This window comes from Meriones unguiculatus, chromosome 20 (assembly GCF_030254825.1).
Source record: "Meriones unguiculatus strain TT.TT164.6M chromosome 20, Bangor_MerUng_6.1, whole genome shotgun sequence".
Lineage (NCBI taxonomy): Eukaryota > Metazoa > Chordata > Mammalia > Rodentia > Muridae > Meriones > Meriones unguiculatus.
In genome coordinates this window covers 55,896,670-56,031,301 of record NC_083367.1, presented here as the reverse complement: position 1 = coordinate 56,031,301, position 134,632 = coordinate 55,896,670, and the positions used below count along the sequence as shown (strand labels likewise).

At 39.4% G+C, this 134,632-nt stretch overlaps 1 protein-coding gene across 3 annotated transcripts; it reads left to right on the top strand.

Moving 5' to 3' along the window:
• Nucleotides 1–49,900: 49,900 nt before the first annotated feature.
• Chd1 (chromodomain helicase DNA binding protein 1) lies at nucleotides 49,901–121,516 on the top strand. Of its 3 annotated transcripts, none has more exons than XM_060373433.1 (36): nucleotides 49,901–50,013; nucleotides 52,244–52,440; nucleotides 68,548–68,749; nucleotides 69,722–69,835; nucleotides 72,627–72,691; nucleotides 75,286–75,435; nucleotides 75,565–75,833; nucleotides 76,694–76,919; nucleotides 77,362–77,462; nucleotides 77,815–77,993; nucleotides 79,036–79,163; nucleotides 80,647–80,863; nucleotides 81,800–81,889; nucleotides 83,254–83,444; nucleotides 84,474–84,662; nucleotides 86,882–87,044; nucleotides 87,807–87,959; nucleotides 91,316–91,387; nucleotides 91,947–92,096; nucleotides 93,641–93,789; nucleotides 94,111–94,207; nucleotides 94,290–94,385; nucleotides 96,585–96,761; nucleotides 100,038–100,198; nucleotides 101,880–101,921; nucleotides 102,757–102,887; nucleotides 103,426–103,564; nucleotides 103,738–103,888; nucleotides 105,398–105,520; nucleotides 106,291–106,419; nucleotides 106,929–107,069; nucleotides 110,415–110,593; nucleotides 116,770–116,866; nucleotides 117,589–117,643; nucleotides 118,576–118,786; nucleotides 119,998–121,516. In XM_060373433.1, exons 2-36 carry the CDS (start codon nucleotides 52,388–52,390, stop codon nucleotides 120,341–120,343), a joined length of 5,136 nt encoding a protein of 1,711 aa, XP_060229416.1. In that variant the 5' UTR covers nucleotides 49,901–50,013; nucleotides 52,244–52,387; the 3' UTR covers nucleotides 120,344–121,516. The 3 variants fall into 3 exon arrangements, with proteins under 3 accessions (XP_060229416.1, XP_060229413.1, XP_060229414.1); XM_060373430.1 differs by having other exon boundaries at nucleotides 49,902–50,013; nucleotides 117,586–117,643; XM_060373431.1 differs by lacking the exon at nucleotides 49,901–50,013 and adding an exon at nucleotides 51,024–51,038 and having other exon boundaries at nucleotides 117,586–117,643.
• Nucleotides 121,517–134,632: the final 13,116 nt, after the last annotated feature.

Here is a 134,632-nt window from a genome sequence, read left to right as displayed (position 1 = left end):
TTGCCAAAATGCCATTCTTGTGTCCCGATTCCCAAATATATTCCAGCAAGATTCTAACTACTGTGCTTAGCTTGACTTTTTCATTTACAGCTACCCTCCAAGGAGACTGTGACACAGCTGCTCCTCTGAACACTGAAAAAAAATAAAATAAAATGTTTAGGGTGGAGGTTTAGCTCTGTGGTACAGTGTTTATTTTCCCAACATGTGCATGGCCCTAGGTGCAGTGCCTAGTGGCAAATAAGTTTATCTTTATAGCTTATAAATAAAATCAATATTTAAAAAAAAGCAGTCTGGAATTTAATTTAAAATTTTCCACTTTGTTTCCCAGTAAGGGGAACAGGGGCTCTCTCTGACATGAACTCAGTGGTTGGCTCTTTGATCACCTCCCCCTGAGAGGGAAGCAGCCTTACCAGGCTACAGAGGGAAACAATGAAACCAGCCCTGATGAGACCTGATAGGCTAGGGTCAGATGGAACGGGAGGAGGACCTCCCCTATCAGTGGACTTGGAGAGGGGAATGAGAGGAGATGAGGAAGGGAGAGTGGGAGTGGGAGAGGATGAGGGAGGGGGCTACAGCTGGGATATAAAGTGAATAAATTGTAATTAATAAAAAATTTCCACTTCGTTGTAAGCAAATTCTTAGATAAAATTTAGTAAAATGAAAACCAAATAACTGTGAATGTAAAAAATAATTATCTAAAAAAATGTAATGTAAAATATAATGAATCAATGAAATTAGTCTCTTAATATTGCTGTCAGGTTAGGGTCAACTGTAAAAGACTACAGGGAAAAACTTTTATATTTAATTTGTTTGTTTGTTTGTTTGAGACAAGGCTTCTCTGTGCAGCCTTGGCTGACCCAGAACTCACTCTGTAGACCAGGCTGGCCTTGAACTCAGAAATCTACTCGCCACTGCCTCCCAGTGCCGGGCTAGAAGATGTGCACCGCTAGCACTATCACTCAGCCGTGGCAAAAACTCTTAACATCTAAGGATGTTACATTGTTTTATAAATGTCGTTAAGTCTGCCCCGTTGTGTGTGGAAGGAGGCATATATCTGTGTCACATATGTGAGGCCAGGAAAGGGGCTTGAAGCTGGCTGTGAGCTGCCTAATGTGGGGGTTGAGAATGGAACTCATGTCCTCAGGAGGAGCACCAAATGCTCTTAAACACTGAGCCACCTCCCCACTCCCTGTCCTCCCTACTCCCTGCCCTCCCCACTCCCTGTCCTCTCCACTCCCTGTCCTCCCCACTCACTACCCTCTCCATTCCCTGTCCTCCCCACTCCCAGCCCTCCCCACTCCCTGTCCCCAACCCCACCCAGGCCCCGCCAATCTTTAATCAACAGAAGCTAGAAGTCACAAATGGTGCACTTTGTAAGTTCCCCAAAGTTATTTTGAGTGTTTTCACACCTGACATTTGCAGCCTTATCCCTAGAAAAAGTTGTGAGTGACAATGTATATGGGTAAATGAAAACAAAATGTTTTAAGATATGTATGCACTATTTTTGATGTTTTTTATTTATTACTCGTGTGTGTGGGTGGTGTATGTGTGTGGTGTGTGATGTGTGTGTGTGTATGTGGTGTGTGTGTGTGTCTGTGTTTGTGTGTGTGTATGTGGGAATGTGCCAAAGTTCAAGTGTGGAGGTCAGAGGGAAGCTTTCAGAAGTCAATTCTCTCCTCCAACGATAGGTTCTTGTGGTCAAACTCAGGTCATTTGGTTTTTATGGCAAATACTTTTACCCCTGAGGCATGTTGCTAGCCCGTGAGTACATTCTCTGAAAATAACTCCCCTGAAAGTGACATGTGTTACTCTGTTCATGCTTCATCATTCTAGTCCAGTTCTAAACCACAGAAGTGAAAATGGGTAAGCAGCACATTCAGAAACACTGAGGTGCTGTGCGGTGGGAAAGAAAACCAGGAACCAGGCAAGCCCTCAGACATTTAGACAGTTGGGAGTGAGTGGAAACCCCACACATTTTTCAGGATTGGGAAGCACCTGACTGTGAGGCATGCCTCCAAGAGAATCACACAGGGAGTGGGGCAATAGTCTAATGTCTATCAGAGGGGAAAACGTGAGTTTCCAGGATTTGCTCTGGTCTATCTATAGGTCCAACTAAGTATTGTCCTGTGGAGAAACAGTGCACAGGATCCCAGAGTTCAGACAAGAGGACAATGACCTGCAGGTCATCTCTGATATGGCATGTCTCACATTTCCTGTACAGGTGCCTCCCCCGTATTAGCCATAAGACTATAATCTTCCCATTCACTTTGAGAAGATGGAGGGGACCCCGTAACTGGTGATCATTGTACCTAGTAGGAACCTTGTTACATGAGCCCTCATGGCCAGTTTCACACCTGCTTCCTGCCACTGTCTCAGGACAGTGCTCTGAGAGGAGTCAGTGTGCTAGAGATGTCTCATCTGGGGCTGAGAAACTCACGATCTATAGTGAGAAGAAGTTTCTCTGACGAGGACTAAGAGATGCACTTATCTATGAGTATAAAGATAAATCTTTAGGAGTTTGTGCTTCTTCCAGCACTAAGAAAGCTAGACAGTACCAGATAGATACCAACACGATTTCTCCATGTCCTGTCTTCAAAAAAGAGATCTTACTATTGTAGTAAATTTAAAAAAAATGAGTGTTGGGCTATATAATGTTTAATATTATTTGCCCTATGATTATCATGGAGGTATTATCTAACCGGCTATCACAAATGATAAGACACAGACACCTGTTAGAGTCTATAATTGCCTTATTTACCTTGAGTTAGGAAGATACTCCTACTTACGCTGTCTGAATCGCCTCACCATCCATCTCCCAGCCCCCATCCAATGCCACCCTCCTTAACCATCCTATCTTCTATCCTTAATCTTATAAATACTTGCTTTTATCTTTCATCTGGGCCTTTTCGTGCCATTAGTGGAGTCCTTCCTCCCAGCCCCACGTGTTTTCTTCTCCAGGCTAACACATCTGGCATCCTCTTTCTTCTCTCCATCTACTCCCATGATTCTCTATGTCCTCCAAAGTCTGGGACCCTACCGCATTCTGCCCTCCCAGGTAAAGGCTCTTTAATCAACCAATCAGATATGTCTTAGGCAGGTTTGCAAAACAAGGATAGGTGTAACCAGATCTTAAGGGCCAGTAACAGGCATCAGACTAACCTCCAACACCTTACTATCACCTTCTGGAGGATAAACAAGAACAGTGGCCATACCCTGTAATTTAGGGGTATTTATTGGACTCCCACTGACCAACATCTACAAAAGAGGTAGCTCATTCCTGGCACTGGGCTTTTTAGTCCCCACCATTTTTTACGGCAATTCCATTTAAACTCTTTACATATGAATATATATATATATTATATATTAGGAAATTTCTACAGTAGTGTGCTTTCATTTGGCATTTTAAAAAGTCTTCAGTGTTAGTTAACCCTTCCCATACTCAGTCCTTTATCATACCCTTCATCCTGCCCAGTTTAACCCTTCTTGCTCCATTATTCTTCATTCCCCCCTTCATACCACCCATATTCTATCTCACCTCTTTTAAGAGTCCTCTCTCATGACCTCTTACTGGTTTCCTGACTTTTATGGGAACTCCAATTTAAATATGCAAAGATTTAAATCTAGAGTCCACATATGAGAGGAAACATGCCATGTTTGTCTTTCTAGGTCCGGGTTACCTCAGTCAGAATGATTATTCCCAACGCCACCCATTTACCTGAGAATTTTATAACTTAATTTTTCTTATCACCCGAACAGTATCCTATTGTGTAAATATGTCACATTTTCATTACATCTAGGTAAGCAACATCTAGCTAAGCAAGTATTCCTGCAGTGAATATTTGCAGTGAATAGACATAGAGTCCATTGTATATGCTGGAGTGACATGGCTGGGTCATATTATAGGTGATTTTCTAGATTTTTCAGGAAACTCACATTGACTTCCATCATGGCTGCACCAATTTTCACTCCCACCAACAATAGATGCACATTCCTCTTTCATCAAATGCTCACCAGCATTGTCCTTTTTTTTAATATTCTGACTGGGATATGAGGAAATCTCAAAGTAGTTTTAATCTGCATTTCTCAGATGGTGAAGGGTCTTGAATGTTTTAAATGCGTATTTCTCAGCCATTGTATTTTTTGTTTGTTTGTTTGCTTGCTTTGAGGGAGTTTGTTTTCCAGGGTTGTCCTGGAACTTGCTCTGTAGACCAGGCTGGCCTCAAACTCACAGCGATTCACCTGCCTCTGCCTCCCTGGTGCTGGGATTAAAGGTGTGCATGACCACAGCCAGGCTCTCTGTTCAGATTTATGCTCTAGTTAATTTTTTAAATTATTTTTTCCTTTCTTGGTGTTTCTTTTATTTCTTTTCTCCTATTTTTTGTATGTTCCAGACCCTTTTTGTTAGATGTACAGTTGCTAAAGATTTTTTTTTATTCTTAAAGCGTTCATTGTACAAACCTTTTACTTCCTTGACTAGACTTACTGTACAATATGTTTGAGGATATTATGAAGATTGTTTCCCTGGCTTCTTTCTCAGTGTGTTTATTGTTGGTATACAGTAAACCAACAATTTTTGTGTTTTGATTTTGTATCCTCCTGTTTTGCTGAATGTGTTTGTGGGTAACAGTTTTCTGGTGGAGCCCTTAGGTCTTTTAAGTACAGCCTCAAGTCTTCTGCAAATAAGGGTACTTGAACTTAATTCTTTTTAGTTTGTACCTTGTTATCTCTCTCACTTGTCTTATTGCCCTAGCTAAGACTGTAAGAGTGGAGAAAGTAGACATCTTTGCCTTGTTCCTGATTTTCGTAGAAATGCTATGAGATTTTCTTTGTCTAGCATGGTTAGCTGGGAGCATGTTTCATGTTATCCCTATTGTGTTAAGGTATGTGGCCCACATGCTCAGATTCTTTAAGACTTTTATCATGAAGAGATATTGGATTTTGTGAAAACCTTTCTCTGAATCTAATGACACGATCATATCATTCCTCATTCATTTGAGTCTATTTATTTGATTTACAAAACTTGAACAATTCCTGCATCTCTGGGCTGAAGCTAACTGGAACCCGACCAATGATCTTTTGCTTCACTCTTGAATTCAGTTGTAACAATTTGTTTTACTTTATTTTAAATTGTGTGTGTGTGTGCATAAATGAAAGTGCCCATGGAAGCCAGAAGCTTTCAATTCCTCTGGAGCAAGAGTTACAGGTAGTTGTGAGCTGCCTGATGTGAGTGCTGGGAACCAAACTTGGGTCCTCTTGCAAGAGCAGTTCATGCTCTTAACCACTGAGCCATCTTTCCAGCTCCCTGGTCTGAAAGTATTTTATTGAGAATTTTTGTTTTTCTGCTTATGAGAGAGATTGGTCTATACTTTTCTTGTTAGAACTTTGTCTGGTTTTAGAATTTTGGTAACACAGGCATTATAAAAGGAAGTTTTAACTGTTCCTTTCTTTGAAGAGAATTGATGTTAGTACTTTGAAGGTCTTGTAGAATCCAGCTGGCCTTAGCCTTTTTTTTTTTTTTTTTTAGTTGAGGGTTTTTAAAATTACTGTTGGTCATCAAATCTTGTTGGTTATTATAGGCCTTTTTAGATTATTTACTTCATTTGATTTATATTTGGTAGGTCATATGTATCTAGGAATTCATCCATTTCTTTTACATTCTCTAGCTTAGTGAAATATGGATTTTAAAAGTATATATTCTGATGATTCTCCGAATTTCTGTGTCTGTAGTAATGCCTCACTTTTCATCTCTCAATTTATTAATTTGAGTTTTTTCTCTTTCTTTTGAATATTTTGGCTCAACATTTGCCAATTTTGTTAATCTTTTCAAAGAATTAAGTCTGTTTCATTGATTCCTTATGTTGCATTTTTTTTGTATATTTCATTACTTTCAGTTCTTGTTTGATTATATTTTCCTGTGTACTATTTTGGTTATTGCTTTTTTTGAGACTCTTGGAAAGTGTCTGTTAAGACAGGCAGACAGTCACAGAGTCTAAAAGCAGTAGAGCTAGAACCTGTTAGCCTCAACATAAATTCTAGCTGCACTATATTGAGTGAGCTCTGGTCAGCCCAAGGTTGGAGATAGCAGATCTTGAGAAGCTGACTGTGCTATCAAGAAGCTGGTGAGAAGTACGTGGCTGTGATGGTCTTCAGGTGTTCAGACTGCAATAATCGTGGGAGATTCAAAAGCTCTGCAGTAGTCCTCAGGTGGCAGGTGGATGGGCTACCTATGAAGTCCATGGTGTCATTTGATCTTCTGGTGTTGGGAGTTGGGGTTGGAAGGTTGGCAGTTCTACCTGAACGAGGTAGATAGGTATACATATATGTATATATACATAGAGAGATCATGAATTTGAGAGGGAGTTGAGTTGCATGGGAGGAAGTGGAGGAGGAGAAGTAGAAATGATGTAGCCACAGTACTCATGTATGAGACTATCAAAAAATATGAAAACCTAATTTTAAAAAAAGAACTGCAAATTGAAATATTAAAAAAAGGGTTTAAAAAAGAAAGAAATCTCTTGATAGTTTAAGGATGTTCCCCTTGTTTTTAGCATTTCCTATGCTAACTAGGTATACACGTTAAACGTATAGACTTGCGTTCCTTCATTCTTGGAAACAGTCTCTAAACTACGCCTATTGCAACTTCCTCCTTTTCAGGTGAGTAGGTTTTTAAAAACCTTATTAGTGAAGATCAAACTACATTTGTTTTGTTGTTTAGTTCCTTGTAATTTTTATTTGTCATTACTTTACATGGGGTCAGCTTTTGGGTAGAAGGGTTCTGAAATTATTATTTTAGAAAATAACTTTATTGTTCCCACAAGGTAGCACTGTTTTGTTTCAATAATGAAGTAACTTCTGTGGTGTCCTAAGGATATTAATTATTGACTTTTAAGGGTTATTTATTTATTTTGTGTGTTCTCTCCATAGTCCTTTTTTCTGTCTTAAGTTGAGTAAACCTGTGTCAGTCATGTCAAAGGGTCATTTTCAAGTGCCTGGGAAGGCATAGCTAATCATTTACTTTTCAGCTTAACGCAGTATAAAGTTTACTGGCTGATTTCATTCTCCATTGTCCAAGTGTCCAAGTAAGAAGCTGACTTTTTGGCTGGAAGATCCAAAAACCACTTATTTTTCTACGGGAAAAATAACTTGTTCTTCTGTTTAACAGGGCGCATGCCTGACCACTGGCATTTTGGAAAACAACAACAACAACAAATCTGCTGAGGGGCACCATTTGATGTTTGAACTTAATCTCTCTTAACCGGTTCCTGGCCCGGTGTCACCAGTTCCAGAGCCTTCTAATTAATCTGTAGAGTCAGCCTCCAGTCCTGGCTGGGGAGAAAGAGAGGCGGGAGGGAGGTTGAACTGCTTCCTGTACAGTTTTCGGTCCCTTGGTTCAGCACCCTCCTTACCTCACTGCCATCTTCCCTGGAGTGAGAATTTTGCTGTCTTTGAGAAGTTCTGTTATGTAAATATCTTCTTGTTTTAACCCCAGGTGTGAATTACGGTGCTGCTTTAGATTGTCTACAACAGCAGACTATTTGTCGTGTGTGTGTGTGTGTGTGTGTGTGTGTGTGTGTGTGTGTGTGTGTGCGAGCTCTGGCAAGGTAGTAATTCTGCCAACTGAAGATAGTTAATTTGGGGGATTCTAGAGAGGGTATGAAAAAGTCCGAGCCCCAAGAGAAGAGGCACAGCTGTTCCTGCTGCTGCCCCCTAATGTTGGGGGATTCGAAGGGATTAAGGTGAAATACGGGTTGGAAGGGGGGTAGAGTCATAAGAACCCCAATAAAATAGATTTAAAAATAAGCCTACACTTCGTGTTTTGTTTACTCACATCCTGAAAAACTTCATTTACTTCTCTGTAGTATTATTCCCTCTGCAGACAGCTTGGTTGCTATGTACCTAGTCTGGCTGAGTTAATTACTGTGTTTCCTTAATCTTCTAAGAATTTGTTTAAATTTCTCGAATGTTACTGCTATGCTTTCCATTCGTTCTTCAGGTCTGTCACTTTTTTTCCACAGTTTTTTTCTGGAGATAATTTACTGTAATCCTTAGTCTCAGACTCAGTTATAACTTCCAACAGCAATATGATTATTGCATATTTTACACAAAATTTCCCATCATGTGACATCACTTACAAGGAAAGCAAATCAGGGACTAATTCTAAGATGGGTTTTTAAAATAAATAATTGGTCGTGTGGGGATATAAATCAGATACTTGAGAACTCTTTTTTCTCTTCTTTTTTTTTTTTTATGGTGAGAGGTTGAAAGCAAGTCAGGTGCTCTACTATTAAACTACATTCCCATACCTATTCTTCTAATGATTCTAAACAATGATTGCTGTTTATTAATCCATGCATCCTTCCAGCCATCCGTTCATCCACCCATTCATTTATAAACAAATATTTACTCTTGCCCTGTCATTGGGCATGTGAGACCATCTGTCCTGTAACCTAGTGACTTTAAGGAAAGGCATATTTAGAAATAATCTGTATATAAAGTGTGATCACTTTTACAATGGTTTTGACACGTACTTAAAGAGAAAAGGAGGAAGGAATATATGTCTTGTGTGAGGTATGTAAAGATTTCCTGAGGCCATTTTTATGACATTTCACATAATGGATAGAACACCTTCAAACAAAGAGTATTGATGAACAAAAAAAAAAAAAAACAATAAACATCAGAAATCATCAGAGGAATGCTCACCATCAATTTTGCTATTTTTTTAAGCTTTCTAAAAAACTTATCATTTTTTCTTCACAATTTATCCATTATATATCCTGATTGAAGGCCTCTTCCCTGACTCCTTGCAGTCCTGCCCTCCCTCCCTTTTTCTCCCTATCCCCTTTCCCTAGTTCACTGAAAGGGGGAGTTCTCCATCATTGCCATCTGCCCATAGCTTGTTAGGTCTCATCAGGACTGCCTGGATCCTCTTCCTCCGTGACCTGGCAAGGCTGCATCATCAGGGGTGAGTGATCAGAGAGCTGTCAACAGAGTTCATGATAGAGGCAGCCCCTGATCCCCTCAGAAATCCATGTGGAGACTGAGCTGCCCATTGGCCACATCTGAGCAGGGGGTCTAGGTGCTCTCCATGCACAGTCCTCCGTTGGTGCATCAGTCTCTGCAGGACCCCCAGGCTCAGATCCTTTAGCTTACTACAGAAGGTCCTCTGAAAGGATCCACCCAACAGGGGATTGAAGCAGATGCTGAGACTTAACAGCCAAACTTTGGGCAGAGCACAGGGAGTTTTATGGTAGAAGAGATGGGTGGGAATAGAGGGACATGGAGGGGACAGGAGCCCCACTAGGAGACCATTTTTGCTATTTTTTTAAACAATTATATGTATGTGTAGGTAAGTATATGCATATATATATGTGGATGCCCACAGGGACCAGGGTAAGGTGTATTGCTTGAAGCTGGGGCTACTGAAAGATGGGAGCCACCCAAAGGGAGTGCTAGAAACTGAGCTTGGGCGCTCTAGCAGAGCGGTGCATGCTGTGTTGGCTGAGCAATCATTTAAGTCCCTCATATTCAGGTGCTTTTATTTAAAACACTCTACATATCAAGATGACTATAAATAGCTTTTTAAAGTTAAATTGGGAGCGGATGTGTGAATTCTTTTAAACGAGAAAACGTGTTATTGTTGGGAAAATACTTTCATTAAAGCTGAGAAGCAAGCATGATGAAGGATGAGAGAGAGCCCTATTTACTGTTGGTGGGAGTGGAAACTGATGCACCCACTATGCAAATCAGTCTGGAGATGTCTCAAAAAGCCAAAGATAGAACTATCATATCACCCAGATATCCTTCTGCTGGGAATATACCCAAAGGGTTCCATACCCCACTACAGAGAAACTTGCATGTCCATGTTTATTGCTACTTTAGACATAATAGCTAGGGACTCAAACCAGCCTTGATGTCCATCAGCTGATGACTGGACAATGAAAAATCTTTTGTTTATTTATGCAATAGGATTCTATTTGTCACTAAATAAAAACAAAAGTTTCAGGGGGCTGGGAAATCATGATACTGTGGAGGTAACCCAGGCACACAGGGGGCTGGGAAATCATGATACTGTGGAGGTAACCCAGGCACACACACACATTAGCATGTTCTTCGCTCATATGTGGATGGTAGCATCGACTTTTTAAGTTTCTGTGTTTAAGTAGGAGGGGGTATATGTAGAGGCAAAGAGCAAGAAAGGGGCCATGAGAGCTATTTGGGGGGTGGAGGGGTGTCTTAGGAGGGAGGGATAGAAAATATATGTGGTACAGTGGGCAAAACACTAGGGCAGCTGTCTCAGTTAATTTAAGTTGCTATAACAAAATACCATGACCAAGGCAACTTATAAGAGAAAGCATTTAATTAGGCTTATGGTTTTAGAAGATTAGAGTCCAGGATGATAAAGCAAAGGCCTGGCAGTTAGGAACAGGTGAGAGCGCACATCCTACTAAGGAAGCAGGAGCCAGAGAAAGGCACAACTGAAATGATTCGAGCCTTTGAAACCTCAAAACCTGCCCTCAGTGAGTGGCCACCTCCTCCAACAAGGCCACACATCCTAATCCACCAGCCAGGGAAAAAGTATTCAAACTGATGAGCCGAAGGGGGACCATTCTCACTCAAACCACCACAACCAGAAAGGTTTAAGTAATGGTGGAGGTGGAGAGGAAAGGTGGAAAATAGGGAGAAAAGTAAAGACTATTTTGTTGTTTTGTTTTGTGGTGGGATATGGTTAATACAGAGAATTGTAACTGATTAAAATGCCCAGAATGAATGGCTGCTGAGTGCTCAGTCCTAAAAAGGACATCTGTACCATGCCAAGGCTCAAGGAGCATCATGAAGATTATTTAAGAGCTGGAGGTGTAGAGTCCTACAGAGCATTGTTGTCTGATGAGATCATGATCACACAGAAACTATGCTACCCTCCCCCCCCCAGACACAAAAAGAAAGACACAAAAGCAGGAGGGAGAATAGTTGAGATAATAAGGAGGGACCTTCAAGACTGTAAGAAGAAAGGGCAACAGGGGTGAATATTTTCACAATATATTGAATGAATGCATGGAACTGTCAAAAATACATTTACAGGATAGCTTTTTTTTTTTTTAAAGAAACCCTATGAAGAGAGAAAATGTAACTCTCCATAACAGAAGCAGAAGAACTTGATCTTTTGGAGAATATCTGAGAGAGGAAAAGCAGACTGGGAAATATGAGAAAAGAGCCAGAGAGACACACCCACTGGGTGGTGTCTGAAAAGTATCCTGGGAAATCTATCTGCTGAGCACGGTCCAGGCTCTGAAGACTGGTCCTCACCTCCACTGACATCACAAAAGGGAGCGTGCTTTTCTAAAAAAGATCTTAATTCAGCATCATAGATGAGACAAGGCTTGTCTCAAAATATAAAACTTTTAAATAACCTAATCTGACCTATGTTTTATTATCAAAGACCAACCTTATTATGAATTCTCATGACAACCCGTATGGCATGGTCACTAGCTTCCTGATTATACCCCGCCCACAAACACAACCTCTTTTTTTTTTTTTTCAGCTCCCAGGTATGTCATACGTGGACATCCTCCACACGTGTCATATTTCATAGGCTTTCCAAGATGGCAGTAGAAATTCCCAAGATAAATTACATCAGACTATAAATGACAAATGTTCTAGGAGTTAATCTTCTTCCAAATGAAGTTACATTCTAAACATTTTTGTAAACATAAAAGTAAATTCCAATAGTCTTCTTCCCAGTGAACCAGAGCCAGGATTTTAATACTTAAAACATCTGTTCCTGCTAAATAATTATTGTAGTGTTCCATGATTTTATCTCAAGTTGTTTCCTTTTCCCTGATGGCATCTTTCCCACTGTAAGTACACTGTTCTTGTTTTGTTTTTAAAATTTATTTTAATTTTATCTGCATTGGTGTTTTGCCTGCATGTGTGTCTGTGTGAGCGTGTCAGATCCCCTGGAACTGTTACAGACAGTTGTGAGCTGCCATGTGGGTGCCAGGGATTGAATATAGGTACCTCTGGAAGAGCAGAAGATGCTTTGAACCACTGAGCCATCCCTCCAGCCCCTGTAAGAACACTGTTACTCACAAACTAACTCTTACATCTGCCATTGATGAAACGCTGGAGACTCAGTTCTGGTTCCTGTGAAGCCCTGACTCTTGCAGAAGCATTTTGCCGAGCCCCTGGCTTTCTGTGTGCTTACATTTTAAACACCTGAGTTGTAACTAGATGATTTATCTTATATACTTACTTTGGGGAAGAAAAGGTGTTTATCTGTTCATCATTTTCTAAGTTTGGAGCTGGCATAGCACCTAACTTAAACTTTACAGGACTGCTGGGAAGAATGTCCACCCAGGTGCCCAGTGTATGTTCTAATACGTTTCTCTATTATTTGCTTTTTCTACAAATTTAGTGTCATACTTTTTCTGCAAACTGGAAAGCAGTTGCAATCAAGATGCCTCTTTGCCCTCCAAACACATCAATGCAGCCCTTCTTCTAACAAAACCGTCTGCTTCCCTCCAGCCAGACAACAAGCTCAGGACAACAGCCAGAAGGCAGAGAAGTTTTCCTGAGGCCATGCAGCAAAGCTCAGAGGACACCTGCCAAGCTTTAGAAATGCTCTCCAAATTAAATTATAGACACAATGTTTCCTGGTAACATTTCCAAAGGGATTTTTTTAAAATAAACCTTCCAAGATGTTCACATAGTTCTGATCCATGCTCCAACAATGACATTTCACTGCATGAGGTAAGTCTGTCGTGAAAGGACAAACACAGCACTGATCCCAGCCATTAGAGGTCCCCATGAGAGTAGTGAGACAAAAATAGAATCTCTAAAATTGTCCCGAGGGGAGAGAAGCGTGTGTTAGTATTCATTAAAGGTTCATTTTAAAGATGGTGAAAATTTACAGAAGGTGGTAACGGATGTATACCATTGTGGGTGGTTTTTAATGCTACTGAACTATTTTTTAACGATTTAAGACAGGTGGGGTTGTGTATCTTATAATCCCAGAACCTTGGAGGATCAGTTCAAGGTCGTTTTTAGGTACGTAGTGAGTTTGAGTCTAGCCTGGCCTATATGAGACCCTGTATCAAAAGACAAAACAGTGGTCTCATTTTCCTTTCGTGTTTTCTGTAGTTACTATTGGCCATCTACTCACATGTGAAGATCAGGAGCCGTGAGCCTCCAGTAAGAGAGAACAAGGGACATTTGTCTACCTGTGTCTAGATCACCTCACTCAATATGATTTTTGCTAGTTCCATACATTTATGTGCAAATGTCATGATCTTATTTTTCTTTGCAACTGAATAGTATTCTATGATGTATTTATACCCAATGTTCATTATCCATTAATCAGCTGAAGAACATATATGTATGGCATTGTGGTTTTCACTTCCTAACTCCTGTGACTAGAATGACATATTTTCCTCTTTTTTTTGAAACTCCGATTCTCCTAACACACCAATGCGAAATTAAAAAAATTAAATTAATGATTTAAAATTATTCTTAATGAGTGACACTCTATGGCAGGAAACACGTAACCCTGAAAGGTTAAAAGGAAAGCAGGTAAGTGTAATGAGCTCTTGCCACATCATCTCATGTCTATCCTCAAACAGCCAGAAGGAGTAATTACCCACGAGCCTCAGGTGGACTGAGAAGCTCTGGGCAGAAATATGACTGACAACACCTGTGGAAGCTTCTGATCAGCCACCTGCATACCAAACCCACTCAGGTCAGCAAGGGACCTGACCTGCAGATGGAATCTCCCATCCCCAAAGTTTCTCTTTCATAAGCCCCACACTACACACGCACAAACTCTACTCCTAGGAAATACTACAGCCCTTAAGTTGTTCCACTTAAAAGAACAATTGTGCTTCTAAGTCGCCTGTCTTCTCCCATTGATGTCCACATCACCTCCATTACTCTCCATCTAACACAGCCCATGAGCTAAATACCATTATTGTTAGTTTGTAGACGAGAAGTTGGGGCTAAAAACTTAAATATGACCAAGCACAGGAAGTTTGAGAGTGGCAAGCTAAGAGTCCAGACACATCTGATATAAAAACCTTACACCTCTTTCTCTTTCATTAAAAGGTACCTGTTCTGTTTTGAATGAGGAACATGGGCTTTCTCTACAGAGAATGGAAAATTCCACACTGAGCAGAGGCAAGAGCAATACATATAGACTTGCGTCTGTATGAAGCAGTCAAGAAAATATGAGTGGTCTAGATTAGTCGTCATCTTGTTTTGTGGATTTTGTAGACAGAGGAGCAACGTGCAAGTGTCTGAAACAGAGAATTACCCACTGACACTTAGCCATGTCCATGTGTTTCCAGAAGCATTCTGAAAAAGAAGTTGAATTATCTTTCTTATTACTCAAACATGACCATTATCCTAGCTGTTAAAATGTTTCACTCTGAATTCCACATTAATGGAGCCCAGAGAAGTGGTGCATGCCTTTGTTAGACTGGTGGAGCTCTGTGAGTTTGACTCCAGCCTGGTTAACATAGTGAGTTCCAGGCTATCTGGCCCTACATAGATAGATAGATAGATAGATAGATAGATAGATAGATAGATAGATAGATAGATAGATAAACAGACAAATAAATAAATAGAACTCTACATTAATGAGACCAAGCAGCTATATTGTAGTGGAAAAGTTATTAATATCTACTATTAAGATATAATTATTATGGCTGTTATTATTTAACCCACTATCATATCAATAAAGACACAGACATTTTTTTCCATTTTTAATATACCTATACGTTGGAACTGGGAAGATTCTAACGCCCTAAGCTATCTTTTATCTCCCAGCTTGCTTTCCTTATTCCTATCTGGGCTACTTCCCATCCATAATTCCCATAAACCTTTGCACATGCATTTTTGTCCGGGGCTACTTCTATCTAATCACCATCCTCAGAGCAAGCTCCTCCCAGCCATGTGCTTCATGTTCAGGCTAACCCATGGCCATTCAGCTTTTCTCCTTCTCCTCTCTGTCCCCGCCCCTCCCTGCCCTTCTCCTGTAATCCTTCTGTCCTCCAAGCCCTCGAACTCTAGCTCCGCCTACCTCACTTTTGCCCTGTATAGGCATTTTTTATTGACTAATCAGGGATAATTTGGAGGCAAGGTTACAAATGTCATTTTGGTTATGTGAGGGTTTGCTCTAAGAATAGTAAGAATCTTGTGGGGAAGCGCTTAACATCTGAATACATGGTGGCTCCAGATCATTGCTGGTGTCTTAAATGTTTTAGTAAACAGGAAGTTTGTTAAAATAATACACATTGTGTATGCAGCTAAAATGTTAACTTTTGTTACTTTTTAATTTATTTATTTACTCGCTTTACATCTTGATTGAAGACCTTTCTCTCCCCTCCCCCAGTCCCTCCTTCACACATCCCTTCCCTCCATGTCCCTCTCTCTTTCTCCTAAGAGAAGGGGAGGTTACCTATGGGTACTAGCCCTGGGATATCAAGTCACATCAGAACTAGGCACATCCTTTCCCCCTGAGGACAGACAAGGCAGCCCAGCTAGGAGAAGGAGATCTAGTGGCAGGCAACAGAGTCAAAGACACCTTCAATTAATTGTTAGGGTATCAACATGAAGACCAAGCTGCACCTCAGCTACATATGTGTAGGGGGCTAGGTACACAGCCCATGTATGCTCTTTGGTTGCTGATTCAGTCTCTGTGAGCCACCACCCAGGTAAGTCCACTCTGTGGTCTTCCTGTGCTGTCCTTCACCCCTCTGTCTCCCTCAATCCTTCTTCCCATTCTTCCACAAGACTCCCTCCGCTCCTGCCTAATGTTTGGCTGTGGGTCTCTGCATCTGTTTTCATTAGCTGCTGAAGAGAGTTAATGTAGGATCCTGTCTGCAAGCATGGCAGAGTATCATTAATAGTGTCAGGGGTTGGCTTTCTCCCATGGAATGGGTCTCAAGTTGGAACAGTCACTGGTTGGCCATTCCCTCAATTTCTGTTCCATCTTTATCCCTGCACATCTTGTAGGCAGGACAGATATTGGCAGGACAGAAGGTTTTATGGGTGGGTTGGTATCCCCCTCCCTCCACTGGAAGTCCCACCTGGCTACAGGAAGTGGCCTCTTCAGAGTCCATATTCCCTGCTGCTAGGAGTCTCAGCTAGGGTCACCTCCATAGAGTCCAGGGAGCCTCCCCCTTACCAGGCCTCTGGCTTATCCTAGAGATGCTCCCCACAAATTTCAGTTTTGTCTCCTAGCCCCACTCCTTTCCTAATTCCCATCCTCGTTCTCCTTCCCACTCCCCCTCCCATCCAGTTCCTCCCCCCCCAACCTCTACCTCCCTTGGGCCCTCCTTATTACTTAGCTTCTTTGGGTCCATAGATTGTAGCATGGTTATCCTGTACTGTATGGCTAATATCCACTTACAAGTGAGTATATACCATGTGTGGCTTTTGGTGTCTGGGTTACCTCATTCGGGATGATCTTTTCTAGTTCGATCTATTTCCCTGCAAATTTCATGATTTCCTTGTTTTTAAAAGCTGAGTAGTATCCTATTTGTGTAAATGTACCACAATTTTTAAATCCATTCTTCGGTTGAGGGACCTCTGGGTTGTTTCCAGTTTCTGGGTATTGTAAATAAAGCTGCTATGAACATAGTTGAGCAAGTGTCCTTGTTGTATGGTAGAGCATCTTTTGAGTATATGCCCAGGAGTGGTATAGCTGGGTCTTGAGGTAGGTCTATTCCTACTTTTCTGAGAAACTGCCAGATTGATTTCCGAAATGGTTGCACAAGTTTGCACTCCTATCAGCAATGCAGGAGTGTTCTCCTTGCTCCACATTCTAGCCAGCATGAGCTGTCACTTGAGTTTTTAATCTTAGCCATTCTGACAGGTGTAAGATGGACTCTCAGAGTTGTTTCGATTTGCATTTCCCTGATGACTAAGGATGTTTGTAGCAGAAAGCCACCTGTAGTGCTCTTTTTAAAAATTCTCCTTTAAAAAGAGGTGTTTGGGCCTCTACCTCCCTTTCACCACCCCTCCCCCAACCTTAAATAGGAGAGAGAAAGGTTAGTGGGGTAGTGGGGAGAGGGGACCCAGATCCCTTTACTTCTCCTGGATATTTAGGGTCAAGAGGTTCTTTTAGGGCTCTATACCAGTTCCTGTCAACTACAGATGCAGCTAGCAGTCTCCTCCACACCACTGAGACCCAAGCGTTTTTTTCTCTGTCTGCTTCAAACCACCACACCATCCATCTCTTGGGTCTCTCCAAACTGCTACATGCCATATGCCAATACCAAATCTCTCTCTCTCTCTCTCTCTCTCTCTCTCTCTCTCTCATATGCCAACTCCTCACACACACATGCCAACCACATACACACATACACACACACACACACACACACACACAAACTCACACACACATATGCCAACCCTTCCTCTGCTCTTAGCTCTCATATTTATACTCTCAGATTCCTAGACCACACCCCTCTCTGTGTTGCACATGGAAGGCTGTTACCAGATGGCAAAAATCTTGCCCCTCACGTGACAATTAACAGGAGTGGACAAATTATAGCCCAACTAAAATCCCACACTTGAGATTAAAACAAAAGCATACTTACATACCATACAAAGAAACCAAAACTTCCATTACAGATGTTAAACATTTCTCTAAGTACTTCTCAGCCATTTAGAGATTCTTCTCTTGAGAATTCTGTTCAGCTCTGTACCCCATTTTTAAATTGGGTCATTTGGTTTGTTGGTGTCTATACTGAGTTCTTTATATATTTTGAATATTAACCCTCTGTTTGATGTAGGGTTGATGAAGATTTTTTTCTAATTTTGTTGGCTGCTGTTTTGTGCTATTGACAGTGTCCTTTGCCTTACAGAAGCTTTTCAGTTTCATGAGGTCCCATTTATTATTTATTTTATTTATTGTTGATCTTAGAGCCTAGGCTGTTGGTGTTCTGTTCATGAAGTTGTCTCCTGTACCAACGTTATTCTCACTTTGACTTCTATTAGATTTAGTGTATTCTGTTTTATGCCAATGTCTTTGATTCATGTGGATTTGAGTTTTGTGCAAATATGGATTTGACAAATATGGATCTATTTGCATTTTTCTACATGTAGACATCCAGTTAGACCACCACCATTTGTTGGAGATGCTTTCTTTTTTTCCATTGTATGGTTTTGCCTTCTTTGTCAAGAATCAAGTATCTGTAGGCATATGGGTTTGTTTCTGGGTTTTCAGTTCAATTCCATTGATCAACTTGTCTGTTTTTATGCCAAAACTATGCATTTTTTATTATGATTGCTCTGTAGTACAACCTGAGATCAGGGATGGTGATACCTCTAGAATTTCTTTTATTGTACAAAATTGCTTTAGCTGTCCTGAGTTTTTTTTGCTTTCCCACATGAAGCTGAGAATTGCTCTTTCAAGGTTTATAAAGAATTGTGTTGAAATTTTGATGGAAATTGCATAGAATCTGTAGATTGCTTTCAATAGTAAGATGGCTATTTTTACTACGTTAACCTGCTGATGCATGAGCATTGAAGATCTTTTCATCTTATGATATCTTCTCCAATTTCTTTCTTCAGAAACTTGAAGTTTGGGTGCTGGAGAGATGGCTCAGTGGTTAAGAGCACTTTCTGCTCTTCCAAAGGACCCTGGTTCAATTCTTAACACCCACACGGCAGCACACAACTTTCTGTACCTCCAGTTCCATGAGATCTGACACCTTCACACTAATGCACATAAAATAAAGTTAAATAAATTACTTTTTTTAAAAAAAAGAAACTTGAAGTTCTTATCATATCCATCTTTCACTTGCTTTGCTAGGGTTACACCAAGATATTTTATATTATTTGTGGCTATTGTGAAGGATAATTTCTTCTCAGCCTGTTTATTGTTTATATAAAGGAACAGTACTGATTTTTTTGAGTTAAATTTATAGCCAGCCACTTTGCTAAAGGGGTTTATTAGCTGTAGGAGTTTTTTTGGTAGAGTTTTTGCTGTATAGTACCATACTATCTGCAATACTTTGATATCTTCCATTTCAGTTTGTATCCCCTTGATATCTTTTAGTTGTCTTATTGCTCTGATAGAATTTCGAGTACTATACTAAAGAGATATGGAGAGACTAGGCAGCCTTATCTTGTCTTCAGTGGAATTGCTTTGAATTTATAAGGATTTAATTTGATGTTGGCTATTGGCTTGGTGTATATTGCCTTTATTGTGTTTAGGTATGTGCTTTATATCCCTGATCTTTCCTCAACTTTTATCATGAAGGGGTGTTGGATTTTGTTGAATGCTTTCTCAGCATCTACTGAGATGATGATTTTTTTTTCTTTCAGTTTGTTTATATGGTGGATTAAATTGATGGATTTTTGCATATTGAACCTTGCATATTGCATATTGGAATGAAGCTTACTTGATCATGGTGGATGATGTTTCTGATGTGTTCTTAGATTTGGTTTGCAAGCACTGAGTAGTTTTGCATCAATGTTAATAATAGAAATTGGTCTGGAATTCTCTTTCTTTGTTGGGTCTTGGTGTGGTTTATGTATCAGGGTCACAATGGCCTCATACAATGAGTTTGGCAGTGTTCCTTCTGTTTCTATTTTGTGGACCAGTTTGAGGAGTATTGGTATTAGGTCTTCCTTGAAGGTTGGTAGAATTCTGCACTGAAACCGGCTGGCCCTGGGCTTTTTTTGGTTGAGAGACTTTTAATGAACAAAGAATTGCCCTACATATTGCTGCCGCCAAGACTTTGCTCAAACTGTGGTCACTGGAAGATTGACTACCCACTCTACCTTGTGAAAGCAGGCCAGTCCCCCAGGTTCCTCCACCACAGGAAAATCTCTCAGATTTCTGGCAGCCAGAGACCAATGCTTGGTGTATATAGAGTCCTATGTGGTGTCGAAAGACTAACGCTGTCCTGGGACCTTACCCCCACCCCCTATGATCACCATGAGGAGCATAAGGTGACTGCAGGTAGCCGCTGAGTCTCTGACATCTTACATCCGGTCTCAGAGCAACTTCATCTATACTTCCTGCTTACTGCAGTAAAGCTTATCTTCAGAACTCTGTAATGGGTATTGATGGCTGTGCCCACAAGCCTAGGCCTACAGGCTCTTCTCTGTTCCTTCTGGAAACACCCGATTGCTCACTCCTTTGTTTGCCAAGTTGCCCAGAGATATCAGCATGGCAATACGAAACTTTGTTCTTCTCTCTGCTACCTCAACTCTGTCCTGAGACATATTTTGGCAGTTTTGATCCCCAATAAACCTTTATTTCTACCCATAAAGCAGTCTAGTTTGATGGTTTTACTAAGCCCTCATTTACACTAGGCAGTGTGGGGAAATTTATTAATATTGTTGTTGTTGTTTTTAAACAGTGTCACTGGATAGCCCAGACTGGCCTTTAACTCATGCCAATCTCCCTGTCTCGGCTTCTCAAGTGTTGGAATCACAATTGTGAGACACCTGGCTAGGTGTGGGTTTGTTTTGGTTTTGTTGCTCTTTTTATTTCACGTGATAATAAGACTAAGCAATGGTTAGTCTTTGACTGTGCATTTCACAGTTTAAGTGAGTCATAAGTTGAATCATAAAGTACTTGGCATTGTATTATTTGCCTCTCTTGGCATAATGTCTTCATAACTCATCCCTATTGTAGTTCTGCAGAATTTCCTGATTTTTTTCACTGTATGTATATAGCACATCTGCTCTATATATCCATTCACCAATAGACATTTAGACTTTTTCCATGTCTTGGCTATTTCAAGTACTACTGAAGTGGACAGAGGAGTACTAATTTATTTCAACTCTTCTGGATAAATATCCAGAAATTCTATTGCAGGGTCATAGAGTAGCTCTGATCTTTCGATTTTTCCTGAGGTACCCCCACATGACTGAATCTCAGCAGTCATCAGTACCAACAGCAGCAGCTTTGGGTGCATAGGAGCGAGAGATGCCAGTCTCTCTGAAGTAGGGATGAAACCTGTCACAGCCTGTCACCTCGCGTGGACTGGTATTGGGCTTCAGTCCTCTTGTTTCCCCAGGGCTTCTCTGCTCAGGCAATGTGCAGAGCTTGGCCAAGATGGTGGCTGCTCTGATGGCTGTAGCCACCTCCTCAGAGTGCTCAACACTCAGACTAGCATGACCACGCAATCCAATGACGCTAGACGCCTTGGCCAGGTCCACTGGCTGATGTGTCTGTGTCTGCACCAGCATCTTTAAAACCTCATTCTGAGGTATGCTTCCAGGAAGAAGCCTGTCACCTCAGACTCCTAAATGGGCAAGGAGGACAGACAAATCTCCACCAAGGACAAGAATCCACTTTCTGTCTTTGGACTTGTCTTCAGGAGCCCCCATAGCCAACCCTCATCCCTAAATTGCACCAAGCCATTCCCTGTAGGCCATTGCCTAAACCAGGGCTGTGAAGTCACATCAATGCCATTGATTCTAGGCATTTTCCAGAGGAAGAAGAGTTGGATATTCTTTTGCCACTGATTGCAGGAATTCTTTGTGGATTTCAGAGCTAACTCCACCAAATACATGGGTTCTGTAATTCTCTAAGTAGCTTTTTTTTTGTGATATTGGTTGTTTCCCTGGATGTGCAAATGACTGACTAGTAAGCAACTAAAACTGTCACCATTTTGACTCTGCATTTATGTGCTCAGTATATTTATCAAGCATATAGAATATGCTAGGACCTTTTAAGAGACCTGTTTATTTTTATTTTATGTGTTTGAGTGTTTGCCTACATATACGTATATAAGTCATCTGAGTTACATATTGGAGGCCAGAACAGGATGTTGGATTCCCTGGAACAGGAGTTACGGATGCTTGTGAACTAGATGTTATATGGGGGAGAGAATGGAACCCAGGTCCTCCGAAAGATCAGCAAGTGTTCTTACCTGCTAAGCCGTCTCTCCAGCTAGGTCCATGCCAGGACCTTTTAAAGATGCTACTGCTATGAGTAGACGTAAAAAAAAAAAAAAAAAAAAAAAAAAATCCCTGCTCTGGTTGAAATCCCTGCAAAGGAAAGGGAGACATTAACTAAAAAATGAACAGCTCAGACCCCCCAGCATGAAAGGCAGTGCCCTAATACCTGGGATTTACTTTAAAATTACTCTAAAGCAAAACAGAAATGCTTTAGTAGGGTGGGTTCAACGAGAGTGGAAAATCTTACTAGCGATGAACACGTGAGCTTCATCGTACCACTTTCTCACACTGGTTTGTGACACGCTAAAGCGGAAGTGAGTGAGGACATGTGTAATGTGGTTAGGGAAGGCCTGCTAAGAGCTCTGGAGAAACAGACAGACCACAGGATTACTCACTGTACTCAAGGTACAGCGACAGTGAGGGGTTTCTGTTTGCTATCTCGTTTGCCTTGTGAGTATCTCCCATTTGGAGAGGCAAAGAGGGAAATATCTAAATTCAGTCCAGCTCAAAAAGGTCTCAGCCTGATCTGCGTGCTGCCTTCGAGGTGCCACATGAGAAAACCTCATCTGCAAACACCACCTTGGGAGTTAGTTTGGGTGTAACTAGGGTTTTTGGAGTGTTTTCTGGGAGTGCAGCACATTTTTATACCAATTCTACATTTACTATTTTTTTTTTTAATGTATTCATCTTCCTTGAACAACTTTCCTCCTGCCATCACTTCCATTGCTCTAGTCTTTTTCTCTGGGTGAGATTCTGTGTAGTCTCCCAGTTGCTCCAGCCCTGGTTACCAGCGGCTTCATTTGCATTTTCTTTTCTCCTTATAGCATTGTCGGGAGGAAAGATTTCATTGCCCAGGCTGTCAGCTTGCTGTCAGTTATAGCCTCTTTGGTCCCACAGCTTTTGCTGTAGCTCATTTTGTGCTTATGATTCATCACAATATAAACGTTTTATGGACACCCCATTCCTATCTGTTTCTTGTTGTCTTGGTGACTTTACAGTTTCCTAATTCTGTCACTTCAGTTTTCAGCTTTTCACAATGTTAATATACAGCTCTATTCTTCAACACAAGATATTTCTCCCTCTGATCAGTTCTACCCCATGCTAAGATTTTGAGCACTGCCGTTCCTGGAGATTCTCTCTAAGCCCCACCCCCACCCATCCCATTCTCAAGCAGCACAATTAACTTCATTTATTTATTTAGCCTCATTGAATTCTCTCCTTTGAGAAACTCAAGGTTTGTTTTTTTTTCCTTTTCTCACAGCTCAATATACCATGAATAGCATATTTAAAACAAATGATAAAAAAATGTCAAAATACCTTTCAAATAATGAAAGTATTCCCATGTGTGAAACTTCAGTTTCAGTTATAACTTTACATATAGTGACTATTATGAATTTGTGTGAGCTGAGTGTTGGTTTGAAAGCTCAGTGGCTAGCAGGCCTAGCTTTTGATATGTTAAATGCAAGCAAAAAAAAAAAAAGAGTTTGGTGAAACCTTTTCAACTCTCCAGGTTTGCAAGACAATTCTCTCCCTCCAGAGGTCAAGAAAGTCAGCCTCGGGTCTCAGAGCTAATCAGTGTCCTTTTTGGTGTAGCTTCTTTTGTGCAATGTTGCTCCCCTCCGACGGCTTTTGTGCAATAAACCTCAAAGGGGTGGTAGTGGTATTTGAAGGCTGCAAAGAGGAATTAAAGCTGTCAGTATAAATTGTGAAATATCCTACTCGCCATAACAATTTCGAGTCTCAGCATCCACACAGATTTTCAGTTGTTTAAGCGAAGATGGCAGCTTTTCTTGCAGGCCCCAGCCGCCGGTGAAGAGGGTGAAGCAAGCAGATAGACAACCATGGAAGGAACGCGGGCATACACAGGAAGGCAGTTTCTCTGTTAAAGTTTTTCTTTAGCAAACTAGGTCAGCCAGGTGGGTATGGGTAACCATTGTGGTTAGCACCCCCTCTTCACAGTCTAGAGATAAACAGATGTGCCTCCACCAGCAGGACAGAGGTTTCCACCCACTCTTGTGCCCTTACTGTCCAGAATATCTTTAAAAACAGCCAACCAACCAACCAGACAAACAAACAAACAAAAACTGTTGTGTTTTTAAACAGCAATTTTTTTTTAAGAGTGTCTAGTTCTAGAATAGACAGCAACAAGCTGTATCTAAAAGCTGCCACCCTCCATTTTTATTCAGGTTTCCTACATTATTTTCTTTCTTTCTCTTCTTTTTCTAGTACTTAAACCCTATGAGGAGGCAAAGGATATTTTGTTGCTGTCAGCTAGGGTCACCCCCATAGACTCCTAAGGGCCTCCCCTGTCCCAGAGATGCTTCCCCCCTGATTTCCATTCTCTCTCCAAGCCCTCCCCCTTCCAGCCCCGCACTGCCTACGCCAACTCTCCCCATACATGATCCCCACCTTCATTGCCCTCCCCACCACTCTCCCACACAGCTTCCTCCTTCCATCTACTTCAGATAGCCCAACTTGAGATCCACCCCATGGGAGAGAGCCCACCCTTGACACTATTAATGCTACTCTGTTATGCTTGAAGACAGGAGCCTAGCATAACTGTTTATTGAGAGCTTCATCCAGTAGTTGGAACAGATGCAGAGACGCACAGCCAAACATTAGGCAGACGCTCAGGGAATCTTGTGGACGAGTGGGAAGAAGGATTGAGGAAGCTAGAGGGGTCAAGGACACAAGAAAATCTACAGAGTAAACTTGAACTAACTTGGGCCCATGGAGGCTTATAGAGACTGAACCACCTACCAAAGAGCTTGCGTGGACTGGACCTAGGCCGCCTACACATATGTAGCAGATGTGCAGCACTGTCCTCATGTGGGTCCCCTAACAATAGAGTAGGGGCTGCCTCTGACTCTGTGGCCTGCCTCTGGATCCCTTTCCTGTAGCTGGGCTACCTTGTCTGGCCTCAGCGGGATGGGATGTGTTTAGTCCTACTGTGATTTGAGTTGCCAGGGTGGGTTGGTACCCCTTAAGGTCCTCCCTTTCTCTGAGAAGAAGAGGGGATATGGAAGGAGGGGGCATGCGGGAGGGTCTAGGAGGAGAGGTGGGAGGGGGCTGGGTTCAGGCTGTAAAGTGATTAAATAAATAAAATTAAAAAAAAATAGCAATTCACCTATAATAAGTTTAATGTTTTACAAGCTGGTTTTAGCACATCCAGAAGGGGCAACTACCAGGGCGTACTATGTGCCAGATTCCTGCTTGATTCCTAAACTATAATTCAGAGTTCTAAAATCAGACTGTCAATGTTAGAGTTTTCAAACGAAACCATAGATGTTCTTTATTTACTCCAGATAGACAGGACAAGGTTGAGGTCATCTGTGTTCCCGGCCAGAGATAAATGTAGCAATGGGAACAAATGCAGTGTGTTTCCCAAGCTTGAGAGGATGAGAAACACTGGTTTCTTCCTCCTTGGTGCGGCCTTCCCTACTTGTGAACTCAGATGTCTGTCTCTGGCATGGTTGGGCAGGTAAGAGAAAGCCTTGTCACCAGGCAGAACCTGAGATCATCGTATTTTAGACTTTTGAGGGACTCAGTCACCTGTATCTTCCACCTCTACTTTGCAGACCAGGGGACCAAAGGCCAGAGAGACTCACTCGTCAGTTCAAAGTCGCATTCAGAGTAATGTTTTCACATTCTTTTTTTTTTTTTTTCCACATTCTTACTCAATGCTTGTTCTTCACTCCAGTGATCAACTTATCCTCCTTAGGACTCAGGATTATTATTATTGTTTTTAACTTTGTTTTGTTTTTGTTTTTCAAGACTGGGTTTCTCTGTGTAGCACTGACTGTCCTGGAACTCACTCTGTAGACTAGGCTGTCCTCAAACTCAGAGATCCACCTACCTGCCTCTGCCTCCTAAATGCTGGAATTAAAGGTGTGGGCCACCACTTCCCACCAGGCCTCAGGATTCTTGAAGGAACTTGCAAGACTTCTATGATAGTGGCTGAGTGGCTGATGGAAAAAGCTCTGTATTCCAGACTTCTTGCTATGTTCCCTGATGGCAGATGGCACACTGGGAAATGCAGGGAAGACTGTAAGATTGTAGAAAGTAAGCCCAGACCCTGGTGTGTCTTTGAATAACCTTAATCCCTTCTTTGCTTATGACTCAATCACCTTTGTATATGATCTGAATTTGGGGTATATTCATACCACAGCAACATGGAAGGTCACAGGTTACATTCTCTGAGATTATTCCCTTCTTATAAGGTATAAATCAGTTTCTTACCAGTTCTGTCTTTTCCTTGTTAAAAAAAAAATCCCCATATCAAACCACAGGAAACTTTAAAAACCAAAGATCACATTAGTCAAGGGGTGGCAGATTCACAGTACTTGCTTCTTTTTCTCAAGGACAATGTAAATAAATATGTTTAAAAGTAGTAAACAAAAGGGCACTTGGAGTGTCCCCCCCACTGACTTACTAAGAAATTCTTAGAAAGCTCTCATCAATCTAACGTCAACTTGTCAACTTGCTCTCTCATTGTAGCAATGAGGCCAAGTCAGGTGCCGAAAAGGAGAAGGTAAAAAAAAAAAAATTGTGCTGCCTGATATATACCTCTGTCCTACAACTTTGCTTATTTTCCAGGGAAACTGGTCTTTAAGAAATTCCCAAGTCTTGCTTGGCACTCAGAGTACCCGATAGTAGGTGTTAACAATATGCAACAAGGTTAGTGGGTGTAGACACTCAGTAGATCAAATAAATGCATTTGATAACTTCTGGAGCAATTTTGACCTTTTGGGGTCACTAACAGTAATCATTCATTAGGGATACTCTAACAAAGTATCACAGACTGGCTGGCCTAGAAAACCGAAATCTATTCCTCACACTTCAAGTGACCAGAAGTCCAAGATCAAGGTGTTAGGGTGGGGCTCACGTTAGGGTTTGTCCTTGGCACTAGATAGCTGCTGCCTTGAGTCATCCTGGGGCCTTTCCTCTGCATCCGTGTCCAGGATTCAATTCTCAAAAGGACAACAGCTCATACTATAGTAGGATCTACCCTAATGACCTCATTTAAACTTAATTACCTTTTCAAAGGCTCGTATTCCACAGACAGTCACATTCTGAGGGATTGGGGATTAGGACTTCAATACATACATTTGTGTAAAGGTCCTAATCCATATGCACTTGGCAGTGAAGCGTCCTGGTGTGTCAACATTTAACAACCAGCTCGCCAAAATGAAGTAGGCCCCAGGGGTAGCATTCACTAACCTCTGGAGTAAATTTGTAGGAGACACAGCCAGTTTCCAACTACAAACATGGTCTGCTGAACCCAGAGCAGGGGAGGGACAAGGGGCCCAAGCCTACACATGGTGATCTTATCCTAGAGCTGCAGTGGAGAGAGACACCGTGAACCCGTAGATGAAATACTTAAAAGAAATGTCAGTTGTGGGTAGACTTTTCTGCAAAGGACCAGGTAGTTTACAGAGCTTCTGGATTCTGTGCCGTAGTTGAAGAAGCTTCCTTTGGCAGTTCAGACTCCCTTTCTCTGTGGTTCCTGGCGTGTCAACACCTCTGTGCTAACCATTGTTAGACTGCTTCTCTGGTGAGGGTAAAAGAGATGTGACTGTTCTTGGATTTACAAAGACGGCATCGGGTATGTGAGGAGGGGGCTCACACTCTGATTTTTTTTCCTTTTTTTTTTGTTCATTTCTCCTTTCCCTCCCTTTTCTTTTTTCTTCATTTTTATAATTTTATTTTAAAGATTTTATTTAATTTTATTTTACGTGTATGATTGTTTTGTCTGAATGTATGTATATGCATATAGTGCCTACAGAGACCAAAAGAAGGTGTTGGGTCCCCTGGAACTGCAGCTCTAGGATAAGATCTATGTGGGTGCTGAAAACTGAACCTGAGTCCTCTGTAAGAGAAGCAAGTGTTCTTAACTGAAATTTCCAGCCTCTTGTTGTTGTTCTTACTGTTATTATTATTAATTTTTGATGTTTCAGACAGGGTTTTTCTGTGTAACAGAGCCCCGGCTGGCCTGGACTCCCTTTATAGTGCAGGCTGGCCTTGAACTCACAGAACTCTGCCTGCCTCTGCCTCCCAAACCCTGGGATTAAAGGCGTGCACCACCACGTCTGGCTTATTTTATTATTTATTAATTAACTTTCTTAGAAATAGGGTCTCCAAACAAGCAAAATTGACTTTGAGGATTACCTTGACTTTTCTAAATGTTTCACTGTACCAGTTTCTCATAAAGCTTACTTATGCATAAGTCAATAGACAACAATAAAGACAAATTAAAACGTGGTAACTGTAAATTATCATCATTATTATAAAGAAAATAAATAGGATAACTAGGAAAAGTGATGGAGGAAGGCAACACTGAGACCTGAAGTGACATCAGCCTGAGTCTGAAGAAACACCAAAAGCCCCACATGCAAAGATCTGAGAAAACCATTCCAAGCCCAGACAGAACCATGGCCAAAGCCAGCAGAAGAAAACAGGAGTGTGGGCAGAGAGGGAGCCTGTGAGACCCAATTCAGAGGAGGCGAAGCCATCCGGAGGGTGCTAAGCTAATGTGGGTTGCTTGGAGTCTTTAAACACCCCTGGCCTATAGGTTGACAGTGGGTTAGAAAAAAAGCAGGAAAGAAGTGGAAATATAAAAAGTAGGCACCATACCACCTTTCACACTCTTCTATATGCTATTTTTGCTACTGGACTATTTTTTAATACTTTTTATTTTATCTTCCTCCTTTCCTTTCTAGTTTTCTTTTCTTTTCCTTTCTTTCTTTCATTTTTGAGACAGGGTTTCTCTGTGTAGCCCTGGCTGTCCTGGAACTCACTCTGTAGACCAGACTGGCCTCAAACTCAGAGATTTGCCTGCCTCTGTCTCCCAAGTGCTGAGATTAAAGGCGTGTGCCAGCACTGCCCAGCTTAGAATTTTATTTTATTTAAAAAATTATGTATATATGTACATCAATTTCCCCCTCTCCTCCTTCCAATTCCCCGTATCTTCCCTACTCTCCCTCAAAGTTATGACCTTCTTTTCTTTAATTATTATTGCTATACACAAACACACAATGAACAAATTTTTAAATTAGGTGTTGATTTGCCTATGAAGTTCATACATTATCAAACTTGAACAAAGTAATTGCACTTTCCTTCACTTCCTTCAAATATCTCTCATATATATAATATATGTATTATGTGTATGTATGTATATTTGGTTTTTCAAGATGGGGTTTCTTTGTCCTGGAACTCACTCTATAGACCAGGCTGGCTTCAAACTCAGAGATCTGCCTACCTCTCCCTCCCAACTGCTGGGATTAAAGGCATGTGCCACACAATATATATATCAATAACTTTTTGAAGATCATGTAAACTCAGATCTCAGTTTCTTTGAAAATTTTATTACTACCATATATAAAATAATAATTTCATACAATTTTTAATTATGTTGCTCCAATTAAGTGATATTAACTAGTTAGACAAAAAAGTGACCTACAATAACAAATTTAAGAAAAACATAAAATCAAATTGATTTAAAACTTTGAAATCATTTTTGCTTTTTAACTATTATATAAAATCTCTGAAAACATTTCAGGTGTTCAAAGAGCTATAGAATACTAATAACACAAAAAGAAAAGAGCCTCTACCAAGTCAGGACCCTGTTTGGGAAAGATTGGAGGTGTGGCCTCATAGGAAGAAATGTGTCATTGCAGGTGGACTCCGAGGTTTCAAACGCCCACACCATTCCCTGTCAGTTCTCTTTCTGCCTTGTTCTTCTGGATAAGAATGTCATCTCTCAGCTACTGTTCTAGCACCACGCCTGTCTGCCTGCTCCGAAGCTCCCTGCCTTGATGGCCATTCTAATCCTTTGGAACTCTGAGTCCCAATAAACTTTTTCTTCTGCAAGATGCCTTGGTCATGGTGTTTTACTACAGCCGGAAGTAACTAAGACGGCTTGATTTGGATTCCCCTTTCTTATGTCTTTCATGGTAACTCCCAAGAACAGGCACTGCAGATCCTCAGCTTGGGAAAGGTACTCGCTTCCATCTGGTGAAGAATTTTCCATATTGGAGGATGGATGGGCTATGCCTGAGAAGTCGAGATAGATTGTGGTCTGCAGACTTCGGGCTTTTGCCTCACACAAGCATTCTACTGTGGGGATTGCCTGCCAGTATTCTCTTAGAAAGATTCCTTTTGTGTTCAGCTAATGCTTAAGACCATAGTAGATCAGGTTTCATTGTGAGTTGTCAGTTCATCTGGACTTTTGTTCCTTAGCAACAGCTGGGCTCCTATCCTTCCACATTGTTCTCTGTTTTAGCCTCAAGTCAAATAAGAGGATAAGTAGGCATGGCAGCTTGACCTTTAGTGATATCTTTATACACAATGGGCTATTCCGGGGTTGGTGGTTACTGGTGGGCGGTGAAGGATATACTGTATGTAGAAGAATTTTATAAATTAATATTCATCCATGTGTTTGTGAGGCCGACTCAGGATTGGGCAGTGGAAGATGCTTTGGAGGGGCCTAAGGATATCTGCTGTATCTTGGGACTCTTTCTACCTCTTATCTGTAAATGGTAACATCAGAAAAAGTGTACCAAAAACTTGTTACAATTTAGCATGCTCATTCTTTTTCTGTTTGTTTGTTTTGGGGAGGGATCTGTTCTTACTTTCTCAGACCACAGGTGATGGGTACAAAAGAAAGCTGGTAACTGTCAAACTGGTCAAATGTGAAGCAGATCTGGCAACTAGCTCTTTTGATGGCTATTTTGGGTTGTTAACTTAATGACATGTAAAATCAACTAAAGCCCAAGCATCTGGACACACCTATGAGAGATTTAAAAAATAATAATAATTTGAGGTGGAAAGACCCACCCTAAATCTGGGCCAGACCTTTGCGTGGCAGCCTGTATAAAGGACAGGGAAAAAGGAAGCTTTTGCTTTCTGTCTGCTTGCCCTCACTGTTCCTGGCAAGTTCATTCCTTTACTGGCATTAGAACCTACTTCAAGATTCTGACATATACTGAAGAACAGCTGAGACCTCCAGCCTCACAGACCGAGCAACTACTGGATCCTTGGACTTTTTCATCAGGAGACAGATACTTTGGACTAGCCAGAGCACAGCTTGTAAGCTACTCTAATTACATATTACTCTGTAGTGCAGCTTGAAATCAGGGATGGAGATACTTCTAGAAAATCTTTTATTGTATAGGATTGTTTTAGCTATTCTGGATTTTTGTTTTTCCATATGAAGCTGAGAATGTTTTTTTTAAGGTCTATAAAGAATTGAATTGGTATTTCGATGGGAATTGCACTGAATCTGTAAATCGCTTTTGTAGACAAAAAATTGCCATTTTTCTGTGTTAATCCTACTGATCCGTGAGCATGGGAGATATTTCCATGTTCTGATATCTTCTTCAATTTCTTTGTTCAGAGATTTAAAGTTCTTGTCATATAGGTCTTTGACTTGCTTGGTTAGAGTTACACCAAGATACTTTATATTACTTTATATTACTTTTGTGGCTATTTGTGAAGGGTGTCGTTTCCTTAATTTCTTTCTCAGCCCATTTGTCATTTGTATACAAGTGAGATACTGATTTTTTTTTTTTTTTTAGTTAATTTTGTGTCCATCCACTTTGCTTAAGGTGTTTATCAGCTGTAAGACTTCTCTGGTAGAGTTTTTGGGGTCATGTAGGTATGCTATCATATTATCTGCAAAGAGTGATACTTTGACTTCTTCCTTTCCAATTCGTATCCTTTGGTCGCCTTTAGTTGTCTTATTGCTCTAGCTAGAACTTCAAATGCTATATTGAAGAGATACGGAGAGAGTGGCAGCCTTGTTGTGTCCCTGATTTCAGTGGAATTACTTTAAGTTTCTTTCCATTCAATTTGATATTGGCAATAGGCTTGCTGTATTTTGCCTTTTATGTTTAGGTATGTGCCTTGTACCCCTGATCTTTTCAAGACTTTTATCATGAAGGGGTGTTGGATTTTGTCAAATGCTTTTTAGGTCTCTAATGAGATGATCATATTTCTTTTCTTTCAATTTGTGTGTATAGTGGATTACATTGATGGTTTTTTTGTATATTGAACCATCCCTGAATGCCTGGGATGAAGCCTTCTTGATTATGGTAGATATTATTTTTGATGTGTTCTTGGATTCAGTTTGCAAGTATTTTTCATCAATGTTCATAAGGGAAATTGTTCTGAAATTCTCTTTCTTTGTGGGTCTTTGTGTGGTTTAGGTATTAGGGTAACTATGGCCTCATAGAATGAATTTGGCAATGTTTCTTGTTTCCATTTTGTGGACTGGTTTGAGGAGAATTGCTATTAGCTCTTCTTTGAAAGTCTGGTAGAATTCCGGGATGAAACCACCTACCCCTGAGCTTTTTTGCTGTTGTTGTTTTTTTGTTATATTTTTTGTTTTTGAATAGGAGATTTTTATGACGGCTTCTACTTCTGTAGCGCCTGTAGGACTATTTAAGTTGTTTACCTGATTTTAACTTTGGCAAGTGAAATTTATCAGGAAAGTTGTTCCCTTCAGAGACCTAATGTTTCTTTGGATTTAATCAGTATCTGTTGTTATGTCCCCCTTTTTATTTCTGATTCTGTTGCTTTGGATACTGTCTCTCTTCCTTTTAGTTAGTTTGGCTAAGGGTTTGTCTATCTGTTGATTTTCTCAAAGAACCAGTACTTGGTTTTGTTGTTGTTGTGTTTGAGACAGGGTTTCTCTGTGTAGCCTTAGCTGTCCTGGTCTTGCTTTGTAGACCAGGCCAGCCTTGAACCCACAGAAATCTGCCTGTCTCTGCCTCCCTGAGTGCCCCTGGGATTTCAGGGATGTGCTACCGAGCCTGGATTTGTTGATTTTTTTGTATTGTTCTCTTTGTTTCTAAAGTATTGATTTCTAATATAATGTATTGAGTTTGATTATTTCCTGTCGTCTACTCCTCTTGGGGGTGTGTTGTTGTTGTTGTTGTTCTTCTTCTTCTTCTTTTTCTTCTAGAGCTTTCAGGTGAGGTGTTAAGTTGCAAGTATGAACTCTCTATAATTTCTTTATAAAGGCACTTAGTGCTATGAATTTTCCTCTTAGCACTGCTCTCATTGTGTCCAATAAGTTTGGGTATGCTGTGTCCTCCTTTCCATTGAATTTTAGGAAGTCTGTACTTTATTTCCTCCTTGACCCAGTGGTCACTGAGTGGGGAGTTGTTCAGATTCTATGAGTGTGTATTTTTTTTTAAATTTCTATTGTTGTTTAAGTCCAGCTTCAATCCATGGTGATATGATCAGACACAATGAGTTAATTCAATTTCTTGATATGGTTGATTTTGGAGGTTAATTGAGGTGCTGAGAAAGTGTATTCTTTTTGTTTAATTGAAAATTTCTGTAGATATCTGCTTGGTCCATTTGGTTGATGACCTCTGCTAGTTTTATTATTTCTCTAGTTTCTGTCTCGATGATCTGTCCATTGGTGAGAGTGAGGTGTTGAAGTCTCCAACTACTAATGTGTGTGAATCATTGAGTTTTAAGCTTAAATAATGTTTCTTTTGCAAATGTGGATGGCTTTGTATTTGAGACATAGATATTCAGAACTGAGATGTCCTCTTGGTGGATTTTTCCTTTGATGAGAATGAAGTGACCTTCCCTATCTCTTTTGATTAATTTTGGTTGAAAGTCTATTTTATTAGATACTAGGATGATTACTCTGGCTTGTTTCTTGGGACCATTTGTTTGGAAAACATTTTTCCAACCCTTTATGCTGAGGTAAATTCTGTCTTTGTTGCTGAGGTATGTTTCTTGCATGTAGCAGACTATTAGATCCTGTTTACATCTCCAGTCTGTTAGTCTGTGTCTTTTTATTGGAGAGCTGAGTCCATTGATGTTGAGAGCTATTAATGACCAATGATTTTTAGTTCTTTTATTTTAATGTTGGTGGTGGTAGTGTTTGTCCATTGATGTTGAGAGATATTAATGACCAATGATTGCTAGTTCCTTTTATTTTAATGTTGGTGGTAGGAGTGTTTGTATGCTTGTTTTCTTTTGGTTTTGTTGCAGTGAAGTTACTTATAGGCTGTGTTTTCTTGGTGTTGTTAACCTCCTTGGGTTGGAGTTTTCCTTCTAGTGTCTTCTGAAAGGGTGGATTTGTGCATAGATATTGTTAAAATTTTGCTTACTCATGGAATATCTTGTTTTCTCCATCTATGGTGTTTGAAAGTTTTGTTGGGTATAATAGTCTAGGCTGATGTCTGTGTTTTCTTAGGGTCTACATGACATCTATTGAGGTTCTTCTGGCTTTTATAGTTTCTTTTTTAGTAGTCAGGTGTGATTTTGGTTGGTCTGCCTTTGTTATTTGACCTTTTTCCTTTGCTGCTTTTTACAATTTTTTCTTTGCTCTGTACATTTAGTGTTTTAATTATTATGCGGTGGGAGGAATTTCCTTTTTGGTCTAATCTATTTGGTGTTCTGTATGTTTAAAGGCATTTCTTTCTTTAGGTGAGGTAAATTTTCTTCTATGATTTTGTTGAAAATACTTTCTGGTCCTTAAAGCCAGAAGTCTTCTTTTTCCTTCCTCTTCTTCTTCTTCTTCTTCTTCTTCTTCTTCTTCTTCTTCTTCTTCTTCTTCTGTTTCATCTTTTTGTCTTGTCCTTGATTTCTTGGATGTTTTATATCAGGATTTTTTTCAATTTAATTTTTTTTTGCCAGATGTATTGATTTCTTCAATTGTATCTTTTCCCCCTGAGATTCTCTCCTCCATCTTTTGTATTCTGTTGGTGATACTTATCTCTGTAGCTCTTCTCTTTCCTAAGTTTTCCATCTCTGGGATTTTCTCAGTTTGTGTGTGTGTGTGTGTGTGTGTGTGTTTTATTGAATCTATTTCCATTTTCATGTCTTGAACTATTTTATTCATTTCCTTCACCTGTTTGATTGTATTTTCCTGTATGTCTTTAAAGACCTCTATTTGTTTGATTGTATTTTCCTCCATTTCTTTTAGGAATTTATTTATTTCCCTTTTAAGGTCCTCTAACATCTTTATAAGTATATATTTAAGGTCATTTTTTCCCTGTGTTTCAGTTGCATTAGGATATCCAGTGTTTGTTGCAGGTTCTGAGCCATATTGCCCTGGTTTTTGTTGATTGTGTTCTTAAACTGTCTATTAGGCATTTGTTTGTATCTGTTGTCTCTGGTTATTCCTGGAGCCGTCTAGGATTTTCAGGCATGGAGAAGTACTGCCTAGGTTGTGTGTTGGGGGCTACATCTCTCAGATATGCCTTGCAGCTTTTCTTTTCTGGTTGTGTCCCGTTTTGGCCTATAAGCAAGGGGATTAGTGTGTGGGTGTTTACCTTGTGTGAACCTGAGGTACCTCAAGTCTGTTCAGCGCAGCTGGATCAGCACATCTCTGGAATCTGGAGTCATCCTTGGGTGGTGGGGTTAGCTGGGAAGTCTGAGGCTGGATCCGTGGGTGTTTGGGTGCCATGCTGTCTTCCTCTTTTCAGGGAAACATAAACGGACACTGGCGTTTTGGAGTCCGAAGCACAGGCAGTCCCTTGCTCGAAATTCCTGTTCTCTAGGTGGATACTCAGATTCCACGGGCGATGAGCTCTGCCAGCTAGGATTTAGATTTTGTATACTCCTATTATCTGGCTTCTCCCTGCAGGGAGATGGATAAAACTCTGGGCTAGAGGTGGAGGCTCATGTCCCTGGTATGAGGCTGCTCTGACCTCTGGGAAGTGGGAGGAGCCTGTTATCCAGAGACTAAGCTACCTATTCCTGGTAATCGTAATTGGGAGTTGTGTTTGAGTAGCTGAAAGGTGGTGGGTGACCGCTGTGTGTCCCTTGGGTCTGGGAGTCATCCACAGGGGTCTGGGGCTGTGTGTCCTTAGCTCTCAGGAAGCTTCTTTTCATCCAGGAAACACAGACGATGGTGTTTTGGAGTTTGCTGCAGGGCTACACCCTTGGTCCTAAGTCTCTGCTTATCTGCCTGGCAGATGATACCTGATACCTCTTTTTATAATCACAAGTAATTGACTTGTTGAACGCCGTTTAACTAATGACAGACGAAGGTGCAGTGCAAAGCTCGGCTCTAAATCCAGTATTTCTTTTCTCCAAGCAATTGCTTTACACACACACACACACACACACACACACACACGAACACATGGACACACATACGTATCCAACCATGTGAAGCATAAGACTTGGAGTTGGCTTTTAATTTTTAAAATAAAGGGGTTCACCAGCTATACTTCAGAGAAGGCTTTTGACTGAGGCAACTTCTAGAAGAAAATCAGTTAATGGGGGGGGGTTGCTTACCCTCTCAGAGGGTTAGGCCGTTATCATGGTGGGAAGCATTGTGACAGGCAGGCATGAGGCTGGAGCACTAACTGAGAGATTGCATCTTGTTGGAAAGTAGAGGCAGGGAGAAAGAGAGTGCAGCTGGGTCTGGTGTGGACTTTTGAAACCTTACAGCCCACCCTCCAGTGAAACACCTCATCCAACAAAGCCATCTTTTCTCATCAATTGGAAACCAGCCATTCAAATATATGTGCCTATGGGGGCATTCTTTCTCACACTGCCACATCTGGAATACGTGAGGAACCCAAACATCTAACATCAAGAAAACCCAAACTACCAATCAATATATTGGTTAATTAATTTTAAACAGGCATTTCTCACAAGAAAAATACAAATGGTCAGTTAGTATTTATTTTTTTTCAAGTGAGAAGTATTCTTAGCCACTAGGAAAAGCAAATTAAAACTACTTGTGATTCCTCTCCCACCAATCGTAATCGTAATAGTGCCCATCAAGAAAAGAAAGATAGGAAATTTTGGTGAGGATGTGGAGGCAAGGGGACATTTCTTCACTGTTGGTAGGAGTCCACACTGGTACAGCCACTGTGGAAATCACGGTGGAGTTTTCTTAACAAACAAACAAACAAGCTGAAAGAAGGCTAGCGTATGATCCAGCTTTCCCACTGTTGGGATGTACTCAGAGTGTTCTATAGCCCGACATAAACGTGTTTTACATCTATGTTTGTTGATGTTCTTTTTTTATAACAGCAAGGAAACGGAATCAGCCTAGATGCTTATCAATGAGGAAATGGGCAATAGAAATATGGTACATTTATACCACGGTGGTATTTCACAGCTAAGAATAATTTAGTTTTCGGGGAAATGGATGGAAGTGAGCAATGTACTAAAGAGGTGACTCAGTTTCAGAAAGAGAGTTAATGTATATTCTCTCTCGTGTGCAGGTCCCAGCCTTTTATATGTGAGCATTTATGTGTGAGGGAGTATGTGTGGTAGAGGAAACTAGAAGCAGCTCCTAAGTGTGGAAACAGGAGTGTTTGAAGAAACGAGGAGGGTAGTACTCATGTAATATGGAGGTGGAAAGGAGAATACTGATGGCAGAGGGTGGGAGAGGAAGCAGGGAGTTGGGGGTAGTAGTGGTGGGGAGCAGGAGCAACCAGAAGTGCGTGAAAATTCCATTAGGAAACCTGTTCTTTGGACATCATTTAAAAATATCTGTTTCGTGATGATGATGATGACGATGCTTTGTATGTGTAAGAGCCATGGTGTGTGTATTGGTTAGAAGGTAACTTTGGAAAGTCCATTTTCTTCCTCCATCTTCACAAAGGTTCCAGTGGTGGAACACTGGTTGTTAGGCTTGCTTGGCAAGTGCCTTTACCATCTACCTGAGGAACTGTCTCACTAGCCCAATAAAATATATATTTTTAGAAATAAATAAGAGGTAGAGCATAACATGCATAGTAAAACGTACAGATGTATCACTGAAGTGTGCAGAACGGCTTGCGAGCATATACTTAGGAATGAAAATGTTGGATTAAAAGCTAGGCTTAAATTCCAGTATAAAAGATTTTGCCTACAGATATTCTAAAGTATTTGTAACCAACCGCCAACTGATGTACCCTGTCAGCAACAATATTTTCAGTTATACTATTAATTTTTAACAGGAAGAATAGCACTCCCTGTACTCACTCTATTATGGTCTTCAAAGTTTTTCAAAATGTGCTTCATTTGTGATTTTTGTGGTTCCTAGTTGTGATAAAATTTGGCAAGTTGTGAGTCAGAGTTAGGTCATTATTTATTGCCTTCCTTGTTAAGCAGCAATCCTCTTGTTAAACTTTCATAAAAACAAAAGCAAAACAAAAAAAAAAAAAGTAGGCTATCTCAACAGTGCGCCACTGTCGTTTTGTATCAAATATTTTTGTTGAGGCGAGAAAGCAGCTGACTGATGTACTGTGGGATTTCCAGAAGTGTCCCTGTCTTCAAACTACTGTATTAACTCTATGAGGGTCATCCATGGTGACAATCATGGATGTTTCCAGATTTTGCCTCATACCCCATGTGGGGACAAAAACTCCCCTTCTAGCTGCTGTTAAGGACCACTGCTTGTAAGTAGTGTCCTGGCCTCTCCACACTGCATCTAAACACAAAGTTACTTGAGTCAGTGCAGTTATTATGAAGATGACATCAGTGTTTCTCAAGGCTAAAGGCACCTTATAGTCCTCTGGGGACCTTTGAGAGAACGCCCTTTCAGAGCTCTACCTCGGAGCAGTGGAACAGGTAGCACTTGAGCAGTTCATTGCAAAGCCTTTCAGGTAGGTCTAAATTTTGGCACAATTAACAGATATCTTCTAGACATTAACCTTTCTGGAAGAATGTGCATTAGTAGGGGATGAGAGCGCTCACAGAAACTCTTAGCAGTGAAGAGGTCACCTGTATTGGTTACTTTTTTCATTACTGTAATAAAACATCATGACCAAGACAACTTATGGAAGCAAGTATTTAGCTCAGAGGGCTAGAGTCTATGATGGCAAAGCAGAAGGCATGGCAGCAGTTGGCTGGAGCTGCCACTGGGAGCCGGGAGGCAGAGGGAGCTGACCGGGAATGGCATGGGCTTTGAAACTTGAAGTCCAACCCCAGGGCCACACCTCCTAGAATGCTACACCCCCTCATCCTTCCCCGACAGCCACCTGCTGGTGCCAACTATTCATATACCTGACACTTTTTCAGGTGACCATGCCACACATATCATACATGTAAATGTTGTTTTTATTTCTTCAGGTGAGGGGGATGAGAGAAGAGCCGTTCCCAAGCCTTTCTAGCTCTTTCTGATCTCTCACTGGCTGGTTCAACTCAGATGCTCTGGCCAAAATTTCTCTCCAATGTGACTGATTCAAAGTGGCTTCTCTTGGCTTTTGACTGAGTTGCCCTGCCTGGCCTCAAACTAATTCTGGTCATATGTTTTAATCTTCTGGCTCCTCCTTATTCTCTGGCTTGTTCTGTCTTCGCCTGTTTCTAGCTTGCTCTCTCTGCAACTTGTCTCTGTAAAACTGTCATGGTTAATAAAAACAAAAACAAACAAACAAAAGAACAAACAACAAAACCTTCCTTTTCTCTCTATGAGCTGCTCTTAAGGACTCTCTCTTTCCTGTCCTGTTTTCATGTGAGTTTGGCAAATCCTAGCTCTGATTCATTTCTGTCAGATCTTTCTCTGATTCGTTACTTTGTCTGCCCCTCAAAGAGACATCCCTTTCAAACACGATTGCTTCCTTCTACAAACTAAGGTTACTTTCATTGTTTGGTGTTTAAGGTGTGTACTAAGGGTGTGTTTATATTCTAGCCAGAGGTATTATAGGTGTGTCATTTCAGCCCAGTCACACAGACCTAGAAGGTCTTTGGATGTAATCTCTTGCCAGAACAGCCGTGTTGCTATATTAACATGTTACTTTTTGTTAAGTTCCTTATTCTAAAAATACAGGAGACATATTTGCCTCAATCAGACTTAAAATTCCTATATTTACTTTCTCTGCTGATGAATATGCTTTAGTCTTTGCAGCTAATTCTTGTATCCAACTCTTCTGTCCTATAGTCAACCTTATCTCAACAGATTATTACTTGCCAGAAGGTATGAATAGTTGTACACATTGGGAATCCCAGTACTCAGTAGGGCAAGGCACAAGATCATGAGTTTGAGGACAGCCTGGACTATAGGGTAAAAAACAAAATTATTAAAAGGAAGGAAAGAGGACTGGAACGGGAACTCAGTGGCTAAAGGTACTTGCCGCTCTTCAGAAGGACCTGGGTTTGCCTCTCAGCACCTACGTCTGGTTGCTCACAACTGCCTGTAACTCAAGCTCCGGGTCTGATGCCTTGTGCCTGCAGGTCTCCAGGAGCACTTTTGCTCATATATTCCCACACAAAAACAGACACATACATACACAATAGACATAATAAAAAAGAAAATTAAAATTTCTAAGGTGAAGGAAGGGAGAGAGTGTCCTACTTTCGTTTCTGTTGCTGTGGTAACATCTGGACAATTCAGCAATTTAGAGGAGAAAGCACTTATTTTACCGAACAATCCCAAATTACTGCTGGAAAGTTGCAGTGGCAGGAATTTGAGGGACTGGTTACTGTCACACAAATAGTCAGGCGGGGAGAGGGAATGAATGGATGCACGCTCACTTGCTTTCATGCTTGTGCTCAGCTGAATTTCTCCACTTTTACATGGTTCAAGACCTCCTGTGGGAAAGTCCCACCCACAGAGGGATGAGTCATCCCACATCCATTAACTTACGACAGCCCTGTCTCCTAACCCGTGACCATAGGCCAACCCAATGTAGACGAGCCCTCAGTGAGGCCCTTTTCTAGGTTGTTCAAGCTGACAGTTGAAACTCTCCATCACGGGGAGGGAGGGAGTGGAGAGAGTTGTGTGCCAGGTAGAGCACTTATCTCCTCACTCAGGATGTAGTAGCAGAAGGACTTCCTGTTTGATGCTACTAAGCTCAGGCTACACTGTAAGACCATGTCTTACCCCCACCCACATGTGTGCCTGTCTTTCTATGTGTGTTTCTGTTTTTGGAACACCTTTTAAGTCTTTTATCAAAGCAAATAAAACAAAATCCTCAAAGAAAAAAAAAATACATTCCAGGCTGAAGGGATGGCTCAGTGGCTAAGTGACCTCACTGTTTTCACAGACACAAGTTCAGTGCCCAGCACCCATGTCAAATGGCTTGCAACTGCCTATACCTGCAGCTCCTAAGTACCTGTCGTCACGTGCATATGTCCACAGGCAGACACATACACATATTTAAAATAACAGAAAAAGTCATTTTTCTTTCCAATTAAAAGTCAAGTCCTGTGAGAAGTTTAGATTCATTCCATTTATTTATCATCTACCACACTCCATTTCAACCTAGCTTTTGGCCACATTGCTCAACAAAACAGTTCTTGTTATGGTAACTGATGACCAGCACGTCACTAAATCCAAAGGACATTTTCCAGGCCTTGTTTCACATGACTTCACAATGGCATTTGACATTATTTATTTACTACTCCTTCCTTGAAGCACTTAGTCATTTGTCTTCAAGAGCATAACACCCTCTTCCCAGCTCTTCTAGCTCCTCTTCCTTTACTTAGTACCTAAGCTATTCCAAAGTCAGTCTCATTTATACCCAAGAGTTTAATCTTTCCCTATATACTTTCTGGTTTTCAGTTTTAGAAGTGATATAACCAGCTATAATAGTTCCTGTCGCTGTGACTTCCAGGCAGTAATAGACTGTAGCCTGGAATGTTGAGCCAATATAAAGGCATCCTCTCCTCAGGAGCTGGTTCTCAGGTCCCTGCTTTATTTAGAAGCTGCTTAGGTGATTCAAAGGCACCAGAACATCAGTAATAAAACGATCTCACAACCTCCCTATCTACATCCAAATACATTAACCCTCAAGTGAATGCCACTACCATTCATCTGTAAACACACATGTAACCTCTTCCTCCTGTCACTCAGTCCAACCCCAGGAAGTATATTCTACTGTTCCTCCAACTCACTCTTTCTGCCTGTATTTATACTATCCTGGTCCAATATGCCCTCTCTAGTTTCTTTTATCTGCAAATCTCTAATTAATTTCAGAGTACTTTATTTTTGATACATCCTAATCTTTGTTCGGTATTTATATCTAGAGTAGAGTACAATTTTCAACTTACCGGTCCTGATGAGTCACCATCAAGCTAAAATTCCTTTAATGGTTTCCTATTTTCCTATACAATCTACTTGGTCCCTGAAAAGCCTTGCCTGTGTAGACTCTCGCTCAGTTGCTGTTTGCTCTTCAGTACTATTATTCTATAATCCCTTGTTGTGATGGCTAATCTTCACTGTCAGATTGGCTAAATTTAGAGTCACCAGCTGTGGTGGTTTGAATAGACATGGTCCCTCATAAACTCATGTGTTTGAATGCTTGGCCCATGGCGTGTGACACTGTGAGGAGGTGTGGCCTTGATGGAGGAAGTGTGTTGTTGTGGGTGTGGGTTTTGAGATCTCACGCTCTCAAGCTTTGCCCAGTGAGAATCCAGGTTTCTCCTGCTGCCTTTGGATCAAGATGTAGAACTCTAAGCTCCTTCATCACAATGTCTGCCTAGACCCTGCCATTCTTCCTGTCATGATGACAACGGGCTAAACCTCTGAAGCTGTAAGCCAGCCCAAATTAAATGTTTTCCTTTCTAAGAGTTGCCTTGGTCACGGTGTCTCCTCACAGCAATGAAAAACCCTGGGACACCAGGGAAACACACTTTGGCTTGTGTCTGTAATACATTTAGAAAAGTTTGACTAAGGAAGGAATCGTCAGCTGTGAATGTAAGCAGCACTATTCCAGGACTAAATAAAAACAAGAAACCAAGCTAAGCACCAGTATTCATCTCTGACTGCAGAAACAACGTGACCAGCTGCCTCAAATTTCTGCCACTATGTCCTCCCCACCACGATGGACAATACATGCAAGCTGTAAGCCAGAAGAATAACTTTTCTTCTTGAAACTGTATTTGTTAGGTGTTTTGTCATGGCAGCTGTCCTCGTCGTCGTTCTATCGCTGTGAAGAGACACTATGACCAAGGTGCCTCTTACGAAAGAAGGCATCTAATTGGAGGTTTCCTTACAGTGTCAGGGGGTTAGTCCATTATTATCATGGCAGGAATATGGCCAGAATGTGGTGGCGCTCATGGTGCTGGAACAGTAGCTGAGAGTGAGCTGCAGGTTGGGGCGGGGGAGAGGGAGGGACCCAGACTGACTGGGCCTGGCATGGCCTTTTTGAAACCTGTTTCACCCCACTGACAAACCTTCTCCAACAAAGCAACACCTCCTAATTCTTCGAAATAGATTACTTTTTGGCAACCAGGCATTCAAACATAGGAGCCTATAGAGGCCATTCTCACTTAAGCCACCCCAGCAACAGAAAGGTACTGAATGCATATACAGATGTGGTCCTCATCTATTCATCACTGAAACACTCCTCAAACATCCTTGAAGGACACTCTTTAAGTAAATGAGGCCTGTCTCTTGACAAATGAGTAAGTGTGATAATGTCCCTGGCCCAAGAATGTTTTCTCATTTTTCTTTTTAATTTACAAAGAATGTCTCCAGTGGCCTCTTTTGTCTAATTCGTACTAATTCCTCAGATCTCAGGTCACCACATTTTCTTCAGAGAGATTTTTTTTTAAATTAGCATTTATTACCCTCATAGGAGTATGTGTCTCTCTATATTTATTTTTCTCAGTTTTGAATTCAGTGTGGTTATTTCCCGTACTAAACTCTAAAAGTATCTAGTTTTGCTCTATGACAATTCCCTGTCCCTTAGCAGAATGTGTGAGCTGAAATAATTTTACAGAATGACTGTTAATATAATGCAGTGTGGACAGCCTCCATATTCAAGGGTTCCATAATGAAGCACAAAAGCAGAGCGTGGTGGTTTGAATGAAAATGGCCCCCATGGGCTCAGAGAAGGGCAGTGGGAAGAGTGGCCTTGTTGAAGTGTCTCACTAGTGTGTGTGTGTGTGTGTGTGTGTGTGTGTGTGTGTGTGTGTGCGTGTGGGCTTTCTGGTTTCAGAAGACTAAGCCAGGCCCAATGTCTCTCTCTCTTTGTGCTGTCTGCCAATCCAGATGTAGAACTCTGTTACCTCTCCAGTACGTGTCTGCCTGCATGCTGCCATGCTTCCCACAGTGATGGTAATAGACTAAATCTCTGAACAGAAAGCCAGCCCCAATTAAATGTAAATTCCTTTATAAGAGTTATAAATTCATTTACATGAGTTGCCATGGTCATGGTGTCTTTTCACAGCAATCAAATCCCAGCTAAGACACAGAGCAAATATCATGTGACAATACAGTGATCTACTGACTGAAAGAACACCCATTCTATGTCATAAAAGGAAGACAAGAAAGTACACAGGTCTCTGGGCTGTCTGTACAATTTCAATAGTCCTTGGCCACTTACTTAGAGATTGATCTATAAGACAGGGGTACTGTTCCCATTTACAGTAAAAACACAACTCCACTGACCTGAAGAAATGTGTGTATAGTATAAAATGCCTACAAGGAATGGTAGGAGGCAATGATAAGGTAAGTAGGTGGAAAATAGACATAGTTTTGCATACATAACTACAGAAGTGCATTCACATAATGCACTTATATAGTCATATATGCAAATATATGTATATATAATGAAAATGGAACCTAAAAGGCATGCTGACGTTTGGAAAGATACATGGAGGAAACTGGCTCCTAAACTATTAGTAGACCATTAGTAGAGATTAGGAAGGATAATTATAAAATATCTGAAAGGAAATGGTTGGTACTTGAAGAACAGTTTAAAAAATGCTGAAAGGAAGGCGTGGCAATACTGGAGAACTAATCTAAGAGAGGTTAGCTATTGAAGTATCTCTTTTCTTTTACTGCATATACATATATACATTTAAATTTGAAAGCATAAGTTATACTTTTATATTTTCCCAATGCCTATGAGATTTTATACCTCATAGAATCATCTTTCCATTTGAAGTTTTATTGGCATTAAGGGATTTATCATTTAAATTCGTAGAATCATGCACACTCTTAGGGATGAGGCAAGCCAGGGTCACTTTTGCTCAGGAACCCAAGCCATGCTAGTTACCATAGGGAGACACTGTCTCATACAGACACCAGTGTCTTAAAAGAATTTATTAGCCAACAAGATGGCTCAGCTGGCAAGGGCAGTTGTTGCCAAGTCTGATAACATGAATTTTATCTCCAGGATCCAACTGTGGAAAAAAAAGGAGCTGACTTCAGGTTGTTCTCTGACCTCCACATACATGTATATTGTAGCATGTGCAAAATAAATAAATGTAAAAAAAAAAAACCACTTATAAGAAAACAATTTATCAGTCAAATCTCCAAATGTAATAATCAAGAAGTTTGAACTGAGATGGATATCAGAGTGAACTAGGAAATTCTTCTAAATATTACACAGGTTGGAAATCATGAACAGCGGGAGAGGTGGAAAGGGCCAGGCATCTGTTCTGAAAAATCCATTCTGCCTAACAGTGGAAACGGTAACACTTATAAAATTATGATTAGAAAAGTGGGAAATGGGGCACATTTACTATGACTTAAAATTTCACAAGCCCTACCAAAGAACTTTGTAAATTGACACAGTTTTTAGAAAATCCTTATTTGGCATGGTACTCGGGCTGATGTTACAGGTTAAAACTGAAAATACCCTAAGTCAATGTGCCTATAGCACATGTGACCTACACAAGTCAGTAAGTCAGTAACACTGGCTGCTTGAGTGTGTGTTGTCTCTCTGGATCCTAAGTCTGATGAGGGCCTATGGGTAAGCAGTGTGTCTTAAAAAAAATATATATATATATATATATATATATTCATCTACTTTACATACTGATCACAGCCTCCTCTCCTCCTGGCCCCACCCTCCCACTCTCTTCCCACTTTCCCCCCTCCCCTTTCCCCTCAGAAAAGGGGATTCCCCCCCCCTTACAAACCCACACCGGCCCATCAAGTCAAATCAGGACTTAGTACATCCTCTTCCATTGAGGCCGGTCAAGGCAGCCCAGCTAGGGGATAGATGTCCAAAAGCATGCAGCTGAGTCCATGTCAGATATGACCCATGTTCTCCTGGTTGCTAGGGGACCCACATGAAGACCAAGCTTCCCATCAGTTACATATGTGTCATGGGCCTAGGTCCAGTCCATGCATGCTCTTTAGTTGGTGCTTTAGTCTCTGTAAGACCATGTGGGCCTAGCTTAATTGACACTTTTGGTTGTCTTGAGGGTTTCTTATCCCTTCTGGGACCTTCTTTCCTTTCCTACACTCCTCCACAAGACTCTCCTAGGTCTGCCTAATGTTTGGCTCTGGGGCTCAGCACCTCTTTCATTGTGCTGCTGGGTGGAGCCTCTCAGAGGACAGTCATGGTAGGCTCCAGTGTGCAAGCATAGGAGAGCATCATTAATAGTGTCAGGGCGGGCTTTCTCCTATGGAGTGGGTCTCAGGTTGGCCCAGCCAATGGTTGGCCATTCTCACATTTTCTGCTCCATCTTTATCCCTGCTCATCCTCTAGGCAAGGTAGATTTTGGGCCAAAGGTTTTTGTGGATGGGCTGTGTCCCCCTCCCTCCACTGGAAGTACTGCCTGGCTTGGAGGTGGCTCCCTCAGTCTCTATGTCCTCGCAGCCAGAAGTCTCCGAGTCACCCCATATCCTCCCAGGAGCCTACTCTGTTGCAGTTCTCCAGCTCCAGCAGGTCTCAGAGATGTCCTCCCCTCTCCATGCTCTTTAGCCTCCCATCTCCATTCTCCCCAAATCTGATCGCCACCCTCTTTCCCCTCTCCACATCCTGTCCCACCCAGTTCCCCCTCTTCATCCCTTTCCAGATCTATTTCCCCTTCTGAGTGGGATACAAGTATCCCCCCTTGAGCCCTCTTTGTTACTTGGCTGCTTTGAGTCTGTGGATTGTAGTATGCTTATCTTGTACTATAAGGCTAATATCTACTTATAAGTGAATACATACCATGTGTGTCTTTTTGGTCTGGGTTACCTCACGATTTCCTTGTTTCTAATAGCTGAGTAGTATCCCATTGTGTAAATGTACTACAATTTCTCTATCCATTCTTCAGTTGAGGGACATCTGGGTTGTTTCCAGTTTCTAGCTATTATGAATAAAGCTGCTATGAACATAGTTGAGCAAATGTCCTTGTATAATGGAGCATCTTTTGGGTATATGTCCAGGAGTGGTATAGCTGGGTCTTGAGGTAGATCTATTCCCAATTTCCTGAGAAAGTAACAAATTGATTTCCAGAGTGGTTGTGCAAGTTTGCACTCCCACCAGCAATGGAGGAGTGTTCTCCTTACTCCACATTCTAGCCAGCATGTGCTGTTACTTGAGCTTTTAATCTTAGCCATTCTGACAAGTGTAAGATGGACTCTGAGTCCTTTTGATTTGCATTTCCCTGATAACTAAGGACGCTGAGCATTTCTTTAAGTGCTTCTTGGCCATCGGAGTTTCCTCTGTTGAGAATTCTGTTTAGCTCTGTAGCCCATTTTTTAATTGGGTTATTTGTTTTGTTGGTGTTTAATTTCTTGAGTTCTTTGTATATTTTGGATATTAGTCCTCTGTTAAATGTAGGGTTGGTGAAGATCTTTTTCCAATCTGTAGCTCTGCCGTTTTGTTCTATTGACAGTGTCTTTTGCCTTATAGAAGCTTTTCAGTTTCATGAGGCTCCACTTATTGTTGAGCTTAGAGTCTGAGCTGCTGGTGTTCTGTTCTGGAAGTTCTCTCCTATGCCAATTAGCTCCAGGCTTTCCCCCACTTTCTCTTCTAATAGATTTAGTGTATCCATTTTTATGTTGAGTTCTTTGATCCATTTGGACTTGAGTTTTGAAGCATTGTTGTCTTATAGGACATTACTTCCTTTTTTCTTTTGTTTTTTGGAGACAGGGTTTCTCTGTGTAGCCTTGGCTGTCCTGGACTCACTTTGTAGACCAGGTGGGCCTTGAATTCACAAAGATCCACTCCCGTTTGCCTCCCCTAGTTCTGGGATTAAAGGTGTGAGCCACCGCGCCCAGTTATAGGACATTTCCATAGCCCAGAAAAAGATCAAAATTCAAAAGTTGCTCCTACAGAATGTGTGTCAATTCCACATGTCCATAAAAAAAAAAAAAAAAAGCTGGAACGATCTCATGCCAGATTGTCTCTATTTTAATATTAAGTAGGGAAAAGAATATATTTATTCCTATATTGGCACTCACAAAGTTAGAAGAGAAAGAGCTACCATTTTCTATCTGGGACATATTTTACCATTCTAGAAGTGTTTCTTAGTATATCTATTTAAGAATACTGATACTGTGTGTGTGGGGGGGTAATTTTTGTGACACTACGATCAGATCGCCGAGAAAACCAACTTATAGGAAGATTTATTTTGGCTAATCGTTTCTCAGCCAGAGCCAAGGCATACTATTCCCTTGAAGCACAATCCCCTTCTTCCACTGAGGCCCTACCCACCACACTCCCACAGCATCGCAGTAGTCATTCAAGGAGGAGACAGGCACTCTAATCCTTTAATTTCCTCTGGAAATGACTTCACAGACACATTTAGTTGTTTACGTCACACGTCTCCTAGATATTTTTCAATCCAATCAAGTCGGCAATTAAGATTAATCCTCACAAACAGCCACTGGCAATCACCATTAGTAGAATGTATCAGAACTAAGGATTCACAAAATAATGTATTAGATTGTGGAAATATCATGCTTCCCCAAAGGACTATGAAGTATTCCAATGGAAACTGAACAGTAGCAAAACAAACCAAATATCCTTATGGTTGATGCCAATTTTCTGAATTTTCTGCTATTTACATGTTTATAAGTGTTTTTAGGCTGTTGTTTGATATACTAAGAAGAGACGGAACTGGGCCAGAGAGATGGTTTGGAGTATAAAGACACCTGCCACCAAGCCTTAAGATCTGAGTCCCATCCCTTAGAATCACATGGTGGAAGGCGAGAACCGGCTCCTGCAAGTTTTTTTTCTAACTTCCACATTTGTGCTGTGGTACACAGGCAAACACTAACAAGAAATAAAAAGTAACGCGATTGTTTATTTTAAAAAATGTGAAACTGGGAATTTAATCACGCAGCTAACAAGTATTCAGAACATATTTTTCCATTACACAATGACCTTTAAACAGGCAAAATTGTTGCAATTTTTATATATGGTATTTCTCTATATTCTTAAGTCATTCTAAGATGTTGCGGAGCACTGAAGTATATTATGATTTTATTCAAAACATAAAGCTTCACAGTTAAATTTTTTATTAGAAATTACCAAATAACTTAAGAATCATCTGGAGAATATTTTGGCAGTCAAACCCATTTGACTTCGAAGGAGAATTTCTTCAGCAAATGTAACTTCAAATACTAATTTAGAACGTTTTAAAAAATCAGTCCCACATGGTGGGCACAGGGTTAATTCCGCAAATACCACTCTGGAGGCTGAGGCAGGTATATGGAGAAGCAGAATGCCAGCCTGGGTTTAAGAAAATCTTTTTGAAGTATGCAGACCGGAAAAATGAGATCAGAAGGATTTTTGATTAAAAAACGAGTAAGCAAACAAAGTTCCAAACCCTTGCAAAAAACAGTCAGCTTTGGTGTGGTGGCGCATGCACGCCTGTGATCCCAACCCCTCCTAGGATCACTCTGAGGCCACCCTGGGCTACACAATAAAACGCCCTTTCAAAAACAAAAGGCATAATAAAAACAAAATTAAGAACCGTACACAGGGATTGCTACATCACCGTCCTTGAAGAGATCCCGTTTCCGACAGAGCGAGGCCCGCGGACACAGTAATGACAGAAACTGTCAACTAGGTTGCGGCACCCTGGATCCAGACAGTTAGCAACGCCAGTTCGGCGCGGCACCACCCTCCCACCCGCCCTCCAGGGAGGGACCTAGCCAGGCGCTGCTGTAAAAGTTCTTTTACGAACCAGGCCCGGGCCACCCACACAGGAATCCAGTAGAGTCACGGGATGTCAACAGCCAGAACTCTTATTTTCTCTCCTTCGCCGGGGCCCCGCCCGGGAGCAGACTTAGCCGCAGGTCGCCCGGGCGAGGAACGCAGCAGGCGGCGGCCAGGTTGCCCAATAGCTGGGTTTCCCAGGCTGCCCCGGTGACGCGGCGGCTCCGGCCGGACTGGGACACACGGTGTGCGCACGGCCGACACCCCCCGCCTGCGGTCTCTCCGGTCTCCCCGGGGTCCCTGCGCCCCGGTGCAGTGGCCGGAGCGTCCATCTGCAAGAGCCCACCAGGTAGCCAACGGCAGCGCGGGGCGGGAGTCCGCAGGCCGAGCCTCGGCAGGCTGCAGCGGCTTCCCCGGCCGCAGGGCTCGCCCCGCCCCTCCCGCGGGCCCCGCCCCGCCCGCCCCGCCCCGCGCTCGCGCGTCAGCGGAAAGGCCGGGCGTGCGCGCCGCCGCCGCCGCCGCCGCCGCGCGCCGGGAAGGGGAGTGAGCCGAGGCGGTGACGTCGCTCGGGAGGCGGAGGCGACGGCGACCTCGGCGACGCCGCGCGGCGGAGACGGTTGCGCTCGCTCGCGGTCTCGGCGTCATGGCGGCTGCCGGCGGCCGATAAGCGGCGGGGCGGGAGCGCGGACGGAGGAGGCGCCCTCGGTACTTCCCGCTCGGCCTCGGCGCCCCGGAGATGAACTGATCGCCGGAACCGGCTCGCAGACCCGCGCGTCTCCGCCCGCGGCCTCCCCCTCCCCCTCCGCCGTCCGCGGCGCGGGTCCCGCGGCCTGGGCGTCCGGGATCGCGGGCCCCGCGCGGGGCATCCTCCACCCGAGGCGCCGGCCTCCCCCCCCCGCGCCCCGCTCACGCCCCGCTCGCGCCCGCCGGTAAGGACGGGTCGGGGAGGCCGCGGGGGGCCGGGAGCCGCCGAGGCCCGCGAGGCCCGGCCCGGAGCGGCGCCGGGGGCGTGGGAGAGCGGCCCGGCGCATCCTCGGGGCCTGGCGGCGCTGGCCGGCGCGCGGCGGGGACCAGCACGTGGGAGCGCGGGGGGGAGGGGGCGGCGGCCCGGCGAGCCCGGGAGGGCGCGCGGGGCGGGAGGCGGGAAGGAGGCCGCGGCGCCCGGCTGTGGGGACGAGGTGCGGCGGCCCCGCGCGGCGCCGCCCGCCCGCCCGCCCGCCCGGCCAACTTCGCCGGAGCCCGGCAACTGCCAGGCCGGGACGGAGGCTGCAGAGCCCGGCGCCTCCGGGGGGGGCTCTCATTGTTGAGGCGCGTCCGGGGGTCCCGGCGCTCGGGGCGCCGCTGCGGGCCCGGCGCCGAGGCGGAGGGACGGAGGTGAGGCTGGGAAGGAAGTCCAGCGGACGGGGAAGGCCATCTTGAGGGGCGAGGGGAAGGTGAAAGGGAAAGAGCGCCCGGGCGAGTGAACTTTCTCCGCGCAGACTTTTCTTTCCGGAGAGGAGGGAGGCGGAGGACTCCGGCACGGTCTCCCCCGGGGGCCGGAATTAATAGTTAACGTTAGGAGGCTACGGTTGAGGGCTGCGGGTCGGAGATAAACCTGTCCTCGCAGGGCCGCGGAGACTGGGCTCCGCGGGTTCGAGACCCCGATCCGGGTGCAGAGCGGGCCCCGTCTCCCCCGTCCCCCCTCCCCGCCGCCCAGGTGGCAGCAGCCGGTGTGACCCCTCCGCACCGCGCGGCGGGAGTTATCGGAGTTGAGTAGGCTCCGCTGGAATCGGAAGGCAACTCTTGCGCTGCGTTCCGTGCGAGTCTTGGTACTTTCTGGCTGGGGAAGGATCTGACGTCTCCTTCCCCCGCTTCTTCCTCTCCCTCCCCTGCCAGAGATCTCCTTTGTTTATTCGTGCTTGGCTTGTAGGTGACTCCAGTAGTGCTCTGGTGAAATCCTGAGAGGTGGAAATACAGTGTCCGTGGCACCCCCGCCCCCACCGCCTGCCTTGAAAATAAGATAGCGTATAGTCCTTAAGTATCACACTGGATACATGATTTTTTTATTTCACTTTCATCGGTTTACCTGAAAACCCATGTGTCCATTTTGACATTTGCAGTTTTGCTAACTTCATGATACCTTTTACTACACTCTCAAGCATGAGCATTTTAAAACTTTCCTGACTAGAATATGAACTTTTTGGTAATAGGAATTAGAGCTTCATTAAACGTAACCTTTATCCTTATTTTGTTTTTTTGGTCAAAGTTAACAAGTAGCATTTTCCACTCTTTGCGCGCATGTATTTGTTACATGGTACCACTTTGTTTTAATAATCTGTATGAATAGTGAGTGCTACACAGTAGCACTTAGTCTGGAGAAGTTTTGCCCAACGAATCTTCAAATTCTTTCTGTCAGAGTAGTACTAGCAGAGGCAGGCTACATTTCACTAAGTAATTAAGAATGGAAGTTCTTGTGAGTGAAAGGCTTCCGCGTTTTGCCACTGCTAGTCTGATGGCCTAGGTACATTTCTGGAGTTCTAAATTGGGCTTACATCTTTTCCTACAGTAAATATTTTTAACTGCTAATGTATTTTCCCCAGGTGACTCAGAGAAGGCTCCAGGAAACCCGTGAAATTGAAGAAAATTCATCTTTGAAATTTTGACATTTGAGGATATTGGCATTCATACCATCTTGTATTAATCTGAGAAGATTTGTGTTTATTTAAAACTCACTGATATTTACAATGAATGGACACAGTGATGAAGAAAGCGTTAGAAATGGCAGTGGAGAATCAAGGTAAGCGAGCACTTTAAATCGGCTGTTACCTGAGAATTGAAAATGTGTTTGAGTGTTTTTATAGAATTGTCTGATCTAGGGATAAGTTAAAAAGGTCCTAATTGCAGTTTTGCTGACATTGGAGGGTGTGTTTGTGTAAAGCTAGGGAACAACGATAGAAGACTTAGACTTCAGTTATCCGTTGCAGGTTCATATTGTTTTGAGCTAATTGAAACTGGAACAGTGAAGAGACATTGAAATTGGCTTGACCATTATTGAACTGTCTAAGTAAATGCAGTAAGAATTTCTACACTGCTACTTTTCTGGCATTTTTATGTTCTACGCCTGTGTTATCCAGTGTGGTAATTGTAGCTACCAGCCACATGGAGCAGTTTAGGTTATAAAGTATTCAAAACACTGTTAGGCTCACCAGTATTTCAAATGGTAAGTAAGTGACGTGTGTCCAGTATATTGGACAGCACTGATGGGAAATTGTTCTAGCACAATAGAAAACTTTGGACAACATTGATGTGAATTCAGTCTGTTTTATTTTATTTTTTATATTGGAGTTTTTACTTGGGCCATATTTCTTTTCTTTTTTAAGTTTTATTAATTACAGTTTATTCACTTTGTATCCCAGCTTGTAGGCCACTCCCCATCCCCTCACCCTCTTCCCTCCCTCTTCTTCTCCTATGCTCCCTCCCCCCCCCAGTCCAATGATGGGGAGGTCCTCCTCCCCTTCCATCTGACCCTAGTCTATCAGGTCTCATCAGGACTGGCTTCATTGTCTTCCTCTGTGGACTGGTAAGGCTGCTCCCCCCTCAGGTGGAGGTGATCAAAGAGCCAGCCCTTGAGTAATGTTGAGCCATTTTTCATGTGTAAGACAATCTCTTTGTCCTCTTTCCCACCTTTCTAAGGCAGGGTCTGTGGTATAGCTTAGGCTGGCCTCAACAAGAATTCCTACCCTTCACCAAATGGAGCGCTGAGATTACAGGCTTATACCACTGCCTGGTCTAGAAGTTAAAGGCTGGGGGTGGTGGTACACGCCTTTCATCCCAGCTTTTGAGAGGCAGAGGTAGGCAGAGCTCTCTGAGTTGGAGGCCGGCCTGGGGGGACCCATGTACCGGGAAGAGAACATTGGTTCTCTGAGGTTGTGCTGGTAGTCTCCTGTGCAGCTTCCTCTTGTTTTGAGGTCTTTTATTTTCTCTTCAGCCGTGTCATCGATACTTCCTACCCTCCCCCATGCTTCCATTGTAAGGCTGCACAGATAAAAGTGATTGTGCCTAGTTAACTGAGAAGATAGACTTTACAGACAGGATTTCCTTATTTTGTGGAAGCTTCTGAAATGAGGTTGCCATTTGGTATTTTGGGTTGGATTTAGCTTTTTTACCGAAAAAGAAATGTGGAGGCGAAGGGGTTGATTCCTTCTTTATCAAGCAGGCCTCTAACTATTGATGAAGAAAGAATTCTTGAGAAGTGATTCTTTGTCAATGCTCTAACTGGTAGTTTTGAAACTTTTGCTTAGAAATGTGGGTTAGGGCTGAGAGGGGAAGCAGGTGCAGGTTCCTTCTCCTAACCAAGAAGCTATCAGCAATTGAGACATGATGGCAGAGGAAAAATTAGTTTTTTTCAAAAAATGGCACTTGGTATATTAGCTGTATTTCTGGGCAGGCCTCATGGGCAGGAGTAGTTGGCCAACACAAAGCTAACTCAGTGGTAGTTTGTAGATTTTTTTTCTTCATTTTGTTTGTTTGAGCTTTTTTTTTTTTCTCCTTATTGGTCTTTGGCTTGTATATAATGTTTTTTGATTTTTGTTTTAGTGGACCGACCTTCCTTCCTTCCTTCCTTCCTTCCTTCCTTCCTTCCTTCTTTCCTTCCTTCCTTCTTTCCTTCCTTCCTTCCTTCCTAGAGAGGGCATGGAGTTGGGTAGGTGGGGAGGATCTGGGAGGAGTTAGTAGAAGGGAAAAGCTATGTCAGAATAGATTGTATGAAGACAATATTTTTCGTGACACATGTCTTATGATCCTAGCACCCAGGAGGTAGAGTCAGATTTCTGCATTCAAGGCCAGCCTGGTCTAGTTAGTGATTTCCAGGCCAGCCAAGTTTGGGGGGAAAAAAAAAGTAAGTTAAAAAAAAAATTAAAAGCAAAATCATGTGTTTGTATTTCTAGAGTAAGTATTTTTTAAATGCCAGGCCAGGATGTACCTCTAAGTTTCGGTAGAACACAAAGGTTTCTGTAGCTGAAGCCATGCTGGTCTGGTAGGTTTCAAGCATTGGTCCCACCTGTATGCAGTTGGGTTGTGGTCAGGTTCTTCAAACCCTACTTAGCATTTTAAAGATTACATTCACTTCTTAACTTTGTACTCCTGGACATCATGCCGAAGGCCTCACAGGTAGGCAAAGTGTTCTGCGACCTCTGCGCCCACAGATCTTCCTCCTAAGGGTAGTTTGAAGAATTACTTAGCTCTGTAACGGATTTAAGGGCAAGTATTGAACCGATTTTGCCTGTTTTTTGGACTACTAGCAGATGCTTGTTAGGTTCAACTTAAATTTATTAAGTTTATCATGTGGATTACTAATTCGATACTTCAGTCTTTAAATCAGTGATTCTCAACCTTTCTAACCTTTAGTCTTTAAATCAGTGATCAACCATTTAATGTAGCTCCTCATGACATGCTGATCCCCAACCATGAAATTACTGTTTCTGCTTCATTACTGTAGTTTTGCTACTGTAATGAATCACAATGTAAATATCTGATATGCAGGATAACTGACAGGTGACACCTGTAAAGGGTCACTAGCCTCAAGGGGGTCCAGGTTGAGAGCTACTGCTCTGAACATGTATTGTGCCCTGGAGTAATTTTTGTAGAGTGGGAGACACTGGCAATTTGCTTTAATAGTCTTACTTAGTCTGTAGTAGTTAATGGAATCCATTGACCTGATTCTTAGAATAAAATCTTTTGTGCACACAGTGTGAGGTGCACAGGCATAGAACCTAGAACCTCGTGTATACTAGGCAAGTTTTCTACACCGACTTAAATCCCCGACCTAAAATCTTTACACAGTGTTAATAATGCTTAATTTAGTATATTAGTAGATACTTTAAAAGATTTTACACTTCCTGTGTACGAGCGTTTTGTGTGCATGTATGTACGTGGACATGTGCATGCAGTGTCTGTGGAGGCCAGCAGAGGGCATCAGATCCTGAAACGATTTACAGATGGTTGTTAGTTGCAATATGGATGCTGGGGATTGAAGCCAGGACTTCTCTTAGGGACTGAGCCATCTCTCCACGCCAATGTGCATATTTCAGATATGTGTGTAAGCTTTATATTTATATGGAGGAGGCTTTTGTACTGTACTAAACTTCCGTGTTTCATAGAAAATGCTTTACCTTGTTTGTGCTTGAAGAACCTTTTAGGATCTTAGTATTGACTAGTGGTGAGTAGAGAAATAGGAAATAGGATTAGTGGAAGTGTGCTGAATGAAAACCAATTTTCATGGTAATTGCTCTGAGCTCTGAACACTATAATATATATTTTCTATTTAATTGTTATATATGATGTATCTAGGTGGTATATATTTATATAAATTATAATTAAAATAAAAATCTTCAGTTTACAAGTAGGATTTACCAAATTAAAATTTCTTCTAGAAAATTATGAAGTTTGGTCAGAATGACCTCAGTAGTAGATAACTTATATAGAATCTGAGGTTTGGTTCCCAGTGCAACAGACAGGTAGGGCATTGGAAGACCTACAGTCTACTCTGTTGGGGTTAAGAAATGCCAGACAAAGCTCCCAGGTGCCCCTTCTCTTTTTCTAGTGCTGTGGGGCTACCCTAGGCTTCATAGAAGTGAGTAAGTGCCCAAGAGCTGACTATCTCCCTGCACTCTAGAACTCTCTGCTGTGTGACCCAGGTTGGCTTTAGTGTGGATCATCCCTGCCTTTGCCTCCCAAGAGCTGACTGGATTACAGGTGTAGGCCATCAGCATCTGTCTGGTTCAAGTCACTTTTTTTTTTGTTAGTGACCAGTTGAATATTGCTTGGTATACCATTTGCGAAAAATTGTCTTTTGCTGTCTGATTTTGAAATAAGATTTTATTTTATAGCCTATTCAACTCAAATTACCATGTAGCCCAGGACAGCCTTACCCTCCCAAGTGTTAGAAGCATGCAGTACAGTACCTGCTTAACTTGTGACTCATGTCTCCAGCCTTGGCTACTTTAAGTCGAGGATTGTATAAGTATTCATATGCCTTATACACATAAAAATCAGGTTATTTTTATAGATGGTGGTGTTGCACACATTTAATTCCAGCACTTGGGAGGCAGAGGCAGGAGAATCTCCTTGAGTTCAAGACCACCCTGGTCTGTAGAGTGAGTTCCAGGATAGGGTTACACAGAGAGATCCTGGTCTGGAAAAATTACATTAAATTTCAGTGCTTTAAAAAAGGAGACACTGTAAAAAAATGATGTGCCTTGGTCTTTGCTTTACAGTCACTTTTTAAGAAAGCAGTTCAGAAAGTTTGTGAAATAATGCTAAGAAGCCTTTTCAGGAAGACAGAGAACCAGGGTGGCTCAGTTAAATCTGCCTGTGGTCATTTCCGGTAGTTTAAGAAAGAGTAACTCTTAACATTTCATCTCTGAGTCCACACCTCTGTTCAGTTATACTTTCTTTGAACTTTTTTCCTTATATCCTGTAGGTGCTTCTGAAGTTAACCTTTCTATTGGAAAACTCAATATGCTGCTAAATTAGCAGCTTCAGCCATGGTCATCTCTGAAGAGAATTGACCAAGTTACACTTTATAGTTTCCTGAGATGAGGTACATGCAGGTTACTGTAATTAGTGTTACTTGGAGCTTGTGAGTTAAGAGAATGTGATTTTTTTTCTAGTGCAGTACTCCTCTGTATGTAAAGGCAAGATACTGTCTAGGCAGTGAGGACCAGAAGCTGTCTGTGTATTTCTGTGCTTAACTGGATCACACCTGTTGTAGTTCTGTCTTTAAAAATAAGTGTTTCTTTTGGAAAGAGTTGGTTGAAAGATTAATTTTTTTCTTTAACTTTTCTATTTTTTAAAAAAAAATTTACTTGGTGTATATCACAGTGTCCCGTTGTAACCTTGATTGGCTTTGAACTTGCTATAATAATGAGGCTGGCCTGGATTGGGAGCTCTACCTTCCAAGTGTTGAGATTTTGGGGGAGTTCTGGTATTGAAGGTGTCTCACTCTGCCTGGAAATGACTTTTTTCTTTTTCTTTCTTTCTTTCTTTTTTTTTTTTTTTAAAGTAGGAAAGTTTTAAAATAGAAAGAGAAATGTTAAAACTCAGTTGTAATTCATTCTTCTGAGGCCTGTTGGGAATGTAAAGTTGGGTTTCATCCTAGAGTCTTATGTTTTACCAGATTCCTAAATGATTTGTATATGTGTTAAGTTCATAAGGTATGTACATGCGTATAATGCATAAGTAAAATGACTAAAGTAACTCAGACAAAGGTAATCTAGATAGACTTTAAAATGTCTCCATAAGGTAATTGAGCCACTTATTCCTGCAGCTTTTGTTACTGGGGTTTGACTTACATTAGGTTATATTTTCTGTGAATCCCTGAAGAACAGTGTTGTGAGTCATGCCAGAAAGAGGCTAAATAATTTTCGTTTTGCTAGTGGCAGACAGTGTAATTGTTGAGTTTCTAACTGAAGCAGGCACGGTGCACATAGGAGGGCACTGCGTGTTACAGGAAGCTTTAAACACTTTCCCTCAAAGCTCCTGGGTTATCTACAGCTACAATTCTGCTTTCTGGGAAGGAAAGGAAGGTTTATAGACAGTTTTTGAAATATTTCAAAGTTTTATTTGTGCATGTGTGTATGCCAGATTTGTATGCATGACTGAGGAGGCCAGAATTAGGGTGTTGGATCCCATGCAGATGGAGTTACAGACAGTTGTTGGGCCTTCTGCGAGAGCAGCACCATCTCTTCAGCTCCTATAGCAGTTTTAAAAATCAGTCTTAATGTTGTTGACAGGAGGCCTGGGAGCTGGCTTAGTGGGCACGTGTTTGCTTGCTACACAGCAGGTGGATATGGGTTTGGGTCCCAGACCCTACATAAAAAGCTGGGCATGGGGCCACTACCTGTAATTCTAGCACTGGGACGTGGAGACACAGGACCTAGAGACCTGCCTCGTGGGTGAGTTCAAGGTTCAGTGAGAGGTCCTGACTCAGACAATAAGGTAGGGTACTGGGAAGATGGTGGAGCAGCTCAGGGGACTTACTTGATAAGCAAACTTTGGTTTTGATTGAGGCCCTCTCAGTATATGGAAATATATGTGTACATATATTTAAGCTAGATCTGTATAAGCTAGATCTGCAGACCAGGCTGGCCTCCATCTCAGACCTGCCTGCCTCTGTCTCCACTTCTGAGTGCTGGAATTAAAGGCATGGGCCACTACCACCTGGCTCTACAGGGTTCCTTCTAACTGCACTCTTGGCTTTCTTAAAGCTTGAGCATCCAACAGTGGGAAACCTGGCGCAGGTTTTCCATGTACTCAGATATATTAAACTTAAAATAGATACAAAATAGGTTCAGAATGTTTAGACCTGAATCCCAGGAGAAACTAATTTGCTAACTTGAATGCAGTTGTATAGTTATATTTAGCCTTGCAGTATCCACTCATCCCAGTGTTTTTCAAAGTTACTTACTAGCTCATTTTCCCCTTCAGTGTTTTCAAATTTGTAGTAAAGATCATATCCCCCAGTAAAGAAGAGCTGTTCTCTAATAAAGAGAATATATCATTTTAGTTTTTCTGTCTTTACCCTGAGATTTATTTCTCATTATGCTGAAGTTTTTGTCTTAGTTGGCATGGGGGAATGAAGGAAAGGAAAAGAAAGTGTAGTACATGATTGGATAGTAAAAAAGAGAAGACACAAACAGAAATGGACTCGTCAGATCCACTAGTTTAGGGAGAGAATCTATTGTACTGTAACTTCCTATAACTTAACAAATGAGAATTGCTCTTCATAATTGAAGCTATATTGTTACCTGTTACTGTGATCATGACTGCTTAGTCAAAAGCTAGCATTTAACTACACACTAAGCTACATTCAAATGTTTCTTTGGGCAGATTTGGTAAGATGTAAGTTGCTGTTGAAATGAAAAAAAAACGGAGAAAAGGTTGAAAGACCTTTCTGGTCTGTGTCCTCACTCTCTTAGAGCTGAAGCACAAGAGAAAGAACAGAGATGCTTGTCCCCTCGTGACTCTAGCTGCTGCCTCTCAGCCCTGCACTGAAGGATTTGTTATTTTTCCTTTTTTTTTTCCAAAAAAAGAGAGATCATCTAAAACCTCAGCTTAAATTTTTGTGTATATTAAAAATACCTGTAACAGTACATTTTATGAGATATATTTTGGCAGATTTGGTCAAAAGGCAGAATGGCTGGGAATATTGCATTAGTGTAGCCCTTGCCTAGCGTGTGCAAGAGAGACCCAGGCCCAAGTCTGCCAGCTCTCGACCCTATGGGACACTTTAATTGTGCACAAAAGGTGGGGAATCTTAGAAGACAGTAAGTGTTCTCAGGATTGAATGGAAAGTCTTGAGAGCAGTAGGCGAGGGGGTTCAGAACAGTCTTAATTCCCTCAGACGGTGATGCTTGTTTTTTGTGGCAGAGGTAGGTTATGATTATCATCTTCTGGTGTAGTAACATCCACAGTAGTTTATAGAGTAGGAGGGTTTTTGTTTTTGAGACAGGGTTTTTCTGTGTAGTGCTGACTGTTGTCCAGGACTTAACATTGTTGACCTCTCTGACCTCAAACTCATAGAGATCCACCTGCCTCTGTCTCCTAAGTGCTGGTCCTAATGGTGTACACCAGTACACTGGGCACTAGTTTTGTTTTAATTTCATGAGTGTTTGCCTAAGTGTTCTGTGTGCCTGCCTGGTGTCCATGGAGGCCTGAAGAGGGTGGGTGCTAGAGCACCTGGGATTGGACTTTGAGATGGTAGTGAGGTGCCATTTGAGTGCTGAGACCAAAACCTAGGTAAATCCTTGGCAAAAGCAGTAGACATTCTTAACCTCTGAGCCATCTTTCCAGCCTCTAAAGTTTTTCTTTTTCTCAGAGTTATAAATAACTGAATACTGAAATTCATTAATAAGAGAAAATCACTTGAATGTTTATTAAGTAATTGGCTGTATAAATGAGTGTTGACACTGTAAATAACTTTTAATCCTAGCCAGAGCATGTACTTTATACCAAAGGATTAACCTGATGTGCAGTCATTTAGTTGTCCACGTGCTGGTATAGCATTATTCAGTAGGTGACTCACAGTAGATGTGTTTTATGCTTACATTTGGCCTTCTCTCATGGCATATGCATACTGATGAAATAGCAAACTATAAATAATTGTTTTAAACTATACAGTATAGAGAATTGGTTCATTAACTCAGGACCCTTATTTCTGTTATCTGGGTAGGTTTGTAAATTTCAACATAAATGAAACAATGTTGACAGAGGGAGGTAGCAAATTAATACAAAAGCACTAATAAAAAATGAGTTTGTGAGCAACAGCTTCAAGTTTTTTATTATGATATTTATGCCATAATAAATATATAGCTAAATAAATATTTAGCTGTTTTGTTAGACATACACAAGGTTTTTTGTTCCTAGTAGAAACCCCAGCTCATAAGTTGTTAAAGAGGAAAACAAGTGAAATCAAATTATTGATTGTAAAATGTTTGTGCATTGAATAAACCATGCAGTGTCTTAGAGACCATCCTCCCCACCCCCCAGCACTCAAATGCAAATCTTTTCACTGTTGGGTAGATGTGTGCTACTCTTTGATGCTATGGGTTCCTTTAGCCTGGATTTGTGTTCTTACACTTGTCCTGGCTAGTGGAGCAGCTTTATTGTCTTTAACATAAGCTCTCTAAATTATCCAGTGGTGGTCATTTCCTTTCAGCAGGAAGTTGTGTGGGAAGTGATGGGGAAGTGGAGAGAAGATGATGCAGAAACCACACCTCCTTCTCTCTGCTCATTTTATCTGCTGAAATCTGCTCAGATGGCCACACCTAGCTGAAAGCTACAAGGGGACTTCTTTCTTGTCCTCTCTTTTTTTCTTTCTTTTGCATGATGTGATTTAAGTAGCACTAAAAGGCTGGCAGCAATAATGAGAAAATGAGCACACTGTTCTTTCTGTGAACTACTAAGCAGTTTCTTGATGTGTAAAGTGTGCCTGCTTATCAGGCACATGATCCTTTCTGTAATTCTGTAGAGTGATTTCCTTCTACCAATGTCTAATAGCATGCTTCCTTCTTTCAATGATCCTAAATACTATTAAAAGTTTATTTATTTTTTTATATAGGGAGATAGATCTATAAGAAGAAACCCTCCCCCCCTTTTTTTGAGACTGATCTCCTTTTGTAAATCAGGGGCACTTGGTTTTGTGTTGTTCCTGTGCAGCCAGCTGAGACTGGTTGGCTGCAGGAAGACCTTTATGTGCAAAGAACAACAGTAGGTAAATGACATTAGTTATTAGTTACAGAATTAAAATCAGAAACCATTGAAGTAAGGCTTTGATAGAGGCGGTCTAATACAGTGGTTAAGTATGTGTAAGTGGCCACTTTTCTTTGGTGCTACTGTTTTGAGATGCTGTTTTCACTCTCTAACCCACTCCCAATTTTTTTTTTTTTAAATTTTTAAATTTTGGCAAAAGTTTTACTTAAGTTTCTTTTTCTTTTTTTCCCCCCCCCCCCGTGGGTTGGGAATCTAACTATTATTGCTACCCTTTTTCTTAGAGGCCATTTATTTATTTGCTAGAGATGAACTTTGATTTTTTTTTTCTTTTTTTATTTCAAAGAACTGATTTGAATGGAAAGTATAGAGAAAGGGCTTATTCTGTTGTAGAGTGGGCTGCACTAATGTGGACTTTGACTCTTGGAGTACTCCTTTTTCTTAAATATGTGAAAATAAAATAGGTTAAAAATAGGTGAACTTAGATGTTCCAGAAAACAGGGGAGTTCAAAGCCAGAGCCGTAAGGAGCAGTGCCACGAACCAACATGGTAGCCTGTAGGATATTTATGGGTCACAGAACCTTAGAATAAAAATTGGGATTGGATTAAGAACTGATAATTTGGCTGTAACTTTTTTGGAATAATGGAAAAGTTTACACACAGAGTCCACTTCCTGTATGCTAACAGTGTGTGCATGTAAGCCTGACTTCTGTGGATGAGGCTTTAAGACATGACGTGCTACAGCTTAAAAAGTATTTTCCCTGTGTTTTATTTTGCCTCTACCTGAAAACAAAATTCTTAAAGATGCACATAAGGAGTTTTCATAGATCCTTTCCTTTCACAGGAGACAATCCTTCCTGTGTCTTTAAAGAGAAATTATTTTCCTTAATTCTTGCTGAAGCCCGCAAATGAAGTAATGTAGAGGCAGAGAAAACTGGAGAAGAGAATGAGAATGTATGCAGAGGTTTAGTTTTACATTACTGTAGAATAGGGAGACAGGGAGATAGGGTTTTAGCAGTACATGAATTCATAGCATATAAAATAGCAGACAGGATGCTAGAAAGTAGGAATGTATTTGCTAGGTTAACACCTCACTGGTGTGTTGGCTCATGTTGGTTGTGTGTGCACTGCTAATGTCGTGTATGCACTGCTCGGAAGAAAAGCACTACTTGAAGTTCAGGTGAAGTGAAGTAAGTGCTGTAAGTGCTCTGGGCCAAAAGGACAGCGATGCTTCTCAGTTTGTAGGAAGGGTAGGAAAGGCATGGAAATTCAGGCACTGAAGGAAGATGGGTGTTTAAATTGCAAAGCAGAGAGAATGGTTTTAGAGTAAGTGAATAGATAGCTACCAGGGTTCAAATTTTAGGGTTTTTAGCCAGGTAATAAACATAAGCCTTTGACACCCTCAGAATATGTTGTGGTTATAGCTTTGCCACAGGCTTTCATGGGCTTGTAGAAGGTATGAGATGGCTCCAGGCACCTACAGTTTAGAACTGGGATGGGATGGCCATCTTGTTGCAGGTTAGAATTTGGAGAACATTTCTGATTATTTTGGATTTTTATTTCTAAAAAATCATACTACTTTTTACATAATGAGATGTTTAATTAACATAAAGTAGCAAGTTTTATTATCATATTTTCATACATTGTTTTTGTTGGCCACACCTTGCTTCAGTCCCCACCCCTATAATTCCCACAATGTTTTCATGGCACATGTATACTATTACTATTTTTTTTCATTCCCCATTTTCTTAAGACCTTTTCCCTCTCTCAGCCTCCTTTCTAGGTTCACAGTCTACACTATTTACACACATTTGCACATATAAAAATTAAGAAGGTGTGGTCTTTATTTTTTTGAGTTTGTTACTTAACAATATTGTTTCTAGTTTTATCCATTCCCTGCAGATCTCATTCTGTGGGTATGTACCACACTCCCTTATCTATTTGTGGGCTGATTAGCATCTAGACTACTTTCATTCCTTGCTGTAGCAGCAATGTAGATGTAGAGACATCTCTGTAGAGGAGAGCCTAGGAGTGGTGTAGCTGAGTTACATAGTATTTTTATTTTTATTCTTGGTCAAACCTCTGTTCTAATTTTCAGAGTGACTTCACCTACAAACTTTGAAGGAAAATCAAAAAGTCCCAAACAAGGGAGCATCTAGTTGAGTCACCTACCATTATACAGTCTCGTGGGAAGAACCACCCAGCATTTCTGCTGTGTCTCATGTGTATACTTGGTTCCAAGGACTTTGTGCTGTGGTCTGTCTGTCTGTCTGATTTGAAAATAGGTTGCTAGAATCATGCTTCTTACACATTTAATTTAGTATACTTTTTTTAAAGAATAAATTGTTCTCTTACCTAAACCCTGTGAGCTAGCAGATTCAAGAAACTGAAGTTTTCTTTTCATTTTGTTTGGTTCTCAAGCTTTCATTAGTATCTAGACTAAGGTCACATACTTCAGTTGGCTGTTGTTGCTCTTTTATCTCCTTTAATCTGGAACAGCTTTGTCTTTTATTGAATTGTTTTGACGACTACACACCAGTCATTTTATACAGTATGCATCTTAGTTTGTGTTTGTCTGATGTGTACTTACGATTAAGTTCAAGTTATGCACCCTTTAAATGATGCATCTTAAGAGAAGCACATCTGGAGGCTCTTATTTATCTGTTCCTGTTAGGGTTACTGCCTTAAAAGAGAAACAATTATTACTGTAGTGTGTGTTGTAAAAGTTAGGCTTCACTTAGACCAGTAGTTTTCCTCTTGGTGCTGCAGCCCTTTAGTACAGTTCCTTATGTTGTGGTGACCCCTAAAGGAGTCGTGAGCCACATGTCGAGAACCACAGACTTATTAGACATTTATACAGCTGCAGAAAATGTGCTTTGATCTTTTTTATTCCTTTGTTTCTTTTTCTTGACCTCAATAACTACCCACTCCTTTTATCCTTCCATTTCATGAATTGTTCACTTTTTACATCTAGTCCTATTTTTCCTAGTAGACAGTACATATAAGTGGAAAAAAGTGATATTCTTTGTGAGGCAGGCTATCTCATTGGTAGTGTTACTTTTTATTACTCGAGTTTCAGGTGCCCCCACAGGCCAGAATAGGGCATTTCATTGGATCCCTTGGAGCTGGAGTTAAGAGATGGTTTGGGAGCTGCCCGCTCTGGTGGGATCTGAACTCAGGTCCTCTGGGAAATCTGTATGTGCTCTTAACCACTGGGACACCATTCTAGCCCCCGTGAAAGGATGTTCTAAAGCTATGTAAATATTGCAGGTTACAGTAGTACTATTTTATTCCCTGCATTTGGGAAGCAGAGACAGAGACAGGTGGATCTCTTGTTAAAGGTGAGCTTGGTGTACATAGTGAGTTCCAGGCCGGCTGTGGCTACACTGTGAGTAGAGCTCCTGGGCAGTGGTAATGCATACCTTTAATCCCAAGACTTGGTAGGCCAAGTGTTGACCAGGCTGGCCTGTTTGAGGACAGCCAGGGCTGTCACAAACAAACAAACATTCCCCCCCCAAAGAAAACAAGTCCAAAGCCATGTACGCATTTTACTCATCAAACCCTTCTATATTTAGCACCCACTGATGGCTCTTGTCTGCCCTAGATGATTGTAATCTGACTTTTCTAAACTACCACTTTATCCATGTTCAACGCTTCTACTGTGTTTGAATCTCATTTGGAACTTGAGCTCCTATTTTATTTAATAGTCAGTAGCCTTTCAATGCTGTTATTTTGATACTTAAGTCAAATTAGATCATTAAAGCTTCCCTTTATCAGTTCTCATGTCCTTTTATTTCTCTGTGCCTTTTCCCCCTTCTTTAAGTTTATTTTTATTTTATTTTTAGCATGTCAGTATTGTTAGTTTTTACTAAGTGTGTTTCACAGCGCTAGAAACTTCCATTTCTTATGAAAGTTGTCATTCAGGTATACAACAGTATTTAGGAATAAAGATCTGGGTGCAAGGCAATTATAAAATTACATTTTAATTTTAACTGCTCAAACTTTGTATCTTTAAACTATTAGACCTAAGTTAATAATAATACAACATGAAATAAAAACAAATAAAAAGACTTAAAAAATAAAGAATTGAGTATATGAAGTTGTTGGCCACGCGGGAATTACTTCAGTTGACTTTAAGGCTGTATTTTAAATATGCAGATGAGCAGTTTTGAAAACAAAAGAAATTATTTCAGGGATCACTAGTAATAATGTTATTAGTCTGAAATTGATTAATTGGATGTGTATATGTGTATGTGTTTATACTTGGCTCTAAGATAAAACAAGAAAATTATTAGTGTCATTTGGTACCAAGAAAGTCAACTAAAATGATGTAAACACAGAACTGAGAGAGTTAAAAACCTTGTAATTATGAATTAAAAGTGCTAGCATAAATTAATACATTTTTTCAGTGTATTAAAATATATGCGTTATAGTTCATTCTGCTAAACACACAAAATGACAAGTATGTAGTAATAGGTTTCCTTCACGCTTTCATTCTACTTAATTTTTGATGAAATAACTGTTGATAGCTTGAGTTAGGTACACAGAGTAAGCCTGATATGACACATTTTGCCCTATCAGAAAGCAGGTTGGCTGCAATAATTTTGTGTAATGTTCAAATTAGGGGAAACATTTATACCAAGAAATATTTATTATTAGGTTGAGTCACTGAAAACATTTTTTCCTGGCTTTTTTTTTTTTTTAATTGTATTATTGTTACTGTGGTGCATCATCACCCTGCTGTGCAGTCGGACACCAGAATTCTCTTCTGCTGGAACTCTCTTTCCTCCCTATCTTGGCATGTTCTTTTTTTTTTTTTTAATATTTCTTTAAATTTATGAGCATTGGTGTGAGGGCATCAGATACCTTGGAACTGGAGTTACAGACAGTTGGGAGGAGCTGACATGCGGGTGCTGGGAATTGAACCCGGGTCCTCTGGAAGAGCAGCCAGTGGTCTTAATCACTGAGCCATCTCTCCATCACCCCCCTGGCATGTTCTTTATTCCACTGAAGAACAACTCAATAAACTATTTTGGACTTTCTTCTAATAATAAACATGCCCCATTAATATAGCAGGAACAGTAATCTGTGATAGAGCCTCTGCCCCAAATTCCACCATCTACCTGTTTTTCTTCATTTTGGAGACAGCGTGTTAGATCTCAAATTGTAACCAAGGATGCCACTGCAGTTCTGATCCTTCTGCCTCTTCCATTTCCTTAATGTTTACAGGCATGCTTTACCATGCCAAGTTCTGTAACTGGGATCAAACTCAGCGCTTGTGCATGTTTGGCAAGTAAATTTTATTGTAGGTGTTTTAGTAAAATTAAGCACCCCCAAAAGTAACAGTCTAAGACCTTCCACCTTCTTATTTTTTTTCATGTGAAGAATAAATTTGACAGTACTTTCTACTAAGCATTCTTGATTACTTTATCAAACCTGGTTGTGTCTAGGTCAGCTGTTATAAACAGCACAGGAAGCTGCTTATCAACTTAATGGAGTCACCTTAAGGTAGAAGTTCTTTTGATGGTAAAGATTTTGTGTTGTTTCAGTCTTCCCAGGCTTGACATATGAGTGGTTCTCAGTAACAGTTATTGAATTAATGATTTTTCTTACCGATGAGTTAACAGAGAAATAAAATTGTCAGGAAAAAAAAATCTGCAATGGCATTGTTACAGGGGTTCTAGTAAAATAGGACATTGCCCCTCTTGTTAACAGACACTTGTTGCTATGTGGGAGGCTCAGAGCTGTTGGTGAGGGACAGGGTGGTGGGAAAGGCTGGGGAATGGAGAGAAAAAAAGCAATATTTGTAGACACAATGTTGAAACTGTAAATCTCACTGGAGGCAGAGTCTTGCTTTGTGTTGATATGAAACAAAATTGTGCATTTTAAAAACACATATCTGTTAGTTTTAACATGCATTTGTAGAATAAAAGCCCTTTCTGGACACGTCCATTCTGTTGTACAAATCTGTCAGGCCTTTTCTGGAGAAGGAGCAGCTTTCAGTGTGGTCTGCCAGCGAACTGTGCCGCCTGACGGCCTTTTTGAAGATTACGGAAGGTGGCAGCCAGCACCTCCTGCCCTGGCCCCCACCACTGCACAGTGCAGAGATAATCTTGAAAACAAATAGCAGCCAGAAATGGGACATATTTATTAATTTCTTTATACAGTTCCTAACTTAGACTCTCAAGAGCTAGATTCTTAAAGGCCTTTGTACTAAGACTCAAGCGTCTTGTCTTCCCAGTTTCTAGCCCAGGAGCCCATAACTGGTAGGCCTTGCCCATTATCTTTGAGGGAGATGATCTACAAATCTGTGTGTATACTGGGTGGTGGTGGTGCGTACCTTTAATCCCAGGAAGTGGGAGGCAGAGGCAGGTGATCTTTGTGAGTTCCGGGTTAGCCTGCTCTGCAGAGTGTGTTCCAGGATAGCCAGGACTACACAGAGAAACCCCATCTCAAACAAAAACAAATAAACCAAAAACCCAACATATTTATTACTATGAATGACTATTACTATGAATGAAGATTATTCTTTGTATTTGGCCACAGATAATTGAAATACTAAACTATGTCTAGCTTTCTGCTGAAAAATTAAATTTGTGTTGAGTTGTGCTTCAAGTTTTTTATTTTCAAATTGTAGTCAGTCAGAGGATGATTCTGGGTCAGCGTCAGGCACTGGATCTGGCTCGAGTTCTGGCAGCAGCAGTGATGGAAGCAGCAGCCAGAGTGGGAGCAGCGACTCTGATTCTGGTTCTGACTCAGGAAGTCAATCAGAGTCTGAATCAGACACATCCCGGGAGAACAAAGTCCAAGCAAAACCGCCAAAAGTTGATGGAGCTGAGGTAATTCAGTGCAAAATAGGATTTAAAAAATTACTCTGGAAAAACTTAAGCAGTTGACATTGCTTGTATTAGAGTTTTCAGGAGAAAAAAAAACAAAACAGATTTTAGACGGTAAGACTTACTTTTTGTGATTCAGAAGCTGTGGCCATACAACTAACTGGCTTAAGAGAGAAACAAATAGCTAGAAAAATACCTATATACACAAATAAAGCCTTTTTTCCTACCTGTTTAAGACAAGTGGAAGCTTGTCGCTGGGCAGTGTCACGGGCTGGGAGTACTGCTCAGCAGTACAGAACCTGCCTAGCTGGAGACTCTGGATTTTGTCTGTAGCACCACAAACACCAAATGGTAGAAACTGAATTTCTTGGATAAAAGTAAAGGCTGCTTGAGGTCCTCTTGTTAAGCTTGCCAGATCTGCCCTTAAGGTCTACAAGGGGGTGCTTTGTTGCTAACAGCAGGAAGCCTTGACAGCACTGTTTCCATAACTAAAACCTGTTCATATTTCATGGCAGTGTATGCTGTTACTCAGTACCAGTGTCTGGAGAGCTTAAAGTGCTTGAGCCAAAAATGTAAATCATGCGCCCCCCCCTCAAGAAAAAAAAGTCAAGTTTCATGAGCAAAAACTGTTTGCAGAGTGACATGTTTATGCTTTGATTCTGGCTCTTCACCTTCACCTAACACATGAGAAAATAGGTGGCCACTCTAAAAGTAAGAGTGATACAGCACATTACCACTTTGTTTTGGAAAATATTCAGAGCACCAAGAGCATGGTGATTATTATATATAAAATTCAATATGCCAGAGATTTCTCATTTTCATTGTGAAACCTTACATTTTATTTCATTTTATTTATTGCAGGGACACTGCGTTTATATAATGAGTGAGGAAAATAATTTACTTGGAGGGTTATAAATGTTGAAATTACAGTTTTTGCCACATTTCATCTTTCCCTGGTTTATGTTTCTGGTACAGTTTTGGAAATGTAACCCCAGTATTGTGGCTGTTCAGAGATCTGCAATCCTTAAGAAGCAGCCCCAGCAGCCCCAGCAGCAGCGTCCAGCTTCATCCAATAGTGGATCCGAAGAGGTGAGTCCATTGTGAGCTGCTGCTTGAGTGGACATATGCCTGCTCACTCACTGAATGTGAGTGCTTGTCAAGGGGCTTGATATACAGACATCTCCTTTTTAAAAATCAGTATTCCTATTTTTAGAGGTTAATCAAAAGTAGTGGGACATTTATGTGGATTAATTTGCTCATCATGGCAAAACAAGAAATAAAGAAGGTATGGTGGTACCTGCCTGCTGTGCCAGCTCTCAAGAGGCTGAAGCAAGGCCAGTTAGAGTTTACCACTGGCCATATGAACTTGAGACCAACCTGTGCGACCTAGTAAGATATTGTTCAAGTCAAAAATTAGAGGAACCAGAGGTGAAATTTCAAGAAATATTATATATGATGAATTGGCATGATCCTGTGTCTATAATCTTAGAGCTTGTGAGACTGAGGCAAAAAGGTTGCGATTTGTTGATCTTTGTCAATGCCCCACCCCCAATATTTTACACCCATTATATATAGGTGCACACAGACTTCAGTGGATAAAGATGTACTGTACAAAATATGAGACCAGATTTGTTATTTGGAATATTTGTTTATTTTCTTGGTTTGCTTTTCATTGGTATAATAAACACTGATCAAGACCAACTTGGGGGAGGAAAGGATTTGGTTCATCATATACCTTCTAGTCTGTCATGGAAGGAAGTCAAGGCAGGAGCCTGGAGGCAGCAGAGGCTGTGGAGAAGTACTGTTGGCCAGCATGCTTTCCAGGCGCACAGTTTAGCCACCCCTCTTCTATCTCCCAGGACCTGCCCATTTTGACACCACATGCAGTGGGTTGGGCTGCTGGGCCCTCCATATCATATGTTACTCAAGAAGATGGCCCACAGACTTGCCAATAGGCCATTGATGGAGACATTTTCTCACTTGTTCCTTTTTCCCAGATGACTTTAGCTTGTATCAAGTTGTCAAAAAAGTAAGCAGCACATGCACATATGTACATGCTCATTCATGTGGTCTCTTGATCTGAATTATTCCAATTGGTGTGTATTTATTAATTTTTAGTGCATATATAATATAGTACTATATACATATCCTCCATTGAGTTAATATGCTCTCATCAGCATGCATATTTATATTTGTTTATTCTGTGTCAACATATTTCTTTAAAAATTTACTTTTGAAAAAGGTAGCTGGCATGCAAACCACTTTTCATGGTAATACTTATTTTTGTTTATTTGTGCGTGTCTTAAGTTAGGTTTCTGTGGTTATGATAAGCACCAAGGTGGGTCAGTTTGCAGAAGGAAGGTCTGTTGGGGGCCTGACATTCCAGGGAGTAAAGATTCCATCACCATTATAGTGGGGAAGTGTGACAGCAAGTAAGCATGGTACCTGAAACAACAGACTGAGAGCTCACAGCTTAAACGGTGAACTTGCAGCACAGATGCAAACTGGGAAGGACCCAGTTTTGAGACAGTAAAGCTGGCCTCCAGTGACATTCTTCTTCCAGCAAGGACACACTTCCTAAACCTACCCAAACAGTGCCACCATCTTGGGACTAAGTATTCAAATGACACGATTATGGGGACCTCTCATTCAAACCATTATATTGTGTGTATGTGTGTATCTGTGTCTTTTTGTCTTTGTCTGTGTCTGTCTGGGGATGCACAAAAAGACCGTGAGAGGTTGTCAGGTTTCCTGACACTGGAGTTATAGGCGATTCTGAGCAACCCCATTTAGACAGTGCGAACCAAACTCTGGTTCTTTTCAAGAGCAGTAAATATTTTTCACTACTGGCGTGTCTGTCCAGTCACAGAATTTTTATTTTTAATTACTACGTAGAAATTGAGCGTGTTTTAGGGTGGATACTTCGACTTTTTTTCTTTGCTAAGGGTATGACTGACTTTTTTTTCTTGTTGCTAGGCTGTGGACATGATGAAGCAGTCTGCTGGTCCACACTGCCTGTTTATCCTTTGACATTTCAGTGCATGTGCATACTCTTAATAGACCAAGGCTCTGTAACCTCACACATGCATTGTTTTTTTACGTTGGGAACATTGAAGATCTTCTCTCTGGCTACTTCAGAATAATTAGTTATCATAAACTGTAGCTGTCCTGTATCAGATTATTCTAACCCAGCTGTGCTCTGTCCCATCAACCCATCTCTCTAGCCTCCTTGGCCTTTCCTAGGTCCTGGACACCATTATTTTCTTTAACTTCTCTGAAAGCAGCAGGAGAACACACAGTGTTTGTCCTTTGTGTCTGACTTAATTTTACTTAAATCAATGTACTCATCCATCTATTTTGGCTGCAAATGACAGAATTCCCTAATTTTGTATGGCTGAATAGTATTTCATTGTGTGTACATACCATATTTTCTTCATTTGTTTATTAATGGATGCATTTTAATTCATATATTGTCTAGTGAATAACCCTAAATTATTGAAATATTAAGTGAATAGTCTTTAAAATAAACAGTGTTTCTGTGTATTGTCAAGAATACCTGGATGTTTCTACAGATAAATATAAGAAAAACATTGTCACTTCCAAATTGTCTTGAAGCCGTAATCTGTAATAGTAATTCATGATCCCTAGGCTACTAGGTCTGAATTTATATAAGATGCTGGTGTTGTTGTACTTGCTCAATTCCACTGTCTTAATTTTTAATAAGAATGCTTTTAATTACTTTACGCTAATAACATAAAGCAACATGGAACAAAAAGAGAAGACTTTACGGGCATTGTTAACAAAATGAACATTAACTGCACAGCAGGTGGAGCTTTGCCGACTTACTGGATTGTGAGTGACTAGTCTTGTTTCTCTGCAGGATTCCTCTAGCAGTGAAGACTCAGACGACTCCTCCAGTGGGCTCAAGAGGAAAAAGCATAATGAGTATGTGACCTTAGTTAGCTGACTTTTAGTGCTAGGGAAATACTATGGTTTTGTATTTCTTGTTTTGTAGTCTTCCTTTCCAAAACTAGTTTTTATAATTTCATGGTGTTTAAGATTAATTTAAACCATTACCTTAACGTTTGTCTTTCTGTAACTGGCTGAGGTCTTTCTATGCCAGTTATTTTATATGTGTGACCTGTACCGCATGTACTTCTAGATTAAAGATTGACAACGATAGCAAAGTACTACTTTACTTACATACATACATACATACATACATATACACTACTTTCCAAGTTTTTATAATGGGAGAAAAGCATGTAAGATTGCAGGATATGAGGGACTTGGCTGTTGTGTTAATTATCCACACAGTTGATCTACACATGAAGTTCACTTCTATAGAACTCCTTTAAAGTTCAGTGTAACTGCCACAAAATCAGACCCAGAAAGCAGTTAGAACACTTTCTCATATTAGATCCATTTTCACTGGTTTGGTTTTTCATCATGATGTTTTGACCACTATTTATCTTACTTGTCTTGGGTATTCTGTATATTTACTTACTTTGTTCTATGTGTATTTGGATTTATTATTTTTTTCCACAGGCTTTGTATGTTTATAATTTTAAGACTCATGTTTTTTAGTTTTGGTATCTTTGGTTATCTTCTGTTTCTCTTTTCCCTGTTCCTAGGTGTATTTGGATAACCTAGTTTTACTCTGTAAATCTTACTATGTCATGTTTTATCTTTGTTGTGCTGCATTGTGTCTAATCCCTTCAGATGTTATAGCTTTGTATGCTTTTCATGTGTTAATGCTGGGTCAAATGTAAGGCTCCGACATGCCAGAAAAGCACTGCTAACTGAGTTACCCTGTGTTCTAGTTTTCAGTGAAAACTATATTTTATTTTCAAATATGGGGTCTTCTCAGCTATTTAATTTTTTTAAATTTATTATTTATGCAGCTTTTGATTTATCTTATCTTTTATTGAGCTGTTAAATTTTCAGTTAGCATGGACATAAGCAAAAAAAAATAATTTAGGCTGATGTGTAGACTTGATTTGGTATAAAAATTAAATTACATTGAAAATTTTATTTGGAAAAGTAAAATACATAATGCCACTTTCAGTGTCCATGTTCTAAAAAGACCCCATGATAAAATAATTGACTCCTACTTTGTTTCTTTGATAGTCTGATTTTGTGTGTGTTTGTTGGTCACTTCCTGTAGTCACATTTGAAGTGGCATTTATCAAGCAGTGGAGCAGAGCATCACCCGCGGTAGGGTGGAGTGCAGGTTGGCTATCATAACCTAAAATGCTTGTGGCCAGAAGTGTTTCAGGTTTTAGAATTTAGCACATTTAGCAATTTTTGCATAGATTATATGTCTTGAGTACCCAACCCCTAACTCCAAACTCCCAAAAGTCCAAATTGGAAACTTTTTAATTGGGAACTTTTAAAAGTTTCAAGATACTAGATTTTCATAATAGAGATACTCAAGTTAAATGTAAGACTTTAATATGTATCTGTATATAATTACAAAATATTAACATGTAGACCCAGTATTTTTCTGTGCATGTTGATTGAAAAGAAACTAAGTAGATTAGAGCAGGGAATAGAAAGGTTATTATTCATTGAATTTTGGTTGAATTGATATTTTGGAAGTGCCTTAGTTTATTTCACATTCTTCTATAATTAGGCTTTCTTTTCCCTAGAGAACATGAACGATTATGTAAAAATCAGTTTAGGGGCTGGAAAGAAGGCTCAGCGATTAAGAACACTGGTTGCTCTTCCAGAGAGCAGCAGTGGTTGGGTTTCCAATAACCACCCACATTATGGCTAACAAGTGTAATTCCAGCCCCAGGGAATCTGACACCCTTTTTGGCCTCTGTGGCCACCAGGAATACAGGTGGTGGACAGACAGACACACAGACAAAACACCCATACACATAGAGTGATCTGCCCTCCACCACCTCTCAGCCCGTACTAGTTTGTTATGTTTTTAAGACACTACACTGTAGGTTCCTTTCCTAGGGAAGGGTCTTCCAGAGGCAGGAAACTGTCACCCAGGTGTGCAGGTGCTCACTCGGCCTTCACTTACTTGCCTGGGTCCTTTCCAATGGACCGCTCAAAGTTCTGGTTCCCCCACAGTACATAAAACAAAACACAGCAGGTGGCAGTGCCCCCCACAGGATGCCCTTGGTGCGTGCAGCACAGCTGCCTGCGTCACCTTGACCACCATGCTGAGCCACACCGCTTCCGCACTCAAAGGTAAACTGTAGTGTCTAAAAAATTGCAACGAGAAGGGTGAAACTCCCTTTTGTTTTTTAGAACAGTATGCACACTATCCTATAACCATTTGTTCATGTAATTTCTCATTTGAGGGTTAAGTGATCAGTAAAACTCTGGGGTTATAAGAAATCTTTGCCAAACAGTTTTCATTGTTACTCAGCTGCCATTTAATGTTTTCCAGTGTGGCTCGAAGTAATAGTTCACTTTATATTCAATGAAATAGAATTTAATTACTTTTGATCATAATTGCATTTTATTAGTAATATAAATTACTTATGATTAATATCTAAATAAAAATATTTTATATGCAGTGAAGACTGGCAAATGTCTGGGTCAGGATCTCCGTCTCAGTCTGGTTCAGACTCAGAATCTGAAGAAGAGAGAGACAAAAGTAGCTGTGATGAGACAGAATCGGATTATGAGCCAAAAAACAAAGTCAAAAGCAGAAAACCTCAAAATAGGTGAGTTTTGTGGTTTGATGCTAAAAATTGCCATTTAGAGAAGGTTTTTTCTTTTTTTTACACTTTCTTAATTTTTTTATGCTAGTGTTTTTTTAAAACACTTTTTTTTTTCTTCCTTCCCTTCTCCAGATCTAAGTCAAAAAATGGGAAAAAAATTCTTGGGCAAAAAAAGAGACAGATTGACTCATCTGAAGATGAGGATGATGAAGATTATGATAATGATAAGCGAAGCTCTCGCCGCCAAGCCACAGTCAATGTGAGCTACAAGGAGGATGAAGAGATGAAGACAGACTCTGACGACCTTCTGGAAGTCTGTGGGGAGGATGTTCCTCAGCCTGAGGAGGAGGAGTTCGAAACCATAGAACGGTTTATGGATTGCAGAATCGGGAGGAAAGGAGGTATGGGTGCAGAGAGTGTTCACCAGCACAGATGGCGGCGTTTCTTACTCTCCAGTTTTGAAAGCAAAGAAAGGGAATTTTCTTCTATTTTGCTTATTTGCTGTCAAAATGTGTATTGCTTGGCCCATAGTCTCTGAACACAGTCCTGTGTTCTAGATGGATGGGAAGGCTTTTAACTTAATAGATTTGTCTTTTTTTTTTTTTTTTTTTTTTTTATTTTAAACCATTTGTTTATACACACACACACACACACACACACTTTCAACTTAAAGGGTTTTTGGTTTTTTTGACAATTTTTGCTTAAGTATTGAATGTATAGGTTTTTTATTGCTTAATGTAACTGGAAAGTAAAATAATTACAATAGCAGTTTTTAAGTTACTAGTTACTAATTACTAGTTACTAGTTACTAATTATTAATTGAGTCACTAGTTATAGTGGGTGTGCTGTTCAGTATCTCACTGTGTTTTGAAAAATTGTTTTTCCTTATTTAATTAAAAAACTTTCTTTAGTGTGCACATGTGTGTTTGTATGCATGTGCTATGGCACACATGCAGTCAGGCTTGTAAGGTTGTTAGGCTTCTGCCTGCTGAGCCATCTTGCTGCATCTGTTTCCCTTGTTTTTAAACTCAAGAGAGGGATTGAATTAGCTAATTTTTCAGTTCTAAAATTTTCTAAAATTCTAAACTTTTATATATGATAAAATTTTGTATGCTTTTTTGTACTTTTATTAGTTTTTAGTTTTTTGTACGTTAAGTTTACCTATTTAGTGAGTGGTTTTATACATATATTCTTGAAACTTTGAATTGGGAAGAAAATAACCCTGTAACAGAATTACATGGAAATTTTCTTTTGTCTCTAGCTACTGGTGCTACTACAACCATTTATGCTGTTGAAGCAGATGGTGACCCAAATGCAGGATTTGAAAAAAACAAAGAGCCAGGAGATGTACAGTATTTAATTAAATGGAAAGGATGGTCACATATCCACAACACTTGGGAGACAGAAGAAAGCCTCAAGCTGCAAAATGTTAGAGGGATGAAAAAATTGGATAATTATAAGAAAAAAGATCAGGAAACAAAAAGATGGTAAAAATTCCTTTACAATTTTTTATAGTTCAAGAATAGAGTTGAGGAAGCTTTTTGGTATTAAGAAATACATAACTAAGAGTAAGATGACAACCTAAAATATTTCTAGACTATATTATTTCATCTGTCAGGTCTGAATTTGTCTTTGGTAAGAATCAGACAGACTGTATCATACTCTGAAAAAATTATAAAATTAAAGATTAATGATGTTGATCAGGGTGGTAGAACTCTTGCTTATAATGTGCAAGTTTCAGTCTCTACCCTTGCCAAGGAAAAAGAAAAACTACTAATATATTTCTCTCTGTTTCAGTTTCTGCATTGTTCAGACTTAGTTTATACCGTTAAAGGATACAATGGGAGCTTGTCTTGACAGATAATTATCAGTAAGGTAAAGTTATTTAGAGAAAAATCTCAAGTCTGTTGTTGGTTTAAAATTTTTCAGGTTGAAAAATGCTTCTCCAGAAGATGTAGAATATTATAATTGCCAGCAAGAACTTACAGATGATCTACACAAACAGTATCAGATAGTGGAGCGCATAATTGGTTAGTAGTAAAGAAATATGATAATGGGTATGTTTTTGAGATGGGATTCTCATTATGTTGCCCATGATAAGTAGTCTCCAGTTTAGAATCCTCATAGCTGAGCTTCCTGAGTAACTGGGATTACAATTGTGTACTCTCAAGCCTGCCTTCAGACTTTTTAATCTGTGCTTGAAACCACATAAGCAAATGTAAGCAGTGTACCTTTTATGCACAAAACAGAGTAGCTTGCTTTTACTAAAATAAAATCTTGTAATGTAGATGACTAATTCTCACTTATGTAGTTTTTATTGTTTGTGCCTCTGATGTAATGAAATATAAATAAACTAAAACGAATACCTGATTCATCTCACAGCTCATTCCAATCAAAAATCAGCAGCTGGTCTTCCTGATTATTATTGCAAATGGCAGGGGCTTCCATACTCAGAGTGCAGCTGGGAGGATGGAGCTCTTATTTCCAAAAAGTTTCAGACATGCATCGATGAATATTTTAGCAGAAATCAGTCAAAAACTACTCCTTTTAAAGATTGCAAAGTGAGTACCAACATTTTTAATTCATGCAGACTTGTGTCTTATTCGTGTTACAGGCTTATATAGAGAGTTGGATCCTTAGATCATACAGGTCCATAGATTACTCAGCTGGGTATGCCTCTTCTCATGGCACTATGTTTAAAATATGATAAGTTGGTGGTGATGATGATTATGTATGGAGACTGAATAGAGAACATTTCTTTGCAATTTGAAAGTGTACGCTTGATTTAAAAGTCACAAATATGTTGCTGAAAGTAAAAGAATCAGGATGCAAGGCTCTCTAGGACTGTGTTCTCTATGACTTTAGAAATTTACATATTTTATATAATATTAGTCATAGTTTTGAAGTGTAGCTTCTACTTTATTACAAGGTTGAATTAAATTCATAGTGGTATTTTAAATATCATATGGATTGGAGCGATGGTTATAAATAAATTTGGTATTTTGAATATCATATGGTTGGAGCGATGGTTATAAATAAATTTGACATTTCCTTATGAAATACTTGACCTACATATATTGTTGAACTGAATTTCCTGAGAGACTTTTTGTTGTTGTTGCTCTCACACACAAAAACTGGTAAAACATTTTACTCTACATTCTTGCTAGAGTCATAGAAAACAGCCATATACAAATGAATCATCAGCTAAATATATATATATTTTTTCTGTTTGAGTGCTGTTATCAGCGAAAGATATGGAATATTATAATTGCTACACAGTATCAGATAGTGGGCGGGATATAATTAGTAATGTGTTTGTTATGGTTTTGAGCTGGGGTTCTGTTATCTTGCTTATGTTGGCCTTGAGCTCAGGATCCTCATGATTCCTGTTTTTAGAAATAGTCCTTTTGTCTTCTCTGTTGAGTGGGCAGATTATAGGTGTACACCATAGTGCTTGTCTTCGTACACATGTTGATTCATAACTCTGAAATTGATAATTTAAAATAAATGTTAATATTTATGGTAAAGATAGGCTAAAGCACATTCACTTTTTGCGTGATTTCTTATATTCAGTAATTCTGTATGTTAATATTCTGACCAAAGGTATTGAAACAAAGACCAAGATTTGTAGCTCTGAAGAAACAACCATCCTATATTGGAGGACATGAGGGTTTGGAATTGAGAGACTATCAACTGAATGGTTTAAACTGGCTTGCTCACTCTTGGTGCAAGTAAGTGTATTCGGAGTTACCTATCTACTTTGAAAGAATGAGACTTTACCCTTTCTTCAAAGGTTGCCATGGTCTTTCTTTAAAGGTTAAACCAGTTGTCAGTTTCTTCTAATAACCACCCAGAGGTGTCAGAGTCCACAGATGAGACTACAGTACACAGTGTCTGCTTGAGATACGCTCTGCAGCAGAGAAACTTTGTTTTCCTTCACGTTAACGCATTCATCCAAACATGTCAGATTTCACTTAAAGTCTTTTAAATGGAGCCAGTAACACAATGAAAATTATAATTGTCAGTGGAAAGTATTTTGAGAGTTTTCAGGATATTTTCACATATTTTAGATTCACAATCCCAACTTCAGGATGTTAATGGTTTCTTGATAGTGAAACTCCTCGGGACTCACATATATTCAGTCTCTTAACACTGGCTGCACAGTCACTTCACTAAAAATTGGTCCCAGAGGTAAGAGGTTTAGAATTTATCTCTGGTCAACCAATACATAGTCTTTACTGTGGATACGTTACTTTCTCTTTTAATTTCTCAGTCTATTCAAGGATGTGATTTTGTGGGATTTTTGTTTGTTTGTTTTTTTATTTTCTCTTCCGATAGGTTTCATATGGTCTCATATGGTCCAGCTGACCTCAGACCCACTGTGTAGCCAAGGATGATCTTGAACTCCTGATCGTCCTGTTTTATCTCAGGTGCTAGGACTATCTAGAATATAGGTGTCTTGGGTCATCATGCTTCTTTGACAAGGTACAGAAAGCTGCAGGTGATAAATGTGTGCCCCTTGCTGTTGCCACATTGTGTTTTCACGTGTGACCTTGACTGAAGACATGCTAATACCAGAAAAGCTAAAGGAGTGAGAACAGATTTTATAAATATGTAATCTAGGGATGATTTCTGTTAACAAAGTTTGTGTTTAACTTACTTGATGGTTACAATTCTTAAATGTTTTTGCTTAACTGGAAACATTGTATATGTTGTCATCTGCAGTTCCTGAGGTATTTCTCCATTTGGTAGTTTTTCTAGTAACCACTTAGTCCTCCACTCTTTCCCTGCCTCCTGTGGTCCCTTTTCTTGAGTCCACAACTCTAGGATGCAGTTTAGCTATACTTTTCCCTCTTTGTCCTTCTTAGATACTTTTTACTTATTAACATCTACAGCCTACTTACTGCTGTTAGATAAATTGAATCATTACCTTGGTAATTAACTAAGAATAATGATATTAAGCATTAAAGCAAAATCTGTCCTTAAAAGTTGCTTATTATTCATTTTACATTTTCTATAATGTTAGTGATTGTGCCTTTGGGCGAGGTTTTGTATCTATTGTATGTTGCTGATAGAAGTACTGCAGTGCCCGAATACCTCTTGGAGTTTCATCTTCTACAGCCTCACTTAGATGGAGCTCATGGTGCGGCAGCAGTCCTTCGTGAAGTTACGCCTTTATTACATGCGTGGGTTTTTGTTTTTCTAACTTTGTAGAGGAAATAGTTGCATACTTGCTGATGAAATGGGCCTTGGAAAAACAATACAGACGATCTCATTTTTGAACTATTTGTTTCATGAACATCAACTATATGGACCTTTTCTACTAGTTGTCCCACTCTCCACTCTTACTTCCTGGCAAAGGGAGATTCAGACCTGGGCATCTCAGATGAATGCTGTGGTTTACTTAGGAGACATTAACAGCAGAAACATGGTGAGTTGTTCTTCCATAAATTTAGAAGGCTAGACAAATGTATGTGTTTTATCTTTTTTTGTCTCCATACTCTTTAATTCTAGCATGTAACTTGCCACAAATGAGTGCCTAACACGTGTTTAACTGGTTATGAGAAAAACCACGCTGTGGGCTGGTGAGAGGGCTCAGTGGGTAAAGAGATTGTTACCTCTTCTGACAGCCTGTGTTTGATTCCTGCCATCCACATGGTAAAAGGAGAAAACTGACTTCTTAAGTTACTCTTTGACCTCTACACGTATACGGGCATACACAGTAAACAAATAAATAAATAAAATACTTGGTTCTCTATATAATTGGGTGTGTGTGTGTGTGTGTGTGTTTTATTTGTGTATAAACATGCATACACCCCCCCCATTCCTTTTTTTGAGGCTCAGGTGGTCTTTGAATTCAAAATCCTGTTGTCTCAGCTTCTCATGCGCTAGCATTACAGACATGTGTCACACACATGCACACACAAATTATGAATATATATAAATTGCATGTTTTTGTGGACAATTTTAAATAATCATGAAGAAGTGCTTGTGCAGTGAGCATTTATTCTGTTTAAGTTTTACCATTTTATCTGGTTGCTAATCTTGTTTCGTTGCACTTCTTTATATTACTGTCCTTGCAATTGTGCAAGACAAAACTTAGATGCCACTTTTCCCCTGTAAACGTTAATAAGTGAATTGTTTACCAAATACGAGAACTTTTCTTTAGTGAAAGGAATGTAATAAAATTGTTTGCTGCGTGTTTATTTAGCATACCATGTTGAATTTTATAAAGAGTTACTAACTTTTATTACATCTTTTTGTGTGTGTGTGTATTTTAAGAGGCTTTTAATTCATTTTAGATATCAATTAGAAATATAATTTGCTTAGTGCTTGTCTTAAAATTGTCCTTAAAATTCCATTATAGATAAGAACTCATGAATGGATGCACCCCCAGACCAAACGGTTAAAATTTAATATACTTTTAACAACTTATGAAATTTTATTGAAGGATAAGGTATGTATTATTTCTGTGTTTTCTGTTGACTCTCAGTTTTCCTGTATTGTATGTTGTGATCAGAATGAAAGGATATTTAAGTCATTGAGCAGATCTGCAAAGTGGAACCTTGGGGTTTTTAAATTGTTTTGTTTTCTACTTTGTAGTTTTTTAAATGGCCCTTGAGCTGAGAATGAATTTTGTATTTTAAAGGAGTTGTATTTGAAATGATGTGATGGAGCACATTGGCCTACAAAGTCTAAAATATTTTCATTTCTATTTTTAGAAAAAGTTTACCAATTCTTATTTAAATGGAAGTGAATAGTGTGTTATGTCTAACATCTAAAAAATAGTGGAAGAGGCCTGTCTTGGTTTCATTTCTGTTATTGTATACCTTGATAAAACAATGACCAAAAGCAACTTAGGGGAGAAGGGGGTTTATTTGACTTCCATCTTCATGGTCATCATGAAGGAAGTCAGTGTAGGAGCGTAAGCAGAGATCCTTGGTAGAAAGCATGGTGGGAGGCCACTTGCTGGCTTGCTCTCAGTTAGCATTCAGACAGAGGGCAGGATCACCTACTTGAGGATGGTACCACCAGTGGTGGCTTGAGCCCTCCTGTAGTAATTAGCAGTTAAGACATGCAGTAGGCCTGTCTGATGTAAACATTTTCTCAGCTGAAGCTTACCTTCTCACATGACTAGACTAGATCCTGGACTGTTAAGGGCCACAGTGCCAGACAGTGTTAGTGCTACATCAAATGTGTATAACTGTTGTCTCATCTGATTCTTGCATGTGCTTTGTTTACTGTTTCTACTTTATTGAAAAGTTAGTTCTCTAAGAGCATCATGAACTTGTCTAATGTTCTTAATAGCAGAATCAGGCATGTCTCTATTTCAAGTCTCAAAGAGACTTCTGTTTTTAGAAGTCATGTGATTAATTAGACTTGGGGCATGACACTGTTTCAAGTTGACATTCGTAGGGACCTTTGTTGGACTTGGGCTAAAAATCTTGTGTAAAATTTTGAAGAGGTGGTACCAGCTTCCTTCCTGTTTTTGCTCATTGTTTAAGCCGATATAGAATGGTATTCTCCATTTTCTAATGGTTAAATTAGTTATTGAAGAAATTTTATTTTGTGTGGTAAGTTACTTGATTTGAGGATTCCAGTTCAGTCTTGAAATATTTGTTTGTTTATTTTGGACAGTTTTCTCTGTGTTGCCCTGGCTGAGATCTGCCTGCCTCTGTCTCCCAAGTGCTGAGATTAAAGTGATAGTTTCTAATTTTAATTTACCTCATTTTAGTAATCTTGAGTTCAAATCTAATGAGAAAGTTAAATTTTAATTCTTATTTCTCTAAATATATTAACTCTTCTTTTGTTTACTTTAAGGCATTCCTTGGTGGTCTAAATTGGGCATTTATAGGTGTTGATGAAGCACACCGATTAAAAAATGACGATTCCCTTCTTTATAAAACTTTAATTGATTTTAAATCTAATCATCGTCTCCTTATCACTGGAACTCCTCTACAAAACTCCCTGAAAGAGCTCTGGTCGTTGCTACATTTCATTATGCCAGAAAAGTAAGACATCCTGGGATATATAGTTCTGATTGTAGTTTTATATGCTTAGATTTAGTTGTGGAAAAATTTAGGAAATCAGGTTCATTATTAAATGACATTGGGTCACAGATCATTAACAATGAAAAAAATGGGGTAGAGTAATATTTTGGATTTGTAAGTTTAAAAAGTTAAATACTTAAAACTTCAGTTTATACATTTAAAAAAATCTCATGTGTATGACTGATTTACCTACATGTGCCATGAACAGGCAGTGCCCAAGGAAGTCAGAAGAGGGCATTTATTTTCTTGGAAGTAGAAATAATAGAACTGGAGTGAACTGCAACATGCCCTCCAAGAATAGAACCCAGTGAATTCCTGTGCCCTGTGTAAAATATACCTCATGTGCAAAATGTGTGCAAAAAAAAAAAAAAAACCCTTGCCTGGAAAGCTAGAATTATTAACACTTTTTTATATTTAATAGTAGCAGTTACAATATCCTTAGAGTTCTGGTAATCAGATTTTGTAAATGAAAACTAGACTTATAAAGTTAAATAATTGGTCACAGGTCACATACACATTCCTTTTTCAGTGTCTTGAACTTTACATGGCATTTTTGAGAAATATTTTGGTGAAAATTGTGTTCTTGAATTTAATTCAAGAATAATCATTACAGCATACTCATGTCATCTTTTTGGTGCAGTTCTGCAAGATGAGCCTTGCATATCACACATGCTTGAGAAGCAGTCTGCCATAAGCTAGATCTCTTGACTTTTTTTTTTTTTTTTACTTTTTGTTTTGAGGTAGGGTCTCCCTAAATTGCCCAGGCTGGCCTTAAATGCTCTCTGTAGCTCAGGTTGGATTACATATACTCACTCATATGCGTATAGGTACATATATATATCCACATGTTTATATTTGTGTGTGTGTGTGCGTGTGCTTTCGCTTGCCTACGTCTAGGAGAAATTTCTAGGAGTAGGAGACTTAGATTAATTTTAGCTCTTATATACAATTTTTCTTATTTTCAATAATTGTTCTTAAATTTTTTTTAAGGTTTTCTTCATGGGAAGATTTTGAGGAAGAACATGGCAAAGGCAGAGAATATGGTTATGCAAGCCTTCACAAGGAGCTGGAGCCATTTCTGTTACGCAGAGTTAAGAAAGATGTAGAAAAATCTCTTCCTGCCAAGGTTGAACAGATTTTAAGAATGGAAATGAGTGCTTTACAGAAACAATATTACAAGTAAGCTGAGCACAGGGCACTTAACTGAGAGTTAGCTGTTCTTGTCTTTATGGTGCCTACTTCCTCACGCACAGGGTCTCAGAGTTGTGGCCACTTAACCCAATTTTAGAGTAAGTTTATTTTGTGGCTGATTAGGAGGGTGCTGGGTTCAAGATTGAATTATTGCCTTAAAAGATTTATTTTTCACGTGTATGAGTCTTGGCTTGCATATATGTATGTGTACTGTGTACATACCTGGTGCCTGTGGAGGCCAGAATACAGAATAGGATCTACTGCACCCAAAGTTGCAGATGCTTGAACTTCTGTGGGTGCTGGGCATGGAAGTGAGGTCCTCTGCAGAGGCAGCAAGTGCCCTTACGCACTGAGCTCCAGTCCCCAAGCCATGTGTGTGACACATTATTCTGTCCGTTAGGTTTCGTACCTTTACCTTTCAACTTGCCTGGTGTATCTCGTGCTTGTGGTAACTGACAGGGCTAAAGAAACTGTAGGCAAAATTTTAGGCTTTTTTTGGGGGGTGGAGCATGAACTAGTTATATTTTGTGTAAGTTTTTTGTCAAATTTATATAGTGAATTTTCAAAGAATAAAAACAAAAATGTGTCCTAACATCTTTTCAGATATTTACTTGTACATTGTGACTATATTTTGAATCTTCAACGGTTAAATTTTATGGTGAAAATCTATAAGTTCATGTGGATTTATTGAAGGTGTCATGGTGCATGCTGGGATCTCAGCACTAGGAGGTTGTCAGGGGTTGAGATTGCAAATCCACCCACGGTACTTAATGAGTTCCAGGCAAGTCTAGACTGTAGGTATGACCCTGCCTCAAAAAACAAACAAAAGCAAAAACCGAAAAACCCAAACCTCCCAAATACCTATGGCTGAAATTTGAGTTTATTAACACTCTGGTTTCTTCTGATTTTTCTTGTGCTTTTCACATGTCAGAGGTAGTTTTTTCATGTATCTCTAATAATTTTTAAAAACACTATTACCGCACTTAAAGTTAAACATTTTATGATGTCAGTGTTCACTCAAGCTTTTGTGTGCTGCCTCACACTTTAAATTTTACTTATATCAGAAATGAATATGATTTTTCTGTGGTAATTAAGTGCCCATTTATAGTTTCTATTCTGCCTCTCCCCCGGAAGTCCTTTGATAAGGAAACAGTTATCTGAGTTAAGTTTTTGCAGTGTGGATTTTCCATAGTATATTCTTGTGGAATCTTTAAAAATACTCCTTCTATTTCCTGTAGATTTGGGTTGTTTATGGAGAGAATGTTTTATACTGGAAAAGGGTAATACTCAAGTATTTTTTATTGTATGTGGAAAATTGGAAAAATTTGAAAATGAAAAAAATTTAGAACAGTTGAAAGGAGAAAGAAGATATAATCCCTCTAATTCCCTCAGTGCTGATTGTATATTATAAACTTATGAGTCTTTTGGGTACTTTCTTATGGTAATAAAATATTGTTTTAAATTTTGTATGTGTTTCCGACTGGGTGGTGGAGACAATCCTGACAGATGCCCAAATTAGCCTTGAGCCTCATCGAAAGATTGCCATAAATCTGTGTAAAAGGCTTTAGATTATCTCCTCCAGAAACACACAGGAGAAATTCTGAATACAGTAAATTAAGCTTTGAGCCTTTAATACTGCCTTTAGAACCAATATATGGACTCCTGTTTGTTTTTTAGTTGAGATAATAAAAGGATACCTAGATTTTTGGGGGTTTTATAATCTCTTCGTAAGGTAATTTTATAAGAAAGGAAGGTAATTAAGGTAGGATTTGGAGAGAAGAATTGCATGTGGATTGAAGTGTATTTTTCTAGTTATACGTGTATTACATAATTGGAATTTAGAGAGGTCCATGACTAAAACAAAGTATTCTTGTGAGACTCCATGGAAGAGATGTGGTTCTCCTAACTTGTCTGATTGAATGAAATTTTTGAGAAGATTGATTAATGTATTAATTATACTACATAAATTAATTATTAATGTATGATTTTACTACATAAAGCTCTTGTGTGTAGTTGATGGGCCAGGCAAGTTATGTGTATTTTTTTTTTTTATGTCTTACACATGAGGTTCAGTACATCCTGTATCTAATCATGAGCTTCAGAAAGATATGGTGAAATTTTGATTTGGTACTAGTATTTTTTTTAAAGCTTTCAGAATTTATCTTGTTGGTTGCTGAATATTGTTTGTGTGACTTTTGATTTTGAAGGTGGATTTTAACTAGGAATTACAAAGCCCTCAGCAAAGGTTCCAAGGGCAGTACCTCAGGCTTTTTGAACATTATGATGGAGCTAAAGAAATGTTGTAACCATTGCTACCTCATTAAACCACCAGATAATAATGAATTCTATAATAAACAGGAGGCCTTACAAGTAAGAATTTTTATCTGTTACTTTTGGTAAAGCAGAATTCTAAGAATACGTATTTCAGTTTTTGGCTTAAAATGGCACAGTCATCATACGTACTCTCTGGCTAATGTTTCATTTAAATAATGGTCTTGGTTATCTTTCATTTTTCTGATAGCTTTTAAAATTATAATTTGTAAACATAGTCTTCCAAGTCAATGGGTTGTAATGATTTATCAGACAAGAATCCATTAGTGTGGTCTAGACTGTGGTGTGGCTGCCTGTGCAGATGGTCGTGTAAAGGAGGGCTTGCCTCCACAGATCCTACCTTCTGTTAATGTTGGAAGGCTGCTTAGAAGCATGATGAGATGTTTGTAATTTGACCATGGTAGTTCATTGAGGGGTGAGGATCCTTGAACTAAAAAATAATATTTTTGCTTGCTCTTAAAAGTATTGTTTGTTTAATTGCTTTTTTTTTTTTTTTTTAATGAATGTTTGTTTTGGCTAAGACTTGGAGAAATAGTCTGAGAGCTAGCAAGTGGACTAATACAGCATCATTTTCCTGCTGGGGCTGCATGGCCAGGGTGGTTTTCATTTATGTAATGAGTAAAATGGGAAAGGTCCTAGAAATTGTTCTAGGTCCTAGAAAAATAAGTTTTTCTCTGAGCATTATACAGAGCTTCAAATCTTAATTGGAAATAATTGGAGCAACTGCAGTATTAACTAGAGCACTGTACTACTTGCTTTATCACGTTGTAATAGTTTTAATTTATTGTTTTTTTTTTTTAGCACTTAATCCGTAGTAGCGGAAAATTAATTCTTCTAGACAAGCTGTTAATTCGCCTAAGAGAAAGAGGCAATCGAGTACTCATTTTTTCTCAGATGGTGCGGATGCTAGATATACTTGCAGAATATTTGAAGTATCGTCAGTTCCCCTTTCAAGTAAGCATTTCATTGTCATTAAGTTTCATCATATTCTTGGGCTTACTTATTTTATAGAAATTACTTTTGAGGTTATTTTGCATACAAGGTTAAATTGTATTTCTCTTAAACATCCCTACTTAGAGAATTATGTTTGTCATTGTTTTCCAAGAGTTTCATTTTGTTCTCTGAATTTTATTTTAGTTCTGTTTTCTATGATATATACTGTTAAAAAGCAGGACCAAGGCAGTGTTTCTAGGTTAAGATAGGTTTGAAGGGGAAGCTTTGTGAACTCTGAAGTCTGGGGAAGGAGAAGCCGTCCTTGGGCACACTGCCAGGATATGTTGCAGGTTCTAATGATCTGTGTGCGTGTGGTTAGAGAAGGGATTAGATCAAAGTAGGCTTACATCCTACTTAAAATTCATATTGAAATCATTCAGTAGAATTAAAGCGTACACCTTGAATGTTTTAATATTAGAGCCAGGTCCTATTTTCAGCACTTTATTTATACCTAATAATAATTTATTTGTTTTCCATTAAGTATGTGTATGTGTGTGTCTGAGAGAGAGAGAAAAAGAGAGAGTGCCTGAGCGTGCACATATGCAGTCCTAGAGGTGAGCGCACAGTTTTGAATTTGCACATTCCTGTGGGCTCCAGGGGTTGAGCTCAGGTCACCAGGCATGCTTTATAAACCAAGTCATCTCACTGGCCCCGTCGGAATAGTATCAGGAACACGGCAGATGTGCAACACAGGCAGAATTATAGTAAGAACGAGGATACAGAGTCTCTGCTCTGTTGAAGCTCACATTGTCATATGTAGTTTCAAAGTGGAAGTAAACTGTTATGTACTGTGAAAGATAGTTACTTGGTAAGATTAGCACAATAAAAAAATAGTAATTTAAGGAAAAATGGAACAGTATCATCATTGGTAATTAAAAACCATTTTTGTACATCATTGACTGGAAACATATCGAGAAGTGCATTTGAAAGCTCCAGTCCTCTGCTCAGATTTTCTCATTCCTAAATGACCTCCCAGAGGGAGATATTTTTCTATTTATTTAAGTCATGCTAGAATAAATGACACATAGGCTTTACTCATTGTACTTTGTATTTTAACGGAAATGAGACATGACTCCTTTTTCAGGCTTAGACTTCTTCATTTTGGAGAAAGCTTCTCAGACCATTGAGAATCAGTTCCTTGAAATGTTTTCCTTGGGGCTGGAGAGAGAAAATGGAAGCAAGTAAGGGCACCTTCTGTCCCTCCAGGGCACCTGAGTTAAGTTTTAGTACTCATTTTGGGTGGCTTGCAAGCTGTCTCTCCAGCTTCACCGGATTATGCTCCCTCTTCTGGCCTCCGAGGGGGTTTGCTTGCATATATGCATATACACATAACAAACAAAAAATAAAATTTTTTAAAAGTTTTTAGAGTTAAAACTACATTTATAATGTAGAAGCGTTAGTAAAATTCTCAATTCTTTTGTTCTAAAATTCAGGCTGTCCTTGAACTCATCGTGTTGTCATGAATTACATGGCTTCTGTCTCCTTTAAGCACTAGGCATGTGCAGCCATGCTTGATTTATGTGGTGCTGTGGAAGGAGCCAAGGGACTAGTGCATGCTAGCTAAGTATTCTCCAAACTAGCTGCATCACCACCCTTTTTACTTTTTTAGATAAGTCTTGCTCATACTGGTCTTGAAGAAGATCCTCCAAAGATGCTCCAGCAGCCCCAGGTATCTTTAAAGCTTAGTGTGGGGCCTGGAGAGTGCTCGGCAGTTAAGAGCACTTGCTGCTCTGTAAGAGGACCTGATTTTGTTTGCTGGCACACGTCAGGTGTTTTTTTACCATTTGTAGTTCCCGCTGATCTAACATCCTCTGCGGGACTTCAAGGACATACAGAACCACACATGCACACATAATTAAAAATAAACATAATCTTTTAAAAATTGTAACTTTAACATATATTATCTCTTCATTTTACAAGAAAGTTCGTCTAGCAGCAGTGAAGTATTGAGGTGTGGGGACAGAATGGGAACCTTGCAAGGTATAGGGACAAAAGAGGTGAAAAAGTAGAATATTAATGGCCAGTAGATTTGTGGTAACAGAGGTAGCAGATTTAAGGGCTAGTAAGTCAGCAGTGTGAAATGTTAAGACGCTCACTAATCTATATTGCAGGGATTCTTACAGCAGTTCTGTGAATGGAAGCAGGTAGGGCTTGCAGGCATGTTACTGCAGGCCTTTAATCCCAGCAGTGGGGAAACAGAGGCAGGCAGATCTCTTGAGTTCAAGGCCAGCCAGGCATGCATAGACCCTGTCTCAAAAACAAAGCAAGCAAGTAAGCAAGCAAACAAACAAAAAACCTGTTTTACCTTTCCTCCTTTTGAAACTTGAATTTCAAGTTTACAGAACTGCTGTAGATACTTGATTATTCATTTTGCTTTTAAGCAGAGTTGCTTTAGACTTTCCATTTTTTAAGCAGCCATTATCTCAGTAATGATTTACATTTGTGCCAATTGTTAAAGCTATTTTTCTTCAGTCAGTATTGAAAATGACCTAAAAATGATCATAACTTTCGTTATGAACAAATTTCTTCATGTTATTTTGTTGTTGTTGTTAAAAAAATCCTTTTTATAACTTATCAATTTTAGATGTTATCAGCTGTTAAAAATGTACATGCCAACAAAGTGGAGCTTGGCATATTACTTCAAAAATAGTACCTTGATGTGTCACATAAAAGCATAGCTCATGGGCTGCAGATACAGCTCAGGTGACAAAGAGCTGGGCTCACGTGTGAGGCTCTGGGTTTAATGTCAGTGTTGCAAACACAGAAAAGAATGAATGGATTAGAGTAGCAAGTTAGTTCTGGTGTGCAACCAATTAATATTTCTCTCATACTTTGGTAACAACCCCCTTCCCTGTGCCAGTGAGGAACCAGAAGCCTCTTTTCATACATTAGGCGAATGTTTTCTGCTGTGAAGTCACACCCCACATTCAATAATAGTTTAGTAAGCACTTCATTGACTGCCAGGTACTGTGTTTTCTCACTGGGTCTGCATTACTGCGAAAGGAACAGGTAAAGGGGAGAAGTTGAATCTCTTGCCTAAGTCACGAAGAAAGCCGTTCATGCAGGCTGCCTGACCAGTTGCCCCTATGCCTTTCAAAGTTGAACGTTCATCTGAACTACCAGCTAGATGGTGTTTGCTGAGTTCTAGTCCTTAGATTTCTGATAGGGCAGGTATGAGTTGGGGCTCTAGTTACAATTTCTTTGTTTTCAGGTATTTCTGTTGCTGTTATCCAGTAACCACACTAGATGTAATGATTTTAGTTGTTTAACATTTTAATGTGGTTTAATGTGAAGTATATTAATTTGCTTTATTCTAGAGATTAGATGGATCAATAAAAGGGGAGCTGAGGAAACAAGCACTAGATCATTTTAATGCTGAGGGATCAGAGGTATGAATGCTTTTAAAATTATACATTTGTTTTAATTATTTTGTTTAGTAATCACATAGCCTTTGTTTTTAAAGAGTTGGTGCTGGTCTGCTTTCATTAGCTTTTACGTTTGTATTACATGTTAGATCTGGTCTGTCAGTATTTCAACATATTACAGTCAGCTTATTTCAACAGAAGTTAGCTCTCTATCATTAGAATTTGTTGTGTGACTTGAGTTTTTTTAAGAAAAAAAATACTTTTATTCTAGAAGTGAGCAGTATGCTTAATTTTGTTTGTTATTACTTCACGACTTCATGTTTTGAAATCTTATTGATTCTCATAAAGGTTTATACGTTAGTTACAACTATTGTTGTTTACATTGTTGTGGATCAAACCCAGTCCTTATACTGGTAGGCAAATGTTCTACCACCTGAGCCACTAAACAACATTAGTTAATATTTAATGTTACCTTCCAGTTTAATAGTGTCACTAGTAAAACACTTTAAATTTAAAAAATCAGTTGTAAAATGACTTTGAGTCTGATGTTGGTCACAGCTTGTATATTTAAACTTTCTTGTAGGATTTCTGCTTTTTGCTTTCTACAAGAGCTGGGGGTTTAGGCATTAACTTAGCCTCTGCTGACACTGTTGTCATATTTGATTCTGATTGGAATCCACAAAATGATCTTCAGGCTCAGGCACGAGCTCATCGAATTGGGCAGAAGAAGCAGGTATTTTTATTTCTTATTTGACCATTTTAGAGTATTTTCCTTTTTTTAAAAAACTACTATACAGATTTGACTAAGATGATGGGAAAGTCATTGAAACCCAGAGTTGACAGAACTAAGAACTTTATATGAGGCTCTGCATTCTGTTTAGATTGTAACTAGAATGAATGTTACATATTCAGTATATAAGCTTCATTTGTTGCCTTGCTTATTAGTTCAAATAGGGGGTATACAAAGTTCTCCACACACAAGAGCCAGCCCTATTTGGCAGTTTCTCTACAACCATCTGCTGCTGTTTGAACAACAACAACAAAAAAGGTGGCACTGTTTCTTTGATCTAGCGACACAGGAAGAGTTTAGCTAAGTTTTGTTTGTTGTGGATTTTCTTTAGAGGGTAGCTCATATAGTTTTGCCATCTGTTAGTGTAATGCATAAACTATAACAAAACATCGGAATCAAAGAAACTTTATGAAAGATAGTCGGGGTTGCAGGGTTTTTTTCTTTTGTTTTCTTTTTTTCACCATATAAATCAAAATTTAAAAATAAATTGTTCCTGCAGGTAGAGAGGTGGTTCAGTGGTTAAGAGCACTGCCTGCTCTTCCAGAGTACCTGGGTTCTAGTCTCAGCACCCACATGGAGGCTCACAGCTCGTCCCAGAGGTTGTTATTCTGGTTTCTGTGGGCACCACACATGAATGTGGTGCACAGACAGATATATGTGCAGGGAAAACGTGTGTGAACACGTATATACACACACCCACACATACTATTTAAAGTTTTTTATTTTTCCTTAACGCAAAAATAAGAAAATAAAAATTTCTAAGAAATGTACAAAGAGTAGTAGAAGTCAGAGAAAGGACTGCAGCAGGGGACAGCAGCTTTCAAGAAGCCAAGGTGGCCAAGGCCTAAAGAACTGCTTGAATTGGTAAGATTTCTGTGGGAGGGGTGGGCTTAGCCACCTCACAGGTGGCTAGCATGACCAAGCCTTCCACAGTCATTGAGAACAAGAACACAGCGATCAGCTTCCAGCTGTGGGTGGAGTCTGATGAGACAATAGCAGATCACAGGAAGGTCAAGCGCTTGACTGCTTTTGTTGGAGATAAGTGATGGGAAGCCCATCCTGACTGACCCATGTCAGTGAGGTGAGCACTTCAGCTTACAAGGAGACATGACCTGGTACCAGGTTTCCTCATTTTTCCCTCTGATGTTTTCTGAAGTCAAATGGTACCAGCCTGGATCCAGTTTCCATCATATATATGGTTTGTTTTTAAGAGTGTATCCAAACTGTACTCTGAGTAAAGCAGAGCCACAGCAAAAAATAAAGAAGAAAAAGGAAAAGAAAGAATGCATGAAGGAAAGACGCAAATAGATGTTAATGGCAGAACTTTTTGCTTTAGACATGACCTGTTGTTATTGATTCTTAAATTTTTGTTTTATGTATGACAACTTAAACCTCAGCAGAGGATGAACTGATCCATGATTACCATTTGGACACTCATGTCAGCAAGATCCCTGTTACTGTAGCTTGCTTCCCTGCTTGCTTTTTAGGTGAATATATATCGCCTAGTTACAAAGGGGTCAGTTGAAGAAGATATTCTTGAAAGGGCCAAAAAGAAAATGGTTCTAGATCATCTTGTGATTCAAAGAATGGATACCACTGGGAAGACGGTGTTGCACACGGGCTCTGCCCCGTCAAGGTGGGTGCCCGCCGGGTTAGGGGTCAGCATATGTTACTGTAAGTAGATTACAGCATGCTGTACTTAGTGTGGTTCATTTTATACTTTAATAACATTGTACTGCTTTGTGTTGGAGCCATATACACAGACATCTGGATTCACTACTCTAAACTGATCACCCAGAGCAATGCTCTTAATTTCTGTCTCATATTTCTTAGTTTTAAAATAAGTAGATTAGGATTATACCCATGTGACTTCCTCATCACTTATAAAGGCAACTATACTCAATATGCTCTGAAAATAATGCTGTTAAGATTGAACTTTCATGTTTCCTGTTTTCAGCTCTACTCCCTTCAATAAAGAGGAGCTGTCGGCCATTCTAAAGTTTGGTGCTGAGGAGTTATTTAAGGAGCCTGAAGGAGAAGAGCAGGAGCCCCAGGTTAGCAGCACCTACATCAGCATGTCTGTTGTCTGTTGGATGAGGGAAGATTCAAACATATGTAAAATTTCTTTTAATACAGGAAATGGATATAGATGAAATCTTGAAGAGAGCTGAAACTCATGAAAATGAGCCAGGCCCCTTGACTGTAGGAGATGAGTTGCTTTCCCAGTTCAAGGTAGGCTTTTCCTTTTCTCATAATTGCAGATTGGTGAAGGATTGAGTTAATATTTTGATACTGTTCTTTACACAGAACTAACAAGATAGTTTTTGTGTTAAAATTTTCTATATTGTACAAAAGTTTGTGCTCAAACCATCAGCACTTAATAAAGACCAATTTAATCCATTGTACAAGATGGGTTCCTAACTTACATCCAGAATTATGCCAAGCAAATAGCACGCCCCTACATATTTAGGATAACACATGAATGAATGTGATCTGTATTGAGATTTTCATGATTGGAGCTGATTTCCTTAGATAGTATTTTTTATTCCTTGGGAGTTTCATCCATTTATACAATACTCATTGACCATTTCCATCTACTGTGACGACTCAGATTCCCCTGGGTGCCTCTCTCTGTACTTCCTTCACAAGTTGGATTTTGTTTTTGTTTTTGCTTTTTTGGTTGTTGTTTTGTTTTTGTTTTTTGAGACAGAGGTTTCTCTGTGAAGCCTTGGCTTTCCTGAACACGCTTTTCAGACCAGGTTGGCCTCGAACTCACAGAGATCCTCTTGCCTCTGCCTGCCCGAGTGCTGGGATTAAAGGTGTGTGCCACTGTACCTGGCACAAATTGGATTTTTATGGGAGTGGATTTCAACAAAAATTAATTGAAGAATTTATCAAAAATTAAGAACACTCCAGCAAATCAGTCAACCTGAGTAAGTAGCTGTCATATCACTTGTCATATTCCTGGCTTGCTGAGGTGACACAGCACAAACAGCTGACGTCAGGGAGGAGCGAACTTGAGCGATGCTTGTCTTGTTTGTTTGTGTTCTGTTTTTAAAGGAGCAGGCATCTGGACTAGAAAGATGGCTCAGGCCTTAAAAACTCAAGATCAAAAACAAACAAACAAAAACCAAAACTGAAGTTCTTAGGGATCAGTTGGCATTTGTTCATTCAATAGATACTAATTATAATATCTGAATACCATGGACTTAGACATCAGTCACTTACTCGGGAGGATAAAGGATGGACTGGGGTGGGACAGTGAAGTGGAAGACAATGAAATAAAGATTTTTGAAACGATCACTCTGGGTTTGATCTAGCAAAGCGTTTTTTCTGTGATTACATTTTGAGTTGAATTTGTTGGGGAGAGGCAAGAAAGGAAAAAAATAACCACAACTCTATAATAACTAGAATAAATGCAGAATATTTATATACCAGTGAATTGGTACTCTGATAATGGCTAGCTACCTACTAAGGCTACCTATTTGTTTAATTGTTTTTATTCATTTGATTTTTTTGAGGCAAGTACTTATGGAAAACATGCTTGCCTGGAACTTGTTATCTTTCTAACGAAGCCTTCTGGATACTTTAATTACAAATGTGCTCTAGGATGCTTGAGTACATGTTAATTTTAGAGAATAAACACCCTCAGTCTCTTTATCTTTGTGAATTGTAGGCATAAGTTTTCTTGTCTTCATTCAGTTATGTGTATTCACATATTAGTACTGGTAGACAGCTTTAATGAGTGTTGGCTAATATCATCTTAGAACTTTCGGTGTGTTAAATCATCCTCACAAAAGTTAGTTTCTCTTTCTTCCTTTAAAGTGCGAGGGAAGGAAGCAAAGGTCTGGACAGCTATTTATTTACCTCAGGTGTTAGGGGGCTACTCTTGCTCTGTTGCTGTGAAGGAGCGGCGGGGTGCTTTTTGGCACTCACTAGTTCACAGACTGGGAATTCCTGTAGAAGATTACATAGCATCTTAATGTTGCTGTTGTTATTTTGTTAACTACTAGTTTCCTGTCTGCCTTGAGTTCTGCTATTAATAATGCTGAACAGCAAGACAGAAATCATTGCTGAAAGGAATTGTAGGGTCAGTTGGTTTGATCTACTTTGCTCTAATAAAGAAATAACTAAATAATTAGCAGTCATCATAGTTTAGTTCATAACCTTACCTTGAACTATCTGGGTTTTTGTTGTGATTGTTGAGATGGTGAGGAGGGGTTTCTGAGGTTGACCTCAAACACTTGGCGTCAGTGATTCTTCTACGTTATTTGGGAATATGAGCTAGGGTGGTTGGCCCCAGTTATAGTAGGCTGGTTCTTAGATAAAGTTAGTTTTGTCTTCTATCTTACCACTACTCCTTTAAAGATGTGACTTAGGGTTAAATATTGTCCATTATACTTGATCTGTTAAAATTCTGGAATTTATCAGGTTGCCAACTTTTCAAATATGGATGAAGATGACATTGAATTGGAACCTGAAAGAAATTCAAAGAACTGGGAGGAAATTATTCCAGAAGATCAAAGAAGACGATTAGAAGAGGAAGAAAGACAAAAGGAGCTTGAAGAAATTTATATGCTCCCAAGAATGAGAAACTGTGCAAAGCAGGTGACTTTATGGTTTTGGAGTATTGTTGTATATATATCTATCTGTGTATATACATATCCGCATCACAGTTTATTGTGAAATGCTCTTTTTGTTTGCTTTATAATTAGTAAGGATTCATAATTTTGTTTCTCTTAACACCTTTGATAATTTGCCTTAAAATGAGTCGGAAATTATTTCCTCCTGAGGTGGTGAATTTATATAGATTTGGGAATTTTTCCTTATTAAATGATGGGATTATTGTCAGAGAAACTATTTTGGTCTGGTTTTTGTTGTTGGAAGATTTTAGTTGACTTCTATTTCTTTTATAAATAAGATGTTCAGGATATGTTTCTTCCTGAGTGAGTTTGATAGTTTCTTCTGAGGATTTTTGTTCTTTTCTTTTGAATTTAGAGGCATAACTTAATATTTTCTTATTTTTATGTCTTAGTGATGTATGCCCTTTTATTACTAATACTGGTAATATCTTGATTATTATTTTTTTTTAATTCTTTTTTTTTTCAATGCAGTTTATTCAGAACCTTGAACAATCATCGGACCCTGATATCTTGATTATTTTAAGTAGAGATTAATTAGCTTTATCTTTCAATGAATGAGCTTTTTGTTTCACTCATTTCTATTTTTAATTCATGTTTTTGTTCTTTATCATTTATTTTGATTTAATTTGTTTTTACTTTAAGATGTGAGTTTGAACGCTAAATTGAGATTTTTTTCTGTTACCATCCAATGCTCTAATTTTCTTTTGAATACAGCCTTTTATGAATCTTACAAATTTTATTATCTGTTGTTATTTTCCTTTGTTACACATATTGTAGTATCCCTCACTGGCTTCTTTGATTTTTAATTTAATTGGGAGATTTTTCCCAGTATGTTTTTAATATCTTTAGGAAAAGAAAACCAACCAACACTAGATTTCTTTTCTCTTTGTTGAATATTGCATTTTAAGATTTTCTTGTGTACTGAATATTTTTGGCATCTTATTACATTTTTAATGAGTGAGAAACTTATTTATGTCCTTTGCCATTAACCCAAGGGAAAAGAATTTTTCTTTTCCGAGAGGTCTCCTGTGCCCTCAAGTCAGTGAGAGAGAAGGGTCTTTTAGGCTCACTGCCCATCCTGGAAGAGCTGAGTTCTACTTTCTTGGGCTTTCATTCTGGAGGTCAGTTTTTCCAAGTCATTTGCACTGCTGGTCTTTATTAAACACCCAGCACTGGTTTTTTAGGAGGCGGGCCTAGGAGGGGTTCTCTATAGCCCTTGCTTCCAGTTGTCCTGTGTTTGCTAACTCTCAACCTTTAGTCAAGTGCAGCTGGTTTAGTTCTAACCCGCTTGCACGGTACTCTAGCTATCACCTGTGTCTTCACAAATAGCCAGGGTTCAAGTATCTTCTTGGCAATACTTTGATTTAGGTGTTTAAGTTGTCCATGATTTTAGTTTTAACGCACATTTAAAAGTTGTAAATTAGGTTTTCAGTTAGGGTGGAAGCTGTGTTTCTACATAGCAGGCAGAAGTGGAGCCAAATGTGTTGGCCTGAAGATTACTATAGATGGTGTCTCCTATCTGTGCGTATTTCTACAGACTCCAGAGTAACTTTTCTTTGAGACAGGGTTTCTCTGTGTATGTAGCTTTGGCTGTCCGGGACCAGGCTGTTCTCAAACTCTCAGAGATCTGCCTGCCTCTGCCTCCCCGAGTGCTGGGACTACAGGTGTGCGTAGCTCAAAGTGGATTTTTTAATAGTGCACAGGAAGTTCAGCAAGACATTAGTTCTTCTGAAAGGGAAAGATGAGGGTAAAATAGTCAAGAATTTCCTGACTTATTTAGCCGTTTAAAGCTTTGGGAAAAACTCCAGAGACTTAGTTTATGTTTTGGTACATTGATTAAGAATAAAAATGCTAGTTGGGTGTGGTGCACACCTGTAATCCCAGCACTAGAAGAGGCTGAGGCCGGTAGATACCTGTGAGTTGTCCAGGCCAGCCTAGCCTACAAAGTGAGTCCAGGACAGCCAAGACTACACAGAGAAACTTTGTGTCTAAAAACAAAACAAAACAAACAAAGAGTTACAAGTAAGTGCAATGTCTGGCTTCCCTCCCCCCCACCTTGAAAACATTTGATCAGCTTATTAGAAAAGGAGGAGGATGATATTTAGAAGGAAAAAATACTAAAAAGGAAAAAAAATTCATTCCTCCAGATAGGCCTACCAATGCTTCTTTAATATGCATGACCACAGCATTTTATATTGCCCTTATTTGGCTAATTAGCTTGAGTTCCTGTGATTCTGGAACTTGTTTTCTTCCCTTGGACAGTGTACCGTAAATGTTAATTCTACAGGCAGTTGAGTAGCTTCTTGGCATTCCACCCTGTGGATGACTTACCTACTTCCTCTATAGTTAAATATAGTTAAAGCCTACACACCTTTAACTTTCTTTATGTGAAGGATTTTACTGGACCTTCACATTTTTGATCTTAGGAAAATGCCCTAAAGTGACTTGGTTATCAGAATAATGACTTTAGATGCTTATAAGAGCGTCTTAACAAATACCCTGTTTTAAATAATTAGCAGGGGCTGGAGAGATGGTTGAGAGGTTAAGAGTACTTCTGCTGGCTGCTCTTCCAGATGTTCTGAGTTCAGTTCCCAGCAACCACATAGTGGCTCATGACCATCTATAATAAAGATCCAGTGCCCTCTTCTGGCTTGCAGGCATACATGCAGGCAGAATACTGTATTAAAGAAAATAGTAATAAATATTTTAAAATCAGCAGACATACAAGAATTGTACCCGTTGTTGTCCAGGTTTATAGCATTGCAGATAGTGGCCATTATTTCTTTGTTTATCAAGCTGATGGGCTTAGAAAGAAATTCCATGCTGGGCATTGGTGTCATACATCTTTAATCCTCACTTTTTTATATAAAGTGAGTTCTAGGACAGCTAGGGCTGTTACACGGAGAAATCTTTGTCTCCAGAAAAAGGAAGTATAATTGAGCTCATATAGTTTTGCATTTATGCTGCTACACTGGTTGCCAGCTAATGGCCATTATCATATGTTTACAGAAAGCTGCTTGTTTTCTTGTTGATTTATAAGTGCCTCAGATACTAAGCTCAGTAGCCTTTTGTCATTATATGTTATTTCATTCTCTATTTGACTATTTTTGGCTGCGGAATGTTTTCCACCTGTAGATTAATGCTTTTAAAGTTTTACAGTAGTTCACTATGTTTGTCTTTGCACGTAAGATACAAGACTTTTTTAACTTGTATTTGGGTATATTTTTGTTTTGTTTTCCAGATAAGTTTTAATGGAAGTGAAGGCAGGCGCAGTAGAAGCAGGAGATATTCTGGATCTGATAGTGATTCAGTCTCGGAAAGGAAACGGCCGAAGAAACGTGGGCGACCACGCACCATCCCTCGGGAGAATATTAAAGGATTTAGTGATGCAGAAATTAGGCGGTAAGAGGACATAGACCATTTTGTTTCACTTGGTGTTTTTAGAGCATGAAACTAAATATAAAAACTAGATTGAGGGGTTTTAGAGGGTAAAATTGTAGGTATTTGTGTAGGAATTGAGTTCAGCCTAGATACTGATTATAACTTTGGGAAAAGGTGTAACATCTAATGTTTGCATGTTATTTACTGTTACATCACTTGTGTAACAGTATTGTTTCCTCTTACTGTAGTTCATAATGACCCTTTTGAACAATAAAAGTACATTTTAGCACAGTTCATACTACACTTATGTTTTCCAGCATTAGTAATTTTTCAGGCAATTAATTTAGCTCTATATTTTTCTTGTTTACATTGAGGTGATTGCTTTTTGAAAGCAGTCATGCATTCCTGGGGCTGGGATGGAGCTGAGCAGTAGAGCTTGGACTTTGCCTGTGTAGGATCCTGGCATTCTTAGCACTACTCAGGAACGGTAAATGTGGAAGGCAGACTGGCAGTGAGGACAAGCCAGCCTCTGCCCCAGCACACGTGTGTGCTCGTCTCCAGTGGAGCAAGAGCAGCTTAGCTTGGGCAGTAGCTTCACCTGTAAAGTTTGATAATAGCTTGTGCGTTTTTTATGTTTTAGACATTTGTTTCTTTCAAGTTATTTTTAACTCTTTTCCTTTAAATCATAGACCTGACAAAGTTCTTCCTCATTGTTCCTACAAGAAAACTAAATGCATTGTTAGTTTTCATTAAGGGAACTTTTATGACCATCTGATTTGCTGGACTTTCTGTCTTTAGTTGGAGAAGCATTTCATCTTCTACTTTCTGGATATTTTCCCTCATCCATCAACCATTTAAGTTGCTTTGTTGTGACATAAAATTTTTGTTTCTATTGCTGGTATAATAGTCATCTGAATGGAACCCTTTGAGTAAATCTTGGTCAGCTTTAGGAGTGTGATGAGGCATAATGGTTGATAATAATTTTGGAGACAATTCCTCTTGTGGTAGCTTTGGACCTTTTTTTTTCATGTCTTATGAAAATAATAAAGTAATTTCTAAAATAAAAATTAGCTTCTATTGTTTTATTTATATTGATATCTTAGCTTCTTCTTTGGGTGATACAGTGTTATATCTGGTATAATTGTTAATGTCCTAACAATTTATAGCTTAGTTTCTTCTTTTTTTAAATCAGGGAACAGTACCTTAAATTAAGTTTTTTTTTTGTTTTGTTCTTTATTTTTCTTTTCTGTTTGTTTGTTTGATTTGGTTTTTGTTTTTTTAACACAGGGTCTCATGTAGCTCAGGCTGCCCTTGAGCTCCTGATCCCCTTGCCTGCACCTCCCAAGTGCTAGAATTGTACTTGCACCACCATGCCTGACTCCAAGTATTTTCTTATTTTTATATGCATTATAAATACAGAGTGATTTGTGTGTGTGCGTATATATGAATGTATGTATGTGTGTTATCTTGTCTGTGTATGTCTGTGGTTACTGTTTTTGGTTTTTACAGCGTTGGGAATCAAATCCATGACCTTTGTGCATTCTTGGCTGGCTCTATACTACTGAGCTACACCCAGTCCACTTAAATATAAATTATATATACATATATATGGGTGTATGCATACATAAATATATATGTGTATATATATATATAAACACATTTGTATAAAACACATTTGAACCAAAAATTTATTTTCTGTTAGGTTTATCAAGAGCTATAAGAAATTTGGTGGCCCTCTGGAGAGGTAAATACATTTGTCATCCTCATAGTTTGAAATGTGTAATATGTTGTCATGTTTGTTTACTTGGTTACCATTCAGTTCAGCTACTTGACTGAATTTGCTTTAATAAGCATTTTTAAAAATTGGCAGGAGCCAAATTGCAGATTGATTATTAAAATGCATTTGTATGATTTAAGTCTCTAGAATTTTCTTATCTTTGAATAAGTGTCAGTAAATCACACCTTGTTGCTTTCTGACAACTGTAATATATTTCTCAGTCATTATCTTTTTTCCCCATTAACTATTTAAGAAAGAGTACGGATCTATCACAGAGGGACTAAGGCGCTAACCTGACCTGACCTTCTTGTCTTCTGTAGTAGTAAACTCTCTGAATGCAGAGCATCAAAGACTCATTCATAAAATACATATACATTCAATTTTCTTTTGAGTGAGTTGCTTAAAATGCAGCAATATTTGCATTTTTATTTTATATGATGGAAATAACCTTAACTGTTAATTTTTATCAATTCTATGGTAATACAAAGTTCAGGACCTTTTAGTTTATAATTGTAATAAAATTTTATCACTCCCTTTCTGAAACAGACTTTTCATGGTTAGTGTATATATATTCTTCAGGAGCTTACCATTTGCTCTGTAATGAATTCTTTACCTTGATTAATGCTTTTGAGTGTGTGGTGAATTGATTCTCTGATAAATTGTCCTAGTTTTCTGTACTTGTTGTATGAGCTAGACTTTACAGGAAAGACAAGAGTGATATTTGGATTTTGAAATAAGCTTTTTTAAATTATATCATTTCGTTTAATGTATTTATCTTGAAAATTGAATTGTCTTATTACAGATTAGATGCAATCGCTCGAGATGCTGAATTGGTTGATAAGTCAGAAACAGACCTCAGAAGACTAGGAGAATTGGTGCATAATGGTTGTATTAAAGCTTTAAAAGATAGTTCTTCAGGAACAGAGCGAACAGGTAAACACCTTCCTGCTTGTCATTCTTAGAAGATGCTTAGCTGGGTACAGTGGGCTGTTCTGAGTAACCAGAGTTGGAGTGTAGAGACTCGAGTTGCATTTGCAAGGCAGTGAGTGTGCTCCTCAGTGTCCCCCTGGGCTCTGCGTAGGACATAATTGAGGAATTACTCTTATGCTGTCTTGTGTATGTGACCAGATGAAGAACATTTAAATATGCACAGGTGGCATTATTTTGGAGTATGCAGTTATTTCATTATGCTTATTTTCTCATCTAGTTGAGGAAAAATATCTACATAAGATTTTTAATCTGATGCACTGAAGAAATCATTGTGAGATTCTTGTCTAGAGGCTGCTGGTGCCAGTCTCCTTTCCTTTATTTACCAAAACATCACAGAGGGACTTTTGTGAATTGACATTTTTTGGTTTAGCTAGTAGCATGTATAGTGAAATAAAACCTTAAGTAATATATGTTATCAATAATATCCTGCTGTTGTAGACTTTTCCGTAGTTATGTGTGTTTCTGTGCTCTTGTGTGAAAGGTGGCCGACTTGGGAAGGTGAAGGGGCCGACATTTCGAATATCGGGAGTACAAGTGAACGCGAAGCTAGTCATTGCTCACGAAGACGAGTTGATACCTTTACACAAGTCTATTCCTTCAGATCCAGAAGAGAGGAAGCAGTGAGTTTCTTACTTCATCAGACTCTGTTACTGAGCACTTTGTTATGAACATATGCTACTTTTTTTGTGGCATTGACTGTTTTTGAACAGAAAGTTTTAGTTACTTAAATATTCTAAAATTTACATTTTAGACCATTATTAATTTGAAGTAATTATTACCACCTTTAATCTAGGTATACAATCCCGTGCCATACAAAGGCTGCTCACTTTGATATAGACTGGGGCAAAGAAGATGATTCTAATTTGCTAATTGGTATCTATGAGTATGGCTATGGAAGCTGGGAGATGATTAAAATGGATCCAGACCTCAGTTTAACACACAAGGTACTTAACATTTCCTGACTTTGTTGGCTGCTAATATTGTCTGTGAGTTACTCTAATTTTTAAAAATTATTTTGAAAATAAGTTTAATTGAGAATAAGGAAATAAAGGCTCTAATTCTGCAATTTCTACTTTAGAACTTGGTTGGTTCTCATGAAATAAATGAATTTAAATAATTTCTTACTGTTTTGCTTTATTTCTGAGTTATATTTTTATAATTAAGACACAGGTATAAATTACTTGATTTAATTTACTTTTCCATTTAAAGTAAACAAAAAGAAAACTTAAAGTCTTATAATGGCTTTCTTAGAAATCAACAATGCTAAGGAATGCTTCACTGTGTTGAAACTCCTTACTCTCCTGCATGGTCCCTGGATTGCTGGGTCACTGTGTCCTGGAAAATTATTATCTTGAGAAAATATCAATTAATGTTAGAAATATAGGTGATTTTTATTGTTGTTCTGACAGCTTTTTTTTTTCTTTTTAAACAAAATGGAGACATTAGGAGCATTTCTTGGTGCTATTTTTTTTTCTACTTACGTGTTTGTGTGTTTGTGGGAGCACGTGTGCATGTTTGTGGAGGCCAGAGGGTAACCTTGGGTGTCAACCTCAGGTTGGTCGGTCTGTCTTTCTGTCTTCTAGACAGGGTTTCTCATTGTTCTAAAAGTTTACAGTCAGGTTAGACTGCCTGGCCAGATGGCCCCAGGTACCTTCCTGTCTCTTCCTCTCCAGTGCTCAGGTCACACCTCAGACTTTTTTTGTTTGTGTAGCATGAGAGGTTTTGTTTCCTTGCTTTGTTTGCAGTATGTATGTGTTTTGAGGTTGTGTGTGTGTCTGTCTGTGTGTTTTGATACACATTTCACCAGGCTATTCATCCTGGCTGGCTTAGGGCTCTTGATTGTCTTCCTCCTGAATGCTTGGATTTCAGGTGTTTGCTCTTACAACTGGCTAAATTGAGATTTCTTTTTAGGTGTATGTAAATAGAATTTATTCCCAAGAGACAGATACAGTGATGAACACTGGTAATCCTAGTACTCACAGACAAGAAAATTGCCATAAGTTTGAGGCCAGCCAAGACTGTAAGACAGTAAGACAGTCTCAGTAAAGAAGAAAAGAATGTCTGGGTAGTGGTGGTGCACAACTTTAATTCCAGCACTGAGAAGGCTGAGGCAGGTGGATCTCTGAGTTTGAAGCCAGCCTAGTCTACCAAAGGAGATCCAAGGCTACACAGTAAAACCCTGTCTCTAATAAACAAGCAAATAACAATAACAACAAAAGAAGAATGACTTTGCTTCCAAGGAAATGAAATGTGTTTATGATGCGGTGTAAACATTGTATTTGTGGCTGTGCGCAGTTCTGTGTCTGCTGCATATCCTATTCCTCCAACAATATAAGCCATATTAGAAGCTTTAATGTGTGAACTGTGTGCATATTTACTAAGTTGCCTTTTTCACCAGCAAATTGTTCATGTTATTTATGAAAGACGGCCTGGAAAATGTGTTGCCCTTTCAGATTCTTCCAGATGACCCTGACAAAAAGCCACAAGCCAAGCAGTTGCAGACACGCGCAGACTACCTCATCAAATTACTTAGCAGAGATCTTGCAAGAAAAGAGGCTCAGAGACTCTCTGGTGCAGTAAGTTAAAATGTGCATGTTCAGAAGCAGCTCACGCTTCTAGAGTTAATTGACCGAGCCAGATAGCTATACTTAATGTAGGAACTTCATTGTTTCTTAGCTTAGAACTTGATTATGACAGTGGAGAGAGGCCAGGCCTATATATTTTATTATTTGAAGTATTACAGTTTAATGCACAGAGTGAAGGGTCAGAGACTTTGAGATACTTCAAAAAAGATTTTTAAAAAACTTTGTAAAAATTTATTTTTATTGTATGTCTTTGAATATTTTTCTTGCATGTATGTCTGTGTACCATGGTGCCCATTGAATCTAGAAAAGGACACCAGATTCCTAGAGCTAGAGATAATATGTGGTTGTGAGCCACCATGTGCTAAGAGTAGCAAATGCTCTTAGCCACTAAGCTATCTCTACAGGCCCGAGAGTGACAGTTCCTCACTCTTCAATCTTTCCAATCCTTTGCAGTTTGCCTGTAACCATGATGTCAACAACTATCTGTATGGTATTGAAAATATTTCTATCACTATGTTGATAGCACTGAATTTAGTTGCAAGTGATACAGTCTGAGTCTCTTTGAAGGAATAATTGCAGTGGTTAATACTTTTGACATTATTGGATTTGATGTAATAAAGTTGTGTTTCCTCTATTGAGTCTAAACTTGCAACTCATTACCAGTAGACTTTGAATATATGAGTCTAAGTTGCAGATTAGTATTTTACTGTTTTTAAAACAGGAAATCAGTGCATTGATTAAATACAAATAATTGCTTTTAGGGAGGTTCAAAGAGGAGAAAAACAAGAGCTAAAAAGAATAAAGGAATGAAGTCCATAAAAGTAAAAGAAGAAATAAAGAGTGACTCATCTCCCCTGCCTTCAGAGAAGTCTGATGAAGATGATGACAAAGTATGTATACTTTTGTAGCACCAGCTGTTAGTGTAGGAAGAGAAGTTGCACTTTAGAAATGGAATTTTTCTGTGGTTTGTGTGTGTGTGGCTTATAATGTAGACTAGATCATAACTGTGTAATAAATACATATATGAGACACAGATCAAAGATCCATCCTTTCAAATCCTAGTTTCAGTGACTGAGTTTTTCAGAAGTTTATGTGGACATATAGTTGAGGAGAGGAATTGGTTTGAGCACTTTTTTAATGGCTTACTTAAAAGATAGTGGCTAACTTTACAAGATAAAGGAGACATAGTCTTTAGTACAGTAGAAAGGAAACCTTATTTTAAAAACCTAACAATAGTAAGAGTGAGTCAAGAGAGATCTCCAAATGAAGCTTGAAAAAATGAAATACATGAATATTCACTGAAAACAAGTACTTGTAGAAGAAAACGAGTAATTGTTCTGAAAGCTAATCATTAAAGCTAACCTTTATGGGTGGGCTTTTGTTTTGTTCTCTTTTCCAGATGAATGAATCCAAGCCTGAAAGTAAAGACCGATCCAAAAAGTCTGTGGTGTCCGACGCTCCTGTTCACATCACTGCAGGGGGAGAGCCAGTTCCCATAGCTGAGGAGTCTGAAGAGCTGGACCAGAGGACGTTCAGTATTGTAAGCACCAGAACTTTTGCTTAGAGTGAAGTAGAGGAGGGTAAAAAAAACTCAGTCAACTATTATATTTAGGATTTTAAACTTTTCACTTCCTGATCCAGTAATTAAAGTATTTGAGTGCTAATGTGCAAGGGTTATTTTCACTAAATTCAACCATCAGTGAAGACTTAAAGTCCACTTACAGAGGAAATTGAGATGAAGTAACAGAGAGGCAGGCCTTGTGATACAACAAGAGGGTGAGAAACTTCCTAAGTTTAACCTAAGAATAGAAAATGTGTTGTTACAGGCTGCAAACGAAAGAGTATGCGTGTACAAATAATTTCATTGTGTATGGGTCCGTACCTCGACCCTGTGACTCCTCATTAGAGTTTCCGAGAACTTGGATATTGTACTAGTTGGAACCATGAGCTTGTTTTGGAACTATGAGCTTGTTTTAGTTGCTTGTTGTTAGACTTAAATTTAGTCTTAATCAGTTTTGCCACTGTAAACCAAATGCAGCACTTGCAAGGGACATTTTCACCTCAGAAACTAGTCTCCAGCTCCGGCTTTCGTCCTTCTTTTCCTTTGTTCTTAGACTATCTGGTTCTGGGATGTGCTGTAATATAGGTTCAATCGTCGTTTTCATTGCTCTTTTAAATATAATGGTTCTTACTAGTTTTTGTTACTTCCATTTACGCAGCTTTTGTGCTGTGTCTGTTTGGGTTTATGGCCTCTGGGATTCCTATTGTTCTTTTCAATGACCTCTATGTCGTGACCTAGTTCTTAGTCTAACCTCCTTGTCTGTCTGTCAAGTCTATGTATCTATCTATCCATCTGTCTTCTTTCATTTATTCTGCCTTTCGGAGTGGTGAAGGTGATACGTTCTACTTTGAGAAAACATTAACTGCTTCACTTGAAGTTCTTCCCCTATTCCATGTACTTCTATTGAGTAAAGGGAGGTTATACTTCTAACTTGTTTTCTCTCCTCACATGTCCTCTTTAGCCTTGTGATTTTCATGTAATGTTAAGAGAGAAAGTTTCCTACTGTGCCCAGTGCATGCATTCCTTTATTGTACACCTTAGAGAGTAAGAACGGAGTAATTTTAAGCGTGTATTCTTGAGCCAATGTTCTGAGCTTCCATGTGTTAGAGAGACTCCATCGCTCGGTCACAGCTGCCTGTGCTCTGTGTTTCCTCGGAGGCTGTTACTGCTGTTTGGTTTTCCCCATCCTAAACCATACTCTGTCCATCACAGCACCACAGCAGTTACTCTGCTTAGGAGGGTGATGCCACACTGTGCCACTTGCTTCCATACATTGAGCTCTCAGAGTTCTTTCCATCTCTTTCAGTATTTCCTCTCAGACTTGTAAAAGGCTTCGTGTCTGGTTAGTTCTCATCATCTGCCCCTTCTCTTACATGCTTCCAGATGTGTTATCATTTGTTCTGGCTTCAAACTGTCAAAACTAACTCTTTAAATATTGTTACAAACATCAGTTTTCCCTAAGATTCTAGTTAGATAGAAGGTTCCCTGTTCCATGTTTTTTCTTTTTTCCTGATCTTAGTTGTAATAGAGTATTGATTCTATAAAGAAACTTTTGCTTACTTCTCTATTTTCTGGGTTTATTATAATCTTACGTACGTTTTCTCTTTTCTATTTATTGTGTATATGCGTGTGCAGTGTGTCAGTGCAGACGCCTGCAGCAGGGTATATTCGCCTGAAAGCCAGAGTTGAGTTTTTGAGACTTGGTTCTGCTCTAGGTTCTGGGAATCAGATTCAGGTCACCAGGCTTGATCAACAAGTGCCCAGTGACCCACTGTACTAGTCCACTTGGGTTTTTGAGGCCTGGTCTTCCTTGTTGCTCATGTTGACCCAGAGCTCATCTTTCTGTCTTAGCCTGTGAAGTGCTGCAATTAAAGTTTTGAATCAACATACCTGGCTTACAAAATTTTCAGCAATATAAACTGTCAAACCAAGACTTGGCAAAGGGCAACTATGAATAAAGCTCCAAATGATTTGAAATGAAAGGTTGCCTCACACAGCCCCAGACTTCCCCTTTTTTTCCAGTGTTAGGCTTTTTATTTTATTTTATTTTTTTTGAGAAAGTATGTCATGTAGCTCAAGATAGTCTCAAATAGAGCCTAAGAAGACCTAGAACTTCTGATCCTCCTCTCTCTGCCTCCTGAGTTCTCAGATTATAAGCACAGACCACCACTACTGTACTGCAGATCTAGGGCAGTCCCTCATGCCGTCTGGACATGCACTCTACTAACTGAGCTCTGTGCCAGCTGAGAGTCCTCTCCTGGGGGGCGGGAGGGCTCTGTGTGGATCGTGTACACCCCTCTGGCCTGGGACAGTGACGTAGCTCAGGGTGGTTGTCCACCCCTTACTCTCCTGCCTTTTCTCTTGCAGGACTGTAATTATGGTGTCACAACATTCAGCTGAAAAAAAGATAATTCATAGATTTGATATTAAATTATTCCGGATAAAGAATGGAGAACTTTAACCAACTTAGATAAATGGACAGTGAAACACTGAATTACTCACAAATCTGCAACTAAATAAACAATTCATCATGGCCTTTTAGAGCAGGAATATAAAGACTTTTTTTTTAATCAAATAGCATTGGATTAATTAAATATATCATCTGATACTGATTTATCTATATCATATATTCATAGAACTAATAAACCAATTTCTTTATAAATGTAAATTGTTTTTAACAATCATTTTATAAATTTATCTAAAACTCTTGGCTTTTTTGTATGACTTCAGTAAAGCTGAGTCAGAGAATTTGAATGCTGTTTTATAATTGTGTAAGGTATTTACTAAGAAAAGTGGTTTCTGCTGATCCGTCACTCCCTATTCTCCAATCTTCCAGAAAAGTAGCAGAAGCCATTTTTAGCCACAGTGCTCTGCCCTAAAGGTTTTAAAGAGTATGTGATTTGTACAAGTTGCTTAATTCATTTAAATCTTTTTTTTTTTTGCTTGTTTGTTTTTAATTGTTGTTTTGCTAGCTTGCTAGTGAGTTCATTATCTAGAGCTCTTCTCTAACACTTTATGTCTATTGTAATGCATGCAGCCTGGAATGTACTGGTGTTACACTTCTAATCATTAATTACTTCATTAATGTTGAAGACTACTTAGAATGGTTACTTTTAATACCACAAAAGCTGATGTCAAGTGATAATGGAAAGCATTCTTTGCCTGAAGAAAAGCCAAAGGAAAAAATCCTGATGTGTATAATGTGTGAGGTGATGTGTAGTTACTTATTTTGAAACGAGGCAATGCATTGTTCATTCATGTACATATCATGAAAGACAGAATTTACCTTGACTTTTTAATACATGTATTTCTGTAACTTTCAAGTGTAAAGAAAGAATGAGACCAGTGAAAGCAGCTTTGAAACAACTTGATCGGCCCGAGAAAGGCCTTTCGGAGCGAGAGCAGCTGGAACATACTAGACAGTGTTTAATCCAGATTGGAGACCATATCACAGAATGTCTGAAGGGATACTCCAACCCTGAGCAAATTAAGCAGTGGAGAAAGTAAGTGGGCACCTTTGCGGAGATGCTGAATTCATAATTTTAAATGTAACTGTTTCTTGATTTAGTTTTATATTTCCAAACTTGAGGTGAAAAACAGTGCATAGAGAAGTAAACTGTGAATGTTTTTTATTTTTATTTATGTCTCTGTTTGTACAGTTACCTATGAAAGCCAGAAGAGGGTTTTCTGTATCCTTGAGCTGGATTGCAGGCCGTTGTGAGCCACCTGATGAGGGGTAATGGGAACTGAACCCAGCTCTTGTAGAAGAGCAGCATGTGTTCTGAACTTTTGAGCCGTCTCTCCAGCACCTGGTTTCACTTTTTTTGTTTGTTTGTTTTTACATTTTTTTGTTCATGTGTACTTAATTATGTTTCATAAATTGGAAATGACATTTCTGCTTTTAGAAAGTAGTATAAGGTAATTTTACTAAAATTCAGATTATATTCTACTTTAAAATCTATTTACAGTCACAAAACTAATTTAGTTGTTAATATTTTATGCTACAAACTCACTTATTAACAGTGCAAACTTCAAACCTACTTTTCTTTTTAGGATTAGTAGAAACGTTACTTTTATAAGTCTGATCAGTTGTACGTTTTACATGGCAGCTACTTTAATGATTATCAGATACAGATGTGTTCAGGTACCTAGACAAATTAGGAAGAGAGAAAGCAGGCCAGTACCTGTGAGTGATACTGGCCAGTTAACTCAGTGGCTTCTTTATGATCTATACTCAATTCAGCTGCCCACAATCCATAGCTCATGTCATTTGTATAGGAGTGACAGTGCTTGAAGGTTTAAAGTGTCCTGTTATCCCCATGTCTTCTTACATTTGTAAAAGGAAGCCAGAAAGTTAAATAAAGCATTTGTGTTCAACTAAAAGTTGAGCCGCGATATTTAGAGAAACAAGCTGTGTGTGGACAGAGATAATAGCCAGAAATCACACACCGGAAGGCTTGGAATCATCATAGGAATTGCCATGAAACTCTTCAATCTCCACATTGGTTTACTTGGTCCTTTGTAACAGTAACTCAGCTCATTTTTCAACTGTTGTATACTTTATTTTATAAGCAATGAGAAACAATCTTGAAGTTCTATATTCATAATGTCTGCCTTAAGTGTGCACTGCTGATGGAGTAGGTGGAGAGCAATCCTTTCTACAGGGCATAGGTTTCAAGATAGCCCTCTCTCCATGGATGCCTGATACTGCAAGCGTACCAACTCCCTATATATGTATTCCTGTAACAACCTTTAGTTTATAAATTGAACTCAGTAAATGATGAATTTTCCTCCTCTTTCTTACTTCCACCCCTTCCTATTTATTTATTTTTCTCTCCTGTGATGATGGTTTTCTCTGTAGCCAAGGCTGACTTTAACTCACTGTGTAACTCGATCTGATTTCAAACTTCCAGTCTTACTCCTCTACCCTCGCATGTTTGGGATCCTGATGTGCATCACCACACCTGGCTCTCTTTCTTCTTTTTTAGAGCCTCTACCACACACTATGGCTGTAACTTACAGGCTGAGTTTTGAGGTATTGACAACAAAACTAGCTTTTTTTTTTTTTTTAAAAACAGTTCCACAGAAATACATGTTCATCTTACTGCAACTCCATCAATTTTATTGTCTGATTTTTGTTGTTGTTGTTGTTAAATTAGAAACTTTATCTTCCACATAAAGGAAGTGACTTAACAGTGTCTCTTTGGCATTTACAAATTATCAACATCGTGACTCTTACTTTGGGGGTCATTAAAATAAGGTTACCTGAATGTAAACATAGTCAATTTGATATTCAGGACAGCCATAAATAACCAGCACACAGGTAGTACATGCAGCATAGGTGTGCTGGAAGAAGATGGATGAACGTTTCGGGTGGACTGACAGAGTGGTGTTTGGGATGTTGGAGGGTATGGTTTCGGCAGTGATGTTGTGACATGAAATTTAAAAAATGTAGAGGCTGTTTATTTCTGGACTTTACAATGTAGTATTTTCATACTCTTGGCAACTAAAAGTGCAGAAAGAGAAATTACAGGCTCTGGGAAGCACTGCTGTATTCAAGTTTAATGCTTTTCCTCAGTATAAATAAAATCAGCCCTTCCTAAGTTTATTTTTATTTTCTATTTTTTTCATCAATTTATGGTAGTCCCAAAGCCATGGAACCATGGGCTAGTAAAACAGTGATGATCAATAATGTGTATTAGGCTTTTGTGAGAAGATAGCCAAATTCTCCATCTTTCTGAAGATCTGAAGTTTATTTTGCTCTCACTGATTTTCAGATGTGTTTTAGACTATTGTTGCCCTTGATAAAAATTAGGAAAATATGGGCAACCACATGGAGGCTCATAACCATCTGTAATGAAATCTGCTGCCCTCTTCTTGCTTGCAGACATAACTTGCAGGTAGAATACTATATACATAATAAATAAATAAATAAATCTTTTTTGAAAATTAGAAAAATAAAGATAGTGCGGAAAATTATTATTAAAGCTAATTTAGCTATTTTAAAGAGTTCTATTATTTTTCGCTTTTCTTAGCGTACAGATTTGAAAGTTTGGCAATGCTTGAAAATAATGCCTTTTGGCAAGAATGTATTATTACCATTTGAGGAGGAGCCTAAGGGCTACTTTTAATCATACTAGTTGCCAGTTTTTAAAATTTTGTCATTAGTATTTAGCTCTTCAGGTCTTCAGAGAGGCATGCCTACTTTCCTGCTTTGCAGATAGTAACATCTTGCTGAAATTTCTTACTGAGTAATATATGTAGACGTTGTTTCAGATTTTGTTACTAGGGAAAGAGAAATAGTGTGTTTGGAAGAAAAGACTCTAGTAGCAGGCAAATTTGCTTTTCAGGATGTTGGGTAATTTTCTTTCTAAAAGTTAGGCTGTGATCTTTTTTTTTTTTTGCCCATATTGGAAAAACATACTTTAGTTTTTTTGTTTTGTTTTTATTTTTTCCTTCTTTGTAGTTCTTTTTGGTTTTTTGAGAAAGGGTTTCTGTTTTACCCCTGGCTGTACTGAAATCACTTTGTGGACCAGGCTGGCTTTGAACTCATAGAGATCAGCCTGCCTCTGTGCCTCTGCTGCCAATGCTGAGATTAAAGGTGTGCACCACCACCATCTGGCCAGTTCTTTTTTTTTTTTTTTATTGAAAAAAAAAATTTTTATACTATATACTCTGATTATTCTTTTTCTCTCCCCCAACTTTTCCCAGATTCTCCTCAACTCCACAGCTTTTCTTTCTCTCCATCTTTAAGAAAATGGACACAAACAAGCAAAATCCCCAAAAACCATTAAAAAAATGGAAACCAAAATATAAAAACAAAAGCCCGATAGGACAAAAAGTGCTCAAAAACAGCAATGTGAGACAAATGTCTCTAAAGATATCATTAAGTTCATCTTTTATTGGCCAACTATTGCTGGGCATGGGCACTATCCTTAAATGTGGCTGATAACACCCAGTGAGGGTCCACTGCAGAGGGTCCCTTTGCAGGTGGGTGTCGGGGGCCATTGTCTGCTTCCCCTCTCGGCACTAGGACTCCATCTGGCCTGAGCCTGCAGGCCCTATCCAGTGAGCTGCCACAGTGTCCGAGTTCACATGTGCCTCAGTCCTGTCGGGTCTGAAGAAAGCGGCTCCCTTTGAATTACCCATCACTTTAGCTCTTAGGATCTTCCTGTCTCGTCTGCATAGATCCCCTCGCTCTGAGTGAAGGGGTTTGATGAAGACAATCCCATTTAAGACTGAGTGTTCTGGGGTCTCTCACTCTCTGAACATTGTCTGGCTGTGGGTCTCTGTATCAGTTCCCACCTGCTGCAGGAGAAAGCCTCTTTGATGATGGCTGATCCATGGGAATAGCAGAATGTTGCTAGCAGTTATTTTATTACTATGTTCCTTTAGCAGAACAATAGTAATTAGTTCTCCAATGAGCCTGTAGCCTGTCCAGTCTGAGGTTCTTGGCTACCAAGGCAGTGTCAGGCATGGATTCCATCTAATGTGGAGGGCCTTAAATCCAATCAGAAAGGAGTTGGTTATTACCACAATGCTTGTACCACTAGTGTTTCAGCATCTCTTGTAGGCAGGTCACTTTGAAGGGCTTGTAGCTGTATTGATGATTCCCTTCCTTCTGTGGTAGCGTGTAGAAAACGACTGCCTAGTATCAGTAGGGCTGAGGGCTCTCGGCACCAGCTGGACTTCTCCATATTCGATGACATGTGTAGGTGCTGTCTTCAGTAACAGGGTCTTCATGCTTCTTTGTTGAGAGTGGCAGTAGCCTGAGATGTTTGAGAGTTTCCATGGGGTTTTACTTGGAGGTATCAGATGTTTAGTTATAATATTGTCTCTCCTATAATTCCATTTAAATTACTTTCCTATATGAAATCTACTGTAGCAGATTTTTCACATGGACCCTTAAATGGCCCTTAGTGTTTGTTGTCCCTCCCCATATCTCTTAATCTTCCCCAATTTAATCCTTGCTCCCTTATTTATAAAATAATAGAATACAGAAGAAAAGAAAGGATGGCTTACATTTAGACTTATCACTGGGCATGAGGTCCTGGGTCATGCTAGCATTGTTGAAAACAACAACAAAAACACAAGGAAGAAAAGTAGACAGTACAATAAAACACTGGCTTCCTGACCCCTCAACAACAGTTCCCAGAGTTTACAGAGAGAGAAGGTGAAGACTGAACTTACAGCTGATAGCAGATGTTTGAGCCTGAATTATAGATCCAGTGATGACCAAAAGGATAGAACATTTCTATTTTGTTTTCCATTGTCGTATGTCTTTTATACTGTATACAACATCACCTTATAAGAGATCTGAAGTTAGGGCTGGGACAGAGCTTCTGGCATAAGGAGATTTTATTCCAAGCGTGAGGACTTGAGTTTGGAAAGCCAGGTGGACACAACAGCCCTCTCACTGGAGAGCCCAATGAACATGCATTGTGGAAGTGAGAAGTCTCAAGAGCTGGCTAGCTAGGTGAGGTGAGGCCTCTTATGTGTAATATGATTGAGGAAGATACACAGCTTGAATGTACATGTGCTACTGTATACACATGCACCCATATACATGTGAACATAAGACACACTGCACACAAGCACACAAAACTATCTGAAGTAACACTAATATTTTACCAGCAATCAGTCTTTGTAGGGCTAGACTGGCTATGACTGAGAAAGCACCTTAGACTTGAATTCTTTGAATAAGGTGCTTATTTCTAGGTTTCTGGGAGTACTGATGATAGCCCAGACTCTCAGCTCAGGAGTTTTGCCCAGGATGAGAAGTTATTCAAGTGACATATAATCAAGACTAGAACTGTCATTTTTAGCTACTTTTCTAAAGCAAAATGTATTTTATAGAATAATTTAATTATTAACAAAACGACGATTTATTAACACCCTACGTCTTATTGTTGTAACTGAAGAATATGTGTATGTTAAAGCTAGTCTATAAATTAACTTAAAAGGTAGGTGAATTTTGTGTTTCTGTAAATTTTGGTGCCATTCAATTTGTTATTTCAACCAAGTTTGCTTTCAAATAATATTTTAAGGCAATAACCTAACAGGTTTTATTTTTGAAAGTATATTTGATAACTTGGAACTGTATTCAATATGTATAATACGACTATGCATGTATATATTATGAAATAGCCACTATATTAATGTGTGCCTTTGGGTGGGAAAAGACCTAGGTACTGGCTGTGCTGTGGTGGCCCTGTGCATATTGTTCTTATGGCCACTACATTACCATTAAAAATGGTAATTCTTGTAATGTGTTATTTAGGACCATTCTTTATAAACTGTACCTCACTACTGTTTTTCTCCTGACTCAACTATTAGCATATGTAATCTTACACACACAATCTGTGTTACAGAATGAGTTTGATCGCTTGCTTAGTTTTACATATCTTTGGTGCATTTCACATTATCAAACATAAGATTTCATTCCAAGACTAAAATGAAGGAATTTGAAAGAGAAATAAAACCACTTATGTGTTTGGAGACTTAAATGTGCATGAAATTTTGAAAAGGAAACATGAAGTTTAATATCACTGGTTTCAGTAATTTACTTCTTTACTATTGACTTTTTTCTATAGAGAGCTGTGACTAGTGTTGGAAGAAGTTCTGTGGTAAAGAAAAGTATTTATTACCAGATTAATTTGCCATTTTTTTTTCCTTCTAGAAACCTGTGGATTTTTGTATCTAAATTTACTGAGTTTGATGCAAGAAAATTGCATAAGTTATATAAGCATGCTATTAAAAAACGACAAGAGTCTCAGGTAATTAGTATATAATATTTTATTCTTTAAGTTATTCTTAAGTTATTTTATTATTTAAGTTATATAATTAGTATATAATATTTCATTCTTTAAGTTATATATTATTATATAATATTTTATTCTTAAGTTATATTATTAAGGCCGTAGACATTCTTTATTATCCAATAAAAAATGGAGAATTCAGTTACCAAATGTAGAAGTAATGAATAAATTAAGCCAAATACCGTTGGAGTACTATGCCTGGTACAAACAAGACTCAAAGCATAAGCTTAAATTAATGGATAAGAAAGCAAGATATATTATTGGTTTTTGTGAGATAGTAATTATGAAAGGAACATGGTATTATATGAAAGACAAATTGCCTGACATTATCTTAAATAACCACAACAAAAAAGAGCATAAAACCTCAGCTACAATGAAAAGAAGCATTCCCTATTTGTGCATTGTCAACAACAGTGTATAAATTGAATCTAGCCAGGAGAGAATTTCAGACAAACTGCATTGGAAGGGTTCTCAGTAAAATACTGAATAATCACTGAATCAGTTTTTAAAAATACGTAGGAAATTACTTGCTTAAAGAGACCTGTACATTTTATATTTATGTGTGTGTGTTATTTGAAAACCTTATTCAACATTAAGATTTTTTAAGGATGTCTAACCCAACCCCTACACACATTAGGCTCCTGAAATGTGTCTAATATGTGTGCATTTTATTTCAGCAGAACAGTGATCAGAATAGCAACATTACTACTACTACTCATACAATTAGGAATCCAGGTAAGGATCCCCTCCCCTCCCCTCCCCTCCCCTCCCCTCCCCTCCCCTCCCCTCCCCTCCCCTCCCCTCCCCTCCCCTCCCCTCCCCTCCCCTCCCCTCCCCTCCCCTCCCCTCCCCTCCCCTCCCCTCCCCTCCCCTCCCCTCCCCTCCCCTCCCGTCTCTTTCTCTTTCTCTTTCTCTTTCTCTTTCTCTTTCTCTTTCTCTTTCTCTTTCTCTTTCTCTTTCTCTTTCTCTGTACTGTGCATGCATGTTTTTGTTTGTGTAGATTTAATTTTGTGTCCTCCTCCATCTATAAACCTGGGCCCCATGATTTCTTCAGTCTGCAACTTAGCAAGTGTTGGTAATCGTCTTCGCTTCCTTGGAGTGTGGATAGGTTTGTTATGTGGGTGCTGGGATATGAACTCAGGGCCTCATATTTAATATTTAATCTGTAAGATGTCTAGCTCCTCAGCCTTTTGTTTATTCAATTCTGATTGCAGCTACCCTCTCCTCCCAGTCCTCCCTCTTTTGTTTTTAAACAAAATTATTTTTTAAAAAGTTATTCTTGTTCAAAGTACTTTTATATTGAGAAAATACTATAATTCTAGCACATTGTATTATTTAAATCAGTTTAAGCGATGTTTTAGTTATTCCTGCTAAAAACAAACATTTAATCTAGCTTCTGGTAGTTAAAGGGTTGTTGTTAAAAGATGATTATATTCTATGAGTTGCAAACACAGTCTGGGATGAATATGGCCTTCAGTAGTTTTCAGTTATGGTTTTTGTATGAGTATGTGATTTTTAGTTGAAAGAGAATTACATCCTTTTCTTCTCTCTGACCTATGTTTGAGAATTGATTTTTTCTTTTGGCAAGAATTTCTCTTACTTAATTTTAAATGTTTTCAACACATTTTGAAATCCATTAATAAAGTTAATACTTATATATCTAATAGATATGGAAAGGTTAAAAGAGAATACAAATCATGATGACAGCAGCAGGGACAGTTATTCTTCGGATAGACATTTATCCCAGTACCACGATCACCATAAAGACCGCCACCAGGGAGATTCTTATAAAAAGAGTGATTCCAGGAAAAGACCCTACTCTTCATTCAGTAATGGCAAAGACCACCGTGAATGGGATCACTACAAGCAAGACAGCAGGTAAACTGGAAAGCAACTTTTGAAGTTTTGCTTCTTTCTGTCCTCCTTTTAATTACATTTGCTGCATTTGGGATGGATCTAAGTCTGTTTTCATGAGAGAACATTAAGTCTTATTTGCTTATAAAACTGGTTTTCTCTAACATGGTTTTTAAGTATTGGCATCAGAATATGCAATGAGAGTTGAAAGTTTTCTGATTTTAAATAGTGTAGTTTGTTGGTGCAAGCATAGGCTTTTTATGGAGAGAATTCTGCATTAGATATTGAAATTCTTGTGAGGGAAAACATAACTGCAAAATTCATCTTATTCCTTTATAGCTTAAAAAGTCTTCTTACTAATTTGTGACCATTGCTGAAATTAAACTCAGATAATTAAAAAATAAAAGTTAAGATGAGAGAGAAATGGAAGGGGATGAGTTCTGGAGAGCACTTGCCTAGCGTGTACGCCCCAGTTCAAACACTATGTTGCCGAAGTCCCAAGTGACTTTCTGTGTTTCAGTTGTGTTCACAGCCATCACAGTGTAAGCATACTAATTACAGAAAGACTTTCAATTAGAGAAATACCGTAAAAAGAAAAGCCCTGTCTATAACTGTCTATACAGTAATTTCACAAGCTTCTGGTGAAAGTGTCTGTGACGAGAATCTTTGGTCAACAGGATCGTTTTATGTGAAAAGGCAAATATGTTAGCTATCTCTTGTTCAGCTGCCATGCTGTAGGGGTATTTTTTGATGTGTGTGTTGACTTACTACATACCCAGTTGAATGAGAAAATGTTTGACATCACAGACTAATGAAACGTTTCCTTTATGATTTTTTTTTTCAGACTACATTGTAGCATTTTAAATTCCTAGAGGTTTAAAAGGAGAGCATTTTCAAGGGGAAGCTCTGCATAACTGTGGTTGTCTCGGTGCATCTCAGACGTCGAGGTGTACTGACACAAATGAGTCATAAGTGAAGTGAAAATGTCTCTAGGGATGCTCTGTGTGGTTCTCTTCAGTCTTGGGGACCTTCATTTGCATAGAGAGCTCTAGTGATTTTGGCTGCTTTGTAAGGTGGCTCTGGTACAGTGGAGAAGTGATTCTAAGCTATTTTCATGAAGGTTTGAGCTCCTGCATGATTAAATATATTTTAAAGTGTCTATAATTCTCTGCATGCTTTTATTTGGAAACTTTAATGTACTAATTTGACTAAAAAGACTGTTTGCCTCTTATTAGATACTATAGTGACAGAGAGAAACACAGAAAACTGGATGACCACAGGAGCCGAGAGCACAGGTCAAGTTTGGAAGGAAGCTTAAAGGACAGGTGTCATTCTGACCATCGGTCTCACTCGGACCATCGACTGCATTCAGATCATCGCTCAAGTTCTGAATACACACATCATAAATCTTCCAGGGATTATAGGTATCTCTCAGATTGGCAGATGGACCACCGAGCTGCCAGCAGTGGGCCTAGGTCACCTTTAGATCAGAGGTCTCCCTATGGCTCCAGGTCTCCGTTTGAACATTCAGCAGAACACAGAAGTACACCTGAGCACACCTGGAGTAGTCGGAAAACATAACAGAAGCTGATACTTGGTCTTTCTGGACTTTTCTTTTAGCCATAGATCATAAACCAACACAGTAATTGCCTTACATGACTTGAAAGACACAAACAGCTCTTCTCTCGGTAGCAGTATTGTTACTTCTTTCCAGGACGCAAGGTCTATTACCCCAACAGAAGAGAAAATATTTTTATATTTAAGGATTATGCTGCACTGTACTGCAAATTCTGCAGTACTTTTTTTTTTTTTCTTTTTTAAAGAAATGGAAAATGTTTACTATGACAGGGACCTCAAACACTGCCCTCCCGTATAGGCTGTTTTTACGTCAGTGATTTTAGACTGACACCATTTAAATTATGTTTGTATATGAACTTTACTCTGACCTGTGATGATCATGTTTCAGGAAGGAATGAAAGAGAGTTCTTTTCTTAATAAAGAAAAAACACTCAAGGACTTTGTTCACTTTCCAAAGCTACTTGTTTACATTGTACACTGCGACCACCTTGCCGCTTCCCATCACAAGCTTGAATATTTAAATCCTGTACTTATACCTGTAATATAGCCGGGAATTTCCTGTTTGTGATTATTATTATGCCTTTTTACAAAAGAAGATGGCTGTAAATTATTGTAAATGTATTAAATGAGCTTTTCTTCCTTGCCCTTCTCAGGCTTTTTTTGACTGTTCCTTTCCCTACCAACTCAGGCCTTCTTATTAAAAAAAAAAAAATCAGTGTAATAACACTTTTTAATGATTTGTCTTGATGGAATCATTGTTTAGAATGTAAAAATGGGGAAAGGGGCCACTTATTTCTTTTAGTCCTTTTTATATTGAATATTTTTATTAGATACATGTTTTACCCCTCCTTTTGGAAGTCAATATTGCGTTTGTAGTTTTTCGAAAGAACTGGTGAGGGTTATATGTGAAGTATGAACTTGATGCTCTGGCAACTTTTTCAGATGCATTTGGTTTAAAAGGGTAGGTGTATGAACACTTTCAGAATCCAAAATGGCCAAAAGTTATTGTAAATCCATTTGTTTTCCTTTTCATGTGGGCAATAATGTCAAATGTGCTATGCAGCCAGGTTAACATTTTAGATGAATTTGATTGACTTTTTAATATAAACTGTTACAGTGCACACTGATTGTACATAAAAACCTTATATATGACAAATTAAATTTTAAGAAAAAGGATATGTGGGCTCCTGTAGTTTTATGCTGCATTCTTGTTCCTTCAAGCATTTAATCTTATTTGTTTTGTTTTAAGTAACAGCTGCCAGAGAAAAAGGTATTTTCGTATACAATTGAAAATTGATAAGATGTAGTACTAAAACTATTATCTGTTTTGATGACTCTGAATCTGGACTATAGACGTCTTTGCTTCCTGAAGACATTGTTCTTCTAGAATGCCTTATATTCAGTGGGAATTTTGGATGTATGTCGTGTAACCAGTTAGAATCTTTACTCCTGGACATGTTTCCATGGAATAACTGTGGGGATATCTAGGTTTGTATTTTCATATTTTCCTTTTATATGGTTAAATATAAAATTTATGCTGTGTTTACAAAACACACTTTTTTTAAAAGCAGTTTTATCTTTTGCCTAAAGTTATCCTGAAGCAAAAAATATCTTTTTATCTTTGATATATGAGGTAATGTGTTGGGGAATAACCCAACTTTTAAACACCTAGTTAAAATTAAAGGTGAAAATGGTAGAATTCAGTGCTGGCACACAACTTTTTAAACTTTTACTTTCTTCCACATTAAATGTAAATGATCATTTTATTCCCAAAGAACATGACCCATAAATCCTGATATTAACACAGCAAATAGCTCAGGGTTAGCGATACATGCCTTTGCAGCTAGGTCATTTGCTTCAAAGCCTGTTGTACAGCTTTTGTAGAAAAATAATGCTTTTTTGGAGAATGGGCTCTTAATTTTTTTGAAAACAGTTTGATATTTAATTGAGTAATTGACTTATTAACTAGCTGAGTTAAATGAAAAAAATCTAAAACTGTATGTAACATTTATTGAGTCTGTTAATTATTTGTAAAAAGTAACAATTACATAGTAAAGGAGCAAGCCATAAAGTCACTAGGATGCAGTGGACAACATCAATACGTAGATAACAGGGACATTATAAAATGCTTATTTTTGTCTTTTACATGCTCATTCTGCTACTCCTTTTATCCATTTGTTTAACTCTTTAAGGATGAGAGATTATGCATAGCATTGTACCAACTAACCCTCCATTTTAATAATAAACAATAAAAGATTCTTATTAAAAGCAATGGCTTGTCTGCTTATAAAGAAACCCTCTGTGCTTAGGGCATGAGAGTTAGTCCTCAGACTGGAGACCAGCGAGACCAGAACTGTTGCAGCCATTCCACAGTGGTGTAAAAGCATTGCAGTTTGTACTGGTAACCATGTGACCATTTCAGCTCTCTGTTTTTGCAACTTACAATGGAAGGGTTGAGTGGACTTTGTGGTAAGATTATTCAAGAATACTTGCCAGCCTTCTGTGGGTTTTGTTTTGTGACAGTGCTTTGTCTACACCTGAAACTCACTACACACTGCATAGGCCGATCTTGAAGACAGATGTCCCATTGAAATGGCATGATTCTTCTTTCAGTTTTATTTAATTACTTTTGAAATTATAGTTACATTCTTTCTCCCTTCCTTCCAAATACCTTATTATTCCCATATATCCCTTCTTGCTCTCTTTTACATTCACGCCTCATTTTTTATTGTTACATGAATGTGTGTGTGTATTCCTAAATTTAGTTTTCCTAAATGTAACGTCAGTCTTTATAATGCTACTTGTATGTATGTGTTCAAGGCTGACCATTTGATACTGGATAACCAGTTGTCATGTTCTTCCTTGAGGAAGATTGTTTCTCCCATCCTCCCGTTCCTTAATTGTCTGTAGTTTGTATAGGGTTAAGGCCTTGTGGCCTTGCTCTATCTATTTTGGCATGTCTGTTGTTTAGCTCACATTGAGGTAGTTTTATCTGCATTAAAAATAACTATTTTTTTTTTTTTTTGCTAGAAAATTATCTTTGGATCATAATTAACTGTTGTAGTTATACAATAGCTTTAAAGGGGTGGGGGCAGGGCTTGGAAAAACACCTGATTTTTTATTTTATTTTTTAAAGATTTGTCAGATTCATCTAAATATGAAGGAACCTGGGTTAACTTTTTTAGTGGTTCATTACTTAGCAAATAAGTTTTAGATGTTTCTGAATCTGTATGTAAAACATTAATAGATACTTTTTATCAAACATTACAATTCAAGACAAGTCTTTATTTAAGGTTTGTGGAGGGAGGTAAGGTTCCATGAAATTATATTTTCCTCAGTGAATGACTTGTAAAAACATAATGCTTGCTTTTTAAGTTAAACCTAAGTACAGATGGAAATTCTCTAGGGTACTCCCCTGCTGCAGCAGCCTTCATCCCGTGAGGTCCCTGCTCCTCCCCTGCTGCAGCCTTCATCCCATGAGGTCCCTGCTCATCTTGTACTATTGCAAAGAGAAAGAAACAAACTACCAAATGGAAAACTTTAAATTCTGTGATCTACTCTAGTTAAATATTTTTTTAAATATGAGTTTTAGTTTTTGCTGACATAAAATGAAAAATAAAACATGCACACTATTTTAGCAGACACAGCCTTTTGTGTATATTATGGTCTACATAAGGAAGTGAAACACAAAACTACCGAACTTTTAGAACGTTAGTTCACATGCAAAACAAAACCAAGTAAGTTAGATTTTCCATGAATTTACTACAAAAATAGTACAAACTATTTGACTAGAAATTTTTTCAGTTTACTGAACACTGAATTCCACTTTCAGTAGGAGACCAGGCATCCGCACATGTGCCAGTGTGTTGCGGAGCTCCCTGTTTTGCCCTGTCTATTTTTCTTTACATCCTTATACCAGCAGCACACTATAGTTTTACCAATGTTGGCAGGAAGCTCCCAAGTTTGCAAATATTAGTGCCGTGTGCTTTTCAGAATGATTCCAAGTCTTTGAATTTCTTTGCCTTCATAATTTATAAGCAGCTTACTACTTCCTACCAAAAGCGTTCTGAGATTTTAGTGTATGTCACATTGGGGAATTGTCTCACAGTGTTATTTCCAACTCATGAACATAGATCTAGAGGATTTAATCTTTCATTGCTGTGTTACGCAAAAATTTTTATATGTTGTTAGATTACTGTTTTACACAATTTTTAAGATTTCATAGAATGTGTTTTTATGACCATGTGATCTCTGACTTTGTTTTTTTCATTTTCTTTTTTTTTTTTTTTTTTGTGGGGTCCCCAGTTAGGGTGGGGCAGTGTCTTTCTGGGTAGTCCTGATTTGCTTGAAACTCAAGTATAGATCTGTCTCATTCTGCCTTCCAAGTGCTGGGATTAAGGGCCTGTGCCGGCACTGCCTCACCTAACCATGTTGTAAAGTATCTGCAGGTGGTAGATGTCTTTGGTGTCCCATTGGCCCTGCCACACTTCTCCTGTACTGATTGATGTTCCCACAGTACTTGATTTTTCTCAGAGAAATGACGAGTCAAGAGTTGTATGATGTACCGGAATGTCTTAGTGATGTTAAGCCATCAGAAGCTGGTAATTCAAACTGTTCGGTTACCCAAATTTTACCATCTTGCCAGTGGACAGTTCCTGCAGCCCAGTGTGCTTCCTGATAGCTGCCATTCACCGTGAGCCTGCAATCACTATGATGTAACTATTGTCCCTGCCTGCTTTGTGCACTCTTCCCGCCAGACCTGCAATATACGGTTTGTGTATTCCAGCTCCTCTTGAAGTGTTTTGTCACTCTTTGGGATCCACTACATGGTGATCTCTGCTGTCAGGAGCTTAAGAAAAAAAAGTGATTCTCTGGTTTTCTATTTTTTTTTTTTTGTGGATGAGAGGAGTATTCTTTTGTAAACTACCATGTTCTAAGAAGTGAAACCTTAAAGTGTATTGTTTTTTTTTTTGTTTTGTTTTGTTTTTGTCAATTGTATCCAGAAACTCTATATAGTAAAATACATAATAGTGCATTATAAATGTATACTTGGTGAGCTCTGATAATGCTATCCTGCTATAATAGTGATGTACTATTTCCATCCCTCCAAAAGCTTTCATTGTGTTCCTTCTCTACTAGTCCCCATTCAGGAGCTGTGATGCAGGAAACCACATAGTGATCTGCGTTAAGCTACAGTAGCTTAGATTTGTCTTTGCCAGATTGGAAGTAGTCTTCATGCAGTCCGCACTCATTTGGTCTGACTTCATTTGTCTGCAGTGTTTTTGAGGTTTGTTTATGCTACATGTGTCAGTAATTCATTCCTTCTCTCTCTCTCTCTCTCTCTCTCTCTCTCTCTCTCTCTCTCAATCTGTGTGTGTGTGTGTGTTTTATTGCTGGAAGAGGTTGGCTGGAGGTGGAATGGATTCTCATAGCCCATGCTGGCATTTGGTTCACTGTTTCTGAGGATAGCCATGATCCTCCTGCTTCTTGCCTCCTCCAAGTGCTAGGACTAAACACGTGTGCTTACTGCCATGCCAAGCTTGGTTCATTCCCTGTAAGTGCCTTGTGAGATTCCATTTGTGGGTGTGCTGCTCATGTAATGAAGAGGCTGGTTTTTGTTTTTGTTTTTGTTTTCAGTTAATAGGAATAACATTTCTATGAGTTTCGTTTGCAATTCATGTTTGATTACTCCCCTCCTGCTGCACACACTTACTCTTATCTTTTTCTCATTTCTGTTAACCTTGTCTCATCCCTACTAGTTCCTTTCCCAGATTCATGGCTTTGGGTTGGTTTTGTGACTCCTTAGTTTAACTCAGGCCATCTATGTGCCCATTGTATTGAAATTATCTATTGGAGCTTTAAGAATAAACATATACGATGGCAGTTTTCATTTGTGTGTGTTGTAAAAACACTCAAAATCCCTTTTTATGCTTTTTAAAACATCATACTGCTGTAATCACTCTGCTGTGTAATGTCACACCAGAACCTCCTGCTCTTATCTTAGTGTGATCTTGTTCATCCTTCTCCCTACGCTTCCCAGCTCCCCACAGCCACCACTCACTCTTGTAAACCAACCCTTTGAATTCCACCAACAGGTGAGATACCATGCTTGACTCTGCCTGTCTTTCTCAATACATGCCTCATTTCCGTTGCTGTCATAAATGATATTTCATTATTTTATGACCAAATAATATCCCATCGTTTACATGTACCATCTTTCTCTCCCTCCTCCCCCATCAGCTGTCCATTTCTAAATTTCTGTTCTGTTGTTACTGCAGCAAACTTGAGCATGTGGACTAGCTGGATTATATGATAGTTCTAGTTTTTGGTTTTTGTTTTGTTTTGTTTTTTGTTTTGGAAGAAGTCTCATTCTTTTCCTAAATGGATTAATTTATATTGTTATCAGTAGTGTACTTGGCACCACTTTCTCTGCACCATCTCCAGTACAATAGTTTCTTGAAACTGGCTAGTTTGATTGAGGTAAGATGATAGATCATTGAGTTTTGTTTTATATTTTCTTTAATGAGTGATGTGGAACACTTTTCTATGTAAGTGTCTAATTGGACTCATGTGTTTTTAAATTAGGTTATCCTATTAAGTTTTAAGGTTGTTTATGTATCTTGAGTACTAACCTGCCAGGTATAGTTTGTAGACATTTTCTCCTATTATCTAAGCCTCTTCACTCTGGGTTTTACTTGGTGCTGGGGTCGGACCACAGCTTTAAGCATGCTGAGCACTCCATCACCAAAGACCCCAGCCCTCCCTCCTGGCTGTTCACTTGTGCTGTGCCAGAAAGTTTTGATCTGGCGTCATCCCATCTGTCTACTTGGCTTTTACTTTCCTTGCACAACAAACAAAAAGCCTTTACCGGCATCGGTGTCCTGAATTATTTCCGCAATGTTGTTAGATAGTGGGGTCAGAGATCCTGGCCTTAACCTGCTTTGAGTGGCTTTCTTTTTCTTCATGTGGCTTTTCTTTTTCCTCTTTTTCCTTTTCTCTTAGCGTCATGTTTCTGATGCATATTCTATGGACATGTTTTAAAATTCAGTTGATGTAAGGGTATGGACTTAATTGAAGGTCCTTGGTTTTGCCTGTCTCGTGTTATGCCAGTATTGTGCTACTTTGATCACTACAGTTTGGTAATGTATTTTGAAGTCAAGTTATGTAATAATGCCTCCTACTGTGTTCTTTTTCTTAGGATGGTTTTATCTAGTAGGGTTTTGTGATTTAATTAAAATATAATTAGGGGACTAGAGAGGTGGCTCAGTGGTTAGAGCATTTACTGCTCTGGCAGTGGACAGGTTTGGCTCCCAGCTTCACATGACGGCTAACACGCATCTGTAACTCTAGCTCTGGGGGATCCAGTGCCCTCTTCTTGCCTCTGTGGGTACTAGGTGTATACACAGTCCATGTATGTTTACAAACAAAGCATACACATAAAAGTAAATAATAAAATTGGGTTTTATGGTTTGGTGAAGTCTCCCCTGTGTCTTCATTTCAAGTTTTACTTTTGAGTCATTGTTCCGCCATGAATCCATTTTTTGAGTAAAGCATTTAGATTTATCTATTTTGTGTGTCTGAGTATTCTGCCTCGATGGATATGACTGCACCAGTTGCCTGACTGATATCTGTGCAGGCAAGAAGAGAGTGTTGGCTATTCTGGAACTAGAGTCACAGACAGGTGTGAACTGTCACGGGAGCATTGGGAATTTAACGCAGGTTCTCTGGAAGAGCAGCCAGTGTTCCTAGCCACTGAACCATCTCTCTGGTCCCTATGTACCAGTTTTTATTTTTAAAATGCAATTTTATATTTCTCCCCATATAGATTCAATTGTTTGCACATCATTGTTGAAAGAGTGTTCTTTTCTAATTGGGTTATTTTAACCTCTTTATAAAAAAAAAATCTATTGTTCACATACTTGTGCCCTGGGAAATAATATCTTATCTGTTGTGATAAATATTGGTTGTCATGAATATTATTGGTTGTCATGACTACATTTGGAATTAACTAAAACCCAAGTGGCTGGGTACCGCTGTGAAGGACTTTTTTAACTGAATCATTTGAAGTGGGAAATCCAAGTCTTTTAATCCAGGTCTTTCGAGGTGGGAAGACCCCCGTTTAGTCTGGGCCAGGCCTTCTGGTGGCAGCCTATGTAAAGAACACGGAAAAGGGAAGCGTTTGTTCTTTTCCTGCTTGTCTTTGTTCTTGTTGGCAAGTCCATTCCTTCACTGGCATTATAGCCTGCTTCCTCAGGATTCTGGCATGTCCTGAAGAGCAGATGAGACATCCAGCCTCATGAACTGAACAACTACTGGACTCCTGAACCCTCCATTGGTAGACAGCCATTGCTGGACTAGCCGGACCATAGCCTGTAAGCCATTCTAATAAAGCCCAACAGTGAGCTTTCGGTTCAGTGAGATATCCTGTCTCAAAGGAATAAGGTAAAAAGCAATCGACAAGGACATTTAATGCCCTTCTCTGGCCTCCAAATATATCTGAAATTATGGATATAAAGCCCCTTTTCAGTTTGCTTTTTATTAGTATTTGTGAGTGATGAAGAATGATTTATGTGAGTTTTCGATCCACAGTCTAAGAAGGCACTAACAATGAGTTAAAGTAGTAAGTGCCACCAAGTCTCAAGATAAACACACAAGTCAAAAGATTAAATTGCTTATTTCAGTCACATGATAAATTAGTGTTAAGTGATGAACAGAGGATCTTATCAGCCCTTCTGAACAGACGGTTTGTTGTAGATTTATTCATTTTTTTCATGTGCGTAAGTGTTTGTGCCCTAGTTACTTTTCTATTGTCATGAAGAGATACTATGACCAAGGCAACTTACAGGAGTTTTATAGGTTTATTTGGGTCTCACGGTGTCTGAGGGCTTAAGAGTCCATGACCATCATGATGGGTAACATGGCAGCAAGAAAGCAAGTAGGGTGCTGGAGTAGTAGCTGAGAACTCACGTATTGTTCTACAGGCAGGAGGCAGAGAGCACCCTGGGAACGGAGTCTTTTTGAAACGTCAAAGTCTGCCCCAGTGGCACACCTCCAAGAACGAACCTTCTAGTCCTTTCCAGTTTCACCAACTAAGTGAATCAATATGCGACGTACTCAAACCTGAGCCTGTAAGGCCGTTCTTACTCAAATCACCACACTCTCCATGCATGTCTGGGCACCATGTGCTCGCATGGTGCCCTTGGAAGTCAGATGAAGGGATGGGATCACCTGAAACTGGAGTTAGAGATGGTTGTGAGCCACCATGTGGGTGCAGGGAACTGAACCTAGGTTCTCTGCAAGAGCAACAGTACTCTTCTTCACCAAGCTCTGAACATAAGCTCTTAATTGTTTTATTTTATTTTATATATTAATTATAGTTTACTTTGTATCCCAGCTGTAGCCCCCTTCCCTCATTCCCTCCCAATCCTACCCTCCCTCTCTCCCTCTTTTCCTCTCAAGCTCCTCTCCAAGTCCACTGATAGGGGAGGTCCCCCTCCCCTTTCATCTGACCCTAGCCTATCAGGTCTCATCAGGACTGGCTCCATTGTCTTCCTCTGTGGCCTGGTCAGGCTGCTCCTCCCTCAGGGGGAGATGGTCAAAGAGCCAGCCACTGAGTTCATGTCAGAGACAGACCCTGTTTTCCTTATTAGGGAACTCACTTGGATACTGAGCTGCCATGGGCTACATCTGTGCAGGGGTTCTAGGTTATATGCATGAATGGGTATCAGTCTCAGAAAAGACCCTTGTGCCCAGATATTTTGGTTCTGTTGCTTTCCTTGTGGAGCTCCTGTCCCCTCTAGGTCTTACTATCTCCCCCTTCTTTCATAAGATTCCCTGCACTCTGCCCAAAGTTTGGCTATGAGTCTCATAAACAGAAGTTCTTAATAATAATGAAACCCATAATTTTTTTCTTTGCCTTATGGTTAAAACATTTGAATTTTAATTAAGACTCTTCTGTAGGGGGCTGGAGAGATGGTTCAGTGGTTAAGAGCACTGTCTGTCTGCTCTTCCAAATAAACCTAGGTTCAACTCTCAGGACCCACATGACAGCTCACAACTGTAAATCCAGATCCAGGTGGTCTGACAACTTCCATATCAATGCGCACGTGCGCACGCACACATGCACACACGCACACCACACACAAGGACTCTTCTGTACACAAAACAAACCTGCATTATCTTTATATTCACTTGAAACTATTTTGTTCCTATTTCAAGTTAGATTATAGCTTTTTTTATTTGACTGGATTTTTTTTTTTTTTGGTCTATGCAAAAAAATTGTAAAATAGTGAATGCCATTGTTCTAGTGCTATATTTACAGTATCGTTATATGTCAGAGCAGTTAGGCAAATATAATACATCTAAGAAGAGACCTTCCCCAGAACGTATAGATAGGTCCTTGAACAGCCTAGACAATCCATCAGGTGTTGCCACCACAGGGTACCTGCACTAGCAGGGAAAGGACGGACACTGTAGGCTGGGCTCACTAGGGGTTTTACTATTGAAATGATCCTGTTAAGAAAACAACAGTATTAATGATCAGAGCAGAGTGCAGATGCACTATCATGGTCCGCTGAAATTGCGAGCACAACTTTTCAGAATATTTCTCTTGTGTAACCAGAGTTTGCAAATTTTTTAAATATTTATTTAATGCAACAAAAGGAAATGAAAATTTGCCTCCAAATGGTGTGCACCAAGTGTGTTGCTGACCGTTTTAACCACCAGGGGGCAGTCTGGGTCTATTAAACTTCGGCCTTCTAGCAACGTTGGTGTGGTGGTCTGCTTATTTCATTTCAGACATCCTAAAATTACAGTTCTGCAGAACAAGGTCCATTCGTTCATACAATTTTTGAGATACAGAATTATATTATGATAAAAAAATAAATTCTCATTTATTTTAGATGTTGACATCTTAAAATATCTTTTCCACATACCAAAAGAAATCTGCATATCGCAGTGATTTGCTACCCTTCACCATCTCTTTAAACATTGTGTGGGAAAGAGAAAGGAGTGGAGGACACCAGGGTCATGTGCCCTGTGTGTGAGGCCCTTCTTTCTGTCCAGTTAAGCCTCACTCTTATATTTAATGAAACAATTGTTTAAAAGCTGTTTGTTTGTCCATTTATTTATTGAAATGAGAACACGCAGCCAAACTTTCAAAGATAACACCCCTCCACATAAATAAAATAAAATAATAATTTAAAAATGGATTAAATAGTGTGCTTCAGCATTTCGTGCCCAACATTTTCAGCAAACTGATGTCAGTTTTCCTTTGTTTGACATCCCTTTGCTCTCCCTTCTATGTTACTTCAGATTAGTGTCTGTTAGTTACTGAGGAAATATTCACAGCCAGACTTGCTGCTTTGGATGAAAAAGAGGAACAAAACTTTTCTCTCATTGTCTATCACTTTGCTTTCTGATCTTGGAGATTTCTTGGAGCAGTTTTTTAGTTTTCCAATGAATTTCAATATTAAATGTTTTTAATTTACAAGAGCTTCTTATCTGTTCTTATGATTGGAATCCAACTTCTTGGCCAGGAAATATATATATATATATATATATATATATATATATCCCTCTGCCTTCTTCACGCATGCCCCTTCCCAAGTCCACTGATAGGGGAGGTCTTCCTCTCCTTCCTTCTGATCTTAGCCTATCAGATCTCATCAGGAGTGGCTGTATTGTTATCTTCTGTGGCCTGGTAAGGCTGCCCCTCCCTCAAGGGGAGGTGATCAAAGAGCAGGCCAATCAGATTATATCAGAGGCAGTCCCTCTTCCCATTACTATGTAATCCACTTGGACACTAAACTGCCATGGGCTACATCTGTGCAGGGGTTCTAGGTTATCTCCATGCGTGGTACTTGGTTGGAGTATGAGTCTCTGGGAAGACCCCTTTGTTCAAATTTCTGGTTCTGTTGCTCTCCTTGTGGAGTTCCTGTCCACTCCAGATCTTACTATTTCCCACTTCTTACATAAGATTCCATGCACTCTGCCCAACAGTTGGCCATAAGTCTCAGCGTCTGCTTTGATAGTCTGCAGGGCAGAGCCTTTCAGAGGCCCTCTGTGGCAGGTTTCTAGGTTGTTTCCTGTTTTCTTCTTCTGATGTCCATCCTCTCTGCCTTTTGGGATGGGAATTGAGTATGTTAGTCAGGGTTCTCTCTCTAGATTAGTTTCTTTAGATGTACAGCTTTTAGTAGGTTTATCCTATATTACATGTTTATATGAGTATATACTGTGTGTGTCTTTCTGCTTCTGGGACAGCTCACTCAGGATGATCCTTTCCAGGTCCCACCATTTACCTGCAAATTTCATGATTTCCTTATTTTTCATTGTTGAGTAAGATTCCATTGTGTAGATGTACCACAATTTCTGCATCCAGTCTTCAGTTGAGGGGCATCTGGGCTGTCTCCAGGTTCTGGCTATTACAAATAAAGCTGCTACAAACATGGTTGAGCAAATGTCCTTTTTGTGTACTTGAGCCTCTTTTGGGTATATGCCTAGGAGTGGTATGGCTGGATCTTGAGGAAGCGCTATTTCTAGTTGTCTAAGAAATATATTTTATGTCAGCATCTTTCCTTTTGCATTCTTTCAGTGTGGGTCTGGAGTGAGCGGGGGCTCTCATTTCATTTACAGAGTGGTATTTTACTTTGCTGGTGAATCTTGATTTCCTATTCATGTTTAGGACTCTCAGAGACTTTTAGCTCCATGAAATGGTGGGTATTATTGACACAGTCTGTGAATTTCATTGTTGGGCAATTGGGAGTTCATTTATCTTTTTTTTTTTTTGCTCCCATCTCCACAGGGCTATGTTTCCCGATCAGGTTTTGTTTTTGTTGTTTGTTTTTCCCAAGTAGAGATACAGAGTCGTATCGCTTTGCATACACTGTTTTAATTTCATTGCCAGACTTATCCGAGCATTTCAAGGCTGCTTCCTGAGAAACGGTGCAAACTAAATCACTTCTCATGGTCATCTTCACCTGCAGCAGAAACCACCTCCCAGGAGTAGATGGCGGCTATTTTCCCTCTGACTAATTACTTAAGTAAGATTTGAGGAACAGAAATTTCTTTCAGCTTCATAAAAAAAATTTCTGCTTTTTGTTGTCCTCATTTGAGTCTCTTTAAAGTGACTAAGTAATCTATTCCTGGACATTTTGTACTTCATAGTGAGATTAGTTTTGCTTGAGTTGATGGTGTCTCATGCAGCCTCTGAATTTTCTTTTCTTTTTAAATATACTTTAAGAGCTGGCAGCAGAGTCCATGTCATAGACAACCCCTGCTCCCTTTACTAGGAAACCAACATGGAGACTGAGCTGCCTAAATGTTGCATCTGAGCATGGCCCTTGGTTGGTGCATCATCCTCCACAGGTTCTCTGGGCCCAGCTTTATTGGCTTTGTTGGTCACCTTGTGCAGTTTGTGTAACCTCTGGGTCCTTCTGTTCCACCCCCCCACCCCCCACTCTTCCATAAGACTCCATATGCTCTGCTCAAAGTTTGGCTGTGAGTCTTAGCATCTGCTTTGATCCCTTGCTGAAAGGAGTCTTTCAGAGGACCTCTATAGTGGGCTCCCATCCTGTTCCCTCTCTTCAACGGCTTCTGGTGTCTATTCTGTTTGCCCTTCTTAATAAGAACTAAGCATCCTCCCTCGAGTCCTCCATGTTATTTAGCTTCTTTAGATCTGTGGATTGTAGTATGGTTATCCTGCATTATATGTCTAATATCCACTTATAAGTGAGTATATGCCATGCCTGTCATTCTGTTTTTGGGTTACCTCACTCAGGATGATCTTTTCTAGTTCTATCCATTTGCCTGCAAATTTCATGACTTCCTTGTTTTTAATAGCTGAGTAGTATTCCATTGTGTAAATGTACCATGATTTCTTTATCCATTACTCAGTTGGGGGACATCTAGGTTGTTTCCAGATTCTGGCTATTATGAATAAAGAGCTGCTATAAACACAATTGAGCAAGTGTTCCTGTTGTATGGTGGAGCATCTTTCAGGTGTTGGTATAATGTTCTTTTGGAATGTATACACCTTACCCTTGTTCATTCAAATGCTGATTCCCCTCCCCCCCCGCTCTCCGGTTTTAATCCGGACATTGCATTGTGATACTTATTCTAAGCATCACCTGTCTCAACTTTGTGTAAACATGCCAAAATAAAACAACCAGCCACAGTATTGAGCAATGGAAAGAAAGTAAGAAGAGAGGGAGGAGCCAAAGGAGAGGAAGGTGTGGGAGGCAGAGGAGGGAGAAAGTCAGGAGAGAGCTGAGAGAGCAAGGCTGGAGGAGAGGT

Excerpts from the sequence above, each read along its gene's own strand:
- Chd1 (XM_060373430.1), top strand. The coding sequence starts at position 52,388 with ATGAATGGACACAGTGATGAAGAAAGCGTTAGAAATGGCAGTGGAGAA. Across the intron at positions 69,836-72,626 it reads CCAATAGTGGATCCGAAGAG|GATTCCTCTAGCAGTGAAGA; the intron begins GTGAGTCCATTG and ends GTTTCTCTGCAG. Across the intron at positions 96,762-100,037 it reads TGAGAAACTGTGCAAAGCAG|ATAAGTTTTAATGGAAGTGA; the intron begins GTGACTTTATGG and ends TTTGTTTTCCAG.